The 116943-nt window shown below is 36.8% G+C and overlaps 1 protein-coding gene across 1 annotated transcript; it reads left to right on the top strand.

Annotated features, from left to right (window-relative positions):
- Window positions 1-21410: 21410 nt before the first annotated feature.
- slc6a1a (solute carrier family 6 member 1a) lies at window positions 21411-59983 on the top strand. Its single transcript, XM_049463127.1, has 15 exons — window positions 21411-21902; window positions 28238-28599; window positions 31494-31625; window positions 38498-38598; window positions 38704-38813; window positions 41670-41802; window positions 42233-42367; window positions 45800-45903; window positions 46348-46472; window positions 48883-48995; window positions 50650-50781; window positions 51859-51961; window positions 54336-54436; window positions 55898-56065; window positions 57874-59983. Exons 2-15 carry the CDS (start codon window positions 28362-28364, stop codon window positions 58300-58302), a joined length of 2124 nt encoding a protein of 707 aa, XP_049319084.1. The 5' UTR covers window positions 21411-21902; window positions 28238-28361; the 3' UTR covers window positions 58303-59983.
- Window positions 59984-116943: the final 56960 nt, after the last annotated feature.

The raw sequence follows: 116943 nt of genomic DNA on the forward strand, positions 1-116943 counted from the left end.
CAGCCCCAAACCATGATGCCATGATGCCGCCTCCACCATGTTTCACAGTTGGGTCGAGGTTTTGATGATGGTGTGCTGTTCCTTTTTTTCTCCACACATAGCATTGTGTGTTTTGTCAAAACAACTTAATTCTGGTTTCTTCTGTCCACAGTATATTTAGCCAGTACTACTATAACACATCCAGGTGCTCTTTTGCTTCAAACGTACAGCAATGTTTTTTTGGACAGCAGTGTCTTCCTCCGTGGTGTCCTCCCATGAACTCCATTCTTGTTTAATGTTTTCTTTATTGTAGATTTGTCAACAAAAATGTTAGCGTGTGCCAGAGATTTCTGTACAGTAAGTCTTCACTAGGATTCTTCCTCACCTCATTGATCATTCTGCGCTGTGCTCTTGCAGTCATCTTTACAGGACTTTACCACGGCTAGGGAGAGTAGCAGCAACAGTGCTGAACTTTCTCCATTTGTAGAGCGTCTGTCTTACCGTGGACACATGAACATCAAGTAGCTTTTAGAGATACTTTTGTAACCCTTTCCAGCTTCGTACAAGTCAACTATTCTTGAACGTAGGTCTTCTGAGAGCTCTTTTGTTTCGAGGCATGATTCACACCAAGCAATGCTTCTTTAGAATAGCAAACTTAAAACCAAAACAGGGCAGTTTTAACCAACACATTCAATCTCATCACATCCTGACTCCAATTAGCTCTAAGAAAAGTTGTTAGTCTAGGGTTTCACATACTTTTCCTACCTCACTGTTTATGTTAACATGTTGTTTTCCATAAAACCATGCAAACATATATAATATTTTGTGTGGTATTAGTTTAATTCCAAAGGGGTCACATACATTTTCTTGCAACTGTACACACACATGCTCAAACAGTATTATTCAAGCATTTCGAACAACTTTAATAATTACAATGTCAAAAATCTTATTATTTGAGTAATAAATGTTAATTTAGTTAGAAAAAATTGTGGTTTAATCGTTTTCTCGGTGTCTTGAAGGAGTTCCTGGAGGTGCTGAAGCTCCAGCTCATCCCAATTAAATCACCTCAAATCACCATCTCAGTTCATCAGGTTTAGACCAGGGGATTAATGTGGAGGACTTTTTTACTTGTGAAGGACTACTGCATGGCTTCAGCTCATCCCTCTGACCCCATCCCTCACTTTCTCTCCCTCTCTCTCTCTCTCTCTCTCTCTCTCTCTCTCTCTCTTTCTCTCTCTCTCTCTCTTTCTCCTGCTGTATTGTTTAACATATGCTTTGATCCACTTATTCTCACTGCTTTCCCCTCGGGGCTGCAGTCACACTTCAGTGATGTAAATGATCTACTTCATTACTGCACAATTATACACCCCATAGTGCCAGTCAGTACAGATAAACCTTATTACTCCCAATACACACTCTACACACTATGGGCACAGTATCGTACATCCTGTGCAAGATGCGTCGTGATGCTCTTTGCTATCTTACACCCCGTCATCAGTCTATTTTCATGCCTTGTGCCCGCACTGTTAAAATAGCGCCAGAGTGTAGGAAATAAATCTACACTGATGGTTTGGTGTGGTGGTCTGAAAGTGAGGTGTGTTCAGATACATTTCTGGCATGTTTCTATTTTGCTGGTGAAAAATACAGGTGCGCCACTGACTGATTAAAACCCTAACAACAGTCAATCATTTAAACACACACACAAACGCACTGCAGAGCACAAATCCAACTTTTAGCTCAACAATAAACAGAACAAAGAGTAAAATAACATTACTGTTCCCATTGGCGAGTCTTCATAGTGAAGTATCCTCTGCTGAGATGAGCAAAAGCGCTGCACTGTTAAGATACGAACACGCCAAAGTCAGAGCTTACCTGGTTCTTAAAGAGAATGACAACTGGTACACTGATTGGTTTATTTCACGTTACACCCAAAATTAACCACACCCATGATTAATTAAAAGAATTAGTACATGCCTTTTGCACTTTTTGAGCTGTGCAAGTCATAATTTTTGTGCTCTCATGATACCAAAGATACACCGACACGCCCAAATTGAACTGCTTAATCTGCAATTGACTGGTATGCTTTCAGTCGCTAAAATAGAGCTCATAGTCTCAAAAAAGATATTTGGGTCAAATTGAAAATATATAGTTCTAAAAAAAATTTGAGATAACTTAAAAATGATGAGTTTTTTTTATTTTACTAAATTGAAAACCTCTGGATCTGGATATAATCAAGAAGAAGATGGATGATCACAAGCCATCAAACCAAACAGAACTGCTTGAATTTTTTTTGCACTAGGAGTGTAAAGCATAAAGTTATCCAAAAGCAGTGTGTAAGACTGGTGGAGGAGAACATGATGCCAAGATGCATGAAAACTGTAATTAAAAAACAGGCTTATTCCAGGCTTATACTTTATGAATATGAACTTGTTTTCTTTGCATTATTTGACGTCTGAAAGCTCTGCATCTTTTTTGTTTTTTCAGACATTTCTCGTTTTCTGCAAATAAATGCTCTAAATGACAATATTTTTATGTGAAATTTAGGAGAAATGTTGTCTGTAGTTTATGGAATAAAACAACAAGGTTGATTTTACTCAAACATAAACCTATAAATATCAAAATCAGAGAAATGTATTATTGTAACAGGCCTTATAATTTTGAAATGTTACGACCCCTGGTCGTATAGATTTTCCCTGTGTGTCCTCTGTGCTGTTTGTGTGTTTAGTTTTTAGTTGCAGGACCATGATTGGCCACCAGGGGCACATTTTATAAAAGGACAAGAGAAATCCTAACCTGAGAGAGACTTTAGGGCTCCTTCCCTTTCCTGACCTGGAACAACTTCCCGCTCAGACCAGCCTGGCATCTCCATTTAGTATTCTGTGTGTTGCTTTAGTTTTTGTTACAGTTTACATTAGTCTTTGGGTAAAGTATTGGCTGAGACAGGGAGTCAGGGTAGTTTGTGTATTTTGTTTTCTTTATTTTGGCAGGTTCAGTTAGTTTTCTTTGTTTGTTAGTTGGTTTATTTGTTATTTTGGCCTGTGCTCACTCCTGAAGTCATATTCCCTTGTTTTTATCAATGAAATCGTTCTGATTTTATTCATTTTCAGTGTCTGGTATTTGGTCTGGCAGAGGGTCTGGGGAGAGAGCCCACTCTCATTTTCTGTTACGGCCTGACCCAAGACGGGGTCATAACAGATAGCGTAATTATTGTAACAGGCCTTCTCTGGATTTGTTGTGGTCATTGCTTGTTTGTCGCATTTTAAATGTCATAAATCAAAGCAAACCAGAATGTTGTCTTGTTGGGTGCTCAACACCCCTAAAGCTAAACCTAGAATTCTAGAGTCACATTTGATCCAGTTTTAAGAAACCACTTTTACTGTATGTAAGTAAATTTTATGGAAAAAAGCGAATATAAGACTTACTTACAGTAGAACGTCTTTAAATTTTGACATCTATGGTTGATAGAAATGGGCTAAAATCCAAGCTAATAAGACATGAATGGTATCTGGATCAGATTTCAGTGTTTTAAATGAAGAATACTGTGTTTACACACTGCTACTGAGATATTTGGGGAGAACAGGGGGGCTTAAAATAGCCTGGCATGGCGAGGGACTGTGCTTTGGTGCTCTGACACAAGCCGACTTCAAAACACGGCGAGGCTCGCCAGGATTTTTCCGAAAAATTCCGTGCAATCCAGTTTTGAAGCACGACGGAAAGGAGGAGTGAGCACTGCTGCCCCACTTTTTTTTTCGCAGGGCTTCGGGACGGTGTCGCATGCGAAGGCGTCCTGTTCCCTCCCCGCCTGGACGTTTGGAAGGCTGGCGAAATGCGAAATGTCAGCAGAGAGGCGGAGAGAAGAGGACCGAATGTTCCACCTTTCTGCTCAGGCAGCTGTGGCGCCGCTTTCTCCGGCGCTGCTGATTAGCCAATCAGCTGAAACTGCTGATAGACATTTGGCAGAAGTCCCAGTAAAATAATGGCAGACGAATCCCTAATTAAGCATCATCTGATGTTCGAAAGCACCGCCGGCTCCTCCGCCGGCGAAGCCTCCACTCATCCAGCTAATTCAAATGCGAGGCACGCTTGTGGCAATTTCGTGAAATGATCCAGCGTGACAGCGACAAGGACAGGGGGAGGAATTGTGCGTATTGTGGGTATTTGTATTAAAGCATGTCTGCTGTATTAAAAGCATGTTTTCCTGTTCTTATGCAGGAAAAAAAAAATCACGTTTTTTGTCTTTTTAGCATCACAATTCTGGATTCTGCATCAATCAGAGTTATCTGTATGCAGATTCTGACCAACAAGCAAGCGTTAGCCCCGCCCCCGCTGAGCCCAAAGCCTTTAAAAGCCTCTTTGTTGCACGTTGCCTTGCAATTAGGAGCAGCTGAAAGGAAGTGTACCTATTATGTCATTACGCTTCATACATCCATCCTCCAACTGTGACTAATAGGCCAGTTTACGACGTCTACACACACATTATACACAAATATACGAACACAAATACACACCGAAAGCATCACATCCAAAATCCTGCTCAAATGACCAATATATTGTGTAATATGTTGAATAATACTACTACTGTTACCATTAGTACCATTAGTACTAATTAATATCTCTGGCAGCCATGATTAACCATTGTTTGTACCCACAGAGGAGTATGGAGAGGAATTAGCATCATATTGAAAAGCAAACACTACAGTGAAAAAAATGCATTGCTTTTCTTAGCTAACATGCACCCAAACAATACGTGCCAAAAATAAAATGCATAACCACTATTACACTATTGCATTTCACTGCACTTGATCTCTTTACTGAAAAACAAGAACACACTAGAATTTACGTTTTCCAAACCAAACACTGAATTCATGTCAGAATTGCACACAAATGCACTCAAAATGCAATGAGCTCAGCTGCATTGTAGTCTGCGGTGTGGTTGTGCTGAGAATGTTGAAAAGCAAAAGCAAATCACAATGCACAGGATTGCAGTTCGTCTAGGAGCATTGTGGAATTCGTGCCACAATAAAATGTAATCACAGTCCAATCAGAGCCCACTACTGAAATTGGGGAGAGCTGAGAAACCAGTTCGAACCAAACGTACCGAAGAAAAGGGGCCAGTGTGAATACACTCCAGGAGCCTGTGTTAAAATCTGCTCAACTCTGAAAAAAAGCGTTTATTCCCTCTTTATAATTATATCCTGTCGCTAAAGACGTTTTCTCTGGTTTAAAGTACAGCTATGAGTGCTCCTTTTTGACTGATTCCTCAGCCCCGCCCCCATTTCAGTAGTGGGTTCTGATTGAACCGTGATTGCATTTCATTTAGGCACGCTGCTCCTAGACGAAATGCAATCCTGTGCATTGTGATTTGCAGCGCCACACAACAACAGTGGAATACAGTGCAGTTGGTTTGTGTGCAATTCTGACACAAATTCAGCATTTGGTTTTGAAAATGTAAATTCTTGTGTGTTCTTGTTTTTTAATATAGAGATCAAGGGCAGTGAAATGTAATAGTCCAGGAGTGTCCAAACTACGGCCCGCGGGCCATTTGCGGCCCGTTTCCTTTTTTGGAGTGGCCCGCGAGGTATTTTAGAAATAGAATGAAAGCAGGTTTTTATAATGTGAGATTCAAAGTTTGAACGCTAGGTGTCAGAAATGGGCCAAAGAGTCTAAAAGTGGAGAGAGTGCGCATTTCTAGCGCAGAAAAACGGGCCAAAGAGTCTAAAAGCGGAGAGGGTGCGCATTTCTAGCGCAAAAAACGGCGAAAGAGTCTAAAAGCGGAGAGAGTGTGCATTTCTAATGAAAAAAACGTGCCAAAGAGTCTAAAAGTGGAGAGAGTGCGCATTTCTAGTGCAAAAAAAACGGCCAAAGAGTCTAAAAGTGGAGAGAGTGTGCATTTCTAATGAAAAAAACGTGCCAAAGAGTATAAAAGCTGAGAGGGTGCGCATTTCTAGCGTAAAAAAACGGCGAAAGAGTCTAAAAGCAGAGAGAGTGCACAGTTCTAGTGCAGAAAAACGGGCCGAAGAGTCTAAGAGCGGAGAGAGTGCGCATTTCTAGCGCAGAAAAACGGGCGAAAGAGTCTAAAAGCAGAGAGAGTGCGCGTATTTAGCGCAGAAAAACGGGCGAAATAGTCTAAAAGTGGAGAGAGTGCGCATTTCTAGCGCTGAAAAACGGGGCAAAGAGTCTAAAAGTTGCCGTAATTAAGGAGTTTTATATTAAGAGGCACCGTGAAATGAAACATCAATTTGAAAAATCTTAGTTTACACAACACTGTCAAAGATAGATAAAGATAGTAAGTCAATAAAAAGGGGTTTAAATGAAAGTAATCAGGAAAATGTATTATTTAAAGTGGTATATTTCATTATTTGTTTTATTACAGACTCTGTGACCCGTGACTTCAAATATATTTCTCCTTCTGGCCCCCAACAAAATAAAGTTTGGACACCCCTGTAATAGTGTAATAGTGGTTTTCACATATTCTGCATGTTAGTGAAAAAAGCAAAGCATTTTATGGATTGCATTCACATTTTTTTATGGTTGTGTTGCTTTTCAATTTGTAACTAATTTCTTTTCATAGGGAAGAGGAAAGATAGTGTTTTCTGCTGCTGTTTTCTGCTGCTGTTGTTGTTGTTGTTGAATATTTCGGGGGGTGTGTAGTCTAGAGTAGAGTAGGGGGTGGGCGTTTTCACTGACGTCAATCGCTCACGTAAATGTGCCTCTTCCAGGCTTATGTCGCCCCCCAAAAACCGGGGTCTGAATGGTGGAGCTTAGCTGGAAGACGTGTCCGCCTGCTTTAGCCCATTCTTTTTAGTGCTGGGAGGATTCAGCACGGCGCTGAATGATAGATCAGCCAGCCAGCCTGGACCAGCTTTGAAGCAGATAAACCCTTTAAAACCATGACCAGCATTTTCTTGCACTGTAGCCCGAGGCGGCCAGGCAGGGAAATGAAAGCAGTGTGGATGCTCTCTCGCCACAGTGTGTGTGTGAGAGTGTGTGTGTGTTGTGTCTGAGGTTCATCATGTCCCCAATACTATATTCGACTGATTAGCAAACAGAAAATGCATTGCCTTTTTATCTAAAATGAGGTTTGCTTGAAGCTATAACATATTTCACATTAGAACCACTTTAAATTCTCTAAAGCAGAAGATTTTTTATATATATATATATATATATATACAAATAGGTGTGAACATGTTTTTAAGAATATCTGCATAATATTCTACACCAATTGATGATATATTTAATAAGTGCGCCTGCTAAAAAGGGAAATATTTTTATGCAAAACTCACAAATTCAGTCTCAACTGCCCCCACAATAAACATTTCCCTGTTTTATGAATCAATTGAGCCATTTCCATGAGCTGTTTGGATGCTTCTTTATTGTGATGTCACAATAAAAGGAAACCACCAAGAGCCACCCTGGCACCACCCCTCACCCTTCAACCCCCTTCAGAGCCCCGTCCACTAGATCAGTTAAGAAAGAATAACCATTTCAATCTGTTGGTTGAGAACCTCAGACAGCACACAGCAGGATTAACCAGCAGACTTCGTCTGAGGGAGGGATCTGTACCTACTGTCTATGGCAAGTCAGCAGATGTAAGGGAGATGTAAGAACTTTCAAATAATGAGTTTTGGGCTTCTATCACATTTGAGCATGAACTGCACAAGGCATGGACATGCTTATTTGCATAAAAGTGACAGAGCCCTTAAACGGCTCCTTCTGAAAGGGACTAAACCTTGCAAGAATTGAGTCGGTGGGATCTTTCTCTTTATGTGAGAGTGATTTTGTGTAAAGAACTTCATGAACATGTTTTCTATAGCCCACAGACCTATTCTAATTTATAACCAATGTAAAATATGTCCCGTTTACAAGAATGAAGGTGCACAAAAGTACAGAAAGGTGTTTAATAAAATGATGTACGAAATGATCATATAAAGAATGTTCTAAACGTTATTAATATGACAATTTTATGTTCCTTGAACTGTACATCCAAGAATCACTTGTATTATATACTCTTTGGCCCGTTTTCCACGCCACAACTGTGCATTCTCGCCGCATGTACACTCTTTGGTCCGTTTTCTGACACCCTGCGTTCAAACTTTGAATCTCACACTGTAAAAACCTGCGGGCCAACTTTCATTTCATTTCTAAAATACCTTGCAGGCCCCTTCAAAAAAGGAAACGGGCCGGAAATGTTTGGACACCCCTGGTCTAGTGTATTTGGTTTTCTTGAAAAACAAAAACATCCATTAAATGTTTTTTTTTTTGTCAATAAGATAATAATGTTTCTGGGTTTTTTCTACAGAATCATTTAATTAAAAATAATTGAATGGTTTCAATCCATTGCAAGAATCTTCAGAAAAAACACAAGTAGAAAAAAACCCCCACAAAGATTTCTGCAAATCATCCACCTCCATACATATTATAGATCAGATGATCTTTACCCTGCCAGGTCATTCTGATCAATAAATGAATCGATTTCAATCACGATCAGCTGGAGGAACCGTGGTTTGATTTGGTGGGGGGTGATTTGCACAAACAGCTTTGTTTATAACATGAATAAAAGCAGCAGTATGGTGTTCAGACTGCTTCTATAAACGGGTCTCAGGCTCTCAGGAGCTCAGTGAACTCCAGTTGTGAAATTTTACTACTCACTACTCACTACTAAAAATTCCACAACCAACTGTCAGTGATATTATAACAGAATAGAAGCAACTGGAAACTAAACGTTTTTTTTTTAATTATTCTGAAAAATGGAAAGAGAATGGTCCTGAGTCATCAATATCACTTTAGAATGGTCAAAATACTTTCATCTTCTAAAGGATGCAAAGGATTGTAGAGGGAATCTACTCAGAGGAAATGCAACAGCCAATGTAATTGAATGTAATGTAATGGAATTGAATTTAACCCTTGTGTGGTTTTCATTTTTCATCAAATGATACTAAAAAAAAATATTTTTTCCAACTCAAACTCATTGGCATTGGCTCATTTTTTCAAAACACATTTTCGATAAACACACACTGTACACCCCCCCCCCCCACACACACACACATTTATATTACATACAGTTTGTTTGGCCAAGGGCTAATAAACATTGTTTCATTTGTAAATTTGAAACTAAACAAATTTTCTACTCATATCTTGAGTTTAATTCATTTTCTTTTACATTTTATTAAAAAACTAATAAAAAAAGAGTAGCACTTTTTGAAAGAAATGTAACATAAGAAAGGTAAAGGGCAAATATTAACCATGTAAGCTGTTTATATTGCTTGCAATTTAGGTGAAGCGAGCATGTGTAAAGCATTTTAATGTAGAATTGCTTAATTTTGCTGAATTAAATACAAGTAACAAAGTAAACGAGTAACAAAAATATGAACACCACACAAGGGTTAATGGAAAAAAAATATATATATATAGTTTAGGGTTTAGTGTTTTTTTTCTGCTACAATTGCACACCACTTTTGGGCAAACAGAGCCAAAAATAAATGGCTCATTACCCTCAATCCCACTTGACCAAGGGGAAACAGCCATAAGGCCACTGGACGCGCCGTCCAATCACGCGACCTCTGCGTGGCACAAGTCAAGGAGCCAGTCAGTTTCCATAGCAATGCGGACAAAAGCGAGGGATTAGAAAGAGACGGGGTGGTGAGGGGAGATTGCAGCTGTTAAGTGAAATTCGACGCACATGCTCCACTGGCCGACACGCCCCCCCCCACCCCGTCTTTGATCTTTCGTCCTGTGTGAGCCGTGGAGTAATATTGTATTACAGTATGTTTTGTATGTTATGCATTACTATATCATATACTGTGGGCATCACTCTGTACTGCTCTGTACTGTATTGTAGAGCTTATATTGTCTGCCCGAACAGGACCTGACCCGAGGCCCGACCCGAGGGGCCGAGATTTCCCACCACATTCCTCGGGCCGGGTCGGGTCGGGCTCCAGAAAATAGCCTGAGATCTGTTTTTTAATGATATTTTTAGTTTTAAACAAAATAACGAAAAAAGTGAAACTAAACTAATTTATTTATAAGCGCTGTTTTCACTTCCGCAGTTCTAGCGGGGGGTGTTGTGCCGATTCTGTCCGCGAAGTGGGAGTCGGATTCAGCAGCGAGTCGGATTCGGCACAAGCGCGGCGGCACCTCGCGGTCCGCGGTGTTAGTTGTACGCGCTCGCGCCGCAAAATACGACAGAAAACACTGAGGGAGCTGCAGAATTATGTATGGGACTAGAATATGAGCACGAGGAGATAAAAGAGAACCTTTACCTGTGAGTAGGATACACCAGAACAATCTGTGTCTCTTTCTCTCTCTCTCTCTCTCTCTCTCTCTGTGTCTCTCTCTCTCTCTCTCTCTCTCTCTGTGTCTCTCTCTCTCTCTCTCTCTCTCTCTCTCTGTGTCTCTCTCTCTCTCTCTCTCTCTCTCTCTCTGTGTCTCTCTCTCTCTCTCTCTCTCTGTGTCTCTCTCTCTCTCTCTCTCTCTGTCTGTCTCTCTCGCACATGAACTCCTCAGCGTTTGACCTGCAGCACTGTGTGTAGCTGTTCTTAAAAATCATTTTGATTAAATAATAGTTCTATGCTTCTATGTTACCGTGTTAATTAACATAATTCTGATCATATTTCGCTCATTCAATCAGCCCGAAAACAACCAGTTTATAGGGCGGGTCGGGCTCGGGCTCATAATGGCAGTTTATGGTTCGGGTTGGGTCGGGCTCGGGCAGAACATGCTCGGGCCGGGTCGGGTCGGATTTTTTGGGCCCGAACTAACCTCTACTATATTGCCATCCTTTGAATAAGCACGGCGCTTCTGAAGGTGAATTTTCAATCAGGTATAGGGTCTGTTGATGTAGCTGCTAAAGTTATCCAAGCTATGAAAAAAATATATATAATTTAATGAGCAAAAAAGTGTTAAACCAAACTGAATTTTTGATTTTAGAATTAGATTACAGCTTTATGAGGTAGAGTCATCTGGAATTCAGGCTTTCAGTTAACAGCTGTGCTGACTCATCAAGAGTTAATTAAGAGTTAAATTTCTTGCCTCTTAATAAAGTGTTTGAGAGCATCAGTTAAAGTAAAGTAGTGAAGAGGTAGAGTTACAGGTATACAGTGAATAGTGAATATTTAAGCAATGTTTTAATCCAACTAACTACTCAACTAAATAAGAAAAAAATACTTTAAGTAAAAATTTTAACTTTAAAAGTCACTGCAAAGACCATCAACTACGTTATGATGTGTAGCTTTGTCATCAAGTTGCCGGCATTCAGAGGGAGCAAAATTGGCCCTGCTCTTTCCGGGTGGGTAGATGGCTCTCTTTCCCCACATCACCATAGGGTGATGTCGATCAGCACCAGGCATCTGTGAGCTGATGTATCGGAACCGAGTCTCTGCGCTTTTCTCCAAGCGCGCTGTGATGCTACTCGGCAACGCTGCATCAGCAGCAGCTCGAAAAGAAGCAGAGTCTGACTTCACATGAATCGGAGGAGGTATGTGCTAGTCTTCACCCTCCTGGTGTGTTGGGGCATTACTGGTGATAGGAGGGGTCCTAATGAGTGAGTTGGGTAATTCGCAAAATTGTGGAGAAAATGGGGAAAAGTTGAAATAAAAAACAGAAAAACTAAGTTATGATGAAACCGGCTCTTATTAGGACTACCCAAGCAAAAGAAGAGCGAGAGTTTCCTCTGTTGTACAGGATACATTCATCAGAGTTAACAGCCTCAGAAACCACAAGTTAACAGCTCCCCAGATAAGAGTACCTAAATGCTTTTCACAGAGTATTTTGGTTTGTTTATAACGTTCAAGTTACTACATGATTCATTATGTGTTCCTTCATAATCTGAATCACTTCACTATGAATACAGCTCTGGAAAAAAAATGAAGAGACCACTTCAGTTCAGTTTCTGAATCAGTTTCTCTGACTTTGCTATTTATATGTTTATGTTTGAGTAAAAATGAACATTGTTCTTTATTATATAAACTACAGACAACATTTCTCCCAAATTCCAAATAAAAATATTGTCATTTAGAGCATTTATTTACAGAAAATAAAATAGATATGGCTGAAAAAAAAGATGCAGAGCTTTCAGACCTCAAATAATGCAAAGAAAACAACAATCATTCATCGTTCATATTCATAAAGTTTTAAGAGTTCAGAAATCAATATTTGGTGGAATAACCCTGGTTGTTAATCACAGTTTTTAGTTTTCATGCATCTTGGCATCATTTTCTCCTCCTCCACCAGTCTTACACACTGCTTTTGGATAACTTTATGCTGCTTTACTCCTGGTACAAAAATTCAAGCAGTTCAGTTTGGTTTGATGGCTTGTGATCATCCATCTTCCTCTTGATTATATTCCAGAGGTTTTCGATTTGGTAAAATCAAAGGAACTCATCATTTTTAAGCTGTATATATACACTAGGTCATATTATACAGTATAATACAGTATGCACAGCATATGCATGCTGCATGCATACATATATAGATCTGTATAGATGATAGATGATGATAATAGTAAATGACCACCAGTCTACCAGTCTTTGCATAATAAAGCATCATGTACTAATTAATGGTGCAGTGATTAAACTCATCATCATGAAATTCAGATGGGATGCTGATGAGAATCATATTTGATTGACAGGTCGGCTGGATGTTTGCTTATGCAGGTAAGCAGGCAGGAGCGCCCTGTCAGCTCATCACTCACTCAACCTTCAAAAATTACCATGAATTTGAGGCCTTCTCGCGCAAATGTGAGTGAAAGAGCGTGTGTGTGTATGTGTGTGTGTGTGTGTGTGTGTGTGTGTGAGTGAAAGCATGTGTAATGTGTGAGTGTAGCGGAAGGGCTCGAACAAGGAGAGAAAAAAAAAACGAGAAAAAAAAAAACTTAATCAAATATTTCAATGGCAGCAGCCGAGCAATCCCAGCAGAGATACCAATAAGAAGAGGGCGCGAGAGAAAAAGAGAAAGAGAGAGAGAGAGAAAGAAAGAGAGAGAGAGAGAGAGAGAGAGAGAGACCATTTTGCAGTTGCCTAGCAACACTTGAACAAAATTTGAAACGATTTAGTTGCCCCCATACTGGTTTAGCGAGTGTATACATTCTTTCTCTCTCGCAGCACAATGGAACGTGCACACACAGGCCGAGCTCAGCGCCGGACACACTGTACAGTATAATATTATAATAAACAATATAATTAAATAAATAATACGTTTCTACAGGAATAACGAGAGCAGGAGGTGGAGGACAGTTCAGATCTCGCTTGTCTTTCGCAGGCTGGGGGTTCGCGTCTGTAAGCGGTGATGAGAAACTTGATTATTCTCCGTGGCAGATGGGCTTTGAATTTTGCATTAGTTGAAAATCAGAACCAGGGGACACTGGGGTTACTGAACACAGGGATTGTGCACTCTACCATGCCCTGGTGGTCCACAAAAAATAAAGAATAAGGAAATAAAGATCAAACAGGGGTTGGACAATGAAACTGAAACACCTGTCATTTTAGTGTGGGAGGTTTCATGGCTAAATTGGAGCAGCCTGGTGGTCAATCTTCATTAATTGCACATTGCACCAGTAAGAGCAGTAAGAGTGTGGTAAAAGGTTCAATCAGCAGAGTAAGAGCACAGTTTTGCTCAAAATATTGCAATTGCAATGCATACAACATTATGGGTGTCATACCAGAGTTCAAAAGAGGACAAATTGTTGGTGCACGTCTTGCTGGTGCATCTGTGACCAAGACAGCAGGTCTTTGTGATGCATCAAGAGCCACGGTATCCAGGGTAATGTCAGCAAGATACCACCAAGAAGGACCAACCACATCCAACAGGATTAACTGTGGACGCTGTAAGAGGAAGCTGTCTGAAAGGGATGTTCGGGTGCTAAAGCGAATTGTATCCAAAAAACATAAAACCACGGCTGATCAAATCACGCCAGAATTCAATGTGCACCTCAACTCTCCTGTTTCCACCAGAACTGTTCGTCAGGACAATAAATTGTTGCTCTTACCCTGCTAATTGAACCTTCACACTCTGCTCTTACTGGTGCAATAATGTGCAATTAATGAAGATTGGCCACCAGGCTGCTCCAATTTAGCCATGAAACCTCCCACACTAAAATGACAGGTGTTTCAGTTTCATTGTACATCCCCTGTATTTATGTCAAAACAATACTATATCAAAGGTACAGTAAATTAATATTCTTATTATACATGTGGTGTATTTTTTGAATCAATATAATTTTACAATCCTTTATTGGCTTTTTTTGTTTTGCCTTTAACATGTAATTGTAAAATCCTAAATGTAGCCAAAATATGATCAATAGAAGCAATAGAAACATGTTACAGTTTTTTCACTGTTACTGTTATCCTGATCCATATATCCTGTTACTAACCAACCCTGCAAACAAATCTGATCACACTCGTGTAAAACGCTAGCTCATATCGAGGGTCGTTCCATCTGAACCACTCAGCTGGCGGCCTGTGTAATTTCTATCCTTCCGGCAGCGGCAGCAGTTTGTTATCACGCCTATAGAAGACAGTCGCTAATGGCAGGGCGTTTAGGGTCTATTAGCAGCTCCTTCAATCCACAGCACACTGACAGAGAGACGAGTGACAGCAAAACATCAGCTGAACAAACCTGTACCATCCAAAATACCACCAAAAAGCATCCTACGTTATTTAAAAATCAATACAATATATTAATAGTGCTGTAGTGCTCTACTCTCATAAACGATATCAACCAAAGCATTGCAACACCTGCTCTTCCATGCGGACGTATCTTGGAAACAAGACATGTTAAACAAACCAGAATATGTTTTATACAATATATAAGGGGTCGACAATTAAGTTTGGCCGCGGGCCAGATATTTTCCAAGCCATTACCTGGCGGGCCACAAAAAAATAATAATTATGCTTTTTACAGACTAGTAGCTCTCCAGCCCAGAGGGTTGTTGAACCCAATTGCAGAACAGTTGATCTCAAAGCAGGTAAACCCAAGAAGAAAGGAAAAAATAAATAAATAAATACACTGCAGTCCAATACTCTACCGCTGCCCAACTAGTGAATTGGGACTCGGCCGGGATAAAGCACCCTTATAAGGAGATAGGAAGCCCAAGAATGGGCAGGTTCATGAGTATCTGCTTCAGAGAGTCCTATTCTATTGGCAATAGTTTTCTAAAGATACTAGACAAGCTGTGACTGCGCATTCCCAGACTGCATTTCAATGTTCATTTGCGGTTTAATCTATGTCACATTGTTGGTGAATCACATTTATTGAAAGATCAATCAATGTTGATATTTAGTAGTAGTAGTTTTTCAAGGGTTTAAAGAAGACAGTAGTTTTATTTAGAAACACCAGCACTCTTAACACACTCCATCTGCAGCTGAAGCGCTTCTTAAAATTAAAGCTAATTGAAGTTTATTCACAAACTTTTTTTCCTTGTTTAGGGTTGTTTTCTACTGTTAATACACAAATTTAGGAATCAGAAGTGGTCTTGTGGATAAAATATTATACAATTATTGTATAGGGATTGAGCAAATGTTCTACCAGGAGATTCCAATGCAGGTTAATGAAGACATTGAGCAAACATTTCATGAGGAGACTCCAATGCAGGTCAATGAAAACATCGAGCAAACATTTCATGAGGAGACTCCAATACAGGTCAATGGAAGCATAGAGCGAAAATTCTACCAGGAGACTCCAGTGCAGGTCAATGAAAACATCGAGCAAACTTTTTATGAGGAGACTCCAATGCAGGTCAATGAAAACATAAAGCGAAATTCTGATTAATGAAACCACAGAATGGACGTTCTACCTGGAGACTCCAATGCAGGTCAATGAAAACATAAAGCGAAATTCTGATTAATGAAACCACAGAATGGACGTTCTACCTGGAGACTCCAATGCAGGTCAATGGAAGCATAGAGTGAAAGTTCTACCAGATGATTCCAAAGCAGGTCAATGAAAACATCGAGCAAACATTTCATGAGGAGACTCCCATGCAGGTCAATGGAAGCAGGACGCATAGAGTGAAAGTTCTACCAGATGATTCCAATGCAGGTCAATGAAAACAAAGCAAAATGTTGATCAGTGAAACAAGTTCTACCTGGAAACTCCAAAGCAGATCAATGAAAACATTGAGCAAACATTTTATGAGGAGACCTCAATGCAGGTCAATGAAAGCATAGAGCAAAAGTTCTACTTGGAGACTCCAATGCTATTCCACCTACTTTCCCAACCAATCACCAGCTTCCACCTGCTTTTTAAATAACATTTTTTACATTCTACTTTTAAACGCTGCCTTCATGTGGTAGACTTTGCGTCAAAATAAAGCAGTAAATTCTTGGGAAACATATAACTTAAATATAACCATAATCCATTATTGTTTTCATAAGGCATCCCAAGATGCATGGAACATCATGAATCAATTACAGGATTTACTGTATGAAATTAATGTAAAAAATATGAAGACAGGAATGGGGTACAGTGTAGCTATAAACGATGCATTCCGTAGTAAGGATGTCCAAAAACATATTTGACATAAAATGTATTTCTCTAATGCAATTGAATATAAATCAAATACATTTTTTTTCTCAGCATCTGATGTAACATGTAACATCAGTTGTGCAGATGTTTAGTCTGTCAGCTGCAGACAGAGTGCTGATCTGATATTTCACACTTCATTTAGGAGTAGTAAAATAAGCAGTTGAGAATGGATGTCTGCTTTTCAGTGCAGGTCTGTGCAGCACACTGAAATCTGCTGGCTTTGTAATTTGCATATTAACAAGCAATCAGGCTAATCTGCTCATTTGTGACCTGGGCTAGTAAAGTGGAACAGAGCAGACGCAGAGCCAGCGCTGAGCACACGGCCAGAGAGGAGAAAGAGAAGCAGAAAAATGAATATTTGCTTTAAAAAGCCCCTTTTTTTTAATTATGAAGCCATATGAAGCCTCTGCTTTGATTGGATTATACAATTCTTCAATTTAACCCTTTGAACTCTAGGCTGTTTTGGTGTGTTTTTTTTTGTCTCTGTTTTTGTCAGTTCCTCTTTCTGTCTTTTAACACAGTAATTATATCAGACAGACACATGCCCTGATCTCTTTTACTCCAGAAGACATACGGCTGCTCAAAAATAGAATCATTTATGTATAGACTTTAAATATATTCACACCTAAGATATATTTTCAAAAATGGTTAGACTAGAGTGTTTATGAGCTGAAAGCATAAGAATATTAAAGATATGAGTTCATTACATAGTTTATTAATTATTACTTTGATAAAATACATGGAGAAACAGCATCAGACGGAGTTATTTTTCTTGATAATCAATAATCACACCTCTAGGTGTGATTTTGGACGAAAAATCCAGCCGTAGGATTCTAAGGGTTAATTAATAATGGTTCAAAAAAAGTATCACTTAGGGGATGCAAAGCTCAAAACATACATTTTAATGGTCTTTTTTTAAATAAGATATGATGTATTTGTATTGGCTATATTTAATTTATTTATTTATCAAATACAGCATATGGGTTGCATTCCTCTATACTTCATACTGATCCCAGAATCTGGAGAGCCCTGACATTTAAAACGAGGCATTAATAACTTAAAAAGTGCACAAAAAGTTCATTAAAATTCACTGTTTACATCTCATAACGTTAGCTTCAGCTCCGAGCGCCACCATTCCTGAACTGATAACAACATAGACATATATATGTAGACTCCACATAGCGTAGCAGCCGGTGCCAGGAGACAGGCTATGCGGAATCTATGTTTATATATGTCTATGTTATTATCAGTACAGTAATGGCGGCGCTCGGAGCTGAAGTTAGCATCATAGGATGTAAACTGTTTTTTTTAATAAGCTTCTTGTGCACTTTTTAAGTTATTAATGCCTCGTTTCAAATCTCAGGGCTCTCCGGATTCTAGCAAGGAGGTGTAGAGCTACTTTGAGCTGGATAACAATGGAAAAAGTGATTTATCAGGGTAAATTATGCCCCGTGTCACCCAGTCTGAAGGGTGCTTGGATAAGCTGTTAAAATTTCTGGATCTTGGAATGCTGTGGGAGTGCGGAGGTGTGCTATTCATCTAATATAAGAACTTTTTATCATGTTTTACTACAACAAAAGTCCATTTTACAACGGAGTATATACGGAGAAATCCAGTATATATCATGGTAAAGAAAAGAAAACGTGTCTCAGGATGGAGCCCTTTGGGACACCCTTAATTATCATTTTATAGACCATTTTATGAACAATTAAACGACCTTGTGACTAAAGCTGATATCTCTATAGTCTATAGTAACCAAAAACTTACTTCAACATGATACAATTTCTGCCATTTTTGGTCATATATACAGCTCTTGGAAAAAATAAGAGACCACTAAAAATGATGAGTTTCTTTGATTTTACCAAATTGAAAACCTTTGGAATACAGTATAATCAAGTGGAAGATTGATGATGTTCACAAGGCATCAAACCAAGCTAAACTGCTTGAATTGTTGCACCAGGAGTAAAGGCATAAATTTAACCAAAAGCAGTGTGTAAGACTGGTGGAGGAGAACATGATGCCAAGATGCATGAAAACAGTGCTTAAAAAACAAGGTTATTCCATCAAATATTGATTTCTGAACTCTTTCTTTCTTAAAACTTTATGAATTTGAATTTGTTTTGTATTATTTGCATCTTTTTTAGTTATTTCAGCCATTTCTCATTTTCTGCAAATAATTGAAAATATTTTTATTTGGAATTTGGGAGAAATGTTGTCTGTAGTTTATAGAATAAAACAACAATGTTCATTTTACTGAAACCTATACATATAAATAGTAAAATCAGAGAAACTGATTCAGAAACTGAAGTGCTCTCTTAATTTTTTTTCCAGAGATGTAGAACCATACTCCTCTGTACAACAGGGTTTTCATCATTTTTAAGAACCTCTAAGGATTTAAAGTCTCACATAGAACCTTTTTTCTTTACTAAAGAACCATTGAAAGCCCGCACAATGCTTCAGGAAGCTCTGTTATATTCAGACTGTAGATTTACAGCATTTTCAAATCATCCTCAGTGATTAAACGATTGGAATTCTCAGAAAGACTTCAGCAACACCACAGATGCCAGTCAGAGCAGTGAGACGGCGGCGTGTCAGATGTGCCAACGCGGCGCTGGGGTTAGAGGGCAGACACCAGTAATTCACAGGCACTTTACGTGTCCGCAGCAGGTGCATAAATATGCCATGTTTTCACAAGCCATTACCAGAGGGAGCTCCAGCCAGATGGAAGTTGTGCAGCTAAATTTCGTGTTGTATCATTAGTAGGTTAGTTCACCCCTCATTGGTTTGCCATCTGCTGCCATTTCAGCTCTACCACTCCGCGCCAAGGCATGACAGAGGATGTGAAATCTACACTAGTGTGACCCAAATCCCTCCACAGAGCTGCTTCACCCTCCACTGCTGCACTAAACGCCTCGGCACTGTTTAAATCAACGAGCCAAAAAACAGATCCACTCTTTAGGAGAAAGAGAATCGGGACACTAGATCAAAAAAAGGGTAGTAAAAAGAGTTTATCCTGGTTTTGTTGGAGCAACTGTTTCTACTGTCTAGAGAAGAGTTTGTTCTAGATTCAGGGCCATTGCTGTAAGGATTTGATTGCATTCAGAGACAGACAAGAACATACAAATGTACTGGTTGGAGCTCCATCATTCTTGAGAACACACTGGTTAGGGTGTAGTGGGTAGTGAGCAGGGGAAATATGCTAGTGGGTAGTGGATAGGGGTATCATACAGTGGGGTTAGGGGGTAGGGTGAAGGGGTAATGGGTGGAGGATGGCAAGTAGGAGGTAATGGGATGTGGGCAGTGGGTAGGGGTGATGGGTAGTGGATAGCAGTTAGTGGGTGGTGGATAATGGACAGTGGGTAGTGGGCAGTGGATAGGGTATTGGGATAGTAAATAGAGGCTAGGTGTTAGGAGGTAATGGGCAGTGGGTAGGGGTGATGGGTAGTGAATAGCAGTTAGTAGATAGTGGGTAATGGATAGTAGGTAGTGGGTAGGGGTGATTGGAAGTGGATAGCTGTAAGTGGATAGTGGAAAGTGGACAGTGGGTACGGCGTTGGGATAGAAAATAGAGCCTATGAGTTAGGAGTTAATGGGTAGTGGGCAGTGGGTAGGGTTGATGGGTAGTGGATCGCATAAAATGGATAGAGGGTAGTGGAAGTGGATAGCAGCCAGTGGATTGGGGGTAGTATGTAATGGGCAATGGGTTGTGGGCAGTGCAGTTACTGGTTAGTGTACAGTGGGCAGTGGATAGGGGGTTGGTGGGTAGGAGTAGTGGTTAGTGGATAGCAGGCATTGGGTAGGGGGCAGGGGATGGCGGTCGGGGTAGTGGTTAGTGGATAGCAGGCAGTGGGGGCAGGGGATGGGGGGTGAGGAGTAGTGGACAGTGGGTAGTATGTAGCGGGCAATGGGTTGTAAGCAGTGGTTGGGGTAGCGGATAGTAAATAGGGATAGTGGGTAGGGGTTACTGATTAGTTGACAGTGGGCAGGGAATAGGAGGTGGTGGGAAGAGGTAATAGATAGTGGGTAGTATGTAGTGGGCAATGGGTTGTAAGCAGTTGATAGGGATTGTTAATAGTGAATAGGGGTAGTGGGTAGGGGTTACTGGTTAGTGTACAATGGGCAATGGATAGGGATGATGAGTAGGGGTAGTGGATAGTGTGCAGTGGATAGTGTGTAGTGGAGAGTGTGTAGTGGATAGTGTGTAGTGGATAGTGGGTGCATGGGGGCACAATATGCGGTTCTGCTTTTTTTTTTTCAGATGGAGAAACGTTGAGCAGCAGAGATGAATGGCTGAAGTGTGTGAGTCATCTGGAGCTGCTGCATCAGGAATTTCACTACAACCAGGACGGATTGAACCTTTTGAACCATTCTGAGCTTTTGAAGGAGTGTGGTGGAAAGCTGGACACAAATACGGTGGAAAATAAAATAAAACAGAAATGTGCCATGTTCCTATCAAAATCTGTCCATGTTTTTATTATTATTATTTTTATTTTTATGACATTTTTTCATTCCTTTACTTAAAGGCTCACTTATACCCAGACAGGGATTGAGCCTAGTGATAGACTATATTCTAATTTCAGTGGAAAATTTCTATAAAAAAAACTAGGCTTAATTTCTGACTAAGAATCTGTCCCTAATCGTTTTCGAATGAGGATTTTGTGTTTATTAAAAAAATTAATGCAGAAATTTTTTATTTTATCATCAACTTTACCTGGCGGATAGTGTCTATATGCATACTGTTGCCTGCTGACTGCTCTATACCGACTGTGTGTGTGGCGAGCAAGCGACTGACTGACTGAACGACGAGAAAGCAAAGAGCGAGAGAGAGAGAGAGAGAGACCCAGAGAAACAGAGAGAGAGAGAGATACTCAGAGAAAGAGAGAGAGAGAGAGAGAGAGGGAGAGAGAGAGAGAGAGAGAGAGAAAGAACGGAGGGATCGACTTTCAGATGACATTGAGGCGATGTAGATGCCAGTTGGGAATAGTGCTCCCCTCCGCGCGCCCGCTTGTTGATGTTAGAGGCTGGCACAGGGCGAAGCCGCCGCTTCTCCGGTGAGTTCAGCACCGCGTGCCCGCGGACAGCTCCCTCCTCCCGCCAGCGTTTCAGCACCACCTGCCGCCGGACCGCTCGCGCTCCCAGTCAGCCGCTCAGCACCACCTGCGCGCGGACAGCTCCCCGGTTTCAGCACCCCCCTTCCTCCGGACAGCTCCCCGCAGCGAGGCGCCCGGACTCCCGCCCCTCAGGACCGCTGTGGGGCTTCGTTTCCAGTCTTTTAATGGAAATAAAACACATTTATGTTCCAAGCAACACTGGAAGTTTACAACTTGGGGAGGAATCTACGGATACCTCGTTGCACGACTCGCGACCGCAGACCAAACCTCTTCGGAAGAGCGCTGAGATTCACTGTGAGTAGAGCTAGGTTTTACCTTGTTTTTTTATGTTTTAGGCTTGTTTTAGGCGTTAATTGGCTTAATAATTAGTTTTTTGAGTCAATCAATGTTTTTTTGGGTTTGTTTGTTTGTTTTTAGAATGTAGTACAATGTTTTATTTTTTATTTTTGAGTTTGTTTTTAATCGTTGTTTTTTATATTTTATTATTCAGACTCACTATATTATTTAGTTTAGTTTTTTTAAAAGCTTACATTATTATAAGCATGTTTTATATTTTATGGCTTATCAGGCTTATATTGTTTTGCACTGAACGCAACAATGGATTATACAGTGTTTTATCATTTGTTTTCATTTGTTTGTTTGGTTGAATTTTTGGTTGTTTTTAATTTATTTGGCTCTATTTTTTATTATTATTAAGCTCACATAGTGTACATTCCTTCACTGAGAGCACACCAGTGTAGTTTTATATATGTTTTATATATCATTTTTGTTTGTTTGTTTTAATTTAGGCTTTAATTGCGTTTCTAATTGGTTTAATCAGTGGGCATTATTCAGTTTTTTTTTTTTGGCTTATAAGGCTATATATATTTCTTGAGCTGAGCCCAACAATGTAGTAAAATGTTTTATATATTTATTTATTTATTTATTGCTTGTTTGTTTCTTCCTTTATTTCATTGTGTGTTTCTTTTTTTCAAGTAGGAGTTATTATCGTTTAAATGTATTATTAGACGCATATCTTATATCATGCAATGAACCTAACAATGCAGTATCATGTTTTATCCTTTTATGTTTGTTTGTTTGTTCGTTTGTTTTGTTTGTTTTGTGATAATTGGCTGTATATGAGGACAGTCGGCTGATGAATTCTCATGGGTTCTTGTTTTTCTTGTGCCCAACTTGCTGTGCAAAAAAAGAGAGAGAAAAAAAAAAACAAAAATACAAATTAAACTGTCCAAAAACAATTAAACTGCCAGTTAAAGTTGCTATTTCTTGTTGTCCTGGGCTGATAATCAAGCTTTCCAAGCCATTGGAAAGCCAATGTATTCAGAGATACGTTTTTATTTTTTTTCTAGAGATGTTTACACGGTCTGCTCGCTCTGCTCGCGCGCGCTGTGACAAACAAAGGCTAGACAGGGTGCACAGCCTTGTGCGTAAAGCTTTGCGCACGGGACATATAGCGTGTCCTCGGTGCCTCGGTAAATGTCCTCTCCACGCATTAGAATAAGCATCAATCAGGTCATTTATGCAATCATTTATGCAACCATTGTATGGGTTTGCATAGCAAATCGCTGGAATAGAGTTTAAAGAATGCCTTTATTAGTTTTAATCCAGAGAAAGTGTGCATACACTGAACTGCAAGGTACGTTAAACTGTGCACGACGAAGAGACGACGCCAAAAGTAGCATGCGTCTTTTGTTTTCTTTGATATAATGCATGAAATAAAGGAAAAAAGGCGCAAACCAACTACCGTTTGATCGCAGAAATTGGTGCACAGTTTTATGCGTAATTACGCAGATAATTAGCAGCGCGTTCAGCTTGGATTCATTAGTTTGCGTTGAAATAATAATAGTTCTCTCGGTTGTTTCTGTGATTGTTGCGGTAATTACTGTTATTTAGGCCAGTTTATGCATTGAAAAAAAACGCACAGTTGCACAAATTGCACAGTTTGGACTGTCTGTTGTTCAGTTGTTCAGTGGTTTATTGGTGATCGCAGAGATATGTTTTGGTGTTTTGGGGTTCTGCTATATTTTACGCTACGCCACGAATGTAAATGAAATGAAAAAAAAGGGGGCGGGGGGGGGGGGGGGGGTCAGGCCAATGGCAGCTCACTCTGAAATACTGACGGTCTGGAAGCAGCAAAACAACACTTCCATTGAGATTCTCCCTACGTGAAATGCATAGTAAAACTAATATATGCTGATGTTTAGAAGCCAATTGCTGCCAATTTTTCTCAAAAAATGAGATACTGTCTCTAAATAATGATATATTGATATTGAGATAATCAATCAAAATAATGGCATATCTAAGACGTAATAATATTTAATGTTATTATAAGGACTTAATGTATAGGACATAATGTGATAGTATCTTAAAATAATCTTATCTCTTCTTTCAGAATAATGAAATAATCTATCAAAATAATGAAATAGTGTCTCAAAATAACAATTTATCTCAAATGAATTAATCTCAAAAAATTACATAATTTCAAAAAAATGAGTTAGCATCACATAATAATGACATAGCATGTCTAAATAATGAGATACTATCTCAAAATAATGACTTGACATTGCAAAATAACAATTTATCTCATAGTAATGATATAGTATCTCCGCAAACTACATAAATCAATGAGATAGCATATCAAAAAAATGACATAGTTTATCTAAATAATGAGATAGTATATCAAAATAATGAAATGATCAATCAAAATAATGACTATGCATCTCAAAATAATATTTTTCTCAAAATAGTGAGATAGTTTCTCATAAGATTACATAATTGTAAAATGAATGAGATAGCATCTCATTAATCTGATGTAGTATATGTAAATAATGAGATATATATTAAAATCACATCTACTCAGTATTGTAATGAGACGATCAATCTAAATAATGACTTAGTATCTTAAAATAATGACTTGGCATTGCAAAATAACAATTTAAAATAATGAGATAGCATCTCTTAATAATAGCATAGTGTATCTAAATAATGAGATAGTATATCAAAATTACACAATAACATCTTAAAATTATGATTTGGCATCTACTAGAATGTCAAAATACACATTATCTCACATTAATTATGATGTGGTATCTACTCAGTATCTCAGAAAAATAAGATAGTATCTCCAAGTAATGAGACAATCAATCAAAAATAATGACTTCATATTGCAAAATAATTAAATAATAGCTCAAAATAATGATTTGCCATCTGAAAATAATAATTTATCTTAAAATAATGAAAAATCATCTCCCAATAGTGACATAGTATATCTAAAAATATAGAATTATCTAAGAAACTATATCAAAAGTACGTTAGCATCTCAAAATTATGACTTAATATCTCAGAATTACGATTAAGTATCTCGAAATAATGACTTGCCATCTCAAAATAATGATTTATCTCAAACTAATGATATAGCATCTCCTAATAGGAACATAGTATATCTAAAGAATGAGACACTTTATCAAAAATACACTTTAGCATCTTAAAATTATCACTTAGTGTCTTAAAATTATGAGTTAGTATGTCAGAATTACGATTTAGTATCTCAATATAATAGTGACTTGCCATCTCAAAATAAGGATTCATTTCAAAATAATGAGATAGCATCTCATAATAGATACAAAGTAAATCTAAAAAAAGAGACACTTTATCAAAAATACACATAAGCATCTCAAAATTATGACTTAGTATCTCAAATTATGACGTAGCATATAGTCAGTATTTTTAAATAATGAGTTAGTATCTCCAACTAATAAGGCAAACTATAAAAATAATATTTTATTATCTCAAAATAATTAAATAGCAGTACAAAGTAATGATTTATCTTAAAATAATGAGATTGTATCTCATTATAGAAACATTGCATATCTAAAAAAATGATACACTATATCAAAAGTATACATTAGCATCTCAAAATCATGACTTGCCATCTCAATATAATGATTTATCTCATCTAGAAAATGAGACACTTTATCAAAAGTAGCAGCTCAAAATTATGACTTTTTGTGTCAGAATTATGATTTAGTATCTCAAAATAATGATTTATCTCAAACTAATGAGATAGCATCTCATAATAGGTGCATGGTATATCTAAGAGACTTAGTGTTTCAAAATATGACTTTGCGTCTATTCAGTATTTTTAAATAATGAGTTAGTATCTCCAACTAATGACGCAATCTATAAAAATAATGACTTATCTCAAAATAATAAAATAGTAGGGCAAAATAATGATTTATCTTAAAATAATGAGATTGTATCTCATTATAGAAACATTGTATATCTAAAAAATGATACACTTTATCAAAAGTATACATTAGCATCTCAAAATAATGACTTATCTCAAATTAATGATATAGCATCTCATAATAGGAATCTTAAAATTATGACTTAGGGTCTCAAAATAATGACTTGCCATCTCAATATAATGATTTATCTCAAATTAAGCAGATAGAATCTCATAATAGGAAGATAGTATATCTAGAAAATGAGACACTTTATTAAAAGTACACTTTATCATCATACTTTATCTCAAAATATGACTTGGCATCTTTTCAGTATTTTTCAAATAATGAGTTAGTATCTCCAACTAATGAGGCAATTTATAAAAATAATGTCTTATTATCTCAAAATAATGAAATAATAGGGCAAAATAATGTTTATTTTAAAATAATGAGGTAGCCTCTTATAATAGTGACATAGTAAATAAAAAAAATAGAAACTATATCAAAATACACTTTATCATCTCAAAATTATGACTTTTTGTGTCAGAATTACGATTTAGTATCTCATAAAAATGACTTGCCATCTCATAATAACGATTTATCTCAAACTAATGATATAGCATCTCATAATAGGAGCGTAATATATCTAAAAAAATTGACACTTAATCAAAAGTACATGTTAGCATGTCAAAATGATGCCTTAGTATCTCAAAATTATGACTAAGTATCACAACATTATGACTTGGCATCTATTCAGTATTTTTAAAGAATGAGTTAGTATCTCCAACTAATGAGGCAATCTATAATAATAATGACTTATTATCTGAAAATAATGAAATAGTAGGGCAAAATAATGATTTATCTTAAAATAATTCGATTGTATCTCATTATAGGAACATTGTATATCTAAAAAATGAGACACTTAAGTAAACATTGACTTAGTATTTCAGAATTATGCCTTAGTATCCATAAATAATGACTAGCCATCGGAAAATAATGATTTATCTCAAAATAATGAGATAGCATCCCCTCATAATGACACAGTATATCTACAAAATTAGACACTATATCAAAAGTACACATGAGCATTGTAAAAATTATGACTTAGTATCTCAGAATTATGTCTTATTTTTCAAAATAGTGACTTGTCATCTCACAATAATGATTTATCTCAAAATTATGAGATAGCATCTCATAGAACATAGTATATCTAGAAAATGAGACACTTTATCAAAAATACACTTTAGCATCTCAAAATTATGACTTAGTATCTCAAAATTATGATTTAATATCTTAAAAATATGACTTGCAAAAAGAAAATAAAAAAAAAATAAAAAAAGGATAGCATTTGAAAACAATGACTTAGCATCTCAGAATAATGAGATAGTATCTCCAAGTAATGAGACAATGAATCAAAATAATGATTTGGCAATGTGAAATAATGATTTTTCTCAAAATAATGAGATAGCATCTCCTAATAGTGACATGATATATAAAAAATATAGAATTATCTAAGAAACTATGTCACAAGTACGTTATTTTACTCAGAATTATAGTATCTCAAAATAATGACTTGCCATCTCATAATAATGATTTATCTCGAACTAATGATAAAACATCTCATAATAGGAACATAGTAAATCAAAAGAAATGAGAAACTTTATCAAAATACACTTTACCATCTCAAAATGATGACTTAGTATCTTAAAATTATGACTTAGCATCTCACAATTATGATTTAGTATCTCAAAAATATGACTTGCAAAAAGAAAAGAAAAAAAAGAAAAAAATTAGATAGCATTTGAAAACAATGACTTAGCATCTCAGAATAATGAGATAGTATCTCCAAGTAATGAGACAGTGAATCAAAATAATGACTTGGCAATGCAAAATAATGATTTATCTCAAAATAGTAAGATAGCATCTCATAATAGTGACATGGTATATAAAAAATATAGAATTATCTAAGAAACTATGTCACAAGTACGTTATTTTACTCAGAATTATAGTATCTCAAAATAATGACTTGCCATCTCATAATAATGATTTATCTCGAACTAATGATAAAACATCTCATAATAGGAGTGCATTATATCTAAAAAATGAGACACTTTATCAAATGTACAAATTAGCTTCTCAAAATTATGACTTAATGTCTCAAAAATTTGACTTTGCATCTATTTATTGTTGTTTTAAATAATGAGATAGCATTTGAAAACCATGATTTAGCATCTCAGAATAATGAGACAGCAATGCATTTAATAATGAATAAAACTGCAGGCTTGATTTTGATTTATTTTGAGTGGAGGGATGGAGGGATGGAGGGATGGATGGGCCTCCATGCAGATGTACAGTATCTCAGCAGGGCGCTGATATGAGCTTCAGTAATGTGGTTGGTGTCTCCAGGTTAAGGGAAACTGAGGAGCTGGAGTCTGGAAGTTTAATCAAGAAGCGTAGATCACCTCCACAACACCAACCAGAACACCAAGCTGAAAAACACCACCACGAGCTGCTACCATAACCTGGAGACATGGCGACCAACGGCACCAAGAGCACGGACGGCCAGGTGGCCACGGAGCTGAACGAGGTGACCACCAACGACAGACCCAAAACTGAGGAGAGCAAAGAGGATCTGAAGAAGAAGAAGGACATTCCGGACAGAGAGACGTGGGCGGGGAAGTTTGACTTCCTGCTGTCGTGTGTCGGCTACGCCATTGGTCTGGGCAACGTGTGGAGGTTCCCTTACCTGTGCGGCAAAAACGGAGGAGGTAAGTGCAGGTTCAGAGTCCTGTTATGTTCATTTATCAGGAACAGCAATCGTGTTCCGGGGTTAATTTGACCCGGTTCATGTTTAATTATCCAAAAGATGATCTGAAACCCACAAAAATATTTTTAATGATTAACTCCATTACTACTAATTATTTAATCAATATTCAATGCAATGCTGTTCCTTACCTTATTACCTTATGAATTCTCTGAATTATGCCTTACGTGTCTCAAAATAATGACTCACCATCTTAAAATGATGATTTATCTCAAAATAATGAGATATCATCTCCTAATAGATACATAGTATGTTTAACAAATTAGACACTATTTCAAAAGTATACTTTAGTATCTCAAAATAATGATTTATCTCAAAATAATGAGATATCATCTTCTAATAGACACATAGTATATCTAACGAATTAGACACTATATTAAAAGTACACTTTAGTATCTCAAAATTATGTCTTAGTATCTCAAAATTATGCCTTAGTATCTCTAAATAATGATTTATCTCAAAATAATGATTTATCTCAAAATAATGAGATATCATTTCCTAATAGATACATAGTATATTTAACAAATTAGACACTATTTCAAAAGTACACTTTAACATCTCAAAATGATGCCTTAGTATCTCAAAATATTTATTATTTTTTATTATTATTTATTATTTATCTCATTATAAACTAATGATATAGCATCTCATAAAAGGAATCTCACAATTATGACTTATTATCTCAAAATTATGCCTTAGTGTCTCAAAATAATGACTTGCTATCTTAAAATAATGCTTTATCTCAAAATAATGAGATATCATCTCCTAATAGTGACATAGTATATGTAACGGATTAGACACTATATCAAAAGTATACTTTAGTATCTCAAAATTATGCCTTGGTATCTCAAAATAATGATTTATCTCAAAATAATGATTTATCTCAAATAAATTAGATATTATCTCCTAATAGTGACATAGTATATGTAACGAATTAGACACTATATCAAAAGTACACTTTAGCATCTCAGAATTATGCCTTAGTATCTCTAAAAAATGATTTATCTCAAAATAATGATTTATCTCAAACGAATGATATAGCATCTCACAATAGGAATCTCACAATTATGACTTATTATCTCAGAATTATGCCTTAGTATCTCAAAATAATGATTCATCTATCAATATTTAGTGCAATAGTGTTCCTTACCTCCAACAGGTAATGGTTCAATTCACTCATTTTTCACTTGAACTTGAATTACGACTTAGTATTTCAAAATAATGATTTATCTCAAACTAATAATAAAGCATCTCATAATAGTAGCATAGTGAATTAAAAAAATGAGACACTTTATCAAAAGTACACTTTAGCATCTCAAACCTATGACTTATCTCACAATTATGACTTAGCATTTTAAAATTATGACTTAGTATCTCAAAAATATGACTTGGCATCTCAGAATAATGAGACAGCAATGCATTTTTTTTTTATTAACTTCATTGCTAATTATTTTATCAATATTTAGTGTAATGCTGTTCCTTACCCCTAACAGGTAATAGTTCAATTAGGATAATTAACTCGTTTTTCACAAAAAATACATGTTTAAACTTGAATTACGACTTAGCATTTCAATCTCAAACTAATGATATAGCATCTTATAATAAGAACATGGTAAATAAGAAAAATGAGACGCTCTATCAAAAGTACACATTAGCGTCTGAAACTTATGATTTATTATCTCACAATGATGACTTAGTATCTCAAAAATATTATTTGACGGCTGTTTAGTATTTTTAAAATAATGAGATTCTATCAATATTTTGTACAATGGTGTTTATAACCTCTAACAGATAATGCTTCAATAAGGATAATTCACTTGTTTTTATATAAAAAAATACATGTTCAAACTTGAATTACAACTTAGTATTTAAAAATATTGACTTGCCATCTCAAAATAATGATTTATCTCAAACTAATAGAGATATCATCTCCTAATAGTGACATAGTATATCTAACGAATTAGACACTATATCAAAAGTACACTTTAGCATCTCAAAATTATGCCTTAGTATCTCAAAATAATGATTTATCTATTAATATTTAGTGCAGTGGTGTTCCTTATCTCTAACAGGTAATGTCTCAATTAGGATAATTCACTTGTTGTCCTTAAACAAATATACATGTACTTTTTTTAATTATTCACTACTTTATTATTTTTGAAAGACCAACATATAAAACAGTAGTTTTACATAACATTGAAACATTGTTAATATTTTTGTTTTAGTATTTGTTTTTGCAGGAGGTGGTTGCAAATATATATATACATATATATATAAATATATGAGATTAACAATTTTCTTATTATACGTTAATTACACTAATTAAGGCAAGCAGAAGACGTTTCATACTGAAAAAAATGACTTTTAACTATTTTTCCTACATCTTCAAACTTTAAAATGGGTCAATTTGTCCCAGAACATAACAGGAGGGTTAAAAAAACACATGTCTAAACTTTTTTAATATTTCACTACTTTATTACTATTGAAAGACTAACATATAAAACAATAGTTTTACATAACATTGAAACATTGTTAATATTTTTGTTTTAGTATTTGTTTTTGCAGGGGGTTGTTGCAAATATATATGTATATATATATGAGATGAACCATTTTCTTATTATACGTTACTTACACTCATTAAGACAAGCAGAAGAAGTTTTATACTTGAAAAACAATACTTTTAACTATTTTTCCTTGATCTTCAAACTTTAAAATGGGTCAATTTGAACCAAAAGATAACAGGAGGGTTTAAAGAGTGGTGGGGGTGTTAAGAATGGGTGGTCATTGCAGGAATGGCATGACTGGCTGTTGACCGGGTCCTTGTCTTGTGCACCACAGGAGCCTTCTTGATTCCTTATTTCCTGACCCTCATTTTTGCTGGGGTTCCACTGTTTCTGCTTGAATGCTCCCTGGGTCAGTACACATCCATCGGAGGACTGGGAGTATGGAAGCTGGCGCCAATGTTTAAAGGTACGGTGATTTATAAGTCCATTAGAAGCTACTTTTAACCTGTTTACCTCCAAAGAAACTGTCTTAAATACTCAACCAGTTTGCATTGCTTTCCGTAGATCACTGTAGATATGATATAGATATATATCATATCGGAAAAAAAATAAGAGACCACATAAAAATGATGGGTTTCTTTTGATTTCACCAAATTGAAAACCTCTGGAATATAATCAATAGGAAGATGGATGATCACAAGCCATCAAACCAAGCTGAACTGCTTGAATTTTTGCACCACGAGTGAAGCAGCATAAAGTTATCCAAAAGCAGTGTGTAAGACTGGTGGAGGAGGACATGCATACCAAGATGCATGAACACTGTGATTAAAAAAACAGGGTTATTCCACCTAAAAGCTCTGCGTCTTTTTCGTTATTTCAGCCATTTTTCATTTCCTGCAATTAAATGTTCTAAATTATTTTTATTTGGAATTTGGGAATTTGGGATAAATGTTGTCTGTAGTTTATAGAACAAACCAACAATGTTCATTTTACTCAAACACAAACCTATAAATAGCAAAATCAGAGAAACTGATTCAGAAACTGAAGTGGTCTCCTAATTTTTTCCAGAGCTGTATTTATTGAAACATATATGATATCTTATCTCGCTAAGACTCACCCCCTTTAATTAGAATAAAGAATTACTAAAGAATTACTCCTTTAGAGTAAACCTGCAGTGAAGAATATTTTTGTCAGATTCTTTGAAACTGAAACACCAATTAATCCATTAATACTGAAATTTCCTTGTGACATATCGAGTATCACAGAATCACAGTGTCATAATAACATTGTATTGTGAGATGCCATGTGATTTTCAACTAAACTAGCTTGCAATGCTAAATTGCAATCCAACTGAGTTCAAGCTAATGTGCCAAGAAATAATCTTTACGTACCTTCAAAAGAACCTTTTAAAAATGTGAAGCACCTGTATATAATTGGACGTTTCTGCACCAGTGAAATAATAGACTCTAATATTTAAGAATTTGCCTTATAGAACCATTTATTAGAGCTGCCTTTAACCTGTTCACCTCCAAAGAACATTAAGTCTTGAATGATTTCTATAGATCAGAAGGTAACACTTTCTATGAACGTCATCTCTATAAGACTCTGTAAACATACTCATAACACATTATAATGAATTCATAAGGCATTATAAACATGGCTATACATATTTATAAAATGTATAATTCATCATAGCCATGTTTATTATGCATCATGAACTGTGATTATAATGCAATAATAGCTGTGTTTATAACATGTTAAACATCAATACCAAGAAACTCAGTCCCTGCTTGCAGACTTTATAATAACTAAAAAGCTTACAACTTATAAACACACCCTCAGTAATCCTATAAATATATTTTAACCACTGATAAAATATTCTTGCACTGAACATGAAATTAATTATAGTCAATTATAATGTTTTATAACAGGTCTTTGTGCACTCTAAGTAAAGTGCCAGACTTTCATTGTGGGACTACTATATTAAAGATATATATATATATATATATATATATATATATATATATATATATATATATATATATATATATATATATATATATATATATATATATATATATATACTATTTTAACATGTATATTATAAGCACAGCTTATACATTACTATGATCACAAGTCATAATTCTTTATAAACATGGTTATAATGGGTTATGCATTTTTATAAATATTTATAGCCATGTTTATAATGCCTTATGAATGCATTATAATATGTTATGAACGTAGTAATAGAGTCTAATAGAGATGACATTCATAGAAAGTGTTAATGATCAAAATAGACTTGGTGGAAACAAAGAAAGGTGACCAAATAAGCTTTTAAAAAATGGGAAGGATCACCATAGAATTAAAATGACGTCTATGAAGGTGACACAAAGGAACCTTCATTCCGTCTCCATCCAATGAAAAACAAGTATCTCAATTTTTGTTTCGATTTTTAGTTTAATATGTAATCTTTACACTGTGCCAAAATTTCCTGACCTGAAATAAACTCTTTTTACATTGACTTCCATTGAAAGTTTACAAGGTTTTTTCTCTCTTGCTGTTTTGGAGATACTTGTTTTTCATCAGACAGCCACAAGTTCCAATAATCTCTCTTAAATTCTTTACACCTACAACTCTTTCAGTTTACATTGCTTTTTGTAGATCACCATGGAGTTCATGTGGCTAAAACAAAGTTACCACAAAAAAAACCTTTCATTTATCTTCAGAAGAACCTTCACATTATGTCTCACAATGGGAAAAAAATAAATATATATGTATAAGTCAAACATAGAACTTTATGAAAATGTAAATAACCTAAACAGGGACTTACTGTTCTTTCAAAAGAACCTGTTTAAATATTTCAGCATTAAAAAAAAAACGTAGAGACCTTTTGTTAACATGTTTAACTTCATACAACCTGATTTGAATTCCTCACATCTAAAACTCAACCAGTTGGCCTTGCTTTATATGGATCACCATAGAGTTTAAATGGGTACAAATAAAAAATCCTTAATTCTCAAAAAATGAAGAAGCTTAAAATATGTTCAAATTTGAACTTTAGTTCAACTTTAACAATTTAGCGTCCAAAGAACCTGAATTGAATTCTTCCTTATTTACCTTTTAAAGGGCTCAGGTCATTTTAAAGGGTTTCTATTGGTCCATTCATCAAGAAATTTTGGCACAGTGTAAGGGACAGTATGTCTGTTCAAATTATGTAGTAAAAACTAAAAATCGAGTGTGTTTTTCACTGGACAGCGACAATGTCAAAAATGGTCAGCGAAAAGAAATTGCTTAAAATGCATCAGTAGAACCTTAATTTTATTTAATTTTGTCTTCAAAATAACCATATTAAAATGTGTAAAACCTTAATATAATGTGAAGGTTCTTCACCAGTTGAGAGAAGAGCTTAGAACCTTAAATTAAGGCAAAGAATCACAAAAAATCTTCATTTTTAAAGAGTCTAAGATTAACCTCTATAATGACCCAACAAAAGCATATAAAAAAGGGTCGGCAAAAAGAACTTGCTTATAATGCTTCGGTAAAATATGTTATTTCATTTAATTTCATCTTCAAAATAACCTTTTTAAAATGTGATCCACCAAAAGCACATCAGAAAAGTCAGATAAAGAATCTGCTTAAAATTCATCAGGAAAACCTTTATTTTATTCAATATTCATATTCAAAATGTCCTTTTTAAATTATGTAAAACCTTAAAATAATGTGAAGGTTCTTCATCAGTGGGGAGAAGAGCTTAGAACCTGATATTTAAGCCGGGAATCACAAATAAACCTTCATTTTTAAAGAGTCTAGGATTAACATTGATATCACTTTAAAATAAGACTAGCTTTATAAAGGGTTTATAAATGGTTTACAATTAATAATCAGTTATAACACATGCGTATAAATGGCAACAATATAGACGGCTGTGGGTTCACTATTTGGCAAAATAATCATTGGTCATTGTTGCACTTTCTACGTATGTGTTATAACTGATTATTAATGATTTTAAGGCATTTACAACCTAATTAGTAACCATTAATAAACTAAACCATTTATAAACCCTTTATAAATCATTTATAAACCCTTTATAAATGTAGTCTTATTTGAAAGTGGTACCTTAACATCTATATGTGAACCAGTATAATGCCATTAGTGACCCCTTGTTGAGGGTCTATCTTAGCTTGGGTTTACTGATGTGAAGGTTCTTCACCAGTTGGGAGAAGAACTTAGAACCGTATATTTAAGCCAAGTATCACTAAAAAATTTATTTTTAAAGCGTTTATAATGACCCACCAAAAGCACGTCAAAATGAATCAGCAAAAAGAATGTGCTTAAAATGCATCAGTAGAATCTTAATTTCATTTAATTTCATCTTTAAAATGTCCTTTTTCAAATGTGTAAAACCTTAATATAGCATGAAGGTTCTTCACCTGTTGAGAAAAGACCTTAGAACCTTCTATTTAAGCAAAGAATCATTTTTAAAGAGTCTAAAATTAATCTCTATAAAGATCCACCAAAAGCATATCGTCGCTGTCCAATGAAAAACACTTATCTCCAAAACAGCAACTTTACAGAAAAGAGAAAAAAACCTTGTAAACTTTCAATGAAAGTCAATGTAAAAAGAGTTTATTTCAGGTCATTGTGAAGAGTTTCTATTGGTCCGTTCATCAAGAAACTTTGGCACAGTGTAAGGGACAGTTTGTCTGTTCAAATTTTGTAGTAAACTAAAAATCCAGCGTGTTTTTTACCGGACAGCGACAATATCAAAAAAGGTCAGCAAACAAAACTTGCTTAAAATGCATCAGTAGAATCTCTTATTTTATTACATCTTCAAAATAACCTTTTTAAAATGTGTAAAATCTTAATATAATGTGACAATTCTTCATTAGTTGAGAGAAGACCTTAGAACCTTATTTTCAAGCCAAGAATCACTTAGAAACCTTAATTTTTAAAGAGTCTAAGATTAACATCTATATTTGAACCAGCTGGATGAGGTTCTATTTATAATGATCCACCAAAAAGCACATCAGAAAGGGTCAGCAAAAGTACTTGCTTCTTAAAATGCATCAGGAAAACCTTAATTTTGTTGAATTTCCTCTTCAAAATACCCTTTTTTTTAAATGTGTAAAATCCTAATATTGCATGAAGGTTCTTCATTAGTTCAGAGAAGAGTTTAGAACCTTATATTTAGGCCAAGAATCACAAAGAAACCTTCATTTTTAAAGAGTCTAAGATGAACATCGGTACCACTTTAAAATAAGACTAGCTTTATAAAACTTTTGAAAGGTTTATAAATGGTTTACAATTAGTATGCCTTAAAAATCATTAGTAATCCGTTATAATACATACATAATACAGATGGCTGTGGGTTCACTATTTGGCAAAAACAGGCCATTGTTGCCCTTTCTATGTATGTGTTATAACTGATTATTAATGATTTTTAAGGCATTTGCAACCTTATTAGTAACCATTAATAAACCTAACCATTTATAAACCATTTGTAAACCATTAATAAACCCTTTATAAAGGTAGTCTTATTTTAAAGTGGTACCTTAACCAGGTGGATGAGGTTCTATATATAATGATCCACCAAAAGCACATCAGAAAAGGGTGAGGAAAAGCATCACCAGGTACTTATAGGGTTAAATACAGGGCTGTTTGAAGCTGGGAGAAGGTAAACGCTCACTGTTGCCATTAGTGACCCATTGTTGAGGGTCTATCTTAGCTTGGGTTCAGTGATGTATGTGATTTGAAGGGTTGGGAGGGTTTCCTGTAGATGAAAAGCAGGGGTGAAAAAAGTAATGAATTACATTTACTCACATTACTGTAATTGTAGTAATTTGTAGTTTTTAGGTAATTTTACTTTTACTCAAGTACATTTTGACACAAGTAATTTACTTCGCTACATTGGAAATCTCTCCATTACTAAGTAAATAATTAAATGCTGGGGGGAAAAATGAATTGTCTGAATAAAAAAAAGGAGTTTTGTTCTCCATGGCAGCGCAGCTGAACTTCTCCATGCAATGTTTATTACAGTTAGCAAGAGAGACGTTTGCGCATGTGCCAACCAACATTTTTTGTGTATGATTTCATGATAGTTTTTATTGAAAACATTAAACAATCTGCTTGGATGTAAAAAAAAAAAAAACATGTAAATAGCAGTTAAATCATAACAATGGCAAGTTAAAAAATAACAATGACCTGTAAAACTGTAAAAATACAGTTTATAGTCGCCAATATGACCTAACTTTTTTAACAGTAAAGAAACAAATGGATCATAGAAATCTATGCCACTTGTTTGTAAAAATGTTTCATGGGGTGGTCTGAACAAATACTGCCTGAAAGATCCAAATTATTATGTGGAATAATAATTCATTAAAAATATTTAATTTATGCTTTGTTGTACTTTTTTACATCAAATAAATAAAAGTAACTATTTAACTTTTACTCAAAGTAAATTTTAAATTAAGTGTTTTTGTTTTTTTTTACTTTTACTTGAGTAGATTTTTAGATGGGTACTTTTACTTTTACTTGAGTAGAATTTTAGATGGGTACTTTTACTTGAGTAGATTTTTAGATGGGTACTTTTACTTTTACTTGAGTAGAATTTTAGATGGGTACTTTTACTTGAGTAGATTTTTAGATGGATACTTTTACTTTTACTTGAGTAGATCTTTAGATGGGTACTTTTACTTGAGTAGATTTTTAGATGGGTACTTTTACTTGAGTAGAATTTTAGATGGGTACTTTTACTTGAGTAGATTTTTAGATGGGTACTTTTACTTTTACTCGAGTAGATTTTTAGATGGGCGCTTTTACTTTTACTTGAGTAGATCTTTAGATGGGTACTTTTACTTGAGTAGAGTTTTAGATGGGTACTTTTACTTTTACTTGAGTAGAGTTTTAGATGGGCACTTTTACTTTTACTTGAGTAGATTTTTAGATGGGTACTTTTACTTGAGTAGAGTTTTAGATGGGCGCTTTTACTTTTACTTGAGTAGATTTTTAGATGGTTACTTTTACTTGAGTAGAATTTTAGCAAAGTTAAGGTACTTTTACTTAATTACAATTTTTCAGTACTTTTTCCACCTCTGATGAAAAGGCTGCATTTTATTGGCTACTCTACATATAAAACCCTGCATGCTGAGTTACTGCCAGCACTGTCCGTTTGCTCCTGGCTGAACCTAAACAAACAGCAGCCTTTTGCTGGGTTCTGTATGTGTTAATTCGAGCCCGAGGCTCTTTGCTACGCATCTGCCTTCAGACTGTCACAAAGCATTTGCGAGTCTGTGCGCGAGTGCCTGCCGGACTGTGTAATTACGCATGCTCTCACCACAGGTGTCGGCCTCGCCGCAGCCGTTCTGTCCTTCTGGCTGAACATTTACTACATTGTGATCATCTCCTGGGCCTTATACTACCTATACAACTCATTCACCACTGTGAGTAATCCTTCCTCACGCTTCTCCACACCACTTCCTGCTCACCATCACCATCACTCTTCATTAACCAGCGTCGAAATGTATCCTCCTGTTTTATTATTTCAGGAGCTTCCGTGGAGATCATGCAACAATCCCTGGAACACGGAGAAATGCTTCACAAACTACAGCATCGCAGACACCACCAACCTCACCAGTGCAGTCATGGAGTTCTGGGAGTAAGAACAAACATTTTTTAGTCAAGAATTATTAGTCAAAATGCGAAAAAATAAGACACCACTTAAAAATTATGAGTTTCTTTGATTTTACCTAATTGAAAACCTCTGGAATATAATCAATCACAGTTTGCAGTTCTCTCCACAGATCACTGTGGATATATCTTTATTGCGATATATATTATATCAAATTTGTGTCCAGTACATTGTCAAATATTAATATACAGCTATGGAGTTTCTTTGATTTTACCAAATTAAAAACCTCTGGAATATAATAAAGAGGAAGATGGATGATCACAAGCCATCAAACCACCAAACTGAACTGTTTGCAGAATCTTTGCACCAGGAATAAAGCAGCATAAAGTTATCCAAAAGCAGAGTGTAAGACTGGTGGAGGAGAAGATGATGCCAAGATGCATGTTGAAAACTGGGATTAAAAACCAGGGTTTTTCCACCAAATATTGATTTCCGTACTCTTAAAACTTTATGAATATGAACTTGTTCTCTTTGCATTATTTGAGGTCTGAAAGTTCTGCATCTTTTTTGAATTACCTGTTTTAATCTTAAAACAGATGCCATTTGTTTATATTCATAATTAAAATGCATAGTCAGTCATATTTCACACATGTATCTCACACCTCTCTCACACAAATCTCACAGGTATTTCACACATATCTCAAACATTTCTCACACGTATTTCATGTTTTCCACACATATCTCACACATATCTCACTCACAGGTGTAAAATACCTGTGAGATATGTGTGAGATAGGTGTGAGATATGTATCAGATAGATGTGAGATATGTGCGAGATACGTGTGAGATATGTGTGAAATACCTGCGAGATATGTGTGAAATAGGTCTGAGATACACACGCCAGATATGTATCAGATACATGTGAGGTATGTGTGAGATAGGTGTGAGATAGGTGTGAGATATGTGTGAGATATGTGTGAGATAGGTGTGAGATACACATGCCAGATATGTATCAGCTACATGTGAGGTATGTGTGAGATAGGTGTGAGATATGTGTGAGATATGTGTGAAATAGGTCTGAGATACATGCGCCAGATATGTATCAGATACATGTGAGGTATGTGTGAGATATGTGTGAGATATGTATGAGATAGGTGTGAGATAGGTCTGAGATACACGCGCCAGATATGTATCAGATACATGTGAGGTATGTGTGAGATATGTGTGAGATATGTGTGAAATAGGTCTGAGATACATGCGCCAGATATGTATCAGATACATGTGAGGTATGTGTGAGATACGTGTGAGATATGTGTGAGATATGTATGAGATAGGTGTGAGATAGGTCTGAGACACACATGCCAGATATGTATCAGATACATGTGAGGTATGTGTGAGATATGTGTAAGATATGTGTGAAATAGGTCTGAGATACATGCGCCAGATATGAGATACATGTGAGGTATGTGTGAGAAAGGTGTGAGATAGGTGTAAGATATGTGTGAGATATGTGTGAGATATATGTGAGATATGTGTGAGATAGGTGCAAGATAGGTATCAGATACATGTGAGATATGTGTGAGATATGTGTGAGATATTATCCAGGCTGCTCACTACTTCAGGCTTGTTTTCTCACAGATGCAAATTAATCTTGGAGCCCTATAGTACACCCTGCACAAGGCGCTTTACATGCTCTTTGCTATCTTACACCCCACCAACAGTCTATTTTCACATCCCCCACTGTTAAAATCCCTCTTAAAGGGAATGATTGGTTTATTTCATATTAGGCCCAAAACACAACCACGATTAATGATACGCCTCATGATACCAAAGATACACCGGTACGCCCTAAATTCAGCTGTGCAATACCAGTTGATCTATGATTGATCACTAAAATAGGGCCCATTAGTGTTACCTCAGTGGGTGGCTTGAGAATGGCCACACCTGTATAAGCTGTGAGGTGCTATCTTGTGAATGAGTTTGAACACTGATTTATCAGATTTATCTTTGAGGACAGATCTGCACACTCTTGGTTTTCAATGATTTTAATCTCAGTGTCTTCATGAGGGAGAGTCACCTGGAATAGTTTTCTCAGCGTCTTGAAGGAAGGAGTTCCTGGAGGTGCTGAACAATAGTTGCTGCTTTTCCTTCATGCTGTGAAGCTCCAGCTCATCCGAATTAAATCACCTCAAATCACCATCTCAGTTCATCAGGTTTAGATCAGGGGATTAATGTGGAGGACAAACACCTATTATTAAGTATTCCATATGTGTATCTTTTTTCCCATTTTTCCCCAATTTACATGGCTGATTATCCAACCCACTCACTGAGACTCCCCCTCCCCCATCACTAGTGATGTAGTGATGCCCCAACACCAGGAGGGTGAAGACTAGCACATGCCTCCTCCGATACAGTGAAGTCATGTGATGCAGCATTGCAGAGTAGCATCACAGCGCTAACGCTCAGAGGAAAGTGCAGCGACTCGGTTCCAATACATCAGCTCACAGACGCAACCTTGTGCTAATCGATCAACATCACCCTTTGGAGTAATGAGGGGAAAGAGTGCCATCTACTGTACCCACCCAGAGAGAGCAAGGCCAAATGTGCTCTCTCAGAGCTCCAGTAGCCGATGGCAAGCTACATAAACAGGATTCGAACCTAAAACTGATAATAGTGGCAGCTTAGCTTAGCCCTCTGGACCTCTCACAGCCCCATATGTGTCTCTTAATAGTTTTAATGTTGTTAATATTAAACTACAATGTAGAAAATGTGTTAAATAAAGAAATAAAGACATTAAAACATTATTAAGAAGAACCTCTTGCGTAGATCAAGTTTCTGGAGAGTTCTAATCACTGTTCACGTTGCTGTTCACGTGTTCTACAGGCGCAACGTGCACGATATAACCGACGGCCTGGAAAAACCCGGTCAGATCCGACCGCACCTCGCGATTACCCTCGCCGTAGCCTGGGTCCTGGTGTACTTCTGTATCTGGAAAGGTGTGAGCTGGACTGGGAAGGTAAGAGATCTCTCTGGAGTCTGCAAGAATTTTGCAAATGTGTTGATTTAATTATGAGAAATGATTTAATAAGGAATTAATCAGGCTGGAGGAAGTATGAATGAATGGAAATGAATAGAAAAAAAATGCATGGTGTAGAATTATATTTAGTCCTGTCTGAATTTTTTTTGTAGAAATATATAATTAGAAATATAAAATTAACCTTTCTCATATGCTTTTTAGATCAATTGCTCCATTGAAATAATAGTGTGACAGTGTAGAACATACTGATCTGCACTAAATAACACAGCTTACATAACCCACAAGCATTACATAAACCCAGCTCTGACTCCTGTCTGACAGTAATGATGTTGATGTATGGGATGTATGTTATATATATTTTATTATTATCATTATTAAGGAACTGATTCTGGTCTGCTTGGTTTTCTAGGTCGTTTATTTCTCCGCCACCTACCCGTACTTCATGCTCTTCATCCTGTTTATCCGCGGCGTGACTCTGCCCGGAGCCACGGACGGAATCATGTTCTACATCACACCCGACTTCGAGAAGCTCAAAGAGTCCGAGGTACTTTACAGCAAACAAACACAGCAAACCAACACAGTAAACAAACACAGCAAACAAACACAGCAAACAAACACAGCATACAAGCACAGCAAACAAACAGTAAACAAACACAGCAAACAAACACAGCAAACAAACACAGTAAATAAACACAGCATACAAACACAGCAAACAAACACAGCAAACAAACACAGCATACAAGCACAGCAAACAAACACATTAAACAAACACAGCAAACAAACACAGCAAACAAACACAGCAAACAAACACAGCATACAAACACAGCAAACAAACACAGCAAACAAACCCAGTAAACAAACACAGCAAACAAACACAGCAAACAAACCCAGTAAACAAACACAGCAAACAAATACAGCAAACAAATACAGCAAACAAACAGCAAACAAACACAGCAAACAAACACAGCAAACAAACACAGCAAACAAATACAGCAAACAAACACAGCAAACAAACACAGAAAACAAACACAATAAACAAACACAGCAAACAAACACAGTAAACAAACAAAGTAAATAAACACAGTGAATAAACACAGTAAATAAACACAGCAAATAAACACATTAAACAAACACAGCAAATAAACACAGTAAATAAACACATTAAACAAACACAGCAAACAAACACAGCAAACAAACACAGCAAACAAATACAGTAAACAAACACAGCAAACTAACACAGCAAACAAATACAGCAAACAAACAGCAAACAAATACAGTAAACAAACACAGCAAACTAACACAGCAAACAAATACAGCAAACAAACACAGCAAACAAACACAGCAAACAAACAAAGTAAATAAACACAGTAAACAAACACAGCAAATAAACACAGCAAACAAACATAGCAAACAAACACAGCAAACAAATACAGCAAACAAACACAGCAAACAAATACAGTAAATAAACACAGCAAACAAACACAGCAAATAAACACAGTAAACAAACACAGCAAACACACACAGCAAATAAACACAGTAAACAAACACAGCAAACAAACACAGTAAATAAACACAGTAAACAAACACAGCAAACAAACACAGTAAACAAATACAGTAAATAAACACAGCAAACAAACACAGCAAATAAACACAGTAAACAAACACAGCAAACACACACAGCAAATAAACACAGCAAACAAACACAGCAAACAAACACAGCAAACAAACACAGCAAACACAGTAAACACAAACATGATAAACACACACAGGGTAAACAGAGTAAACAAATAATCAACCAAACAGTTAATCCCACAATGAAGCAAATATTAGTCATACACCTCATAGTTTTCAAAATAATCTCTTTTCTTCTCTTCTTTACTTGTTTGGTCTCGTCTCAACTCGTCTCTCTGCTTCTCTTCTCTTCTCTTTTCTTATATTTTTTGGTAATCTTTTCTCTTCTCTTCTTTACTTGTTTGGTCTCATATCAACTCGTCTCTCTGCATCTCTTCTCTTTTCTTCTCTTCTCTTCTCTTATATTTTTTGGTAATCTTTTCTCTTCTCTTCTTTTCTCTTCTCTTCTCCTCTTGATCTCTTCTCTTCTCTTCTTTTAAATGTTTGATAATCTTTTTTCTTATCTTATTTTCTCTTCTCTATTTTCTCTTCTCTTTTCTTCTCTTCTCTTCTTTTCACGTCTCTTCTCTTCTTGATTTCTTCTCTTCTCTTTTCTTCTCTTCTTTTCTCTTCTCATCTCTTCTTGTTTGGTCTCGTCTTGACTTTTCTCTGTTCTTCTCTATTGTCTCTTCTCTGCTCTGTCTTTTATTCTCTTCTCTATTTTTTTCTATTCTCCTCTCTTCTCTTTTCTTTTTCTTCTCCTTACTCACATTTTCTCCTCTTTTCTTCTTTTTCTCTCTTCTTTTCTTCTTTTCTTCTTGGTCTTGTCTCATCTCATCTCTCCTCTCGTCCCTCTTCTCATCACTTCTCTGGACTGTCTCCCCTTTTCTCCTCTCCTCTACTTCTATTTTCTCTTCTTTTGTCTTTTTACATTTTATCTCATTTTTTGTCTTCTTTTGTGTCTTCTCCTTTTCTCTCATTGGCTCTTCTCTTCTGTTCTCTTATTCTATTGTATCTTTTCTTCTCTCCTCTCTTATTTCTTGTCTCTCCTTTAATATTCTCTATTTTTATGTATCTTTATGCTCTTTTTTCTGTTTTCTCCCATCCTTTCTACTCTTTCTGTATTTGACCTAATTTTCGATTTGCTTCTCTTCTCTATTCATTTCTTTTTTTTTCTTATCTTGTCTAATCTTATCTTGTCTTCTCTTATCTTGTTTATCTAATCTTGTCTCATACTGCCTTGCCTCTTCTCTTTTCTTCTCTTCTCCTCAACTATTTCTTCTCATTTGCTATCCCCTTTTTCTCTTCTCTTCTCTTCTCACTTCATCACTTTTCTTGTCTTTTCTTGTATGGTCTCATCACTCTTCTTCTCTTCTAAAAATCTTCTGTTCTCTTCTTCTCTTGCTTTTCTTTATTTCATACCATCTTCTAAACTTTTGTACAATTTTGTCTTCTTTTCTGTCTCATCTTTTTGTCTTCCTCTACTTCGTTTCATTTTGTCTCACCTCTTCTTTTCTCTACTCATCCTTTATTTTATCTTGTCCTATCTCTTTATATCTTATCTTCTTTAACTTTTGTTGTGTTCTTCTTTTTCCTTCTTTACTTTTATTTCATCTTCTTACATCTTACGCTCTTTTGTGTTGTCTTTTCTACCCTAACAATTCTTCTATACCTGCACAGGTATAGTTAAACAGCTGAGAGTTGATTTTCACTCTCAAAGTGTAATTTTAACTCATTCAGATTTAAATGGTGTTCAGTGTTGGAGTTATTTGACAGAGTTGAACATTTCAGTGTTCATCCCACTTAACCCAATAAATACTGGCCAACTCCACAGAGATTGAATTAAACTCTGCCCAGTTAAATACGTTATTAGCATAATGGGTGTGTCCCTCCGATCCTAACTTACCATCAGTGTGAAATCTTGCCCACCAGGGCTCCCTTCCATTGGGTATTGTGTTATATTTTGTTTAATGGTTGTTTGTCTAGCCAATATATTGTAGGCTATAAGAGCAAGTTACCATCCATACAATGGATATACAATGGAAAATTACACGCTAACCTGTCCTAAATAATAAATATATAATAAAAAGTCATATTATTTGACTAATCTTCTTCTCATTTATATATTTTCTTAACTCTTTTCAGTGTTAGTGTAACAATTTAGGAAGTTAAAGAAATACAAATGTGAGTTAAAAAGGAACTCAAGGCAAGGTGTTAAATGTTTAACTATTCTGAAAGTGTTGATTTAACTCCAAAGAGTGTGGAGCTATATAAACCCTGAATAAGAGTTAAAATCAACTCTGTGGGAGTTAATTTAACACTTGCCTTTTTGCTGTGTGTTTTTTTGTGTGTTTTCTCTCCTCAGGTGTGGTTGGACGCTGCTACTCAGATCTTCTTCTCGTACGGTTTGGGTCTGGGGTCTCTGATTGCGCTCGGCAGCTACAACCCTTTCAATAACAACGTTTACAGGTACAATCAGACTAATCCTGATCCAGAGAGATTCACACAGATACGTTTATACCGTTTCACTGCTCTGAGTCACTGCAGGCTGGACTATTATATTTAAGTAGCTCTAAGCTCTGGACCTTTAGCAGGTCTTTATTTTAGAGCCACTTTTGCCACCGGGCACAAGCGCTTGGCTTAACTGTGTCCGGAACTGTTGACTATAATTAAAGGCCCATCAGCTCTGTAATGTATGAGGATATGAATAAACAAACCCAATGTTTGCCTTGAATTTCCATGTGATTAAAGCGCAGAGATCTAATCTGGGCTCCCACTGCTTACATAATTAATTCCTCAGTCCTCATTATACCGCTGTCCAGCGCTGAGCGGTTGAGCGCCGGGTCAGTTCTGAGTTCTCTGGAACTTCTAAACTTGTTGTTTTTGACTTTTCTTTTCTCGTCTTTCCTGCAGAGACTCCATCATCGTGTGCTGTATAAACTCCACCACCTCCATGTTCGCTGGTTTCGTCATTTTCTCCATCGTGGGCTTCATGGCTCACGTCACAAAGAGATCCATAGCTGATGTAGCCGCTTCAGGTAATGCATTTCTAATGATAGTCTGTGGTTATGTTTAAATGCAAAGCTTTCCTCCAATCAGAATGAATTAATTCAGATTTTTAGAATATATAAGTGGACCATTCTACTGAATTAGTGCAATTTCTGTCCCATGTAAGGTAATTACATGTATAAATGTGCACACAAAAAAACGTTTTATTATAAAATACATTTTATTATTGACCTAATTGCAAAAGTATATATATGTGTAATATGTAATTTAAAAAATAGATATTAAAAACGACTTTTGTTACCTGTCCACAATCTCTACTATAAACTTAACCATGAAATACTGAGTGCCAGTAACAGGAGTAAGTGCAAGTAACAGGACTGAGTGTCAGTAACAGGAGTGAGTGCCAGTAACAGGACTGAATGTCAGTAACAGGAGTGAGTTCCAGTAACAGGAGTGAGTTCCCGTAACAAAAGTGAGTTCCAGTAACAGGAATTAGTGTCAGTAACAGGACTGAGTGTCAGTAACAGGAGTGAGTGCCAGTAACAGGAGTGAGTGTCAGTAACAGGAGTGAGTTCCCGTAACAAAAGTGAGTTCCAGTAACAGGAATTAGTGCCAGTAACAGGACTGAATGTCAGTAACAGGAGTGAGTGCCAGTAACAGGACTGAGTGTCAGTAACAGGAGTGAGTTCCAGTAACAGGAGTGAGTGTCAGTAACAGGAGTGAGTTCCAGTAACAAAAGTGAGTTCCAGTAACAGGAATTAGTGCCAGTAACAGGAGTGAGTGCCAGTAACAGGACAGAGTGTCAGTAACGGGACTGAGTGTCAGTAACAGGAGTGAGTTCCAGTAACAAAACTGAGTTCCAGTTACATGAATTAGTGCCAGTAACAGGACTGAGTTTCAGTAACAGGAGTGAGTGCCAGTAAAATGAGTGAGTGCCAGTAACAAAAGTGAGTTCCAGTAACAGTAATTAGTGCCAGTAACAGGACTGAGTGTCAGTAACAGGAGTGCATGCCAGTAATATGAGTGAGTGCCAGTAACAGGACTGAGTGTCAGTAAAAGGAGTGAGTGTCAGTAACAGGAATTAGTGCCAGTAACAGGACTGAATGTCAGTAACAGGAGTGAGTTCCAGTAACAGGAGTGAGTTCCAGTAACAAAAGTGAGTTCCAGTAAGAGGAATTAGTGACAGTGACAGTAAGAGGAATTAGTGACAGTAACAGGAGTGAGTTCCAGTAACAGGAGTGAGTTCCAGTAACAAAAGTGAGTTCCAGTAACAGGAATTAGTGTCAGTAACAGGACTGAGTGTCAGTAACAGGAGTGAGTGCCAGTAACAGGAGTAAGTGTCAGTAACAGGAGTGAGTTCCAGTAACAAAAGTGAGTTCCAGTAACAAAAGTGAGTTCCAGTAACAGGAATTAGTGCCAGTAACAGGAGTGAATGCCAGTAACAGGACAGAGTGTCAGTAACGGGACTGAGTGTCAGTAACAGGAGTGAGTTCCAGTAACAAAACTGAGTTCCAGTTACATGAATTAGTGCCAGTAACAGGACTGAGTGTCAGTAACAGGAGTGAGTGCCAGTAAAAGGAGTGAGTGCCAGTAACAAAAGTGAGTTCCAGTAACAGTAATTAGTGCCAGTAACAAAAGTGAGTTCCAGTAACAGTAATTAGTGCCAGTAACAGGACTGAGTGTCAGTAACAGGAGTGAGTGCCAGTAAAAGGAGTGAGTGCCAGTAACAAAAGTGAGTTTCAGTAACAGTAATTAGTGCCAGTAACAGGACTGAGTGTCAGTAACAGGAGTGCATGCCAGTAATATGAGTGAGTGCCAGTAACAGGACTGAGTGTCAGTAACATGAGTGAGTGCCAGTAACAGGAGTGAGTGCCAGTAACAGGAGTGAGTTCCAGTAACAGGAGTGAGTTCCAGTAACAGGAGTCAGTTCCAGTGACAGGAATGAGAATTTTCCCATGATTTATTGAATTATTAATGTAAATATTAGTGCATATGTGCATGCATATATATAGTGACATAAATATCAAATATTTAAATCTGCAGTCAACCATTTCTTAAAAATAAAGACTTTCTTTCATCAAACATCAAAGGAAGTAATGGGCTTAGTGGACTAGTGAGCGTGAGTTTTGGTAACAGGACTGGTAACAGGAGTTTAACCAGTACATGTTTTGAATAGTTAAATATATGTGTTATTAGATTCAGAGACAAACAAATAGGTTTCATTTGGAAGAGTTACAACAAGCAAATGGCACCCATTTGGTGAAATGGTTAAAAAAAAATACAAATCTGTAGAAAAGAAAGAAAGAAGTCGAGGGCCAAAAGGCACAGTATTTTGATAATAAATCTGTTGTTAAAACTGTTTGTAAAATGTTTGTTTTACAGATAAATTACTGAGGGTCCCACTTCCTCAGGTTTAAACTGCTGCGTTTCTCTCCTCAGGTCCTGGCCTGGCGTTTTTAGCGTATCCAGAGGCTGTGACGCAGTTACCCGTATCTCCACTGTGGGCCATCCTCTTCTTCTCCATGCTGCTGATGCTGGGGATCGACAGCCAGGTGAGAATATTCAGCATTGCAGATTCAGGCTCTGATCTAGAAAACAGGTGTAAACAAGCTGCAGATCTGGATAAAACCCCGGTCAGACGATCAGGCAATCAGACGATCAGGAAATCAGACAATCAGATCAGGAGATCAGATGATCAGGCGTTTTGGCGATCAAGCAATCTGATCAGGCCATCAGACAATCTGGCAATCTGGCAATCAGGAGATCAAGCGATGTGGCGATCAGACGATCAGGTGATCATGCAATCGGACAATCAGACGATCAGGAGATCAGGTAATCAAGCGATCGGACGTTTAGCCGATCAGGAGATCAGGCGATCAGAAGATTAGGCGTTCAGGCGCTCATAAGATCAGAAGATCAGGAGATCAGGTATTCAGGCAATCAGACGATCAGAAGAGCATGCGATCAGGCGCTCAAGCGATCAGGCGATCAGAAGATCAGGCATTCAGGCGATCAGAAGATCAGAAGAGCATGCGATCAGGCGCTCAAGCGATCAGGCGATCAGAAGATCAGGCATTCAGGCGATCAGAAGAGCATGCGATCAGGCGATCAGGCGATCAGAAGATCAGGCATTCAGGCGATCAGAAGATCAGAAGAGCATGCGATCAGGCGCTCAAGCGATCAGGCGCTCAAGCGATCAGGCGATCAGAAGATCAGACATTCAGGCGATCAGAAGATCAGGCATTTAGGCACTAAGAAGATCAGGCATTCAGGCGATCAGACGATCAGAAGAGCATGCGATCAGGCGCTCCATCGATCAGGCGATCAGAAGATCAGGCATTCAGGCAATCAGACGATCAGAAGATCATGCGATTAGGTGCTCAATGATCAGACGTTCAGGCGATCAGGCGTTCAGGTGCTTAAGCGAGCAGGCGATCATTCGAACAGACGAATTTGAACTAAACTTCAAGAGAAGGTGGGTCATGCAACAAGACAATGACTCTAAGCGCAAATCATTCAACCAAAGAATGATTAAAGAAGCAAAAAGTTATAGTTTTGGAATGGGGCCAAGTCATAGTCCTGCAGCGAGCAGTTAATGTAAGGATAACCACCAACATCCCAATGGTGAACAGCCAGTCATCTCTGAATGGTTTCCCTTGATACCATCGGATGTCTGAATGGTGGCAAACGGCATCGAATCAATGCTTGCGATTTTGTTGGTTATGATTTGCACAATCCTCACGCTCAGTTGTGTTCCTGGGACTCCCTGACCCTCTGTGACGGTGGACTATCCCTTCCGTGATCCATTGTTGCCAACTGTTGCCAACTATGCTTTTCTCGAGCAATCTCTCCCAGCTGTGCATCTCATATGTTCTTGTCTCGTTGGTGTAGTAATTTTAAACATTTGCGTATTTCTTACCGGACTACATTCCTGCTGAGTTTCGTGATTGTGGCTTAATTTCTTCTGGGTGCATATAGAGAGTATTCTTTTTATCTCATTTGTTTTACTGGGTTCTTTTTATCTATGTTTTAGGTCATATTGATGCAGAAATATAGAAAATTCGAAGCTATAAATCTAAAGATTTCAAGCTATACTGTATATTGAATGTATACTGCTGGAAACTGAGTAGTGTAATGTTCTTTAATGAAAGTAGTGATGGTTCTAACCTGTGTTTTTCTGCTCTTCTTCCTCCTTGTTGGCTGAAGTTTTGTACAGTGGAGGGTTTCATCACCGCTCTGGTGGACGAGTTCCCGAGGGCTCTGAGGAAAAGGCGGGAGATCTTTATTGCATGTGTTTGCGTCGTATCCTACATCATCGGCCTGTCCAACATCACACAGGTAATTATACAACTGTATTCTGTTATTATTTATTCAGTTTATTCAGCATATTTTTACATTTTTAAATAAAAAAATGTAAAATTACTGTTTTGGAGATTTTTTAAGGTTTTTATATCAATTAAATACCTGAAATTCCAATGAAATATCAATGAAATACCTGTTTCAAATACCTTTTTAGTCTATATACTGTAAATGCAACAGCTTATTGCTATCTTACACCCCGCCAATAGTCTAGTTACAAGCTTTCCATCTGCATCTTTTAAATATCAACAGTGCTTTTGAAATCATCTACACTTAAGGGGTGTGGTGGTCTAGTAATGAGGTGTGTTCAGGTACATTTTTGGTGTATTGCTATCTTTGCAACTGAAAACATAGGTGTGCTATCTTGGCAGCGAGTTATCAACACAACCGCTTCCCCAACACGCATACACCCCTGCTAGTTATGAAAGCGTTGGACAGATCCAGGTAGCTGCACAGTTAAAATAGCAATGCACCAGAGTCAGAGTGCACCCGGCAATTTATTGATTTATTGTACATTATGCACAAAACACACCCATGATAAATTAAGAGAATTAGTATATGCCTTTTGTGAGTTTCAAGTCACACCAGGCATACTTTTCCCGATGTTACGATAGCAAAGACACACTGACACTCCCTAAATCAGGCTGCACAGTGCACAGTTGATGGCTCGCGTATAAATAACTAAAATAGGGTCCTACATTTACATCTACATTGCAGTGCTCCTTAACCACCACCGTTCACATAAATACAAGTTTATAATAATATAAACCTGTAATATAAACCTTACATTACAGCGCCAGATAAAACACTTAATACTCAATACTTGTCTTGAACCACCTGCTTTTTGCTATCTTTTATAACAGATGTTTAACCTGTTACTCCCCTAAATACTGTATGTTTTTGGTCTACGGTTTAAGAGTGGCATGCATGTTTGTGAAATGACATGTACTGTGTATTCTACCTACAACTGCATGCACAGAATCATAATCCCTGTACACATTTACCATTATACCTCCAGTGTCTTTAACTGATTTATGTGTCTTTAATATATTTCAGGGTGGCCTCTATGTGTTCAAACTCTTCGACTACTACTCCGCCAGTGGAATGTGTCTGCTGTTCCTGGTGTTCTTCGAGTGCATCTCTATCTCTTGGTGCTATGGTGAGTGATACACCCTTTAGTCCTTCCGTATTATTTATTTTATGGATGCAACTGAAAGTATAGATAGATAGATAGATAGATAGATAGATAGATAGATAGATAGATAGATAGATAGATAGATAGATAGATAGATAGATAGATACATAGATACATAGATAGATAGATAGATAGATACATAGATACATAGATACTTTATTTATCCCGAAGGAAATTTAGGCATCCAGCAGCAACAACACAATACAATAAGAAACATACTCAGACAAATCAAAACACAGAAGAATAGAAAAATATATAAGGCTATAAAAACCTACCTATACAAGGTAAGGATCTATCTGTAAACGGAGCAGTGCAGTAGATGTTGCTAATGGTCATTAAATAATTAAATAATTAACAGAGTAAAGTGCAATGTGCAATGACATTGATTACGAAAGAGAATGTGAATATGTGAATACCCAATCATGAGTAAAGTGTACTTGAATGTAAGTGAGGTTGGGGAAGTGTTAGTGTAAATAATTAAGTGGTTGAATAATAATGTCCATGTGGTGTGACTGGATTAAACTCAGTCAGCAGCAGCATCCCGTCCCCGATGGGAGGAGTTAAAGAGTCTGATGGCTCTCGGAATAAAGGATCTTCTGAGTCTGTCTGTTGTGCAGCTCTGTGACAGCAGTCTGCCACTGAACACACTCCTCTGTTTCATGATGGTGGTGTGAAGTGGGTGACTATCATTGTTCATGATAGAAAGCAGTTTATCCAAAGTCCTTCTCTCAGCTATTGTAACCAGAGAGTCCAGCTCCATAACAACCACTGCCCCGGCCCTCCTGACCAGCTTGTCCAGCCGTGATGCATCTCTCCTCTTCATGTTGCCTCCCCAGCACACCACAGCGTAGAAGAGAATGCTGGCCACGATTGATTGGTAGAACATCTGCCAAATATATTTCAGTGTTTGTACAAATACAGTAAGAGAAAAGACCAAAAAATAATTATTATGCTGGACAATTACTAGTTCAGTGTTTCTATATTGTAGGATAAATGCAGGACTCCATACATTATGTATATGAAATAATGCATTCAGCATCATTCATCATTTTACTCAGCAGTTTGTTATTAGTATTTGTTAACTACCCTTCCAAAAGCTGCCTGTTTTCCATCTGAAAGATACGAGCTGTAAAGGACTAGGATAGTAATGTTTGCCTTATCAAGACTGACAGGCTTTCTATGAGTAAATTCCACTTACATGTAACGTGAGTAGCACTGCTGATGTAAATGTATGTTTAAAATAGAACTGCTGAGGTATCTAGCTAGCTAAATGGTTTATTAGATTTGCTAAAGTAAATGTAATTACTATGTAGTAACTAATTGTGATTAGTTGCCGTCTGTTAGGACATGATAAACATGTTCAGTGTTCAACTCTGATAGTAACAGTTCCTTTCTATGATTTCTAAGAAAATGTGAAAAAAGCTCAATTCTGTTTTGTTCTGGTTTAGGATTGGCTAAAAACGTTCCAATTTTGTTGAATCCTTACTATACAGCTCAGCCACTTACAAATGATGAGTTTCTTTGATTTTTCCTAATTGAAAACCTCTGGAATAAAATCAAGAGGAAGATGGATGATCACAAGCCATCAAACCAAACTGAACTGCTTGAATTTTTGCACCAGTAGTAAAGACATAAAAGCAGTTATCCAAAAGCAGTGTGTAAGACTGGTGGAGGAGAACATGATGCCAAGGTGCATGAAAACTGTGATCCAAAAGCAGTGTGTAAGACTGGTGGAGGAGAACATGATGCCAAGGTGCATGAAAACTGTGATCCAAAAGCAGTGTGTAAGACTGGTGGAGGAGAACATGATGCCAAGGTGCATGAAAACTGTGATCCAAAAGCAGTGTGTAAGACTGGTGGAGGAGAACATGATGCCAAGGTGCATGAAAACTGTGATTAAAAACCAGGGTTATTCCACCAAATACTGATTTTTTTTAACTGATCTTTTTTGTTATTTCAGTCATTTCTCTTGCATTTTCTGCAAATAAATGCTGTAAATGACAATATGTTTATTTGGAATCTGGGAGAAATGTTTTCCGTAGTTTATAGAATAAAATCTCTTCTCTAAATATCATATGAATGATGCAGGTACATGAGAAGAACCTGCTATACTATCTATGTTCATTGAAATCTATATTAAAAGTATCCTAAATGTCTGAAGTAAAAAACAAACGCAGATTTAGAGCATGATTTCAGATATATTAAGATAAGAGCTTCAGTTTACTCTGGAGGGTTTGTGTTAGCTGTTGTGTAAGAGCTTCTTAAGTCTTGAGGCATTCTGCTTAACAGCTGAACGTGGAAAGTTCTAAGTGTGCTATCTGATTTCATGCCAATTTAGGTGTGAACAAGTTCTATGATAACATCCAGGAGATGATTGGATATAAGCCCTGCATATGGTGGAAGCTCTGCTGGGTTTTCTTCACTCCTCTGATCGTGGCTGTAAGTATAAGCTCTTTTTTTTATAATCACTTAGACTTTATCTCAGTTTTGTGTCTCAATCTTTTAAAGGTAAATGAACAGCATACAGGATGAAAATCTGCTTTATAATATATACAGTTTTATATAATCTAACAGATGCCCAGGTTTTATTTTTGGGGTCCAAAAATCTGTAAAAAAAAAAAAAAACTTCTATTGAATTTAAGACGTTAGAGTATCATTTAAAAGTAAATTTATTTCAGTAATTCAGTTCAAAATGTGAAACTCATATATTATATAGAGTAGATATAGATGTATTATGGCTTACAGACAATGAAAACCCAAAAATCAGTGTCTCAGAAATGTAGAATATTATATAAGACCATATAAGACGTTTGGCAGTGTAGGCAGTGTGCCAAGTCCTGCTGGAAAATGAAATCTGCATGAACTTTGAACTTTTTGACTTTTTGACACAGTGGATCAACACCAGCAGATGACTTGTCTCTCCAAAAACCATCACTGATTGGTGGAAACTTCACACTAGACCTCGAGCAGTTTGGACTGTGTGTCTCTCCACTCTTCCTCCAGACTCTGCTCCCTTGATTTACAAATGAAATGTAAAATTTACTGATGATCAGTGATGGTTTCTAGAGACATGTCATCTGCTGGTGTTGATCCACTGTGTTTTATTATCAAGTCTAAAGTCAGTGCAGTTTTGTTTTCCCACAAAATCTTACAGCACTTCATGCTTCTTCCCTCTGCTACTGACAACTTTTATAGAGATGCGGATTTCATTTTCCAGCAGGACTTGACACACTGCCCACACTGTGTACCAAAAGTACCAATTGGTCTTAGTTATAATATTCTAATTTTCTGAGACACTGATTTTTGGGTTTTCATTGGCTATAAGCCATAATACATCCATATCTGTGTGTTATTCATCTATATAATATACGAGTTTCACATTTTGAACGGAATTACTGAAATAAAGTGACTTATGTATAATATAAATAAAGTAACTTCAATTTGTGTGCCAAGTCCTGCTGGAAAATGAAATCCGCATCTCCATAAAAGTTGTCAATAGCAGAGGGAAGAAACATGAAGTGCTGTAAGATTGACTTTAGACTTGATAATAAAACACAGTGGATCAACACCAGCAGATGACATGTCTCTCCAAACCATCACTGATCATCAGTAAATTTTACATTTCATTTAAAGTAAATCAAGGGAGCAGACTCTGGAGGAAGAGTGGAGAGACACACAGTCCAAACTGCTCGAGGTCTAGTGTGAAGTTTCCACCAATCAGTGATGGTTTGGAGAGTGATGTTTCAATGATATTCTAACTTTGAGATGTACCTGTATAAAGATGTATTACTTTCAATACTATTCTTGCCTTTATCCATTGTTTTAGACAGGCAAATGAGGTGTAAATGAGGTTATAACCAGGATTCTAACTCCATTATGTTTTCTCTTCTTCTCCTCCAGGGAGTGTTCCTCTTCAGTGCAGTCCAAATGGTTCCCCTCACCATGAACAACTATGTGTTCCCAGCGTGGGGGCAGGGTGTGGGCTGGCTCATGGCCTTGTCCTCCATGATCCTCATTCCAGGCTACATGGTGTACATGTTCCTCACCTTGAAGGGAACGTATAAGGAGGTAAACTCACTGCTAACATGTCTAACTTGTGTCTTATTTGGGACTACATGCCATATAGTACAATAATGACTACTTCACTGACATGCAAATAGTCAAAGGATAGATGTGGAATGACATAAGAATACCCACACCTGTACACATTGTGAGGTATTATCTTGTTAACATGCTTGTAGTTAAATGTTCCTCCATCCACAGTGTCACACGTATACCGGGAATACATCATATCCCATTGAGCGATGCAGTGTTCTTTAGCTTTCCTGGGAAATGGCAAAAGTCATGAGACACCATACTAGTTGTGGCATGTCAGTGAATAGACATAGACAGTAGGGGTGTCACGATTTTAATATTTAATCAAAATCGATCAAAATTATGTCATTATATTATGTCGACGATCCCTCCCTCTAAGCTACGCAAGCATGCGCTACTATGCAAATGGCGCAGCACACTTTAGCCGACGCGGCAGACATTGTGACTTCTCAAAGAGCAGCCCTTTCTCCAGAGACTGTGAACATTCTCATCTTCTTAAAGAAAAACTTGAAAATATAAAAATAACAGTTGTTTTGTCTAGCCTCAAATATGTTAATAGTTTTGGTACCTTAAGGAGCATCTTTCTCTCAGATAAAGTTAATAATATATATTTGTTAAAGAAAAAATGTTTCATGTTGAACTGTTATAGTAGGATAGAGTTCAGTTTGTTATGGCTCTAATTGTTCTATTATTTTGTACATGACTGTTCCTGTATTTTTTTATTATTTATTTTGTTATATATATATATATATATCTTAATTAAATTATTTAAATTTGACTATAAGTGCCTAATGTGGTGTATTACAGATCACTTGTATCACTTTGCATCACTTATATCAAGCCCACCTTTTGAAATAAGATATTGTAAATTCGATGAATCAAACCAATGACTGACCATAGACTAATCTAAAACTGGCATAGAGAAAAAGAAAAAAGAAGATCGAGAATCAAATCGAATTGATAGATAGATAGATAGATAGATAGATAGATAGATAGATAGATAGATAGATAGATAGATAGATAGATAGATAGATAGATAGATAGATAGATAGATAGATAGATAGATCTAGGCTCACCAGATTATAAGGTGCACTATCAATAAACGTCTATTTTCTGGTCTATTATTTGACACTAGTAAGGAACAGGGGCGTCGCCATGTTTTCCTTCTAATTTAACAGGTCTCGTCACTGGGTGGCAGACTACAGTCTGATATACTCACCTCTGAACGACAAAAGAGCTAGTGCTTAGCGCAGTTAGAGGGTAATGCTAATGCTGCTCCAGCAGTGCTAGCTGGGGTTGGCAGAAGGCTAAACAATAATAGATAATAGATAATTGAACAGATAATAGAACTGTAAAAAATAACAGAACTGACGGGATCGTATGGGATTGACTGTTATTACTCTCAGTAATAATGTAACTGCTGTAGGAACATCTTGTTCATTTGGAGAACTGGAACTTAGTACCTATATTTGACAATATGCTGATGTCAGACACGCCCCCTCGACAAACCAATCAATGTCAAGCCATCAATGTTAAGTATAAGGAGATACAGCTCATGTATGTAATGAGAACAGGATGTAGGTACACAGCAATACCATGAACATTGGTTTACGCCTTGGTCCAAGCTTTATGGTGTTGAATACAGGTGTGAATAAAGCAAATTTAACAGATAATGGCACCATGATTTAATTGTCTTATGAGAAAGCAAACATAACAATAGATACAATTGTTAGTCCACCAAGGCCAGCCATTGGTCATTGACATCTGATGTGTCCTTACAGCGAATCAGGATAATGCTGCAGCCTCCAAAGGTGGTGAGGTCCCAGGAGAATGGACCTGAACAGCAGCAGCAACCAGCGGCGCAAACGGCTCAACCGGCGCAACTGGATCAACCTGCCCAACCAGCTCAGCCGGCTCAACCTGCGCAGCCGGCTCAGCCAGCACAACCGGCACAGCCTGTGCAACCTGTGCAGCCTGTGCAACCAACTCAACCGGCACAAGCAGTGCAACCAGCGCAGCCAGCGCAGCAGCAACAGCAGGTACAGCAGCAGCAACAGCAGCAGCAGCAAGCTCAATCACCCCAACAACAGCAGCCACCGCAGCAGCCACCACAGCAGCCACCACAGCAGCAGCCACAGCAGCAGCAGCAGCCACAGCAGGCTGACACCACCACCCCGGCCAACCCCGGCAATGCAGACGCCAACGTCTAAAGCCCTAGCTGAGAGCAATCAAAGATGAACAATACAGAGGACTTCCATGTTTATACAATAATAGAATCATCTACCTCCAGGGGCCAAACATGATCCAATCCAATCTTTAACAAATTCTATGTGTGACAGTTTGACTTTCAGGTTTAGAAATCTCACCAGCTCTTGGGTAGGAGTTCTAAACGTGAGGGTGAAGCGTGTTCGTGTCGAAAAAAAAAAAAAAGAAAGAGAATTAACAAAAAAATATAAAAAATATCCATTATACTGTATGCGAGTGATCCTGTCTAACGTGTTAATACTGTGAGTTCGATTTCAAAAAGCACAGCGCGTCAGTGCATAAGCTATACATATATATCCACGAGGAGTCTAATATATAATATAATATATCAGAGTCTATATACAGTACGTATATATATATATATATATATATATATATATATATGTATATGTATATGTATATGTGTTGCTCAGAAGCTCACAGCAAACTGAGCTGAAGGAGATCTGGATAATATAAATGAGAACTATCAGAACTATCAAAGATATCAGAGAGATATATTCATAAACATAAACCAGGTGAACATAAATGCCTTTCGTTGCGAAATCCAAAATATATATATATATATAAAAAAACTACCCCCGATCCCGACACGCCTCTATTTCAAAAGGAGACGAGACGAGGCGACGAGTGGGCTGAGGGGTCTTTCTAAACTAAACTTTCTAAAAATCTAAAGCACAAAGAAACCTGAATTACAGGAGAGCCCTTGGGGTGACCCACTATCTGACTATCTGACACTATCTGTCGTTTTTTCGATATTTTTGTTAGAGAGACTGTTACTATATTCGTTTTTCTTTCGCTGGAAGGAGAAGAAGAAAAAAAAAGGAGAAAAAAAAAACGAGATAAAACCTACTTTATGTATGTGATCGAAAAAACATTTTTAGAATTCTTTTTAGGATGTTTTGTACACTTAATGTTGTGATCGAGGACCAAAATTCTAGACTAAAGCAAAAACAGTATCTATGCCATGCAGTGTATAGGTTGCAGAGGACAGGGTACAAAAAAAAGTGCGGAACCTGAGAATCGTTAAAAAAAAAGAACAAAAAATAAATAAATAAATATAAAAAAATACAAAAAAAAGAGCGAAACAAAACCACAGGGTTTTTTCTTTTCTTTTTTTTTTTTTTTAGTGTCAGCATCCGCCTGTCGACCAGTGCTGTCATATCAGTCCTGTTTACGCTTCTGTGCTTCTTATCAGGTTATCAGGAATCATAGATAGAAGGCAAAGCACAGCTGAATCTCTGAATCCCTGAAAAAAAAGAGAGGAGAAACGAACGAGTGAGGCGCTACTTTCCAACTCGTAATTCAACGACCAAACAGATTAAAGATAGAGCAGAGGTGTAATTCATTCACGTGCCAAAACGCCAGACCATATCTGTGATCGAGCTGAAACTGGAAACGAGGAGAAAAACAAAGGAGGGCGCCTCTAAAATAAGAGATTCTGACCGTTTACATTAAGAAATGCTGTCTGCGTTTCTAGGATAAGCACATTTCTCAGATAGGAGTGTTAGAGTGTTAATGTGGAGTGTATTTTCTGTGTCGCGTTCTTGTTCTCATCTGAAAGCACAAGGCTTTAAAGCAGCATTATGTGAGAATTGTGTATTGGTAGCTGTGATTTTTTTTTTTTTTGCTCTTGGGCTCCCCCTACAGTCGTGGAGGAAAAAATATATATGTTTTGCACTGCTGTAAGAAAAAAATGCAAAACATGCTTTTCTGGACAAGCTGAGAGATGTAGAAAACAAGAAATTGTATCTTTGGGCTTCCATTACAGTTGTTACCACTGTAAGAAAAAAAATGCAGAACATGCATTTCTGGACAAGCTGATCGATCTAGTAGCAGAACTGTAGAAAAGAAGAAATTGTATCTTTGGGCTCCCATTACAGTTGTTACCGCTGTAAGAAAAAAATGCAGAACATGCATTTCTGGACAAGCTGAGAAATCTAGAAACAGAACTGTAGAAAACCAAACATTTTATCCTTGGGCTCCCACTACTAATTCATGTTTTGGCACTGCTGTAACCAAGAAATAAAATACAGAACATGCATTTCTGAACAAGCTGATAGATGTAGAAACAGAACTGTAGAAAACAAGAAAGTGTATCTTTGGGCTCCTCCTACAGTTGTGGAAGAAAATGTATGTTTTGAAACTGCTGTAAAAAAATAAATAAAAATAAAATGCAGAACATGCATTTCTGGACAAGCTAAGAGACCTAGAAGCATAACTATAGAAAACAAGAAATTGTATCTTTGGGCTCCTACTCCAGTTGCAATGCGGTAAGAAAAGAATTCAGAACGTGCATTTCTGGACAAGCTGAGAGATCTAGAAGCTGAACTGTAGAAAAAAGGGCTCCCACTACAGTTGTGGAGGAAAGAAACATGTTTTGCACTGCTGTAAAAAGAAAGACAAAATGTGCATTTCTGGACAAGCTGAGAGATCTTAAAGCAGACCAGAGTATATTGAGCTCCCCCTACAGTTGTGGAGGAAAATTCATTTTTTGCACTGCGGTAAGAAAAGAATGCAGAACATGCATTTCTGGACAAGCTGATAGATCTAGAAGCAGAACTGTAGAAAACAAGAAACTGTATCTTAGGGCTCCCCCTACAGTTGTGGAGGAAAATTCATGTTTTGACACTGTTGTAAAAAATAAATACAGAACATGCATTTCTGGACAAGCTTGATCTTGAAGATCTTGAAGCAGACTTAAGTATTTTGGGCTCCACCTACAGTTGTCAAGGGTGATTTACTTGAACAGAAGTGCTGTAAAAATACAAATTGTGTAGTAAGCGCTTTACACATGCAAGCTAAGAGATTCAGAGGTGTTATCTTTGCTAAGAGAAGCATGTGGACTGAGGGAATGGCAATGCTGCTCAATGCTGGGATCTTGGGTTCAAGTCCCTATCTGGGTGTTTCTATGGTTTTCCCATGTCCATGTGGGCATGTTTTATCCCACAGTCCAAAAACTGGGAGATCATGTAACCATGTAATCTGGTTACTTCCCATTGAATGGACTGAGGTGGTAAAGTAATGTAAGGTCTTGTGGAGCTCCACCAAAGTTACATAGTGCAGTATTAGAGTTCCAGCCCACAGTCGGGGTAAAGGAGATGCCATTCTCCCCAAAACAAGTCAGTGAACCAACAGAATTGCTCATTTTAAAGTAAAATTGCTACGTAATGCTGCTTTAAACCCCCTACACTAAAAGAGAGATCCACAGAGTGTTCCCGAGGCACGCTAGGATGTTAGGACAGTAGGATAATCAGATATACAGGTGAAGTAAACTGAAGTGAAGCGTGTAAAGGTTTGCAGATCTACGGCAGCTACCTGTGAAAAGCGTTTGGTCGCCCGAAAATCATGTTTACTCCGAGGAGAAGAGCACCTACGAAATGTGAAACGGCTACGTCCTGTGAAATTTGTACAAAAGTTACTTTACCACAGTTTTCTCTGGAACTTTGTCGTAAAACTGTGTCGTGTAAAACATGTAACTGTGAATGTCTGTATTACATTTTGAAGTTATCGTCTAAATGTTGAAACATTTGAAAAAGAAGTTGCTGTTTTCTGCAATAATATTTTGATCTCAGAAACCCAAGCACATATCGTATGGAAATGATGAGAAGTGACAATGATTATAAAAATGATTATAACAAATAGAATTTATGTCTAGTAAGAAATAATATTGTTTTGTATATTTTTAACTGTTAAACTGCCTAACAACATATTAATATACGCAGGATATGTATTTAAATGGTGTCATATGATAAAGCACGATTGTCATGTTATTAAGAAAAATGTATAAATAAAGATTATTGAAAATAATCGAGGGCCTGTCGACTATTACTACTGTCTGCACGTCAATTTAATGAAAAAGGAAGCAGTATGCTTTTTCTGTATCTGCATAAAAAAAAGATTTGCAGCAATTAGCAACACTCCCAAACCATGGTGTATACTGTAGATCTGTAGAGAAAAATTTGAATATCATAAAAACGTTACTTTATTTCAGTAATTCAGTTTAAAATGTGAAACTCATATATTATATAGATGTATTAAACACAGAGTGATCTATTTTAAGTGTTTATTTCTTTTATTGTCGATGATTATTGGCTTACAGCCAATATAAAAACCCAAAAGTCAGTGTCTCAGAAAATTTGAATATTATATGAATAAGACCAATTGGTACTTTTGGCAGTGTGCCAAATCCTGCTGGAAAATGAAATCCGCATCTCTATAAAAGTTGTCAGCAGAGGGAAGAAGCATGTACAGCAAGAAGTGCTGTAAGATTTTGTGGGAAAACAAAACTGCACTGTGGATTTCATTTTCCAGCAGGACTTTTCTTGCCTGTTTCTTGCCTGAAAGAAAATGCATTACTACAGCCTTTCAAAGGATCCACACATGAATTTGTCCATTTTTACCGCATAAAATCACACAAGTATTAAGGTTGTGTCTACTCAGACAGGATTTTGGCGACTGTAAAGCAACTAGTTTAAATCAGTCTTTATTAAATGAGTATTTATTTGACATATGACAAAACAGCTAAACACTCATGTCTAGTGGTAAACTGTTGATAGCTTGGCAACATCAGAAAGTATGTTGATGCATCAGGTAATAAATATGATTAATACACTCACTACCTTATTAATAAATACGGTATTTCTGTTCTTGACAAAAAAATTATTATTACTATCCAATAATTAACAAATCGTCAGATAATGAACAAATAAATGAGTGAATATAACTGTCTAGAAGAGTAAACAGCACACACACACACATACACACACATACACATACATATGCACACTCACTCAAGATTCTAGAAACATAGGCATCTAAAAATAGATTTCTGTGTACCCCACATACACACACACACACACACACAAATACACACACACTAACAAGATTTGTATTTCTCACACACCTGCACTGTGCACCTTTCAGATCGGTTGCCGCTGGTAACCAGACAGAGGGTAAAAGAGAGAGAGAGAAAGAGAGAGAGGAAGAGAGAGAGAGAGAGAGAAAGACAGAGAGAGAGAGAGATTAGGGGTGGAAGGGGTGGAAGGGGTGGAAGGTAGAGAGCCAGAAGGAGAAAGATAAGAGGGAGGTAGACTTAAATAGAGAGAATAGACTGAGAGGGAGAGAGGGGGAGGATAGAGAAAGAGAGTGGAGGGAGGAAAGGAAAAGAGAGGGGGAGGGGATGAGGAAGGAGGTAGAGACAGGCAGGTACAGGCAGACCTAGAAAAAGAGACCAATACAAAAAAAGAGACTGAGAGATAGAGAGAGAAAGCAGACTAGAAGGCTGGTGAGACTGTAAAGTGGTTTTCTATCCAGAAAGTAAAAGTTAAAATATCACTAAAGTCAAAATGCAAAAATGCATTTTTTTTAATAAACAGTGACATATCAATCTTCGAATCAAATTTCCCCTAACCTGTGGTTTCTTTGTGTAACTTTAGTAAATGGAAACATGGCTTATTTCACTTTTTTTTTCTAAATTGTGCATGACTTTTGCATGAAAATGTTTGGAAAGAGAGAGAGAGTAAGAGAGAGAGAGAGAAGAGGGATGGTGAGATAGAGAGAGACAGAGTGAGTGATAGAGGGCAGAGTAGAGGGGTTGTGAGACAAAGAAAGAGTGATAGAGAACAGAGTAGAAGAGAGAGAGAGAGAGAGAGAGAGAGAGAGAGAGAGAGAGAGAGAGCAGAGTAGAGGGTTGGCGAGACAAAGAGAGAGTAGATGAGATAGAGAGCAGAGTTGAAGGGTGGTGTTAGAGAGAGAGGAAGTGAGAGAGCAGAGTAGAGAGGGAGAGAATGATCAGATACAGCAACCTCATACACCACCACCATGCTAAGCACTGCTGTATCTGATCCACTCACTGTACCACCAGCTCAACACACACTAACACCTCATACACCACCACCATGCTAATCACTGCTAATCACTGCTGTATCTGATCCACTCACTGTACCACCAGCTCAACACTCGCTAACACCTCATACACCACCACCATGTTAATCACTGCTAATCACTGCTGCATCTGATCCACTCACTGTACCACCAGCTCAACACTCACTAACACCTCATACACCACCACCATGCTAATCACTGCTAATCACTGCTAATCATTGCAGTGCTGAGAATAAATGATCCACCACACTAATAATAATAATAATAATAATAATAATAATAATAATAATAGCTGCACACACACACACATATATATATATATATATATATATATATATATATATATATATATATATATATATATATATATGAGTATAGAGGCAGAAAACAAATGTGAACTCTTCACCACAAACAAAATGACTAACAGACGGAAATGAACGCAACACAGTGTGCAACACAGCGCACGTGGTTTGTGAGTTATTGTTGCGTATTTGTGGCTCTGTGCATGTGTGTGTGCGTGTGTGTGTGTGTGTGTGTGTGTGTGCGTATGTGGCATTAGGGCTGGAGGAATGGCCGTGTCACTGCCTTGCATAACCACTACATGAATCACAGCCACAATATGAGCACTCCCGCTGCCAACCGAACCTAATTACACACATTATTCAGCTTTAAACATTCATTCAGCCTCTACAACACATCTTAACCAATTACTGTGATTTATCTCACTATTAAAACAGCCATTAAAGACACACCGCTAATGTCCACTGCGGTTTTGACTTGTACGGCTAATGAATTATGTAATATAGAGACAGAAGCATGGAAAAAGTATTTGCCCGCTTCTATAGATTTCTTTTGATTTTGCATTGATGTCATACTTACATTTTCAGATTATCAAGCAAATGTTAATATCAGACAAATATCTTGAACATAGAATTGAACATAACTTTTTTAATGGAAACCTGGATAGATAGATAGAGAGAGAGAGAGAGAAAGATAGAGAGAGCAGAGTAGAGGGAAGAAGGGTGGTGAGACAGAGAGAGTGAGAGGGAAAGGGTAAAATAAAGAGATTGAAAGAGATAAAGGGAGAAAAAAGAGTGAAAAATGATAGATATAGAGAAGAAAAAAGATAGAGAGGGATGGGAAAGAGAGAGAAAGAGAGGTAAAGATGATATATATTTAGGTATGTTTTGTAGAACAAGTAAGTGAATCAGATGCAGCAGTGCTGCTGGAGTTTTTAAACACTGTGTTAAATCTCTTACTCTCCTTCACTCTATTACACACTTCTACCTACAGCTACATACGTTTTTCAGATTATCAAGCAAACGTTAATATCAGACATATATAACCTGAGTAAATATAAAAAGCACTTTTTTAAATGATGATTTTTATGGAAGCCCATTTCCGCCACCTGAAGAAAAAAAAAACGTCCTCAACTAAGTCATAATTATGAGATAGAAAAGTCATAATTATGAGATACTAAGTCATAATTATGAGATAGTAAGTCATAATTATGAGATAAAAAGTCATAATTATGAGATAGTAAGTCATATTTATGAAATAAAAAGTCATCTCATAATTATGACTTACTATCTCATAATTATGACTTTCTATCTCATAATTATGACTTACTATCTCATAATTATGACTTTTCTATCTCATAATTATGACTTAGTTGAGGACGTTTTTTTTTCTTCAGGTGGCGGAAATGGGCTTCCATATGTATAAATCACTGCTTTAAACAAAACAAAACAGTTTTTATATTTCAAAAATAAACATAAAACAAACACAGGTGATCTAAATAGGTGCATCACACATTTAACCTTTGACCTTTGGATCATTTCCTGTTAACCAGAGCGCGTTTATGTTTGTAACTTAGCATCCGTGAAGCTTTAGCAATATCAGGCTGGTGAGTTTTTAACTTCATAATCATCAGGAGACTCAATCAAAAGGTAAAAAGAGTGATGGTGAACCTCTATGGGAGCTTCTGGTGAATTTATCAGTGTGTAGTTTCTGACCTGGACCAAGAAGAAGGCCAGAGAAAGAAGCGACTCGAGAATAGCTGAGATGCTGGACGAGATGTTTAAAAGTAAGTGCAGGATTTATTTCAGTATTTATGTTCTTTTAAGAATGTAATTTGAGGATTTAAGACAAACATGCTCATTTATACAGCACTGGGTCTGTTGAATGGAATCATGTTAATTCATTAGTGAAGGTGTTGATTAATGTAAGAATGGGTTTGTGGTTTCAGAATATCTGGCATAGAGGTGTATAAAGCTGTGTCTGTTGTTTGCTACAGGGTTCATATATGTTTTAACCAATACATTTCCATTGCATTTCCATGATATTTTCATGACTTTTTCATGACTGTTCCATGATTTTTCAATGTCCTTTTCATTACATTTTTATTACTTTTTCATGAATTTCCATGATTTTCTCATGACATTTTCATGACTGTTCCATGATTTTTCAATGTCCTTTTCATTACATTTTTATTACTTTTTCATGACTTTTCATGATTTTCTCATGACTTTTCATGATATTTTTCATGACCGTTGTATGACTTTTACATGCATTTTTATGCATTTTAATGACTGTTCCATGAGCTTTTCCATGACTTTTCATGAACTTTTATGAATTTCCATGACTTTTGTGACTTTTCCATTTCTTTTTATGACTGTTCGATTCCTTTTTCATGACTGTTCCATGACTTTTTAAAAACTGATTATAGTCGGCCTATATCTTATTTATTATTGATTTTAAAAAGAGACTTCGAAGCTTTTTATTATTTTTGGAAAATTAACAAATATTTAACATTGCTGCACATGTTCACTTTACATGTTTACAATTGCACTACTGAACATTTTGCACGTTTGTCCCTTTTATATAATATCTGAATCACATATTTCTGTAATCATGTACACATTGCAACGCTTGATTTAAATTTAACACTTTTTTAAGTTTAATATTTATATGTAGTTAGTTTCTTATTTCTTGTTTATTACGTCCCCTAGGGGTAGGACGCAATAAAGGTTTCAAGTGAGTGCCCACTCAGCATCAGACCAAGCAAAAACAACTCAAAATAATTAAGTAAAATTTTATTTTGCTCTTAAATGACACATTTGACCATTTTGCAGCTTCAAAACTTAAGGGACACAAAAAGACAGGATTCAATAACTTCAGGGTGACCCCAGGCCAAAACAACAAACAAAATCATCTAAACAGAAATAAAACATTTAACTTACCCTGTAAAAAAGAAAATAAAATACAAACAAACTACCCTGCCTACTCTCTTCAAAAAACAGAGACAAAAGGTATTAACAAAAAAGGCAGGTCACCCCTACGAATCCTAAAAACTTAACATAACAATAAGCAAACAAACAAAACAATACAAACAGGTTTGGTCTGTGCTGGTGGGCCTTCACTGGAGCAGCACATGTCAGCTCAGACAAGGAAAAAGGTGCAGCTCCCTGGACTCTCAGACAAAGAGGTTTTTCAAATCTCCCGCCAGTAGATCCAGCCAATAGAATGCGAGCATGGGCGGAGCAACAAACAGCTAATTGCCAACAGAGCAGCCAATCACCAAAGCAGCCGACCTGAGAACAGAAAGAGAAACAGATCTCCAAAACTAAAGGGACGTAACATTGTTTTACAAAAATTAGGTCTGCTTCTGGTGGTTTAGACTGCACTGTATACTCAATGAAGGCAGTCTGATACATGCTTAGTCTGGAAGAAAGGGGTGATCAAATCAGTCTACTGTGCAGACTCTGGTTGTTAATTTAACGACATACTGGACAATATAGGTCTTATTTCTATAGTAGGGAAGGAAATGCAACTGTGGCGTATATCCCAGCTAAGAATAGTTTGTGAGGTTACAATGAACATTTATTGTTCAAGTTTTCCGGATAATCCTAGAATGTTTTTCTTAGAGCATTTTTGAACATTCTGGAAGTGTTACTTCAATATCACTTGTGTCAATGTTTTGATTTTTAGTTTTACAAAGTGTTTTCCACAATATTCGTATTCGTCATGTGAGAAACGTTCTAATAACATTATGATGCAAACACTATTCACACTATTTCTACACATTTCTGGAACATTTTTCTGTAACGCTGCATTCTAACCTTTCTGGAAACGTTTATTTAATATGTTGCTACACTTTCTTATAATTTTCTCTGTTAGCTTGGATGTTAATTACAGTCATTGAAATGTACAGTCAACAAAATCACGCTACAAGTCTGAGCTACGCAGCAGGATTTCGTAATAAAACTTCTAAAAGTTCTTTCCAGTGAACTTGCTGGAAGCATAGGTGCTTAAAGATGAAAGAAGAGGGCATTCTTCTGCTCCAGTCTTCAGCATTTCATAGCACACTCAGCCAGGACCCTATTTATAAAGTTGAGAAACGCCTGCAGAGAAGCCGGAGGAAAGGGCTCAGTCCACGCCTCACAACACACACTGAATCCAAACGAGCTCTGAACCTGATAACAACACCTTACACTTTTTAACCCTTTCAGATACGCACAGAGAATATCTTTAAAAAGGTCAGATTTGGGTCATTCTGTAAGAAACATGTTAGGGTTCAACATTGACATCATTTATTTATCGTTAAGTATTTAATTATTAATTATTTAAAATTCCAATCACCACACAAGCGCTGTGTAAAAAGTGAGTGCCATATTTTAATAAATAACATATTTCTACAATATTTACAACAATAAGCACATGACTGTGATATACAGGTGCATCTCAAAAAATATATATATATATATAATTGAAAAGTTACTTTATTTCAGTAATTCGGTTCAAAATGTACAACTCTATATTATATAGATGTATTAAACACAGAGTGATCTATTTTATACATTTGTTTATTTTATTGTTGATGCTTGGCTTACAGCCAATAAAAACCCAAAAATCAGTATCTCAGAAAATTTGAGTATTATATAAGACCAATTGGTACTTGATAAAACACAGTGGACCAACACCAGCAGATGACAGACATGTCTCTCCAAACCATCACTGATTGGTGGAAACTTCACACTAGACCTCGAGCAGTTTGGACTGTGTGTCTCTCCACTCTTCCTCCAGACTCTGCTCCCTTGATTTACAAATGAAATGTAAAATTTACTGATGATCAGTGATGGTTTGGAGAGACATGTCTGTCATCTGCTGGTGTTGATCCACTGTGTTTTATTATCAAGTCTAAAGTCAGTTCAGCATTTTTCTGAAAAATCTTACAGCACTTCATGCTTCCCTCTGCTACTGACAACTTTTATGGAGATGAGGATTTCATTTTCCAGCAGGATTTGGCACACTGCCCACACTGCCAAAAGTACCCATTGGTCTTAAATTATATTCAAATTTTCTGAGACACTCATTTTTGGGTTTTCATTGGCTATAAGCCATAATCAACATCAACAGCAAAAGAAATAAACACTTAAAATAGATCACTCTTTGTTTAATACATCTATATAATATATGAGTTTCACTTTTTAAACTGAATTAATGAAATAAAGGAACTTTTCAATTATATTCTATTTTATTAGCTGCACCAGTACATTATAGATAAGATAGGGCTTTAATTCTCTTTAGGTAAGAAATGTTGCTCTAGTTAAGGTAGAACTTTACCCCTCAGATCAGTTGTTTGGCAGTTTTCCCCTCTTTTTCTCTCACCTCTTTTAGTATGGCAGTGGCACTGCTCTCCTGTTCTGGATTGTTTGGGCTGGGGAGCGATGGCAGAGTGCAGGGAGGCATCAGTGTCAGCTCTTAGAAAAACATGAAGGGTCTGTCAAACCAGCTGCATCTTACATCCCACCCCCTCGAGAATACAACACAAAAGACTGCGTTTCATACGCTCTCCTCACTCATCCTACTCAAACACTGCACATTTTCACCATAAACAAACAGGCTGCTTCAGTATTATGGATCTAGGAAAAACAGTATATTGGTTTCGAGACTATTAGGCACATATATACGTGTATTAGTTGCCAATTTAACTCTCGTTAACTTTCTTTAATTCATCTTTTATCTTTTTATTATTTTAATTTTATGTTTACACATATGTTTGTCATGATTTGACAGGATTCAGATGCACATAAATGCAAATCAAATACTTTATTAAATAAAGAACGTATACACAGAGAAAGTCAAAATCAAGCAGGGTCAATACCAGTAACACATCATACATGATAATCAGCCCTGATATATATATATATATATATATATATATATATATACAGTGCCCTCCATAATTATTGGCACCCCTGGTTAAGATGTGTTCTTTAGCTTCTCATAAATTGAGTTTTGTTCAAAATAATATAGGACCACGATGGAAAAAAAGAGTAAAATACAACCTTTAACTCAAGTGAATTTATTCAGTAGGAAAAAAATCCCACATTAAGAAATAATTATTTAACATCAAATCATGTGTGCCACAATTATTAGCACCCCTGATGTTAATACTTTGTACAACCCCCTTTTGCCAACAAAACAGCACCTAATCTTCTCCTGTAATGTTTCACAAGATGGGAGAATACAGAAAGAGGGATCTTTGACCATTCCTCTTTGCACATTCTCTCTAAATCATCCAACGACCTGGGTCCTCTCCTCTGCACTCTCCTCTTCAGCTCACCCCACAGGTTTTCAATGGGGTTGAGGTCTGGGGACTGAGATGGCCATGGGAGGAGCTTGATTCTGTGTGCGGTGAACCATTTCTGTGTAGATTTGGCCACATGTTTAGGGTCATTATCTTGCTGAAAGACCCAGTGACGACCCATCTTCAGCTTTCGGGCAGAAGCCACCAGATTTTGTTTTAAAATGTCCTGGTATTTTAGAGCATTCATGATGCCATGCACCCTAACAAGGTTCCCAGGGCCTTTAGAAGAGAAACAGGCCCACAGCATCACTGATCCCCCGCCGTATTTCACAGTGGGCATGAGGTGCTTTTCTGCATACTCAGCTCTTGTGTTACGCCAGACCCGCTTAGAGCATTTGTTGCCAAAAAGCTCTATCTTTGTTTCATCTGACCAAAGCACACGGTCCCAGTTGAAGTCCCAGTACCGCTTAGCAAACTCCAAACGTTTGCGTTTATGATTGTGAGTGAGAAATGGTTTCTTCCGTGCATGCCTCCCAAACAGCTTGTTGGCATGTAGATAGCGCCTGATGGTTGTTTTGGAGACTTTGTGACCCCAAGAAGCTACCATTTGTTGCAATTCTGTAACAGTGAGCTTTGGAGAACTTTTTATTTCTCTTATCATCCTCCTCACTGTGCGTGGTGGCAAAATAAACTTGCGTCCTCGTCCAGGCTTGTTTACCACTGTTCCAGTTGTTTTAAACTTCTTAATAATTCCTCTGACAGTAGATATGGACAGGTGTAGGCGAGTAGCGATTTTCTTGTAGCCATTGCCTGACTTGTGAAGGTCAACACACATCTGCCTCACTTGAATGGTATGTTCCTTTGTCTTTCCCATGTTGAAGATCACGTCATATTTATACCCCAGGGAAACAGGAAGTTGTGAATTACTAATTAAATGTTCCTACATACTCTGATCAACTACTGTAGAAGTGACAGAAATACTTTTATTAAATTTATTTCCTAAGAATTGTTAGGGGTGCCAATAATTGTGGAACAGGTGATTTTATGAAGAATAATTATTTCTTAGTCAGGGATTTTATTTCCCCCTTAAAATTTACTTGAGTTAAAGGTTGGACTTTACTTTTTTTTCCCATCGTGGTCCTATATTATTTTGAACAAAACTCAATTTATGAGAAGCTAAAGAACACATCTTAACCAGGGGTGCCAATAATTATGGAGGGCACTGTATATATATATATATATATATATATATATATATATATATACATATATAGGGATGTGAACAGGTGAAATCAATATTCCGGTGATTGACTCTCTGGTAGTGACGTGTACAGTGTCACATAATAATATTATAATAATGTTAATGTGAGGTACATTCTGGGTATCGTAGTCTGGAGACTGGAGAATGCAGGTTTTTATGTAATTTTAGGAAAATTGATTGATTCATTTATTCATTTTAATTGAGAAAAGCAACATACTGTAAATGTATCAACACTGTTTTTTCACACCTTTTTTTAGGTACAGAACAGGTTTTGTGTATTAGTTAAAATATCATCATCCATGGAGGAAAGCTGCAGTGTGAAAAATACACTATTTAAATCCCGGTGATGCAGCTTGCCATCAGCTCCCTGAGAGAGCACAATTGGTCTTGCTCCCTCTGGGTGGGTACAGTAGATGGCGCTCTTTCCCCTCATCACTTCTAAGGTGATGTGGATCAGCACAAGGCTGCGTCTGTGAGCTGATGTGTCAGAACCGAGTCGCTGCGCTTTCCTCCAAATGCGCTGTGATGTTACTCTGCAAAAAAACTGGGACCAGCATTGTAAAACAATGGGATTTTGCAATGTTCTAAAACCTTTGGCAACAGTAGCTTTTATGCATTTAAGGATGAGGTATAAAATTCCTGGTAGAGTTGGTGTAACGCCACAGACGGGAGTCAGACACTCGTGGTAAAAACAAAACGAGACTTTATTACAAGGCTCGTAAACAGATAGCGTAGTCGAATAACAGGCGTGGGTCAAAACCAGAGTAACAACAATCAATTCATCGGAGCCGAATCACAAACCGAAAACGAAACCATAAGCCAGAAGCAGAGTTCAACAAACCAAGAAATCACAAACATAAACAGAGCAAAAGAATCAGGCAAAAACGTAGTCGAAAAAGAACAAAACAAGGGTCATACTTGGGTAATACAGACAGGAAAATAACGTTCAGTATATCGCTGGTGAAACAGGGAAAATACCTCGCGAAAAACGAGACAAACAGACATGTATTTATATCTAAACTAAATTACTAACACCTGAACACAATCTAGAATTCCGGTGACGTAGATCGCACGAATGAGCCGCGGTTGGCTGAGTCCGAACACGTGGTGTTGTCAGGAGCATGCAGGGAGGTGTAGTTCCGGACCGGGGATTGTCCATAGACGGAACGGCAGAGTTAGAGATGGGAACTACAGAGTCTGTGGTAGGCATGACAGTTGGACATTTCTTCCAAATTCCAAATAAATATATTGTCATTTAGAGCATTTATTTGCAGAAAATGAGAAATGGCTGAAATAACAAAAAATATGTAGAGCTTACAGACCTCAAATAATGCAAAGAAAACAAGTTCATATTCATAAAGAGTTTTAAGAGGTTAGAAATCTATATTTGGTGGAATAATCCTGGTTTTTAAACACAGTTTTCATGCATGTTGGCACATTCTCTTCCACCAGTTTTACACACTGCTTTTGGATAACTTTATGCCTTAACTCCTGGTGCAAAAATTCAAGCAGTTCAGTTTGGTGGTTTGACGGCTTGTGATCATCCATCTTCCTCTTGATTCTATTCCAGAGGTTTTACATCCATTCTTTAAACCCTTAATTGTTCTTCTTTATGGAACCAATACTGGTTCTTCTATGGCAGATAAATAATTTGCTTTATTATTTTAATATTTTGGTTTGTTCTGTTCCCCAACATCTTTTTCCTTAATGAAATCTCTTCTTTCTCTCATTCTGTTCACAAAAGCATTAAAAAACGCAGTGACGTATGAGCACAGTCACATTTGAGCTGCATCTCTGCACTGTTACTGAATTCAAATGAATCCTAATCAAGGGAACTCAGTTGGAGTGGATTAGACTCAGTTCATTAAATTCAGTTCATGTCCGCTGAAACATTTGGTAGCAGCGCTGCGGCTTAAACCCTGCCCTGCCCTGTTCCACAGCCGACGCCTTCCCCCGTCAAGCTTCCTCCAGGGGCAGAGCTCCCCACACCCAAATAAAAATCAGCAGCTCCGGCGTCGTGTGTGAAACATCTTCACCAGAATGACTGAAAGAGTATATTTATATTCATTAGAGTTCTGTCCCCGCTGACCTTTAGTGTGCTGCAGCCCGCCTCTCGTCGTGTGTCACAGCTCATAACATCTCTGTGTTACGCCAACGGCTTATTGAGGAGTCACAGCCGATTACTATGCAGACAGAGCGCTGCATGCTAAACAGACATCATCCAGTGCAGAAACACAGAAAGAGGAATCTGTAAAGATCAGGAAACGTGAGGTTAGAGATGGAAGGATGGAGGATGGGGGTGGTGAAGAGGTCGGTTGAAGGTTAAGGGCCCTATTTTAGAAATCTATAGTGCATCAGTCAATTTCAATTGCGGATTAAGCAGCTAGATTTAAGGCGTATCTCTGTGTCTTGTGCTTTTCTCTTGTGAAAAGCAAGTATACATTACCTTTATTTGTCAGGAACAGCAATGGTGTTGACCAGGGGCCTCATGTACTAAAGGTGCGTACGCTCCAAAACATTGTATACGCCATATTTCACGCTCATGGTCAGATGTACTTAATGCAACATGAACGTAAGAAAGTGCGTTTCCCCACGGCACTTTCATTTCAGGCGTACGTATGTTTTTTTTGTACGTATGTATTGTGTTTTTTGTCATTTGGTGACACTTTGAGGCGATGCATAGAAATTACAACTATTAATATATCCTTTATATATATTACGCGCACATTGTAGTAATAAGCCATTATTGGATAAAATAAAGTAAATTTATCAGACAATTAAAGAGTAAATTAATCAGACAATTTCGATTGGCTTACTGAAATATTGAAATAATCATTCAACGTGTTTCCACTTAGCCTAGATTATATAAACATGTATAAAATGTTGCGCTGGAGTTGTTGGAGATGGCAGCGTTGGCATTATTGGAAATTATACAACAGTTAGTTCCGACCTCACAATCTGATTGGTCGAGAAGTGCTCTAGCCGTGCTGATATATGTGATAGCATCACGGCCTTCTCACACTAAACTTGTATCACTCCGTCGACGCGTTGCAGAGTAACGGCGTATACACACAGGACACCCGCAGCAGCGTTAGCTTAGCACAGACATGCGCTCAGCCGCGGCACGCTCGCCCGCAGTGCTGGCTCGTCTTTTTTGAGGAAAAAAGAAGAAAGAAAATCGCTCGGTTACTGCAGTCTGACAGCCAGAACGCTAACCAGCCAGGCTAGCCTAAGCTAAGTTAATGCTGAGCTACGCTAACCTAAAGCTACGCTAACCTAACCACAGTCCAGCCGGCTAGTTAAAACCAACACCACCCAGCAAAACAAGCAGAAATGCTCAAAAAATGCGCAGCTTTCACCTGAAGACGACTCCTCTGAGCAGGAGAGGAGAGTATTAGCGTTATTTCACGCTCCTAATGTTACCATCTTCGCTTATTCCTAATTTTGCTTTCAAGCTAACATTCATGGTGTTAGTCTGTATGAACCATACACCGTTTCGTAGTTAAGTTTCAGTTCTGTTACAGTTGTGGTGGAACTACTTTTTGGCGGAAGGCTCAGTCCATATTAAAGCACATTCATTCTTAATTTCTTAAAGTTCTTTGATTTATTTTCTTTATTCATTTTGTAAAAAAAAATGTTATCACAAATGATGTTATTTGTGATAACACACTCCCTCTCGTGTTCTATTGCTTAAATATTGCTAATGGACGATTTCTTAGAGAGCTGGTTTTCCGTAACCATTATGTTTTTTTTTTTTTGGCCCATGATGATGACTGGCTCATAAGCCGTTTCAGATTTCCAAGAGCCTGGTTGGGTTGGGATAAGATTACAAACTGAAGTCTTGATGGGTGGCTTCTCAGTAAGCAACTCCTTTAAAGCCTTTAAATGAAAGCATTTATTATCCAGCTTAGAATAATTAATTTAAAACAGTCCCCTGCTGATCTCTGCAGCTGCGCTGTAACATTAGCTTAAAGCTAGCATTTTTCTCATTACAGCTCTTAAACGATATCGTAATTTAGGGGATTCAGTGATGTTCAGGAGTAAAATGTACACAGAATAAAACGTACAGGGTTCTGAACAGATTTATTTACCACAGAATGTGATCAAGGCCAGTTTTTGAAAAGCCTGTTAATTTTTTTCATTGACCCTAACCTCTTAGACATGGAACCACAAATATGGGCATAGACAGCATGGTGCAGACTACAAAATGATGACACGACTTCAGTGGTCTATTGCCTTAAAAGATGTCTGAAATTAAAAAAAAAAAAAAAAATCCTAACAAGCAGTGTAAATATTTAATTATTAACTCCATTGCTAATTATTCTATTTATTCTATTAATATTTAGTGCAGAGGTATTTCATACCTCTAACAGGTAATGGTTTAATTAGGATAATTTACTAATTTTTCATAAAAAACAATACATGTTCTAACATTTTTAATGTTAATGTTTTAATCTTTATTACCTTTGAAAGACCAACATATAAAACAGTAATTTTACATAACATAGTTTAGCAGAGGGTGGTTGTTGCAAATATGTGAGATGAACCATTTTCAAATCATATGTTAATTACACTAATTAAAGCAAGCAGAATAAGTTTCATACTGAAAAAAAATATTTTTAACTATTTTTCCTAGATTTTCAAACTTTAAAACAGGTCAATGTGACACATAAAAGAACAGGAAGGTTAAGAGCATTAAAAGTAAGTATGTTAAAATTAGGTAAAGAATTCTAAAAGTGCATTTTCAATTTAATATACTTTATGAAAATACACATAAAATATACTTTCTCTGTATTTCCATAAAATGTATTTTTAAGCCATGCTTTAAATTATACATTGTGTTGATAGAAAAAAAATATATAGTCGCATTACATTCTGCTTTAAGTGCATTTTAGTGTATTTTTTTCCCAGAAGCATTAAGGTGTACACAAAATAAGAACTAAAGCTATCGACAAGCTAGCTAATCTTAGTGACGAGCTAGCTAAAATACTAATGTTACCTTGGATAGTACTAAAGCTAGTAACAAGCTAGTTAATCTTAGCAACGAGCTAAATTACACACTAATGTTACCAGGAAGTGAACTGAAGCTAGCGAAGAGCTAGCTAACCTTAGTGATGAGCTAGCTAAAATGCTAATGTTACCGGGGAGATAACTACCATTAGCAACGAGCTAGCTAACCGTAGCAACGAGATAACTAAAATTCTAATGTTACCGGGGAGAGAACTAAAGTTAGCAACAAGTTAGCTAACCTTAGTGATGAGCGAGCTAACCATAGCAATGAGCTAATTAAAATTCTAATGTTACCTGGGAGAGATATAAAGTTAGCGATAATCTAACTAATCTTGTTGACGAGCTAGCTAAATACTAATGGGATATTTCTTAAGCTAGTAACAAGCTAGCTAACCTTAGTAATGAGTTAAATTACACACTAATGTAAACAGGAAGTGAGCTAAACTAGCTAAGAGCTAGCTAACCTAAGTGATGAGCTAGCTAAAATACTAATATTACCGGGGAGAGAACTACCATTAGCAATGAGCTAGCTATCTGTAGCAATGAGCTAACTAATATTCTAGTGTTACCGGGGAGAGAACTAAAGTTAGCAACAAGCTAGCTAACCTTGTTGAAGAGCTAACTAAAATACTAATGTTACTTGGTATAGTACTGGTATAAAGCTAGCAACAAGCTAAATTACACACTGTTATTACTGATGTTACTGGGAAGTAAACTGAAGTTAGCGAAGAGCTAGCTAACCTTAGTGATGAGCTATATAAAATACTAATGTTACCGGGGAGAGAACTAAAGTTAGCAACAAGCTAGGTAACCTTAGTGACGAGCTAGATAACCAAAGCAATAAGCTAAATAAAATACTAATGCTACCAGGGAGAGAAGTACCATTGGCAACGAGCTAGCTAACCTTAGCGATGAGCTAGCTAAAATACTAACGTTACCGGGGAGAGAACTACCATTAGTGACGAGCTAGCTAACGTAGCGATGAGCTAGCTAACCTTAGCAATGAGCTAGCTAACCTTAGCGACAAGCTAGCTAACCGTAACAATGAGCTAACTACAATTTTAATGTTACCAGGGAGAGAACTAAAGCTAGCGACAAGCTAACTAATCTTGTTGACGAGCTAGCTAAAATACTAATGTTACCTGGGAAAGTACTAAAGCTAGTAACGAGCTAGCTAATCTTAGCAACAAGCTAAATAACACATTAATGTTAACGGGAAGTGAACTGTAGCAAGCAAAGAGTTAGCTAACTCTAGTGATGAGCTAGCTAAAATACTAATGTTACCGGGGAGAGAACTACCATTTAGCAAAGGGCTATCTAACCGTAGCAATGAGCTAACTAAAATTCTAATGTTACCGGGGAGAGGACTAAAGTTAGCAACGAGCTAGCTAACCTAAGTAACAAGCTAGCTAAAATACTAATGCTACAGGGGAGAGAACTACGATTAGCAATGAGCTAGCTTACCATAGCAATGAGCTAACTAAAATACTAATGCTACCGGGAAGAGAACTATGATTAGCAACGAGCTAGCTAAACGTAGCAATGAGCTAACTAAAATACTAATGCTACCGGGGAGAGAACTACCATTGGCATTGAGCTAGCTTATCGTAGCAATGAGCTAACTAAAATACTAATGCTGCCGGGGAGAGAACTACGATTAGCAACGAGCTAGCTTACCATAGCAATGAGCTAACTAAAATACTAATGCTACCGGGGAGAGAATTACCATTGGCAATAAGCTAGCTAAAATACTAATTCTACCGGAGAGAGAACTAAAGCTAGTAAAGAAGTAAATTGAATTACATAAAATTAAATGTGTACTTCACAGTTGTCTATTTATTTAAAATACACTGTATTGTACTTTTTAAAAAGTATCATCAAAGTACTTTCAAACATTTGATAAAATCATAATATTAATGTACTTTTAAGATATTTTACAGCATACTTAGACATTTCTCAATATGTTTTAAGTAAAATTAAGTATATATATATATATGTTTTTTCATCAGGGTAATATTTGTATTTTGTAGAGAATTAGAGCTCTAGTAAAAGCTTCTTGGAGTGTAGGGAGCGTTTGTGTAGAAATGTCCGTACCCAGGCAGTGCAGCGTCTCGCTGTGACTCAGATCGCGCTTGGTTCTGCAGGGCTGTGGATTCAGAGCTCTGGGCTCGGAGGGGCTGAGCTGGAAATGAGTTGTGTCAGTTTTGCCAGTGTGCATTTACTGTTCATTGACTGCAGGCCAGGGGCTGGTCTACACTTCATTACAGATGCACTCACACACTCAGGTGAAGAACACGGCACCGACAGCACGGGCTCCGACCACTCTGAGCACTGCATAACTCACCCTGCCTACAGAAACACTGACACACATGCAGGCATGCCTGCAGTAATGCATGCAGATGCGCATACACTCATAGAAATGCATGCAGAATTAAATATACATTTATTTCTGCCTCTGAATAATCGCTCTGGATACACTGTGTGTGCAAATGTGTGTGGACACCCCTTCTAACAAGTGCATTAATTTCAACTTTAGGTTGCACCCATTGTTTTTTTTCCTTAGAGGGCTACTTTAGACTTTATTTTTATTGCCCTGGTGAATTAAGTAAAAAAAAAAGTATGCTGCAAATATACTAACAGATTTATGTACTTATTTAAAATATATCAACATTTATACATTAATATTATGCTTTCATCAAATGTTTGAAAATAAACTTTGTTTATAGTTTATTTTAAACAAATAGACTACTACTACAAAGTACACTTTTAGTTTAATGTAATTCAATTAACTTATTTCCAAATATACTTTTTTAGTACATTTTTAGCAGCTGTTACAGTAGTTCACTTAAAGTACAATGCATCATGTAACTTTTTAGAAAGTAAATTAAATTACTAATACTAATTTATAAATTTGTAACACGCTAAAAAATTTAGCACAGTATATTAAAATATATTTTAAACCCAATGAAATACACTAGAAGTGTGCTAGACAGAAACAAGAAGCATATTTGTACTCTAATGTCAATAGATCACATATATTTAATATCAATTCTTAGTAGAAAAGAAGATAAGATTAATACAGCAAAAACAGTTCAAATTAAGCTAAAACTAACCTTTACATAATCCAATGAAAAAATACAAATAAATAAATGAATGACAAAATAACAATAATAATCAAAATAGGCTGAAAAGCAATAGTTTAAAACTATTTAAAAAATAAGAAATAAAAAGGAAATGAAGAACTAAGAGAATAAATAAAATTAAAAAAATACTTTTGTCCACATAATGTACTCGTATCCACTTGCTCTCAAAAAGTCTTTGACTGTAAAGTCAAACATGCAAAATAATAACTACATTTAATACATTTTTAATAACAGTAAATAAAGAACAAAAATGGATAAAAAAATATAGATTAATATATATTATATTATATATTATTACATAAAATATGGATTAATTGATCATTTAAAATCTAAAGAAGATAAGATTAATACAGCAAAAAATAAACATAGTACAATAATTTACATAGTACAATAAAAATACAAATAAATAAATAAAAAAAATAATAATAATAAAAATAGAAAAACTAAATAAGTTAAAAAAAACAATAGTACAAAACTATTTAAAAATAAAATAAGGAAAGACATAAAAATGAAATAAATAACTAAGAGAAGAACTAAAAAAAAGTGAAGAATAAATAAGAATAAGTAAGCAGGCGGCCAAATACTTTTGTCCACATACTGTATGTTTATTCACTGATTCTAATTAAAAGTCAAACATGCATCCATAGGCATGCACAGAGACAGAAAATAATAATCATTTTAAAATAACAGTAAATAAAGGACAAAAATATAGATAATATAGATAAAAATAGAATAATAATAATAATAATAATAATAATAATAATAATAATAATAATAATAACAATAACAATAAAACTTGGTATAATTGATAATAAATTAAGATCGAAAGAAGATAAGATTAATACAACAACAAACAACAGTTCAACAGTTAAAATTTAGCTCAAACTAACTTTTACATAGTACAATAAAAATATATACAAATAAATAAAAAATAAATAAGCAAATAAATAAATGAATATATAAAATAATAATAATAAAAAAATAAATAAATAAAAATAAATAAAAAAAAGAAGTAAGCAGGCGTCCAAATACTTTTGTCCACATAGTGTTTGCTTATTCACTGGCTCTAAGGAAGAGTCAAACATGCATGCATAGGCATGCACAGATTTGCCAAAAAAAAGAGCAAATGCTCACACAACCCAACCACACACACACACACACACACTACACACACCCACGCTATGATTAGCATATATGAAAGGCGACTTTGGGACAGGCCGGCACTGCAGGCTGCAGTGAATCAGAAGCACTGATGGGGCCGGGCCGCCTGCTTTTCCTGGCTGTCAGTGTGTCTTAGAGCAGTGCCGGGTGACGGGTGACTGTGACAGCGCCGGCTCTGCCTATTGCACACGGCCCGGCCCGGCTTCAGCTAACGCTCCATCCGCACAGCCAGCGCCACGCACTGCTTCACCACCCTTTAACCAACAGACCATAATATCCAGAGAACAGCCGAGACCAACCAAGACCTTCATTCACTTCCATATCCTGCTGCTTCTGTACAGGATCTCCTACAGTCTGATGGGACTTAGTAGAACAGAAATTAGTGTTTTATTCTTCAAATTAGCACATAAAACATTCATTGTAAATTAACCTCCTGAGACCCTGCGTCCTCAAATGAGGACATTACATTTAATTTCTGCTTATCTGCACTTATTTCTTTAAAATGTTGAACCTTGGATGTATTTTCTAGTGGTCTCATCACAATATTTTACTCGATTGATCGGAAAAAAGATGGCAGGAATCCCAGTCGAAAGTTTCTACAGCCAGTCTAAATGAAAGAGTTTCAAGACAAAATTCTTCTCTGACAGACAGACAGACAGACAGATAGATAGATAGACAGACAGATAGATACTTTTGTCACGTCCTCGCCCTGTTTTGTCTGTTCTCGTGCTTGTGTGTTGTTCCCACCTGACCCCTGCTCCTCTGTGTCCCCTGTCTCAGTAGTTTTCCACCACGTGTCTCATTTGTAGCTCCGCCCCTTCCCCAGGTGTTTCCAATTCTAGTGTGTTTCCTGTTTCCTTAAATAGATCCTTGTCGGTCTTTGCACTAACCTCTGTTGTTTTGTCTCATTGTGTTTCTCCGTGTTTCATAGCCTCTGTTCTTCGCGCCTTAGTTTCTGGTTTGTTCTATTTATTTCGTGTTCTTAGTTATTTGGTTATCTTTTCTAGTTTCTTGTTTTATTTCATGTTCCCTAGCTCCTTGTATATATTCCCTGTTTGTTTATTATAATTATCTCTAGTTTGTTTAGTTTATGTTCTTTAGTTTCTCTCGTTTGTTTTGGTTTTTCGGTTATATGTTTATCTATTTTCAGTTATTTCGTTTATTCCCCAGTTCCTTATATATATCTCCCTGTTCTATGTTTAAGTGTTTACTTGCTTCTTGTTTCTTTGTTTATTTATATTTATTCATTAAATTATTCATTTCGCCATACCTGCACTTGCGTCCGTCTCCTCGTCTCCCTGCCTGGGTCACCTCCGTGACAACTTTATTGATCCCAGAAGGAGAATTCTGGTTTATTCTGATGGCTTTTAACATCATAGCTAATCCACTGGGTCTGTTAGCATTATTTATAAATATATATATATATATATATATATATATATATATATATATATATATATATATATATATCCAAACGAGTCAAACGAGTGCTGGATATCCATCTACACAAATTTCTGTCCTGAAAACTGTTTATTTGGGTGAGTAATGTGCTTTTATTTACTTCCACTAAGGCTGGGTGTTGCAGCATTAGCAGCTTACTGCTAACAGCGCTACACTGAGGAACCCTGATTGCTTATATTAAATTGTAGTTTATGTACTTACTGTAGAAAGCTAACATTTTGGTTTTGGACTAATTGTGTCCTTCTGATCCCAAAGATTGAGGATCATTTTAAAATGTTAAAATAAACTACTGTCCCCATTTGACTTTTTTCCTCCAAAAAAGGCTTTTTGTACAAATACAAAGGAGAGGTCTTTGTAAAGTCTAGGTCTCAGGAGGTTAATACTAATTTCATCTAAGCTATGAAGAAAAAAATATTTAAAATAATAATTAATTATTTAGTTAAAAAAAAAGTGTTAAACAACCCAGAATATGTTTTATATTTTACATTCTTGAAAGTAGCACCTGTTGCTTAAATTAGACAGTTTTGCACATCTCTGCTGGATTTTTTCAGTCAGCTTTATGAGGTAGAGTCAGCTGGAATTCAGGTTTTCAGTTAACAGCTGTGCTGAACTCATCAAGAGTTAATTACTTGAATCTACTACCCAACTAAGTAAAGGAAAAAAAACTTTAAGAAATGAAGAAATCAATTTTTATAAGAATTTAGCAAAAACCATAAAACGTTATGATGAATCTGGCACCATCTTCTTTCATCTTCTGCTTAAGACATTTTTATTTCCCTCAACCTTAACAAAGAAATTACCATATTTTTAGCACTATGAGGCGTACTGAATTTTAAGGCGCATTATGCGATGCTAGTAAGGAACAGGGGTGTCGCCATGTTTTCCTTCTAATTCAGCAGGTCTTGCCTGTGGGTGACGAGACTGTAAAGCTAAGCTAAGTAAACAAAACTGTAAAACTGTAAAAGCACGGTTAGCGTGTAATGCTAATGCTGCTCCAGCAGTGCTAGTCGGGGTTATCAACAGGCTACAGGCCGATGATACTCACCTCTGAATGGAGAAAGAGCTAGCACTGGTTAGCAGCTAATGCTAATACTGCTGGAAAACTAAACTGAAACTCCTGTATAACTCTGTACTTTACTGCTCTTTAATACCCGACTGGAAGAATTCATACATAAACTGCACACTGTCATTTTTTGACTGGGTTTAATTAAAGGATTGTGTATCATTATGAGCTGCAGAAAGATGAACTGATGCATATGATTTTATGATTTTAATCATTAATTTAGTAATTTAGTTTTACATGCTCAGAAGCATCATCAAACAAATAAGAATTAAAGAATAAGAATTGGCTTGCAAAAGTATTCATACCCCTTGAACCTTTTCCATATTTTGTCACATTTCAACCACAAACATAAATATATGTCATTGCAATTTAATGTGAAAGACCAACACACATTAAAGTGGTATACAATTGCGAAGTGGAAAGAAAATTATGCATGATTTCTTTTTTTTTTTTTTTTTTACAAATAAAAGACTGAAAAGTGAGGTGTGCAAAAATATTCAGCCCCCCTCTGAGTCAATGCCTTGTGATCTGAAAACTGCTGTTCACTGCAAAAAACTAAATCTTAGCAAGTGAAAATTTCTAAATTTAAGGCAATAAATCTTATTTTCCTCTCTGACAAGACTTTTAGTCTTACTAAGCATTGTGTGTAAGTGTTAGATTATTTTGCTTATTTTAGGGATAATTATCTTAATCATTCTTACTTAGAATTTGTACCTTATTTTAAGTCATTTGATAAGACTCAAAATAAGCTCAATCAAGCAGCAATCAAGTTATTCTGATTCTTGTGTTCAAAAACACTTTTCTGCTTGATTTAGGTGTTACTTCACTCATTTTGACACTTTGCCATTGCTTTTTGTAAGAAATCTTACTAAGAAAATTTTGCTTACCCCATTGGCAGATTTTATTGCTTAATATACATATATTTGTCTTAATTTGCATATATTTTGTCTAGTTTTTGCCAATGGATTTTTTTTTTTGCAGTTTTCACAAATGCTTTCCATCTAATCTGACTGATCTTGAGCTGTTTTGCAAAGAAGAATGAGCACAAATATCAGTCAATAAATGAGCAAAGCTGGTGGAGACAAACTGTAAAAGACTTGCAGCTGTAATTTCTGCGATATGCGGTTCCACAAAGTATTGTATTGATAATATTGATCATTTTGCACAGCGCACCTTCCATTATTATTTGTAAAAAAATGTTTTTGAATCATGCATCATTTTTTTTGCCACTTTTTTGTCACAGCTGTATACCACTTTGTGTTGGCCTTTTACATTAAATTCCAATGAAATATATAATACTTTTGCAAGCCACTGTATCTTATCTTGATGCATCTTCATCCTGCTTGTATATAATGGTAGTGGCGCACCTAAATCTTAGATCATCAAATACTTTGATGTCACTTCCTTTTCGCTTGTGTGTGTGTGTGTGTGTGTGTGTGTAGAAGGAAAGCATTTAGCGAAGTGAGTGAGCCATGGAGAGGAACTAGGGCAGCCAGAACTGGTAGCGAATATTTCTGTGGGCAGTCTATGCTCTGGCACACACACACACACACACACACAGGGCCGGAGTGTGACTCGTCAGAGCCTATCACTCCCCGTTAGAGCTCAGTAGTGTGTTGCGTATGCTGCGTGCGTGGCTGGATCCGAGAGCAGACGCTGTCAGGTGTGATAAGGGTTAGTGTAGAGCAATCTGCTATGAAACCTTGCCCTGTCTGATTCCCCTCACGCCACTGGCCTCCACAGCTCGTGGCCCTCGCTAAACTCTGCAGCGCGTTCCCGGCTGCTCGCGTGTTTCACCCAAAGGCCCCACGTCACCCAGACCACAGCATTATCCTTTCAATATATAACTGCATTAATTATCTTATTATAAAACCTCTGTTTAGTCCAACTGCTCATTAACGAATCAGCCAATCACATGGCAGCAACTCAGCGCATTTTGGCATGTAGGTGTGGCTAAGACAATCTGCTGCAGTTCAAACCAGAGACTCAAAAAAGATGGACGCTGCGTCGCCGTTCCCATTTATTCAACGAAAGTGAAGCCAAAATCTTCCGCCATGTTGGCGATCCTGAAACCCGAGTCTGTAGAGCGCAGTAGAGACCAGAGGAGGGAGAAAGACTGTGGAGAGACAGCCTACTCATTTAAATAACCCCGCCCCCAACGGCTGCCTTGAGGTCACAGGCTGCAGAGCGGAGCGGAGCTGACGGTCTGTTATCAGTCCCACCCATGACGAGTTATTTTACAATAACCACACCTTTTTTAAGTAGAGCTGAATAACGTTTTAAAAAAACGAATTCTCTGGGGATATAAAAATTTGACAATATAAGCAGAGGCTACACTAGCTGTTGCATTTAAAGCAGCACTAGGTAGAATTTCCTTGATTTTTGATCTTTTTAAAGAAGTAAAATTACAGCTTGAAACTCACTGCAGCGCTCCTCTGAGCTCAAACCAGACTCTGTAAGTTTTCCGAGGCGGCCGCGACCAATGCTCGCGAGAACTGCGACCTGCTTTCCGACCTTTAGTTCTAACAGTTCTACAAGGATTACTGGTTCAGTCTTTACAAACTAACATACAGACACTCTGGCAGAAGCTGGAAAGAGAGCGAATATGTCTGTGAAAGCCAGAAAACGAGAAAGAAGAGAAACTAATCGGCCTGAAACATTTATTACACTCTACAACTGTAGGGGGAGCCCACGATCACAAAATCTCAATCCTACCTAGTGGAGCTTTAAATAATGGATTTAGAATTACAGTATATTGGGGGGAAAAAACGTGATTGAAAGTTGTCTGTTTTGCCGTTGAAACCTATGGGGATGGGTGGGGTTACACAGCTTTCTGCAGCCGAACAGCAGGGGGTGCCCGACCTGTGGTGGCTTCACTTTCGAGAGACGATGCTCTGTCCAGCTATACACAGTCTATGGTTCAAACCATCAGAGCATCAGAATGGAGAAGAAAGGTGATTAAAGTAATTTTGAACGTGGCATGGTTGGTTGTTGATTGGAGTATTTCAGAAACTGCTGATCTAGTGGGATTTTCACCCACAACCATCTCTAGAGTTTACAGAGAACGATCTGCCTTGTTGATGCCACAGGTCAGAGGAGAACGACCAGACTGGTTCCAGCTGATAGAACCGACGGCAACAGGAAACTGAGGCTACAGATCACACAGGCTTACCATATACCTCAAATAATACAATGAAAACAAGTTCATATTCATAAGGTTTTAAGAGTTCAGAAAGAGTTCAATATTTGGTGGAATAACCCTGGTGGTTTTTAATCACAGTTTTCATAAATCTCGGCATCATGTTCTCCTCCACCAGTCTTACACTCTGCTTTTGGATAACTTTATGCTGCTTTTTACTCCTGGTGCAAAAAAAATCAAGCAGTTCAGTTTGGTGGTTTGATGGTTTGTGATCATCCATCTTCCTCTTGATTATATTCCAGAGGTTTTCAATTTGCTAAAATCAAAGAAACTCATCATTTTTAAGTCATTACTTTTTTTCAGAGCTGTATATATATATATATATATATATATATATATATATATATATATATATATATATATATATATATATATATAAAGAAACTAATTACAAACTACAAATTATTGATTTAACATCTTATTGTAATTAAAATCTGTAGAAGACAGAAAGAATGAACATCTGCACTGTTAATACGAAAAAACTTTTTAACATCTGAGAGAAGAACATACGGTCCTTCAGAATATTACATTCTATTATCTTTAAGAAGCTAATTTACTGATAATCTATAAAGATGTGAGAGGTAAGATCCAGTCGAGAATCTTCTAGAATATGTTTTATTATTACAGTCTGACTGATAGAGGAGCTCTTCGCAGTCTGAAAGCTCTGCATCCACTGGGCGAACAAAACTCATAACTCTGCTGAAAGGATCCGGGTTTATTCTGTCAGAATCATATTATTAGAGTTATTATTATAATAATACATACTGGGTACAGCTGGTTATATAACAGGAAGGTAGGACAATGTAAGCCGGAATGAGGGAGAGCGGAGATAGAAGGAATAAAGTTTCAGTTCAAATGAATTAAATGACTTTATGACTTTATGGTGAAGGAATGTAATTATAGAGCAGAGAGTTTTAGACAAATAGTTCTGTACTTGTTTAAAAAACCTTTCTTATCACAATACGATAAATGCAGTTCAAAATGTGAAACTCATATATTATTATATAGATGTATTAAATGGTTGATGATTTTGGCTTACAGTAAAAAAAAAAATCAGTGTCTCAGAAAATTAGAATATTATATAACTAAGACTGATTGGTACTTTTGGCAGTGTGGGCAGTGTGCCAAGTCCTGCTGGAAAATGAAATCCGCAACTCTATTAAAGTTGTGACTCTCCAAACCATCACTGATTGGTGGAAACTTCACACTAGACCTCAAGCAGTTTGGACTGTGTGTCTCTCCACTCTTCCTCCAGACTCTGCTCCCTTGATTTACAAATGAAATGTAAAATGTACTGATGATCAGTGATGGTTTGGAGAGACATGTCATCTGCTGGTGTTGATCCACTGTGTTTTATTATCAAGTCTAAAGTCAGTGCAGTTTTGTTTTCCCACAAAATCCTACAGCACTTCATGCTTCTTCCCTCTGCTACTGACAACTTTAATGGAGATGCGGATTTCATTTTCCAGCAGGACTTGGCAAACTGCCTACACTGCCAAAAGTACCAATTGGTCTTATTCATATAATATTCAAATTTTCTGAGACACTGACTTTTGGGTTTTTATATTGGCTGTAAGCCAATAATCATCGACAATAAAAGAAATAAACACTTAAAATAGATCACTCTGGGTTTAATACATCTATATATTTATATGAGTTTCACGTTTTGAACTGAATTACTGAAATAAAGTAACTTTTTAATGATATTCAAATTTTTTGAAAGATGCACCTGTAGGTCAGGATTTTGACTGAGCCATAATAACACGTTAATATATTTTTTGTATCTTAACCATTCTACTGTAGCTCTGGCTGTATGTTTAGGGTCATTGTCTTGCTGGGAGGTGAATCTGCTTCCCAGTCTCAAGTCTTTTGCAGCCTTAAACTGGTTAAGATTAACCAATATTTAGCTCCATCCATCTTCCCATCAACTTTGACCAACATCCCCAAAGAATGATGCTCCCACCACCACGTTTCAAAGTGCAGATGCCATATTTAGGGGGATGATCAGTGTTACTTTTCTGATACATGGGGCACTTTGCATTTCTTATGTCTTCCTTTCTTTCAACAATGGCTTTCTTCTTGCCACTCTTCCATATAAGTCAGATTTGCGGGTTGCTCAAATTATAGTTGCCTTGTGGACAGATTCTCCTGATCCACCTGAGCTGTGGATCTCTGCAGCTCTTCCAGAGTGACCATGGGTCTCTTAGCTGCTTCTTTGATCAGTTCTCTGTTGTTGCTCAATCTATGGCGTCACATCAATGTCGAAAGTCGGGGGTGCAAAGAAAAAAAATACCAGGTGAAAAGAATTAAGCAGCGTGTTTTAACATTTTGCGTGTGTAAATGAACTTCTCGTGAGCACAAAAGTGAAACTAGCGAGCAAAAAAAGGGGAATGGTGTGCGCGCTGAAGAAAATGTTGCTCTCGAGCTTCATTTTTCTCCTCTCAGGTGCTTTTTTTCCCTCGTGCGCTGTGTGAATTACCGGGCTGCAGCAGTTTGTGCTCGACTGAGTGCCAGAGAGCGGGCTGTTTGGATGTTAGCATAGCCAGTTAGCTAACTCTCCTGCAGTCCTTGTTTCTCCGCCCTCCTCCGGCTCGTGGAGGTAGGCGGTCCGTCACGAACCCTGGAGATATCAGCCAATAGCGTTCGCTGAGGGAAGCGACCCTGACTCCGCCCCCAAACTGTCAGAACCACCCCTTTCAAAACTTGAGCGCCAAATACTCAGTCGAGCACAAACTGCTGCTGCAGGTAATTCACACAGCGCCCTCGACTTTTGAAATTGATGTGACAGTCTGGGTGGATGACCATGTCTTGGATGTTCTGCATTTGTAGAATACGTTTTTGTTCATTTTTGGATGATAGATTGAGAAGTAAGTAAATATCAAGTAAACTTTTCTCCATGTCTCATTTAACCCTTGTGTGGTGTTCATATTTTTGTTACTCGTTTACTTTGTTACTTGTATTTAATTCAGCAAAATTAAGCAATTCTTCATTAAAATGCTTTACACATGCTCGCTTCACCTAAATTGCAAGCAATATAAACAGCTTACATGGTTAATATTTGCCCTTTACCTTTCTTATGTTACATTACTTTCAAAAAGTGCTACTCTTTTTTTTATTAGTTTTTTAATAAAATGTAAAAGAAAATGAATTAAACTCAAGATATGAGTAGAAAATTTGTTTAGTTTCAAATTTACAAATGAAGCAATGTTTATTAGCCCTCGGCCAAACATACTGTATGTAATATAAATGTGTGTGTGTGTAGGGGGGGGTGTGTACAAATGTGTTTTGATATATGTTTTTCACCAAAAATGAGCCAATGCCAATGAGTTTGAGTTAGAAAAAATATTTTTTTAGTATCATTTGATGAAAAATGAAAACGGGACCCGTCTTAAATTTTCATCAAATGATACTAAAAAAATATTTTTTGCATTGACTCATTTTTTGTGAAAAACATATATCAAAACACATTTTCGATAAACACACACTGTACACCCCCCCTAAACATTTATATTACATACAGTATGTTTGGCCAAGGGCTAATAAACATTGCTTCATTTGTAAATTTGAAACTAAACAAATTTTCTACTCATATCTTGAGTTTAATTCATTTTCTTTTACATTTTATTAAAAAACTAATAAAAAAAGAGTAGCACTTTTTAAAAGAAATGTAACATAAGAAAGGTAAAGGGCAAATATTAACCATGTAAGCTGTTTATATTGCTTGCAATTTAGGTGAAGCGAGCATGTGTAAAGCATTTTAATGTAAAATTGCTTAATTTTGCTGAATTAAATACAAGTAACAAAGTAAACGAGTAATAAAAATATGAACACCACACAAGGGTTAAAGCTAACAAATCCTAGCTAGTTGAATATTTGCTGATTGTAACAATTGACATTACTAAAGCAATAAATCTGTCAAGTTTTCTGGATGTTCTTAGAACCTTTCTGCAACACTATTTCTGTAACGTTAGAGCCTAACCTTTCTGGAACCCTTTCAAAACATTGCTAAACGTTCTTATAACGTTCTCTGTTAGCTGGGAGTGTATACGGATGGTTCTTCTAACTGAGGTCTCATTCAGTTCCTTCTCCTAACAGCACAAAGAACGCTCTGAATTCACATGCTCAGACTTTCCCTGTGTAGAATTTCAATGTGCAGCTTCTCTGAGAATACTGCGCTTATTCTAATCTGTTCTACTGAAATTATATTCAGCGTGAGCGAGCTGCGTACGCCAGCCATCACCAGCACCGGGGAGGCAGCATGAGGACGTTAAATCAGGTCAGAGTCTTCAGATCAGACCCAGGTTCCCCATTGTTTCTCAATGAGACTGCTTACAGAGCGCGCCAAATATACAGCTCTGAAACAAGAATGAGATCACATAAAAATGATGAGTTTCTTTGATTTTACCAAATTAAAATTCTCTGGAATATAATCAAGAAGAAGATGAATGATCACAAGCCATCAAACCAAACTGAACTGCTTGAATTTTTGCACCAGGAGTGAAGCAGCATAAAGTTATCCAAAAGCAGTGTGTAAGACTGGTGGAGGAGAACATGATGCCAAGATGCAGGAAAACTGTGATTAAAAACCAGGGTTATTCCACCAAATATTGATTTCTAAACTCTTAAAACTTTATGAATATGAACTTGTTTTCTTTGCATTATTTAAGGTCTAAAAGCTCTGCTCAGATCTTTTTTGTTATTTCAGCCGTTTCTCATTTTCTGCAAATAAATGCTCTAAATGACAATATTATTATTTGGAATTTGGGAGAAATGTTGTCTGTAGTTTATAGAATAAAACAACAATGTTCATTTTACTCAAACATAAACCTATAAATAGCAAAAGCACAAGGAGGGCTTTCATCTGATTTATAATCTGTCCTATACTACAGCATGGGTGTAACTAGCACTTTTTTTTAGGTGAGATTGAATCAAATGAATCAATTAATTCCGAAAAAGATCCGAACATGTGATGAGCAATCAGGCACTTTACCTGTTTGTCTTAAAGTGTACAATAATCCCAAACAGCAGATCTAGATCTTTTGAGATCCTTCCATTTCTTTGATTCTAATGGTTTGATGATATTATAAGCAATACAAAATGAAGCAATGCAAAGTGTGAGATTTATCTACACAAAAAAAAAATTACAGTTCTTGTTATAATTTTCTTTCCATTTTTTCCCTCATGTTACCATAAATTAAAAGTCTTAAAAAAAAAAAAAAAACTTGCAGATTCTGAGGCTGGTAACTGTGATAAACTTATCCTGTACAACAGATAACTCTTCCTTTCCTGGTGTGGTCCTGATGAGTGCCAGTTCCATCATTATAACGTTTTTGATGGTATTTGCAGGTAACTGCACTTGAGAATACTTTTTCTTTTAAGTTCTTTTTTTTTTATTGAATGACCTTAATTTTTTTAAAGTCATTTTTTCTTAGTTGTGTAGTTCTTGCTACACTCAATTACTCAAATATTCACTATTCACTGTATACCTGTAACTATACCTTTAACTCTTCATGAGTTCAGCACAGCTGTTTTAGAATTCTCCTTTCTTTACACATTTAGCTATGTTGCATATTAAAAACAAAATTATTAAGAATGATAAATGTGACATCTGATTATATCTGATTATATATGTAAAGTACAGTTTTATGCATAGAATCAGTGTATCAGAGCAGTAAGAGTATATAAAGCAGTAAAACATTATGCTATATTATTAACACCATATACTACATACAGTTTAACATATCAAATTACATTATTTATTATAGTTATTTAAAGCTATTTCTCGGAGATTAACCAGAACAGAACTGCTGTTTTACACCAACATTTCTTTATATTGTTTTTTTTTTTTTCTGATACATTCAAGCTTCTGCTATGGAGCGAGGCAATGAGTTCTCCTTTCTTTCAACCTTTCTTTTTCTGTCGTTTCTTTGTCCTTTTGAATCCTCCATGGCTCTGAGTCTCAGAAAAAAAAAACGAAAAAAAAAAAAATCTGCTGGGTTAATTTGGCTGCGGGGGTAATATTGCGCAGCACAAGCTCATTATTTCAATCCTCACGTGCCTCTGGACACGACACAGCCTTTTCCTTTTGTTTGAAGTCATCTCTCTCTCTCCCTCTCTCTCTCTCTCTCCCTCTCCCTCTCTCTCTCCCTCTCTCTCTCTCTCTCGCTCTCTGAGATGATGAAAATGTGAAGAAGCAGGATGAGAGGACTCAGCTTTGCTGAGCTGTTTGTATTCATAAATATGTAGAGGGACGAATATTAAGGGCTTCTGTTTGCCCATCAACATCATCTATTATTTACTGGATGCTTAAAAAAAGGGCCTCAGATGCAATTAATTTCTATTAATATGCCAAAACACAACAGCATACATTACGTTATACACCATACCAGATTCAGATTACATCAGATTACACACACTGAAAAATTGTGTAAAATTTACTTGAAATTTTTTGCAACTTTCTGCATTTGCTTTTTTTAACTAAATTTAATTTTAGATAAATTTAAGTAACTTCAACTCAGTTTGAAGGCTCAAATAGTACATAGAGTAAATAAGTGAACTGAACTTCAGTCAATCCTTTCTTTTAGTAAACTTTACTTCATTTCTGCATACAATATTACTTAATTTACTAATTTACAATTAATTAATTTATACAATATTATTATGTATAATTTTAGTTAAAACACACATTCAAATATTTACATAATCTCAAAGATTTATTTTGAGTATACTAAAAATAATGTATTACATGGCACCCATGTGTTGAGACAGTGTAATATGTGTGTTTTAACTAAAATTATTTAAATTTCAGGAATTATAATATATTATGTATCATAAATTATTTGAATAATATTGTATAAATTAAGTAATTGTAATTAGGTAATATTGTATGCAGAAATGAAGTAAAGTTTACTAAAATTAAGGATTGATTCGGTAAAAATAAATTAAATTAAGTTTACTAAAAGAAAGGATTGATTCAGTAAAAATGAATGAAGTAAAGTTTAATAAAGAAAGGATTGACTTAAGTTCAGTTCACTTTTTTACTCTATGTAACATTTAAGTCTCGAAAGCAAGTTGAAGTTACTTAAATTGATCTGAAATTAAATTTAGGTAAAAAGAGCCAATGCAGAAAGTTGCGAAACATTTTTAGCACTAGTTTGTGTTCTTGTAGTCACATTATTAATCAGTATATTTAAAGAGTGATAAAATGGAACAACTTTTTTAGTACTTATTATACTTTAATTACAGTATAAAAATAGTATAAAAGTCTTACTTAAATTGTGCTAAGTGTACTTAACTGTACTAAAATGGAACTATTTTAAATATACTTAAGTAACATTTAAAAAATTAAACTACTTCATGTAAAATTAAAGTACAAATAATAGGGATGTGACGAGATTAAACGTGACGATATTTCTCGCGAAGCTTAAACCTGTCTCGCGGAAAGAAAAAACAGTTTAGTGTGGACTTTTTAAGAGGAATCTGGCAACCCAGTAGCGATACAGCGGGTAGCTGAGCAGTGAGCAGCTCTCAGCAGAAGAGGAAAATTCGGGTATTTGCATAGAGCAGAGGTCACTAATGGGCGGACCGTGGTCCGGGTCCGGACCCGAACATTGTCCAATGCGGACCCAAACCTACTGAGAAGGATTTAAATGTATACACGCTTTGCGGCGCAGTAAATCACAGACCAATCACGTGTGGGGTAAGATCACCAAACGCTCTCTTCAGTCAATCAGACCTGTGCAGACGCGGTAAGGAAAAAAATAAAATAAATAAATAAACACACCGCTCCTCACGCGGGATCGAACCCGTGTTGCCGCGGCTCCGGCTGTTGAATTGGGACGCGGCCGTGAAAAAACGCCTTTATAAGGAGATAGGGAGCCCGAGAACGGGCGGAAACACGAGAACGGGCGCAAACTAAAGTCACGCCGAGTGCACTTAATCATAACACAAGCTAACAATCGGTCCAGACCTTCTCTAACTGGACCATACTGAATTCTAATTAAATACCACTGGCATAGAAGATGCTTCTGCTACTTTTAAGTTGTATATCTGGCTGCATTTTGCCTTAATTTTCTTCGGGATGAATAAAGTATCTGTCTGTCTGTCTATATGTCTGTCTGACTGACTATGGTTATGCATAGTTAAATTACAAGAGATTTAGAAAAAACACAAACCATAGTCTTAATATGACTGGTTGTGGTTTGCAGTTATTGTTTGCACTATAAAAGACCTAGAAAAATTTTATTTTTATTTTTATCTAATTTTTCATTTTTGAAATTTTCTTTAAAAATTTATTTTTAAATCTCGTCTCGTCTCGTTCTCGTGAACCCAATAGCGTGTCTCGTCTTATCTCGTGATATTAGTGTCTCTTCACACCCCTAACAAATAATAATAAGTACAAAAAAAGTTTTTAAATAAACTGATTAATAATAAAGAGGCTACAAGAACACTTTAGTGCACCATAGCATAATAATGCTTAGTATACTTTAATCTACTTTTTATCACTAGGGTCCACAAGTGGTCCTTGGCTTTTGGACAACACTTCTGATGATAATTCTTGTCATGTGATGTTCTTTGTGCATACATAATGGAATAACAGGGCAACAATTCAACTCAACAGTACAACAGAAAAAAATACATACGAAAGAAAGAAAGAAAGAAAGAAAGAAAGAAAGAAAGAAAGAAAGAAAGAAAGAAAGAAAGAAAGAAAGAAAGAAAGAAAGAAAGAAAGAAAAGAGCGGTGGAAGGAGGAGAACGGAGTGTGTATCTGCTGAGCGGCGCGGCTTTGATGAGCCACGAGCTGAATGATGGAGATTATGTAAGGTCTTTAACACACATGCCTGAATGTGTGACTGCCAAAATCAGCGGGACAATGGAGGGATGTGAGAGGAGAAACAGTGCTGCTCATATCAGCGCTCTGTCACTCAGCTTATTACCACTGTTCACCAGAGATAATCACACACTGCAGCGCTCATCTTCACTATTACTGTCTGATCACTACACCTTCACTATTACTGTCTGATTTAATACAGCTTCACAATTCCTGTCTGATTTAATACAGCTTCACTATTACTGTCTGATCACTACAGCTTCACTATTACTGTCTGATCACTACAGCTTCACTATTACTGTCTGATCACTACAGCTTCACTATTACTGTCTGATCACTACAGCTTCACTATTACTGTCTGATTTAATACAGCTTCACTATTACTGTCTGATTTAATACAGCTTCACTATTCCTGTCTGATTTAATACAGCTTCACTATTACTGTCAGATTTAATACAGCTTCACTATTACTGTCTGATTTAATACAGCTTCACTATTACTGTGATTTAATACAGCTTCACTATTACTGTCTGATTTAATACAGCTTCACTATTACTGTCTGATCACTACAGCTTCACTATTACTGTCTGATTTAATACAGCTTCACTATTACTGTCTGATTTAATACAGCTTCACTATTACTGTCTGATTTAAAACAGCTTCACTATTACTGTCTGATTTAAAACAGCTTCACTATTACTGTCTGATTTTATACAGCTTCACTATTACTGTCTGATCACTACAGCTTCACTATTACTGTCTGATTTAATACAGCTTCACTATTACTGTCTGATTTAATACAGCTTCACTATTACTGTCTGATTTAATACAGCTTCACTATTACTGTCTGATCACTACAGCTTCACTATTACTGTCTGATCACTACAGCTTCACTATTACTGTCTGATTTAATACAGCTTCAATATTACTGTCTGATTTAATACAGCTTCACTATTACTGTCTGATCACTACAGCTTCACTATTACTGTCTAATTTAATACAGCTTCACTATTACTGTCTGATCACTACAGCTTCACTATTACTGTCTGATTTAATACAGCTTCACTTTTACTGTCTGATTTAATACAGCTTCACTATTACTGTCTGATCACTACAGCTTCACTATTCCTGTCTGATTTAATACAGCTTCACTATTACTGTCTGATTTAATACAGCTTCACTATTACTGTGATTTAATACAGCTTCACTATTACTGTCAGATTTAATACAGCTTCACTATTACTGTCTGAGTACTACAGCTTCACTATTTATTACTGTCTGAGTACTACAGCTTCACTATTACTGTCTGATTTAATACCGCTTCACTATTACTGTCTGATTTAATACAGCTTCACTATTACTGTCTGATTTAATACAGCTTCACTATTACTGTCTGATCACTACAGCTTCACTATTACTGTCTGATTTAATACAGCTTCACTATTACTGTCTGATTTAATACAGCTTCACTATTACTGTCTGATTTAATACAGCTTCACTATTACTGTCTGATTTAATACAGCTTCACTATTACTGTCTGATTTAATACAGCTTCAGTATTACTGTCTGATTTAATACAGCTTCACTATTACTGTCTGATTTAATACAGCTTCACTATTACTGTGATTTAATACAGCTTCACTATTACTGTCAGATTTAATACAGCTTCACTATTACTGTCTGATTTAATACAGCTTAACTATTACTGTCTGATTTAATACAGCTTCACTATTACTGTCTGATTTAATACAGCTTCACTATTACTATGATTTAATACCGCTTCACTGTTACTGTCTGATTTAAAACAGCTTCACTATTACTGTCTGATTTAAAACAGCTTCACTATTACTGTCTGATCACTACAGCTTCACTATTACTGTCTGATCACTACAGCTTCACTATTACTGTCTGATTTAATACAGCTTCACTATTACTGTCTGATTTAATACAGCTTCACTATTACTGTCTGATCACTACAGCTTCACTATTACTGTCTGATTTAATACAGCTTCACTATTACTGTCTGATTTAATACAGCTTCACTATTACTGTCTGATTTAATACAGCTTCACTTTTACTGTCTGATTTAATACAGCTTCACTATTACTGTCTGATTTAATACAGCTTCACTATTACTGTCTTATTACTACAGCTTCACTATTACTGTCTGAGTACTACAGCTTCACTATTACTGTCTGAGTACTACAGCTTCACTATTACTGTCTTATTACTACAGCTTCACTATTACTGTCTGAGTACTACAGCTTCACTATTACTGTCTGAGTACTACAGCTTCACTATTCGTGTCTGATCACTACAGCTTCACTATTACAGTCTGATCACTACAGCTTCACTATTACTGTCTGATCACTACAGCTTCACTATTACTGTCTGATCACTACAGCTTCACTATTACTGTCTTATTACTACAGCTTCACTATTACAGTCTGATCACTACAGCTTCACTATTACTGTCTGAGTACTACAGCTTCACTATTACTGTCTGATCACTACAGCTTCACTATTACTGTCTGATCACTACAGCTTCAATATTACTGTCTTATTACTACAGCTTTACTATTCCAGTCTGATTACCTCAGTTCACTATTCCAGTCTGATCACTACAGCTTTACTATTCCAGTCGGAGTACTCCATCTTCACTATTCGAGTCTGATTACCTCAGCATCATTACTCGAGTCTAATCACTTCAGATTTACTATAATTGTCTTCTTACTTCAGCTTCACTATTACTGTCTGATCACTTCAGTTTCACTATTCCAGTCTGATCTTTTCAGCTTCACTATTCCTGTCTGGTCACTACAGTGACCAGACAGGAATAGTGAAGCTGTAGTCAGACAGGAATAGTGAAGCTGGAGTACTCAGACTGAAATAGTGAAGCTGGAGTACTCAGACTGAAATAGTGAACTGAGGTAATCAGACTGGAATAGTGAAGCTGTAGTGATCAGACAGTAATAGTGAAGCTGTAGTCAGACAGTAATAGTGAAGCTATAGTCAGACAGTAATAGTGAAGCTGTAGTTCTCAGACAGTAATAGTGAAGCTGTAGTACTCAGACTGGAATAGTGAAGCTGTAGTACTCAGACTGGAATAGTGAAGCTGTAGTACTCAGACAGGAATAGTGAACTGAGGTAATCAGACAATAATAGTGAAGCTGTAGTACTCAGACAGGAATAGTGAAGCTGTAGTACTCAGACATTAATAGTGAACTGAGGTAATCAGACTGGAATAGTGAAGCTGTAGTACTCAGACAGGAATAGTGAACTGAGGTAATCAGACAGTAATGGTGAAGATGTAGTACTCAGACAGGAATAGTGAAGCTGTAGTACTCAGACATTAATAGTGAACTGAGGTAATCAGAGAGGAATAGTGAAGCTGTAGTACTCAGACTGGAATAGTGAAGCTGTAGTGATCAGACAGGAATAGTGAAACTGTAGTACTCAGACTGGAATAGTGAAGCTGTAGTGATCAGACAGTAATAGTGAAGCTGTAGTCAGACAGTAATAGTGAAGCTGTAGTACTCAGACAGTAATAGTGAAGCTGTAGTACTCAGACTGGAATAGTGAAGCTGTAGTATTCAGACTGCAATAGTGAAGCTGTAGTACTCAGACAGTAATAGTGAAGCTGTAGTGATCAGACAGTAATAGTGAAGCTGTACTGATCAGACTGGAATAGTGAAGCTGTAGTACTCAGACAGTAATAGTGAAGCTGTAGTGATCAGACTGGAATAGTGAAGCTGTAGTGATCAGACTGGAATAGTGAAGCTGTAGTGATCAGACAGTAATAGTGAAGCTGCAGTGATCAGACAGTAATAGTGAAGCTGTAGTGATCAGACTGGAATAGTGAAGCTGTATTAAATCAGACAGTAATAGTGAAGCTGTAGTAATCAGACAGGAATAGTGAAGCTGTAGTACTCAGACTGGAATAGTGAAGCTGTAGTGATCAGACAGGAATAGTGAAGCTGTAGTACTCAGACAGGTATAGTGAACTGAGGTAATCAGACAGTAATAGTGAAGCTGTAGTACTCAGACTGGAATAGTGAAGCTGTAGTACTCAGACAGGAATAGTGAACTGAGGTAATCAGACAATAATAGTGAAGCTGTAGTACTCAGACAGGAATAGTGAAGCTGTAGTACTCAGACATTAATAGTGAACTGAGGTAATCAGACTGGAATAGTGAAGCTGTAGTACTCAGACAGGAATAGTGAACTGAGGTAATCAGACAGTAATGGTGAAGCTGTAGTACTCAGACAGGAATAGTGAAGCTGTAGTACTCAGACTGGAATAGTGAAGCTGTAGTGATCAGACTGGAATAGTGAAGCTGTAGTGATCAGACAGTAATAGTGAAGCTGCAGTGATCAGACAGTAATAGTGAAGCTGTAGTGATCAGACTGGAATAGTGAAGCTGTATTAAATCAGACAGTAATAGTGAAGCTGTAGTGATCAGACAGGAATAGTGAAGCTGTAGTACTCAGACTGGAATAGTGAAGCTGTAGTGATCAGACAGTAATAGTGAAGCTGTAGTGATCAGACAGTAATAGTGAAGCTGTAGTGATCAGACAGTGATAGTGAAGCTGTAGTGATCAGACTGGAATAGTGAAGCTGTAGTGATCAGACAGTAATAGTGAAGCTGTAGTACTCAGACAGTAATAGTGAAGCTGTAGTGATCAGACTGGAATAGTGAAGCTGTAGTACTCAGACAGTAATAGTGAAGCTGTAGTACTCAGACAGTAATAGTGAAGCTGTAGTACTCAGACTGGAATAGTGAAGCTGTAGTATTCAGACTGGAATAGTGAAGCTGTAGTGATCAGACTGGAATAGTGAAGCTGTAGTACTCAGACTGGAATAGTGAAGCTGTAGTACTCAGACAGTAATAGTGAATCTGTAGTACTCAGACTGGAATAGTGAACTGAGGTAATCAGACAGGAATAGTGAAGCTGTAGTGATCAGACTGAAATAGTGAAGCTGTAGTGATCAGACTGGAATAGTGAAGCTGTAGTACTCAGACAGTAATAGTGAAGCTGTAGTACTCAGACAGGAATAGTAGGAAAAGGAAAAGCTGTAGTGATCAGACAGTAATAGTGAAGCTGTAGTGATCAGACAGTAATAGTGAAGCTGTAGTACTCAGACAGTAATAGTGAAGCTGTAGTGATCAGACTGGAATAGTGAAGCTGTAGTACTCAGACAGGAATACTGAAGCTGTAGTACTCAGACAGTAATAGTGAAGCTGTAGTACTCAGACAGTAATAGTGAAGCTGTAGTACTCAGACTGGAATAGTGAACTGAGGTAATCAGACTGAAATAGTGAAGCTGTAGTGATCAGACAGTAATAGTGAAGCTGTAGTGATCAGACAGTAATAGTGAAGCTGTAGTACTCAGACAGTAATAGTGAAGCTGTAGTGATCAGACAGTGATAGTGAAGCTGTAGTGATCAGACTGGAATAGTGAAGCTGTAGTGATCAGACAGTAATAGTGAAGCTGTAGTGATCAGACAGTAATAGTGAAGCTGTAGTGATCAGACTGGAATAGTGAAGCTGTAGTGATCAGACAGTAATAGTGAAGCTGTAGTACTCAGACAGTAATAGTGAAGCTGTAGTGATCAGACAGTGATAGTGAAGCTGTAGTGATCAGACTGGAATAGTGAAGCTGTAGTGATCAGACAGTAATAGTGAAGCTGTAGTGATCAGACAGTAATAGTGAAGCTGTAGTGATCAGACAGTAATAGTGAAGCTGTAGTGATCAGACAGTGATAGTGAAGCTGTAGTGATCAGACTGGAATAGTCAAGCTGTAGTGATCAGACAGTAATAGTGAAGCTGTAGTACTCAGACAGTAATAGTGAAGCTGTAGTGATCAGACTGGAATAGTGAAGCTGTAGTACTCAGACAGTAATAGTGAAGCTGTAGTACTCAGACAGTAATAGTGAAGCTGTAGTACTCAGACTGGAATAGTGAAGCTGTAGTATTCAGACTGGAATAGTGAAGCTGTAGTGATCAGACTGGAATAGTGAAGCTGTAGTACTCAGACTGGAATAGTGAAGCTGTAGTATTCAGACTGGAATAGTGAAGCTGTAGTGATCAGACTGGAATAGTGAATCTGTAGTACTCAGACTGGAATAGTGAACTGAGGTAATCAGACAGGAATAGTGAAGCTGTAGTGATCAGACTGAAATAGTGAAGCTGTAGTGATCAGACTGGAATAGTGAAGCTGTAGTACTCAGACAGTAATAGTGAAGCTGTAGTACTCAGACAGGAATAGTAGGAATAGGAAAAGCTGTAGTGATCAGACAGTAATAGTGAAGCTGTAGTACTCAGACTGGAATAGTGAAGCTGTAGTGATCAGACAGTAATAGTGAAGCTGTAGTACTCAGACTGGAATAGTGAAGCTGTAGTGATCAGACAGTAATAGTGAAGCTGTAGTACTCAGACTGGAATAGTGAAGCTGTATTAAATCAGACAGTAATAGTGAAGCTGTAGTACTCAGACAGTAATAGTGAAGCTGTAGTGATCAGACAGTAATAGTGAAGCTGTAGTACTCAGACTGGAATAGTGAAGCTGTAGTGATCAGACAGTAATAGTGAAGCTGTAGTACTCAGACTGGAATAGTGAAGCTGTAGTGATCAGACAGTAATAGTGAAGCTGTAGTACTCAGACTGGAATAGTGAAGCTGTATTAAATCAGACAGTAATAGTGAAGCTGTAGTACTCAGACAGTAATAGTGAAGCTGTAGTGATCAGACAGTAATAGTGAAGCTGTAGTGATCAGACTGGAATAGTGAAGCTGTAGTACTCAGACAGGAATAGTGAAGCTGTAGTAATCAGACAGTAATAGTGATGCTGTATTAAATCAGACAGGAATAGTGAAGCTGTATTGATCAGACTGAAATAGTGAAGCTGTATTGATCAGACTGAAATAGTGAAGCTGTATTGATCAGACTGAAATAGTGAAGCTGTATTGATCAGACTGAAATAGTGAAGCTGTAGTGATCCGACAGTAATAGTAAAGCTGAGGTAATTCAATTCTAATTATTCCAGATTGATACCTTCATCTTCAGTATTCTGATCACTGCAGCTTTAGTATCCTAGTCTGATTAACTCATCTTCACTATTACTGTCTGATCACTTCACGTCTGCTTCACTATTACCATATGATCACTTCAGCTTCATATTTGCTTCTGTAACAGCCTCTAGCCTTTGGAAAATGCTTTGCAATGATGATTTAATTGCATGTAACTAAAAAAGAGCATTAGTAAGGTCAGGTACTGATTTTGAATTATTAGAACTGCATCATAAACCTTTCTCCACATATAAGAATTTTTAAGCTACTAATATTGATTTGAATATTGCCAACCCAGGCATTATACTCCACATAACAACATGTCTCAAAGAGCCCTTAAAAACTACTGACAATCTTTGATTGCAATTAACACAAGAGCATCCGTGAAGTCCGCTTTGAACGTCTTGGCTGGATTTTCTCAGTCAGCTTTATGAGGTAGAGTCACCTGGAATTCAGGCTTTCAGTTAACAGCTGTGCTGAACTCAACATCAAGAGTTAATTACTTGAATTTCTTGTCTCTTAATAAAGTGTTTGAGAGCATCAGTTGTAAAGTAGTGAAAAGGTAGAGTTACAGGTATACAGTGAATAGTGAATATTTGAGTAATGTTCTAATACATATTATGAGACGCAAGAACTACTCAACTAAGTAAAGATAAACATTACTTTAAGGATTTTAAGGTCAGTTAATGTAAAAATACGTTTTAAAGTATCCTCAAGTGAGGTCACGGAAAAGACCATCAGAAACGTTATAATGGAAAAAAAGTAGATTTTAAGAGCTTGTTTAGTTCAGTTAATAATGCAAATTATACATTCAATAAACATAAAAATATATAGAAAAAAAACTTTATGATGGAACTGGCACTCATCAGGACCGCCCATGGAAAGGAAGACCAAACGTTACCTAAGGCTAACCCTAGCCTCAGAAACTACTCAACTAAATAAAGATTAGCATTACTTTAAGTATTTATGGTCAGTTAATCAAAAAAAATGGAAAAATGGAAAATTCTAAGAACTTTGAAAAGTATCCTCAAGTGCAGTCACTGCTAAAACCATCAAAAAACGTTATAATGAAACTGGCACTCATCAGGATTGTTGCAGGAAAGGAAGACCAAGAGTTATTAATCCTAACCCTAGCCTCAGAAACTACTCAACTAAATAAAGATAAGCATTACTTTAAGAATTTATGGTCAGTTAATCTAAAAACAAATGGAAAAATGGAAAATTCTAAGAGCTTTGAAAAGTATCCTCAGGTGCAGTCACTGTAAAAACCATCAAAGAACGTTATGATGAAACTGGCACTCATCAGGACTGCCCCAGAAAAGGAAGACCAAGAGTTACCTAAGCCTAACACTAGCCTCAGAAACTACTCAACTAAATAAGGATAAGCATTACTTTATGAATTTAAGGTCAGTTAATCTAAAAAAATGGAAAAATGTAAAATTTCAAGAGCTTTGAAAAGTATCCTCAAGTGGAGTCACTGCTAAAACCATCAAAAAAAAAAAAAAACGTTATGATGAAACTGGCACTCATCAGGACTGCCCCAGAAAAGGAAGACCAAGAGTTACCTAAGCCTAACCCTAGCCTCAGAAACTACTCAACTAAATAAAGATAAGCATTACTTTAAGAAATTAAGGTCAGTTAATCTAAAAAGTAAAATTTCAATAATTTGAAAAGTATCCTCAATTGCAATCCCTGCTAAAACCATCAAAAAACACTATGATGGAACTGGTACTCATCAGGACTGCCCCAGGAAAGGAAGACCAAGAGTTACTTAACCCTTACCCTAGCCTCAGAAACTGCAAGTTAATAGCACCACGTTAAATAAATACCAAAGTAAATGTAAAAAATATATATATTTTTTTTTTTCATTTCCCATACTGTCCCTTTTTGTTACATTTTTGAATTGCGGTTTTATATTAGCATAAAATGTCTTAAATAAAGAGTTTCTTTGGGTAAAGCAGATCACAGATCAGGGTAAAATGAGGTAAATAAGCACAGCTATAAGAAAGCAATGAAACCTCAGAACAGACGATATATAAGTAACGTTTCTGCTGTCAGCTTGTAAGGCAGCCGCTAGGAGCTGAAATCCCGTTCCGTGCTGCGCTCTTATGGAAATGAGCGTACTATCTAGGTCATAAGTGTGTATGCTAGAGTGCTTCCACTTCACAACACAATAAGCTGCTGAAAACGCACACACACACACACACACACACACACACAAAGGATACAAAAAGCCTTTGAGAGAGCGGAATTGTTCCTCCAAGGTGCTTCATGCCTGCTTTTATTTCTACAGGATTAGCACAGTGTTTTTCATTACAGGCTAATTCAGGTTAGCTAATTCTGCTACTGGAGAAACAACACTCTGCACACGTCCAAAATACACCATATAAACAGAAGCATTGTGAATCAAGGGTATTAAAAAGAGTTTATCCTGCTTTTGTTGGGGTAACTGTCTCTACTGTTCAGGGAAGACTTGGAAAAAGATTTTGATTTTGAAAAGCATTGCTGTGAGGAGTTGATTGCATTCAGTGACAAAAGTATCAGTAAGTTAGCTTGGTAGCAAGACAAAAAGAAGTGTTTTTTTTCTAGATGTTTCAGACTTTCAGCTCAATTACAGGACGTTGAGTCAGTCTTTAAACAAAACCAGAGGTAAAAGAGCTGGTGTTGTGCCAAAATAAAAAGTAGAGAAGAGAAGTAGAGGAGAAGATAAGAAAAGAAATAGAGGAGAAGAGGAAAAGATAAGTAGAAGCGAAGATAAGAAGAGAATTAGAGGAGAAGAGGAAAAGATAAGAAGAGAAGCAAAGTAGAAGATAGGAAGAGAAGTGAAGGAAAAGAGGAGAAGATAAGAGGGGACGTAAAGGAGAAAAAGAGAAATTGATGAGAAGGGATAAGAAGAAAAGTAGAGGAGAAGAGCATAAGAAAAGGAGAAGATAACAAGAGAAGTAGAGGAGTAGAAGCGAAAATAAGAAGAGAATTAGAGGAGTAGAGGAAAAGATAAGAAGAGAAGCAAAGTAGAAGATAGGAAGAGAAGTGAAGGAAAAGAGGAGAAGATAAAAGGGGAAGGAAAGGAGAAAAAGAGAAATTGATGAGAAGGGATAAGAAGAAAAGTAGAGGAGAAGAGCATAAGAAAAGGAGAAGATAAGAAGAGAAGTAAAGGAAAAGAGAAGTAGAGGAGAAGAAGAGAAGTACAGAAGAAGAGGAGAAGTAGAGGAGAAGATAAGAGAAATAGAGAAGAAGATAAGAAGAGACATAGATGAGAAGATCAGAAGAGAAGTTGAAGAGCAAAGAAATGGAGGAAAAGATAAGAAAAGTAGAGAAGAAGATAAGAAGGGAAGTAAAGGAAAAGATAAAAACAGAAGTAGAGGAGAAGAGAAGAAAATAAGTAGAGAAGAAAGTAAGAAGAGAATGAAAGGAAGAGAGAAGAAGATAAGGAGAGAAGTTGGTGAGAAGGGATAAGAAAAGAAGAAGAGGAGAAGATAAGAAGAGAAATAGAGGAAAAGATAAGAAGAGAAGTTGATAAGAGAAGGAACAAGAAAAAAAGTAGAGGAGAATATAAGAGAATAGGAGGAGAAGATAAGAAGAGAAGTAGAGAAGAAGATAAGAAGAGCAATAGAGAAATAGAGGAGATGAGAAGAGAAGAAGAGAAGTAGAGGAGAAGATAAGAGAAGTAGATTTTGATTTTGAAAAACATTGTTGTGAGAAGTCCATTTCTGTCAGAAAAAGAGATAAAAGAACTGGTTTTGTACCGAAATATAAAGAAGAGAAGTAGAGGAGAAGATAAAAAGAGAAGTAGAGGAGAGGAGAAGAGAAGTAAATGAGAAGATACAAAAAGAAGTAGCAGAGAGCATGAGAAGAGAAGTTAATGAGAAGATATGAGAAGAGGAGAAGATGAGAAGAGAAATAGAGGAAAAGATAAGAGAACAAGAGGAGAAGATAGGAGAAGAAAAGGAGAGGAAAAGATAAGAAGAGAAATAGAGGGGAAGAAGAGGAGAAGAGAAATAGAGGTGAAGATAAAAAGAGAAGTAGATGAGAAACTAAAAAGAGAAGAAGAGGTGAAGATACGTTAAGAAGGGAGTAGAACAGAAGAGGAGAAAAGAGAGGGAGAGAAGAAGAGGTGAAGATAAGAAGAGAAGTAGTGGAAAAGATAAAAGGAGAAGTAGAGGAGAATATAAGAGAAGTAGATAAGAAGAAGATAAGAGGAGAAGTAGATGAGAACAGGAGAAGATAAGAAGAGAAGTAGAGGAAAATACGAGAAGAGAAGTAGAGGAGAAGTGATGTAGAGGAGAAGATAAGAAGAGAAGTGGAGGAGAACAGGGGAAGATAAGAAGAGAAGTAGAGGAAAATACGAGAAGAGAAGTAGAGGAGAAGTGATGTAGAGGAGAAGATAAGAAGAGAAGTGGAGGAGAACAGGGGAAGATAAAAAAAGAGGTAGAGGAGAACAGGGGAAGATAAAAAGAGAAGTAGAGGAGAAGATAAGAAGAGAAGTAGAGGAGAACAGGAGAAGATAAGAGGAGAAGTAGAGGAGGAGATAAGAGAAGTAGATGAGAAGAAGATAAGAGAAGAAATAGATGGGAACAGGAGAAGAAGAGAAGGAGAGGAAAATATAAGAAGAGAAGTAGAGGAGAAGTAGAGAAAAAGATAAGAAGATAAGAGGAGAAGTAGAGGAGAACAGGAGAAGATAAGAAGAGAAGTAGAGGAGAAGATAAGAGAAGTAGAGGAAAGATAAGAAGAGAAGTAGAGGAGACGATAAGAGAAGTAGAGGAAAGATAAGAAGATAAGAGGAGAAATAGATGAGAACAGGAGAAGATAAGAAGAGAAGGAGAGGAAAATATAAGAAGATAAGTAGAGAAGAAGAGAAGTAGAGGAGAACAGGAGACAATAAGAAGAGAAGTAGATGAGAAGAAGAGGAGAAGAAGGGAGGAAGGGAGGATGACCAATAGGCAGGGAGTGCTGCTGAAAGGCAGGCTGACGCTGAGAGGGGCTGACAGGTTGAGTTTGTGTTGGTGGGCAGAGCGTGATGGGGAGTGACCGCGTTGTCTCCTCGTTTCTCACAGAGGTTATGCCATTGCCAGCAGTGGATCTGACACAGTGAATGAATCTCCCGGCTCCGGCCACTTTCTCCTCGACAGGTCAGCCTTCTGGACCTCACCAGGCCTCCCTGCGCCAGTTACTGGAGAAAGGCTTCACGAGTGGCTGTTTTCTCCTCTGCTCTGTAGGAGCGTGTAGTGACCGCCGCTCGCTGTGGAAATGACGTGCTCTACAATAGGGCACGGTAAGCTGTCAGCCCAGGGAGCATGATCCTGCCAGCATGACTCAAGTCCGCCTCGGGGCCCCGGCCACGGCCTCGTGCGCATGCATCTTCCCCGCTTGCTTATAGGATCTATTTTAGATTCGCCTTCCCCCCCGAGGACGTACACACATCCTCTGCAGAGGGGAGCTGCTCGTGAGGGACGGATAAAGCTCAAATAATCTACAAGCAATTATGGAAATCCGGTGATGCTTCGCCCCCAAAAAACTACTGAGATGGCGCAGACCAGCCTCGCCCCTCTCCGAAATGGTAGAGGGAACAATTTTGGAATTATGGAAATGGCGAGACTCACACATCAGCTCTTTTGCAGCATGAAATAAAATGTTTTTTTTAGACACCCCTTTTAGCGAAAGTCTGCATTTATTACATTTACTAACTGTAACTATATTAAGGCTACGTTCACATTACGAGCCACATTGCTCAAATCTGATTTTTTGATCAGAAAATCATATCTTCTTCCAGGGACATGTCGCATTTCCATGGATTGGATACGTATCTGATTTAGGACCACATATGAAAGTGACTCAAATCTGATTTGAAAAAAAAAAAAAAAAAACAGATTTGGCACGTTCACACAGCCATGAAAAAATCTGATCTGAGCCACATTGAGCAAAAAATCCGATTTGAGTCATCCTGCAGTGTTGGGCACGTTACTTTGAAAAAGTAATTTGTTATAGTTATTTCTCCAAAAAAGTAACTGAGTTACTAACTGAGTTACTCCACTATAAAAGTAACTAGTTACCAGTAAAAGTAACTATTGTGTTACTTTTGTGTTACTCGCCCACCGTTTATTTCAACGCCGTTATTCCCATCACTGTCAGCCTGGTAATGTGAACGTAGCCTTTTATATGTGGTCCTAAATCAGATACGTATCCGATCCATCGACCTGCGACATGAATGTGAATGGTTAAATCAGAATTCATGCGTCTTTTTGCTTTTACGCATTAGCATTAGCGCTACGTGCTTCTCTCTCATACCCACAGCACAGCTCTTGGTGCAGCTGTGCAGCTACGGCTGCAAAAACAGCAAAAGCAAACCACCTGGCATTTTTTTCTTTTTTTACCTCCTCGACCTGAGCATGAACTACAGACCAGCTGTTTCCTGTTTCTCCACTCCAGCAAAAGATGCTCCACATATGAGCTGCTAACAAACGCATGCATTTCCCTTTATAAAGCTACGAGTCTCTCTTCTCTCAAATATGAGGTTTTTTGTTGTTGGTGAAGAAGGAGACGTTTTTACAGGTATCAGTGTGCGAATGTGAGGCATTTTTGGGACAGATTTGTCCACATTACACACAGATACAGATCACTTACATTTGTAAATGTGAACCGTCAGGATAGCCAAATCCGATCTGAGCAACAATTATAACTCTGCTTTCACACCTACACTACTAAAGTTTTAGAACACCCCTATTGCAATGACTTTATTACTGCAGTTCTTCACCCGTCAGACACTCTCTAATTCTTCTCTTCACTGCTGAAACTGAAACTTAGCCTTATGTTGTTAATCGGAGCTAAAGGCTAAAGCTGCTGTTTCCATGTGGGTCAGCCAGACGTCTTTCTGTAGCAGTTTTCTCCAGTTTCCACAAGTTTTTTGAAGGTGTAGGAAACAGTACTCACCGCTCTCTGGCTTTTACTTTTAATAATTACAGAGTTCTCTGTGTTTCTATGTCTTTTTCTAGTTATGATGATGAAAGTGTGAATGTGCTGGGTGTAAGTGTGTAAATGCTGCAATAGAGAGTAACAGCAGTAACACCATCTGTTACAGAAAAAGGTATAATAAATTTACATTTTTTTTAAAAAACATTTCCAAAGCTTAGTTTATTTTCATTTCTACTTACCAGCTATAAGATGCTTAAATACTAAACTGACAGAGCACAGAGTCCCTGTGGTTCCCTGTCTCTTCCACTGTGTTATTATATCACTGACAGTTGGCTGTGGAATATTTAGTAGTGAGTAGTGAAATTTCACGACTGGACTTGTTGCACAGTTGCTGCATCCTATCACTGTACCACAGTGCTGGAGTTCACTGAGCTCCTGAGAGCCTGAGACCCATTCTTTCATTACTAATGTTTGTAAAAGCAATCCCAGCATGCCTAGCTGCTGCTTTTATAAGTGATTGGAACCGGAGAGCTATGAGTTAGATGGCAATTTAGCACTAATAGTTTACCTTAAATGAATGTCTGCACTTCTATTTTCAATTAATCAGATCTGATTTGCCTGTCTGGACATCACAAACTTATCTACATGGGTTACCATGATATGGAGCTCTTCTTGAACCCACATTTACGTCACTCTGCATTTGATGAGGTCGTTGTTTGCTATGTTGTGACACTAAATACATTTTTAGGTCGTTTTCACACCTGTAGTTTGATTTTTTGGTCTGAATCAGTTGAAAAGTTTGTTTACTTGGAGCGTTTCCCTATTGATTTGGTTTGTTTTCACACAGGCACAAACATGAACATGGCAAAATGTGCACCAACACACCACATGAGCATGTTGTCTCTTCTGATTGGTCAGAGCTGTCTGGTATGGGAACATAGAAAGTAAATATAGCAAGAAGTTTCTGTTTTTTAGACCAGCATGTAAAGCTCTGGAAAACAATAAGAGACCACTTAAAAATATACGTTTCTTTGATTTTCCAAATTGAAAACCTCTGGAATATAATTAAGAGGAAGATGGATGATCACAAGCCATCAAATCAAGCTGAACTGCTTGAATTTAATTGCATAAATTTATCCAAAAGCAGTGTGTAAGACTGGTGGAGGAGAACATGATGCCAAGATGCATGAAAACTGTGGTTGTTCCACCAAATATTGATTTCTGATTTTTTTGCATTATTTGAGGTCTGAAAGCTCTGCATCTTTTTTTTCTATCAGCCATTTCCCTTTTTTTTTTTGCAAATAAATGCTCTATAAATTACAATATTTTTATTTGTAATTTGGGAGAAATGTTGTCTGTAGTTTATATAATAAAGAACAATGTTCATTTTACTCAAACATAAACCTATAAATAGCAAAATCAAATAAACTAATTTCCAGAGCTGTATATAATGAGTTTAACATTTTAAACTAAATGACTGAAATAAAGTAACTTTTCCATGATATTCTATTTTTTAAGATGCACTAGTAAATCTGGATACCATCTAAATATGTCAAAAATTAATTTGCATATGGTTTCTGGCTGTCCATACTAACAGAATTAATTCTGGATACAATCTTGATAACACAAAAATCTGATTTTATGTTGTGTTTCTGGATGTTCCAACTATTAAAAATGAATCTGTACACAATCTTGATTCAACAAAAATCAGATTTGGGCTGACAGTCTGAACAATCTGCCCCTGGAGGCCTGATTTTCACGTGACCCCGTTTTGTCGTCTCACTTCAAAGCTTTCCTCCACGTCCTCAAAAACCACCTCAATTCTCCACTCGTTTTTTTTTTCCAGAAGCGAGAAAATGAGGAAATCCACACCGTAATCCTCAAAGAGCGCAGTTCTGCGGAAGACTTGTCACAGAGCGAGCCGCTGTGTTTCGCCTGGGCTTAATCTCACGCAGGCTGAGGGTCTTCTTATGGGTTTAGAGCTTCTGCTTCTTCTCACAGCGCATGGAATGAAAATCCAGCTGGAGGAAGTGTGGTATACTGTAGAGTGTGTATTTAGGCCTGCTGCTTTTCCCTTTAGAGGCTGGAAGATGAAGAAGTGTATGTGGGGGAATTGGACTCGGAACACCTTTATACAACACTGTGCATCGGCTGCACCTCACAACATCAACCGACTACCAAACACAAACACAAACTTCATGCTATTTATGGAGATAAAAGAAGAGGATGCTGATAAATTCATAAAGGAGCCTTGGGTGATGTGGCACATTTCTGTGTTTGATCTTTCAGGAGTGTGATGAACATGGAGTCATATTGCCCCCTAGTGGCATGTTAAGATCACTACACATTCAAATTTAACAAGTTTCCTAAAAACATGGTGGGCTTTGTGGGTTAGCATCATCTTAACTGGTAGAGTGAGAGAGTGGTTAGTGTGTTCAGTGTGATGCTCGTTTAACCACATAATCATCTGTGTGCTGAGACGAGCTCTCCAATTATTGATTAAATTGAGAAAGGACATGCCAACTGTGCAAAAGAAAATTTAATATCATTGAAAAGTTCCTTTATTTTGGTAATTCGGTTAAAAATGTATATAGATGTATTACACACAGAGTGATCTATTTTAAGCATTTATTTATTTTATTGTTGATGATTATATTGTGGCTTACAGACAATGAAAACCCCAAGATCAGTATCTCAGAAAATTAGAATATTATATAAGACCAATTGGTACTTTTGGCAGTGTTGGCAGTGTGTCAAGTCCTGCTGGAAAATGAAATCAACATCTCCATAAAAGTTGTCAGTAGCAGAGGGAAGAAGCATGAAGTGCTGTAAGATTTTGTGGGAAAACAAAACTGCACTGACTTTAGACTTGATAATAAAACACAGTGGATCAACACCAGCAGATGACATGTCTCTCCAAACCATCACCGATTGGTGGAAACTTCACACTAGACCTCGAGCAGTTTGGACTGTGTGTCTCTCCACTCTTCCTCCAGACTCTGCTCCCTTAATTTACAAATGAAATGTAACATTTACTGATGGTCAGTGACAATGTTTTATAAGAATGCAGATTTCATTTTCCAGCAGGACTTGGCACACTGCCCACACTGACAAAAGTACCAATTGGTCTTATATAATATTCTAATTTTTTGAGATACTGATTTTCGGGTTTTCATTGCCTGTAAGCCATAATCAACAATAATATAAAAAAAAAGTTTAAAATAGATCACTCTGTGTGTAATACATCTATATAATAAATGAGTTTCAAATTTTTAACTGAATTACTGAAATAAGTAACTTTTCAATGATATTCATTTTTTTTTGAGATGCACTAGTATATGTGTATAAAAATGTGCCTCCGATAGGTTTATCTTCTAATCTGTTTAAAAGATGTTTAAAATGAAATTAATACACCTGCCCCCTGTATATCATAGTTTGTGTGTTTGATTTGAATGGTTTTGTTTCTTGTAATGGAAGGGGGGGGGGGGGGGGGTGGCTGAGTTTGTAGGATGTTTAGCATCTTCTGATCCTAAAATCCCCTGTAGTATTTATTGCATGTCTGCAACTATAAGGAACCACGCACCTTCGTTTCTCACTCACCTGTGCACCACCTCAGTAACTGCGATGTGAAGTTAAAATTATTTGATTTGATTTGCCCCTTAATGTACAACTTATCTGTAATTACTGATTCTCACTCCTCTAAAAAAGACAGTCCACTCAAAAGTTTGTTAAAAGATCCTTTTATTTATTTTTCTCAAGTTTAATGAATATAAAAGTGGCACTTGTAAGAAAAAATAAAGCAAAACAGTAAATAAGAGTTACATATAGACTAGCTATAATATTCTGACTATTTCATCTTAACAGAACTCTTTAAAAAGCGAGGACACAGCCTCGGCCATTTCAACCCCTTCCAACCACGCAGGACGAACCGTGTCCAACACGTGGTCCAGAAGCTCCTCAAAATCACCAAAATAAAGAACAAAAAAACGAACGAGAGTCAACTAATATTCTTCATACTTATTACCAAACTATTTTGGCAGTCAACTGACCTTCGACAGGTGCTCAAAGGAAAAAAGATCAACTTTTTTAGAAGAAAAAATGAGAGAGAGAGAGAGAGAGAGAGAGAGATGGAGAGAAAGAGAGAGAGAAAGGCATGCGAAACGAGTAACGATATTAAATAGGTAAATAAAGTGAAGTGTATTTATATATGTCAAAAAGAAAAGAAAAAAAAAACTGGTCATTCATCACGCACTGCGTAACGATGGTCATTTTATATTAAAAGAAGAAACATCTGAATCTGAATTATTCGCTACAGAAAAAAGAAAAAAGAGAAAAAAAAAAGAAATAGTGGAATTAGCATTAGCTTTGGCGTGTCAAGCTACATGTCGAATTATTTCATTTACATTTTATGGCCACAATAAAAAAAAAAGGCCTTGGCCTCAAAAAAAAAGGCTAAAAGTTCTGGTGCTGGTTGATGATGACATCATCGCTGTCGGACAAAAACCTTGTATCTCCATTTTTGCCATTTTTTTACTTCTTGGTATGACTGAATCTGGTAGTTTCACTTTACGTTGTAACCAACTCAAAATGCCTTGAAATCTTGAGAAAATTGAGAAACTTAAGATTTTAAGTTACATTTTTTTCATATACTGGTTAATTTGCAGTTTTTGCCATTTTTTGCTATACATGTTTTTGATCAGACAGCGATGATATGAACCAATACCAGCACTTATTAGTGTACTTTAATTAAAAATGTGAAAATTAATCAATAACAAGTGTTGTCCACAGGGAGAAAAACTCACAAACATGATTTTTTTCTGGAACTCGAGGCACAGATATGCCTCCCGCCTTCAGATTCTCACCATGTTCTCTTTTTAATGTCAGAGAAAAGATGTTCCCGTGCTCTTACACTCTAAAAAAATAAAGATGCCACAAAGGGTTTTAGAGCAATGCTATATAATTAAAATAACTGATTTATAGGGACCAATAAAAGGTTCTTTGCCTCTCTATTTTAATGTTTGCATACTGCAAAAGTTTTACAGGTGCATCTAAAAAAATTATATTATTGAAACGTTACTTTATATCTGTAATTCAGTTTAAGTTCTATTTTAGGTGTTTATTTTTTTATTGTTGATGATTATGGCTTACAGCCAATTAAAACCCAATAATCAGTTTCTCAGAAAATTAGAACATTATATAAGACCAATTGGTACTTTTGGCAGTGTGGGCAGTGTGCCAAGTCCTGCTGGAAAATGAAATCAGCAACTCTATAAAAGTTGTCAGCAGAGGAAAGCATGAACACAGTGGATCAACACCAGCAGATGACATGGTTCTTCAAACCATCTATAGCACTTCATGCTTCTCTTTGCTGACAATATTTTATGGAGATGCGGATTTCATTTTCCAGCAGGACTTGGCACACTGCCCACACTGCCAAAAGTACCAACTGATTTTATATAATATTCTAATTTTCTGAGACTGATTTTTGTGTTTGTATTGGCTGTAAATCATAATCATCAACAATAAAATAAATAAACGCTTAAAATAGATCACTCTGTGTGTAATACATCTATATAATATATGAGTTTCACATTTTGAACTGAATTACTGAAATAAAGTAACTTTTCAATGATACATGTATTTTTTTTTTATTAAAATGTGTTTCAGTTTGGCAAATTACTTTGTTCTACAGCATCACATTTAAAGAACCCTTTGCAGCACCTCTTAAAATAATTTTTAAAAGAGTGTAAAGCAATCTCTGTGTGCCGTCTTTAAAAAACAAACATAAAAAATAAAATCCTGAAGAGGCTGTTAAATACAGGCCTAGTTGCATACAGATTACATCATGGCAGTGTAAAGAAAATATATAATATATATAACTGGCATCGTTACGATAATATTACTACACACAGACCATTATCTACCCTCAGTCCTGTAGAGAAGCAATAAAAACAAATCATCCAAGCCATGTACGTATACTGCATGTAGATGCCTTTCCAGAGGCTGTGCTTCAAAGCGAGGTGCCGACATATCTAAAGAAGATTTGTTATAAAAATATATTGAGTATACTGTTCCAGCAGCAGGACTTTCTAAAACCGTCACTGATAAAAATAAACAGAATCTAAGAATGAACAGTATAAAGATAGTGTCTGTAATAGATACCGGCTATCTGAGATAACGCACTTAAGCAGAAGATTTTACAAAGAACAAATGAGAATAGTGTGTGGAGAGTTTGTAAGTGTGTTTTAGGATTTTGGTGACTGTGTATTAGAGATGGCTTAGCAAGAAATCACAAGAAACATCCAAAAATTATGGATGTACAACACATGGTTCCTAAAATCTTCACTTCTCAGTGTTTATAAAAATGTATCATTTTCACCCCGTTTACACCTGGTCACTTCATGCCTACTGAGACTAAGGATTATATCTGGATCAGCAACAAAACAGATACAGATTTGATAACTCAAACCACTGCAGGAGGTGCACAATTAAAACCTGATACAATATGATATTGGAAACATTTTACATTGCAAATGTTATTTTTTAGACGATATATAGTGCAATATTAAACAATGCAGGGCCCATGACGTTACCAGTCCCGCCCCCACCTGCACACTGTCTCACGTCTAGACAGATCAAGAGCTGAGTCAGCGCCGATCTCAACTCAAAACCCGAGGAAAACAGCAAAACAACAGTAATCAGCCCTTTAATCAGGCATTTAAATGGCTTTTTAAAAGGTAAATAAGAGCATTTTTCTGGGATTAAAAGCTCTCAACCATTTCGCTTCTCAGGCAGCAGCAGCCTGTCACTCACACAGACACAGAGACAGCGCTGTGTATCTACTTCTTGTGTCAAGAATCAAAACATTGCATCATGACGTGTTTGATTTAATTGCCTTAAGTGACCAATAACACGTCCTGCGATGTGACTACTGCACATGCGCACATCACGATGACTATGCTTAGACGATATATTGTGCAGCACTAATACAAATCCACTCAATCA

The sequence above is a fragment of the Astyanax mexicanus genome, chromosome 13 (genome assembly GCF_023375975.1).
Source record: "Astyanax mexicanus isolate ESR-SI-001 chromosome 13, AstMex3_surface, whole genome shotgun sequence".
Lineage (NCBI taxonomy): Eukaryota > Metazoa > Chordata > Actinopteri > Characiformes > Acestrorhamphidae > Astyanax > Astyanax mexicanus.

What these genes read in the sequence shown, in the direction of transcription:
- slc6a1a (XM_049463127.1), top strand. Translation starts at nt 28,362, where the DNA reads ATGGCGACCAACGGCACCAAGAGCACGGACGGCCAGGTGGCCACGGAG. An exon ending in GCTGGCGCCAATGTTTAAAG is followed by an intron (nt 31,626 to 38,497) that starts GTACGGTGATTT and finishes CTCTCACCACAG; the next exon opens with GTGTCGGCCTCGCCGCAGCC. An exon ending in AGCTGATGTAGCCGCTTCAG is followed by an intron (nt 46,473 to 48,882) that starts GTAATGCATTTC and finishes TTCTCTCCTCAG; the next exon opens with GTCCTGGCCTGGCGTTTTTA.